The 120,000-nt window shown below is 45.7% G+C and overlaps 2 protein-coding genes across 2 annotated transcripts in view; both read right to left on the bottom strand.

Annotated features, from left to right (window-relative positions):
* Positions 1-7,176, bottom strand: part of plxna4 (plexin A4) — a 510,802-nt gene extending 503,626 nt beyond the window's left edge. Inside the window, exon 1 of the mRNA XM_031815179.1 lies at positions 6,472-7,176. The gene's annotated coding sequence lies outside the window, so the exon portion shown is untranslated. The remainder of the gene's footprint in view (positions 1-6,471) is intronic.
* A 43,538-nt stretch (positions 7,177-50,714) lies between these two features.
* On the bottom strand, positions 50,715-116,922 carry LOC109885913 (MICOS complex subunit MIC19-like). Its single transcript, XM_031815382.1, has 6 exons — positions 116,726-116,922; positions 95,828-95,842; positions 94,483-94,566; positions 76,911-76,981; positions 61,437-61,572; positions 50,715-52,013 (listed from the first exon to the last, which is right to left on the bottom strand). Exons 1-6 carry the CDS (start codon positions 116,774-116,776, stop codon positions 51,990-51,992), a joined length of 381 nt encoding a protein of 126 aa, XP_031671242.1. The 5' UTR covers positions 116,777-116,922; the 3' UTR covers positions 50,715-51,989.
* Positions 116,923-120,000: the final 3,078 nt, after the last annotated feature.

The following is a 120,000-nucleotide window of genomic DNA, read 5'->3' as shown; positions in this document are numbered from 1 at the left end:
GGTGTCACAATATTGACAAGGCCATGATCTCCAGGTCCAAATTCCAGCCACAACAGCAGCCAACAAACAGAGGCTAGTATGTCAACATTAAGTGCTTACAGGCCGATAAACGCTGCCGATAAACACTGCCGTTACATTCCTATAGGCGGGTGCTGATGGACAGTGCCAGTAGAATCAAGGCTGCTAGCTGAACTGGAAGGCACCAGATGACAGAGTATCCAAGTGTGCTGGAACTAAATGTTTCCCCTTGAGATGGGCTGCCCACTGTGATGGGAGGAATGAGGTGCGATCAAATCAAATCAAATTGTATTTGTCACATGCGCCGAACACAACAGGTGTTGTGAAATGCTTACAGACGAGCTGGGATAGCACACACACACATACACACACAGGATGGAATACATACACACACACACACAAACACACACACATGCACAGGATGGAATACATACACACACACACACACAGGATGGAATACATACACACACACATACACACTCCTCCTACCCTCTGCCAGCTGTTCCAGTTAACCTGCCATCCATGGCCAGACACAAAGGCAACCACTTATTCCCTCGAAGGTACATAGTGGAGCTGAGCCACAGATGAACAACAACTAGAACAGCAATACCTTTGTGTGTCTTTAGTTGTATTTTTGTTTCCATGTAAGTCTGTAATGTCTACATGCTAATGTTCTAAAAGTATGTCAATTGTAAATAATTTCTGTTTGTAATGTATTTTTCATTATGTATCGGCACTGGTGTAAAGTACTTAAGTAAAAATACTTTAAAGTACTACTTAAGTAGTTTTTTGTGGAATCTGTACTTTACTATTTATATTTTTGACAACTTTTACTTTTACTTCAATACATTCTGTAGACTGTAGCCTTCAAGCTCCCTGACCCTGTTCTGACCCCTTACTGCGGCCTTCAGTCTCCCTGGCCCTGTTCTGACCCCTTACTGTAGCCTCCAGTCTCCCTGGCCCTGTTCTGACCCCTTACTGCAGCCTCCAGTCTCCCTGGCCCTTCTCTGACCCCTTACTGTAGCCTCCAGTCTCCCTGACCCTTATCTGACCCCTTACTGCAGCCTCCAGTCTCCCTGGCCCTGTTCTGACCCCTTACTGCAGCCTCCAGTCTCCCTGGCCCTGTTCTGACCCCTTACTGCAGCCTCCAGTCTCCCTGGCCCTGTCCTGCCCCCTTACTGTAGCCTCCAGTCTCCCTGGCCCTGCTCTGACTCCTTACTGCAGCCTTCAAGCTCCCTGACCCTGTTCTGACCCCTTACTGTAGCCTCCAGTCTCTCTGGCCCTGTTCTGACCCCTTACTGCAGCCTCCAGTCTCCCTGACCCTGTTCTGACCCCTTACTGCAGCCTCCAGTCTCCCTGGCCCTGCTCTGACTCCTTACTGCAGCCTTCAAGCTCCCTGACCCTGTTCTGACCCCTTACTGTAGCCTCCAGTCTCCCTGGCCCTGTTCTGACCCCTTACTGCAGCCTCCAGTCTCCCTGACCCTGTTCTGACACCTTACTGCAGCCTCCAGTCTCTCTGGCCCTGTTCTGACCCCTTACTGCAGCCTCCAGTCTCCCTGACCCTGTTCTGACCCCTTACTGCAGCCTCCAGTCTCCCTGGCCCTGCTCTGACTCCTTACTGCAGCCTTCAAGCTCCCTGACCCTGTTCTGACCCCTTACTGTAGCCTCCAGTCTCCCTGGCCCTGTTCTGACCCCTTACTGCAGCCTCCAGTCTCCCTGACCCTGTTCTGACACCTTACTGCAGCCTCCAGTCTCCCTGGCCCTGTTCTGACCCCTTACTGCAGCCTCCAGTCTCCCTGGCCCTGTTCTGACCCCTTACTGCAGCCTCCAGTCTCCCTGGCCCTGTTCTGACCCCTTACTGCAGCCTCCAGTCTCCCTGACCCTGTTCTGACACCTTACTGCAGCCTCCAGTCTCCCTGGCCCTGTTCTGACCCCTTACTGCAGCCTCCAGTCTCCCTGGCCCTGCTCTGACTCCTTACTGCAGCCTTCAAGCTCCCTGACCCTGTTCTGACCCCTTACTGTAGCCTCCAGTCTCCCTGGCCCTGTTCTGACCCCTTACTGCAGCCTCCAGTCTCCCTGACCCTGTTCTGACACCTTACTGCAGCCTCCAGTCTCCCTGGCCCTGTTCTGACCCCTTACTGCAGCCTCCAGTCTCCCTGGCCCTGTTCTGACCCCTTACTGCAGCCTCCAGTCTCCCTGACCCTGTTCTGACACCTTACTGCAGCCTCCAGTATCCCTGGCCCTGTTCTGACCCCTTACTGCAGCCTCCAGTCTCCCTGGCCCTGTTCTGACCCCTTACTGCAGCCTCCAGTCTCCCTGACCCTGTTCTGACACCTTACTGCAGCCTCCAGTCTCCCTGGCCCTGGATTGGATTGGAAATAGTGTAATAATATATACCTACTATAGTGGATTGACTATAGTGTAATAATGTATAAATACTACAGTATATAGACTATAGTGTAATAATGTATAAATGTATACATACTATAGTGTGTAGACTTTAGTGTGGTGTGACTGAGTTGAACAGAGCTACTGCTATAGTCAGTTACGAATTCTGTATAGGCTAGTGTAGCAGCTACTGCTGGCAATGGAGGGAGTGAGAGAGAGAGAGAGAGAGAGAGAGAGAGAGAGAGAGAGAGAGAGAGAGAGAGAGAGAGAGTGAGAGAGAGAGAGAGAGAGAGGGAGAGAGAGAGAGAACGAGAGAGAGAAAGAGAGTGAGAGAGAGAGAGAGAGAGAGAGAGAGAGAGAGAGAGAGAGAGAGAGAGAGAGAGAGAGAGAGAGAGAGAGTGAGAGAGAGAGAGAGAGAGAGGGAGAGAGAGAGAGAACGAGGGAACGAGAGAACAAGAGAATGAGAGAGGAGAGAGAATGAGAGAACGAGAGAACAAGAGAACGAGAGAGGAGAGAGAATGAGAGAGGGAGAGAGAGAGAGAGAGAGAGAGAGAGAGAGAGAGAGAGAGAGAGAGAGAGAGAGAGAGAGAGAGAGAGGGAGGGAGAGAGGGTTTCTGTAAAGCTGCATTATGAGTCAAGGACCTACATCCCTCTATACAGCAGGAGAGAGCGCTATGCTTTCTAAGGTCTACAGAGGAAGCGGTGTGGCAGTGACTGGATATTAAATAGACACTCTTCCAGGTTGCCTACTACACTACACGTCCCAGTGGCTGTCTGGCTGCTGTGTAGACTGGTCTATAACCACAGGCTGCCTAGTGGTTAGAGCGTTGGACTAGTAACCGAAAGGTTGCAAGTTCTAATCCCCGAGCTGACAAGGTACAAATCTGTCATTCTGCCCCTGAACAGGCAGTTAACCCACTGTTCCCAGGCCATCATTGAAAATAAGAATTTGTTCTTAACTGACTTGCCTGGTAAAATAAAGGTAAAATAACATTAAAAAAATTTAACTAATAAAGAAAGCTTTCAGCTTCTCTGTGATGCTGGTGCTCCCATAACACCAGACTACTGAGCTGCTGAACGCAGGATCACCTCTCCCATAACACCAGACTACTGAGCTGCTGAACGCAGGATCACCTCTCCCATAACACCAGACTACTGAGCTGCTGAACGCAGGATCACCTCTCCCATAACACCAGACTACTGAGCTGCTGAACGCAGGATCACCTCTCCCATAACACCAGACTACTGAGCTGCTGAACGCAGGATCACCTCTCCCATAACACCAGACTACTGAGCTGCTGAACGCAGGATCACCTCTCCCATAACACCAGACTACTGAGCTGCTGAACGCAGGATCACCTCTCCCATAACACCAGACTACTGAGCTGCTGAACGCAGGATCACCTCTCCCATAACACCAGACTACTGAGCTGCTGAACGCAGGATCACCTCTCCCATAACACCAGACTACTGAGCTGCTGAACGCAGGATCACCTCTCCCATAACACCAGACTACTGAGCTGCTGAACGCAGGATCACCTCTCCCATAACACCAGACTACTGAGCTGCTGAACGCAGGATCACCTCTCCCATAACACCAGACTACTGAGCTGCTGAACGCAGGATCACCTCTCCCATAACACCAGACTACTGAGCTGCTGAACACAGGATCACCTCTCCCATAACACCAGACTACTGAGCTGCTGAACGCAGGATCACCTCTCCCATAACACCAGACTACTGAGCTGCTGAACGCAGGATCACCTCTCCCATAACACCAGACTACTGAGCTGCTGAACGCAGGATCACCTCTCCCATAACACCAGACTACTGAGCTGCTGAACGCAGGATCACCTCTCCCATAACACCAGACTACTGAGCTGCTGAACGCAGGATCACCTCTCCCATAACACCAGACTACTGAGCTGCTGAACGCAGGATCACCTCTCCCATAACACCAGACTACTGAGCTGCTGAACGCAGGATCACCTCTCCCACTACTGACTATAAAGCCTACTCAACACAGGACCACCTCTCCCACTACTGACTATAAAGCCTACTCAACACAGGACCACCTCTCCCCCTACTGACTATAAAGCCTACTCAACACAGGATCACCTCTCCCACTACTGACTATAAAGCCTACTCAACACAGGATCACCTCTCCCCCTACTGACTATAAAGCCTACTCAACACAGGATCACCTCTCCCACTACTGACTATAAGCCTACTCAACACAGGATCACCTCTCCCGCTACTGACTATAAAGCCTACTCAACACAGGACCACCTCTCCCCCTACTGACTATAAAGCCTACTCAACACAGGACCACCTCTCCCACTACTGACTATAAAGCCTACTCAACACAGGATCACCTCTCCCACTACTGACTATAAAGCCACCTCAACACAGGACCACCTCTCCCCCTACTGACTATAAAGCCTACTCAACACAGGATCACCTCTCCCACTACTGACTATAAGCCTACTCAACACAGGATCACCTCTCCCCCTACTGACTATAAGCCTACTCAACACAGGACCACCTCTACCCCTACTGACTATAAGCCTACTCAACACAGGACCACCTCTCCCCCTACTGACTATAAAGTCTACTGGCACAAGCTCTATATGAGCCATAAGGGTTACAGCATTTTAGCCTGATTCTTTACACATATTGTACAGCGTTACCCCCAAGCAGCCCAGTGTTTGGAGCTAAATATTGAAGATATTCTATATGTATAACCAATGTATTATGTCCTTGAACAGTTGATATAGCCTACAGTAATGAATTGCTATACATGTATTCCAGTTGTGTGGCATGTTGTTCTGTGAAGAAGAGGATTGGATCAAAGACGTTGTCATGACAATTTAACAGTGAGGTTAAAGGACTTTTTGACTTAAAGCTACCGTTGCTCACTATCCGTGCTGTCGGACACAGGCGTGCCCTAATAGCATTTATGTAATAGCCTATATCGTATAAGGCTGCACATGGACATTTATAGAGTGATTTCAAATACTCTATAATAGCCTACTCTCTCTCTCTATATATATATATATATATATATATATATATGTGTATATATCGTTATTTTATTTGTATTTTTACTATATACTGGAAAATCAAAGAGTGAATGGGAAAACCAAAATCACTTGACCAGACATGCTACGGATCTCCCTTCCCAAACCCAAAACCATATCGGTCATGTACCTAGACCTGGGGCACTTGAGTGGAGACGTGCGACGCACAGCAATGCAGCCCACAACTTATCATCGGCGACGCTTTCCAGCTCCGGAGACGGGAGATGTGCCATTTGAGGTTACAATACATGTTTGATGATGCAACGTGCGCTTTCCACGAGTTACAGACCACAGAGACGCCGTGCACACGCTACGCGGTGACTCTCTGAGAGGTATCATATGAAACATCTAGTCCTACACAGTGGGATGTGAATTATTGGATGTCTTTGCGCTAGGATATATCAACGAGACGAGAGAGTGGTGGGGAAATATCCACCTCTTGGTGTGCAATAGGATGTCACATAACATACTGCAGAGCCGACTGTTGTACCAAGGTGGACAAATGTCTACTAACACACTGCGAAATTCTGCCACCCCATAGGCTACATTCCCTAATATCACTTGGTCAATATCACTTTACCTACAGAGTTCAGCGCGGGCAGACGCGCGTACGCATTTGGGCAAGTAAATGCTCAAAATGAATGAAGCAGTACACATGCTCTAAAGCGTTAAACGGCAGAAAAATGCACCACAACTGCACATAGAATAGCATCAACAATACATTACGCAATCTTATTCTATATCAGAGTGGCGATGGTGGGAAAATTGTAAAAGGTAATAAATAAAAAAAACTGAAATCCCAAACCCGCAAGAGAAGGATGGTGCAGTGTTCTCCGCGCGGCATGGCTATACGGCAGAGAACAGGTATACACGCCTTTACCTGGTGCAGAGGCATCCGCGCCCCAATTCTTCAAAAAAGAAAACGATAAAGACCAAAAAAGAATAGTCCCGTTAAATGACCACCCTGTGACAAGCCCGTCCTTACCTGTAATCGCTGCGGATATCAGTTTACAGCCGCAGTCGCATTGACACTGCGGTAACAGGCACGTTCCGATGAATCCCAACTCCTTTACTTCCAAATTACAACGAGATGCGTAAAAAGAAACACCTTTTGGTATCCTAATCCACAGGGTTGTGATGCTTCTTTATGAATTGGTCCGTTCTAAATCCTCCGCAGCGACGTGTTAGTCAAAAGCATGAGAATCCAGCGCGAAAGGAAATAGCAGCAGGATCCCAACAACACTTCCGATCAGCGAGTCCCTCTCCAGCCACTATGCCGCTCCGAGTGGACTCAGACCCGGCGGGATCGCAACACCTCCCATCCCAAACGCGGACGCACTTATGCCTTGAAAATCGCTGCACTGTAGGATTCCGCAAGAGGCTGTGTGTGTCGCGCAGTAGATCAGTGCGATGCTCCCATCTGAAAGGCGTTGTGTGATGCTGCGACGAGAGGGGATAAGAGAGAGAGGGTGCTTTTCGAGTTTGCAGGTTCCGAGCTGACAACTGAGTAACTGGGCAGGGATTTGAGTGTATGGCGCTATGCCGGGGCGCAAGGAGCGACTGTCTTGTTTTACCAAGCCTTCTGACTCGCCCGCAGTGACATCTCGGATCGAGGGCTGTGATTGGGCTAATTGTAAGATTTCACTGGCAGCAATCACAGAAGCGCAGCTCACATGATGAATGAGAGGCATATGCTGAAGCCCGCAGCCAGCGAATGTATTTTCTATGTTTATGTAATGCATTCATTCCAGCGTGAAAGGGATTCGGCTATGCCAAAGGGAATACACATGAATACAATACTGCGGGTGAAATGATCATCGGATTTAAATATCTAATCAGAGCATCATTTGAAGATGGAGATTAGGGAAATTAAATATAATTAAGACACTTGCTCTGTGTCAAGGGATTATCTTATTTGGTCGTTGATAATTTTTTAAAGTTTCTAACAGCTAATCAAGATATTGGCTTTCCGTTGGTATTATGGTATTTACGAATGCATATGTAATAACATTTAAAACTAGAAAAGCCTTTTCAGTAAGACATTCACAAAAATTATGGTATTTATTATAGCCAAACCACATTATAGCCAGAATTAATTGTAGGCTACATTCCTAATTTGCCTTACCAATTAGGCATAATAGTCACATTTTCAATGATAAGGTCAACAAGCCACATTGAGATAGACCTACAGACAAGGGGTAACATGATTCACAAAACAGTCAATGATTATTTTCCATGGTTTTGTTTTATAGATGGGAAATCATTTGATTGCAGTTATGTTATCACAGGCAAAAGGGCAATTGAAGTTAAATAGCCTACCAGAATAGTAAACAAATGTTAGGCCTACACCACACAATCCATGATTAAAATTCACGACTGACATTCTTTCTTATCTGCAGCCTACTCTACTTTACATCCTGCATACCTGACTGGGAAAGTTAAGAAAGCTGCAACCGTGCTGCAGCTACTCTTCTGACCCTGTGGGTTTTGTCTAGAAGGGATACAGCTTCTGTCAAAATGGACTTTTCTTAGCAGGTTTAGAAGAACTTAAGTGGCAGGTTTTGATAATTAACGCAGCAGGTTAGGATAATTGGTTAGGGTTGGGGTTAGCTAAAATGCAAAAAAAACGAATAAGCAACTTTCGACGTCAATTTTACAAAAGCTGTATACCATCTAGACATGACCCTCCCTGTGCTGCTCTCCGTTGGCAAGGGCACTGCGCTTTGAAAACCTGCATCATAGCTCCACCTGCAGGCCAATCAAGAACTGCAGTTGGTTTTCTGTCACTGCCCCATGCATTGTGAACCAAACCTTGATTTTTGGCGTTTCAAACCTTGACATGTAGGTGTTAGACAGATACGTAACATTTCTAAGCACAATTTGAAGTTAACTGTATTTTCTTGTTTGAGATAGAGAGATAGCCAGGGTTAAGAAAATAACACAACAAAAACAAAACAGCCCACCAACCTGACCTGTATCTGGTGTCCCAGTGGCTTGCCATAATTGGTCAAAAGCAGGGCTGGCTCTAGCCTTTTGGTGTCCCTAAGCAAGAATTGGTCTAAGCAAGATTTGGTGAGGGGGGTGGGCCCCTCCCCGCCCTGATTTTGATGGGTAGCAACCTCACTGCAAAATATTTTAGTGGCCCCCCTCTTGATGGTGGAGAGAAAGTGTTACATTTTACAAGTTAATTTCCTGCAATTCTATACATTTTGCCATGCGGTGTAGAGAAAATGTTGCGGTTTTAAAGCAATTCTACATATTTTTCCACAGGGCAGAGAATTTTCTTGAAGTTTTACATCTCATTTCCTGAAATTCTACAATTTGTTTGTAGTGACTTATGTCATATTCATATGATATCTGAGTTAGAATGACTAACACAATCAATGGGGTCTCCCTGAAGGTCAGAGCCCCTGGGCACTTGACCAGACAATAGGTATTTGGTAATGATTATTACTAAGTTGTCGCAATTTCCTTTATTGAGACATGTGTAATGGAAACAACAGAGATATTTTCTAAAGATAGACGTTGTTATCAGGCTAACTTTCTTTATTGAGACAAATGGTGATGGAAAAAGTGTTTTTCGAATAAAGGATGATTGCCAAATCATTTTGAAGGTATGTGCACATGACGTCTCATGTAACTAACTGTTAAGCTCCACTCCACATTTTATTCTAAATGCCTACTGCAGCGTTCCCCATTTTCATTGTTGGACATAAAAGACAAAACAAACACCAGTAAATCAGCTCCAAGTGATTTCAATGATGGTAATATGTTCCCAAGTATTCCCACAGATAATAGAAAGGCCCTTGATGATATACAGATGAAAGCAAGATGTCAATTTGCATTCTACAAATGATTTTCAATGATGTTCTGGCACCTAAACCATCCAATGAAGAAACATGTGTCCAGGGGCTGAATCTAGTGGATGATCCCTGGCCTACTCCTTGCAAAATAGTTTTTAAACTGAAAAATACATTTGCTTTGCAGGACAAGGATGGTCTTGACTTGAATGCTTGTATTTCTTCGCCTTTCTTTTCTGGTTGGCTGATGCAAGTTTCATCATCCAATTATTTCAGCTCTACAGGAGTGCATGTTTCACCAGGGCACGGACCGTGGCGATACGTTGGCACATGCAAATGATTAGAATACAGCAAATATTAGTCAATTATTGCATACTATTCATGCTAGCTTTCACAAGCTACCTGAAACATGAAAAATATGAGTTTTATGTGCAATTTGCCTAAATGGGTAATAGAAATACTTCAACCACTTCCTTTTTATAGGACACTGTTGTTTTTGTTGTTGTTGGTGTGACTTCATTACATCCAGCTGACATCATTACATCCAGCAGACTTCATTACATCCAGCTGACTTCATTACATCCAGCTGACATCATTACATCCAGCTGACTTCATTACATCCAGCTGACATCATTACATCCAGCTGACATCATTACATCCAGCTGACTTCATTACATCCAGCTGACATCATTACATCCAGCTGACATCATTACATCCAGCCGACATCATTACATCCAGCTGACATCATTACATCCAGCTGACGACATAACATCCAGCTGACGACATAACATCCAGCTGACGACATAACATCCAGCTGACTTTATTAAATCCAGCTGACTTTATTAAATCCAGCTGACATCATTACATCCAGCTGACTTCATTACATTCAGCTGACTTCAGTACATCCAGCTGACTTCATTACATCCAGCTGACATCATTACATCCAGCTGACTTCATTACATCCAGCTGACATCATTACATCCAGCTGACTTCATTACATCCTGCTGACATCATTACATCCAGCTGACATCATTACATCCAGCTGACTTCATTACATCCAGCTGACATCATTACATCCAGCTGACTTCATTACATCCAGCTGACATCATTAGCTCCAGCTGACTTCATTACATTCAGCTGACTTCATTACATCCAGCTGACTTCATTACATCCAGCAGACATCATTACATCCAGCTGACATCATTACATCCAGCTGACATCATTACATCCAGCTGTTCTTTCGACATAAGATAGTTAAATGGAAACACACCGTAGCAGACAATTGTCCGGTGGTGTAAAGTACTTTAAGTAAAAATAGTTTAAAGTACTACTTAAGTAGTTTTTTGGGTATCTGTACTTTACTTTAGTATTTATATTTTTGACTATTTTTACCACTACATTCCTTAAGAAAATATTGTACTTTTTACTCCATACATTTTTGTTGAAACCCAAAAGTACTCATTACATTTTGAATGCTTAGCAGGACAGGAAAGAGCCCAATTCAATATAGTAGTGGCCTAGTGGACACCTAAATACCAAGGTAACCCAACCAGTCGAAAAAAACAATGCCCTCTAACAAAGAAATATGAAATATTTACAAATGAAGAGGTTTCACAGGGAGCAAAAATGTCTAAACTGAGGAACAATGACCCTTTTATAAATCAATTCTTCCCCAATAAATCTAGATGGAGTTTGTCAGTGTGTAACCTATATAGGGTATGTATGTACGGATGCGCTGCAGTTTAAACCCAGAGTCATTGATTGAAGCGCAGGAGGCCGGTACGGTCATCCATTCTACTCTGCTCCTGGTGTCAACCCCCCACGGCTTTATCTGATGAATTCATTCAAAGATTAAAATGCACAGAATAAAGACCCACCAATCTATGGCCCTTCACTATTGAGTTAAATCAACATTCTCTAGACCTCAATATATAGATCTTGTTTCTCAGCACAGAAAATCAATAAGGACTACAGTGGAGAGGGGTGGATGGCGTTGGTCAGGAGTCAGGACTGCAGTGGAGAGGGGTGGATGGCGTTGGTCAGGAGTCAGGACTGCAGTGGAGAGGGGTGGATGGCATTGGTCAGGAGTCAGGACTGCAGTGGAGAGGGGTGGATGGCGTTGGTCAGGAGTCAGGACTGCAGTGGAGAGGGGTGGATGGCGTTGGTCAGGAGTCAGGACTGCAGTGGAGAGGGGTGGATGGCGTTGGTCAGGAGTCAGGACTGCAGCGGAGAGGGGTGGATGGCGTTGGTCAGGAGTCAGGACTGCAGTGGAGAGGGGTGGATGGCGTTGGTCAGGAGTCAGGACTGCAGTGGAGAGGTGTGGATGGCATTGGTCAGGAGTCAGGACTGCAGTGGAGAGGGGTGGATGGCGTTGGTCAGGAGTCAGGACTGCAGCGGAGAGGGGTGGATGGCGTTGGTCAGGAGTCAGGACTGCAGTGGAGAGGGGTGGATGGCGTTGGTCAGGAGTCAGGACTGCAGCGGAGAGGGGTGGATGGCGTTGGTCAGGAGTCAGGACTGCAGTGGAGAGGGGTGGATGGCATTGGTCAGGAGTCAGGACTGCAGCGGAGAGAGGTGGATGGCGTTGGTCAGGAGTCAGGACTGCAGTGGAGAGGTGTGGATGGCATTGGTCAGGAGTCAGGACTGCAGTGGAGAGGGGTGGATGGCGTTGGTCAGGAGTCAGGACTGCAGTGGAGAGGTGTGAATGGCATTGGTCAGGAGTCAGGACTGCAGTGGAGAGGGGTGGATGGCGTTGGTCAGGAGTCAGGACTGCCGTGGATTAGGCGTGGATGGTGTTGGTCAGGAGTCAGGACTGCAGTGGAGAGGGGTGGATGGCGTTGGTCAGGAGTCAGGACTGCAGTGGAGAGGGGTGGATGGTGTTGGTCAGGAGTCAGGACTGCAGTGGAGAGGGGTGGATGGCGTTGGTCAGGAGTCAGGACTGCAGTGGAGAGGGGTGGATGGTGTTGGTCAGGAGTCAGGACTGCAGTGGAGAGGGGTGGATGGCGTTGGTCAGGAGTCAGGACTGCAGTGGAGAGGGGTGGATGGCGTTGGTCAGGAGTCAGTACTGCAGTGGAGAGGGGTGGATGGCGTTGGTCAGGAGTCAGGACTGCAGTGGAGAGGGGTGGATGGAGGAGTCAGGACTGCAGTGGAGAGTTCGGACCAGACAGACAAACAGACAGCATTATGGAACAATGGTCAGCAGGCCACTGAACTGAACAGATCAAATCCTATACATGGTATTATGCTGAGTACCATGCAGTACCTGATGAATTGTGCGATTCCAGACACAGCTAAATGCTCTTGGGTGTTGGTGAACATTCTGGTGCAACATGACTCACCTAGGTAGGTGCTGTACATTGGGGAAGGGGTGAGTTACCCAAGTTGATGTTTTGAGTTTGAGGGAAATACCACACGTAAACACAGATCATCCTCATCATAATTTATCCTCATCATCATCCTCCTCATCCTCATCATTCTCTCACTCCAGATTCAGTCAAAGTGCATTTGATCCAGAGTTTGATTCAATATGGTCTCCTATCTTTTCACAGGTGTTGATAATGACCTATCGTACCAAGACACTCGTTATAACAGTGGGCACTACCAGACACTAATGACACTAATAAAGGCAGTCTTACCTGTTAGCAGAGTGAATGGGTGGAAGAGGTGAACTCAGAAAGAAGCTGTGCACAATGAATATCCTGAAGGGAACCCTGTCAAATCACATGCAATTACTCCTTCTCACACCTCTGCTAGGCTTTGACCATTAGATCCACTTTTAGTGTCCTATTGCCATGGCAACCTTTAGGAGGATGTAGTCAATTGAAGTTCTGGGCTGGGGAGTGGTAATAATGCAGTCGTCCAATGGCTGGCCCAGGTTTTAATAAGGGAAGGGGGAAGTTGTGGGCCTATATCTAGGCAGGACAGGAGGACAGAGGTTAGCTGACCAGTCTCACTTCCTCATTTGTCTTGGAAATGAGACGCTGAGTTATAGAGCAACATGAATGACTTTCATCAAGTCCCTTTATGTAGAGTCAAGTGGATAGGAGGAGGGTGTGTGTACGTGTGTGTGTGTGTGTGTACGTGTGTGTGTGTATGTGTGTGTACGTGTGTGTGTGCGTGCGTGTGTGTGTGTGCGTGCGTGTGTGCGTGCATGTGTGTGTGTGTGTGCGCGTGCGTGCATGTGTGTGTGTGTCTGCTGCCAGCTGGCCCTTGTGTAACCCTGGCAACTTTGGGGTGTTTGTTCTTCGATGTGTGTGCGTGTGTCCCATTGAATAAGCAAACTGAACCCCCTGAAGCACAGCTGTATGTGGATCGGCCCTGAGCCTGGCAAGGGAATTGGGCGAGAGAGAGAGAGAGAGAACAGCACAGAAGTCAGGTTTCTCTAGAGTCCTCCTGGCCCTGGAGAAATTCCATGGATCCCTCATGTAATGGACATGCATCACATCTGTTCCTCTATTACACAATACCCCAGCCAGACTTCCACCTCTAAATCACCCATGCCAATGTGTAGATGCCAGCTTTATGGCCAATTTCCAAGTCATTTCTATATACGGGAGACAATAATATTTATGGGCTGTCAATGGAGGAGCTGGATTTAGAGTGTCCATCTTCATAAAAGTATCCGCCTCTCTCCATTGGTTGGCAATGCACTGAGGCGGGTTTCTGTTGGATTTAAATCACATGATGAACATTGACAGCATCCCAAACGACATCCTATTCCCTTCATAGTGTACTAGTTTTGACCAGAGCTCTATGGGGAATAGGGTGCCATTTGGGATACAGCACAGCGTCAGTTGGTATGGAGCCTGCTCATCAGTGCCCTGACTCTAATAACATGTGGCCAAGCTAATCGCATTTTATAAACACCATGGAGACAATGAAGGACACTTTAATATCTCATCGATTTGGGATTCAGATTCATTTTCAGTGTTCACTCCGTCTATCATAAACCACTGACCGGTAAATTACATTAGAGCTGCTGATGTCTTTGTGTGTGTGTGTGGTGCAATGAGCGTGGCATTTAAATTACGTTTGGAAATAAACACCATTATTACCTCCTTTGAACACAACTATTGTTGTATGAACTTGTATTTTAGTTTTTGGACACTCTTGAATCATGGGATATGGTCATTTGGACAACAACATGGTTTGAAATATTAATACTTTCTACTTTTTCATTATTCTGCAATGAAGCGTAGAAACAGAGTGAGTAGATGTCTCTGGACAATCACATATCTCTGCAGTGAAAACAAATGCTTACAGATGGCCATCTGATGGGGTACTGAGGAATATTTGATAAATTGCTGCATGGATGCATTTCTGAGTGTGGAAGTACATTTCAACGATACCAATATTTTAGTGGGTTCTATATAGAACTGATCTAATGGTTATGGGTGAATTGAAACCCGCAGAGTCGATGTCCGTGCGGAAATAGAATTAGCATCATTAAAAAAATCCCAGTCAAAATCCATCTGTCCATGCTAGATGAGGTGGATGGGCTGCGTCTCAATCCACAGCATATGCCAACGGCGGCATTCCACATCTGCGGTAGAAGGTGGCCGAGCTACAGCAGTGTTTGTCAAGACATGAGACATCCCTAAAATCAGTCTCCTCACAAAAACATTTTCCTCTACGAACCCCACAAGGGTCACAGGACTTGTCTGAAATTGGTACAGCCCATCTGCCGACCTCTGTCTGTAGCGTCCGAACAGTTTGGGTTACACACTAATATCTGTGTAAAGGTGCGACTCTCACAAACACATACATGTCAAGCTTGACAAGACTCGTCTGAAGGTAGCCCGATACCAGTTTTAAAAATGAATGGAAGTACCGTATACAGAACCAGTCAAAGGCTTGGACACACACACCTTCAAGGGTTTTTCTTTATTTGGACTATTTTCTACATTGTAGAATAATAGTGAAGACATCAAAACTATTAGGATAAGTTAATTAGAGTTAATTGCACCTCAGATTGCAGCCCAAATAAATGCTTCACAGAGTTCAAGTAACAAACACATCTCAACATCAACTGTTCAGAGGAGATTGCGTGAATCAGGCCTTCATGGTCAAATTGCTGCAAAGAAACGACTACTAAAGGACACCAATAAGAAGAGATTTGCTTGGGCTAAGAAACACAAGCAATATTCATTAGACCGGTGGAAATCTGTCCTTTGGTCTGAGGAGTCCAAATTTGAGATTTTTGGTTCCAACCGCCATGTCTTTGTGAGACGCAGAGTAGGTGAACGAATGTTCTCCGCATGTGTGGTTCCCACCGTGAAGCACGGAAGAGGAGGTGTGATGGTGTGGGGGTGCTTTGCTGGTGACACTGTCAGTGATTTATTTAGAATTCAAGGCACACAACAAGCATGCCTACCACAGCATTCTGCAGCGATACACCATCCCATCTGGTTTGCGATTAGTGGGACTATAATTTGTTTTTCAACAGGACAATGACCCAAAACACTCCTCCAGGCTGTGTAAGGGCTATTTGACCAAGGAGAGTGATGGAGTGCTGCATCAGATGATCTGGCCTCCACAATCACCCGATCTCAACCCAAATGAGATGGTTTGGGATGAGTTAGACCGCAGAGTGAAGGAAAAGCAGCCAACAAGTGCCCAGCATATGTGGGAACTTCAAGACTGTTGGAAAAGCATTCCTCATGAAGCTGGTTGAGAGAATGCCAAGAGTGTGCAAAACTGTCATCAAGGCAAAGGGTGGCTACTTTAAAGAATCTAAAATCTAAAATATATTTTGATTAATTTAACACTTTTTTTGTTTAATACATGATTCCATATCTATTATTTCATCATTTTGATGTCTTCACTATTATTCTACCATAAAAACTGTGACATTTTATTAATTTCCCATGAAATAAAAAAAATGATTGATTCAAGGTGTATGTGTGTGTCGGTGTGAATCCTCATTGCTCTCTCACCCATGTAGCCATACAGACTCCCTATCAGGCTAGCAGCTGCCTGCCTGTCTCCCTACCCTAAGTGTGTTTGGGAGGGGAGGGGGGTGTCAGTTAGGGATGTGTCTGCCAGGCCTCTCTCCAGAGAACCAGGGCCCTGTCCTGGGAGATTTTGCCCCCTACACCCCCCAGGATTACCCTACACCCCCCCCCCCTCCCCAAGTTTACACACATCGTAGGAGAGGTGGGATGCATATGGGGTGAATGGGTTAGAAGACACAGTCCCTCTCTATCGCTGTCACCCCCTCTCTCGCCCTTTCTCTCTCTCACCCTGTCTCTCTCACTCTGTCTGTCTCTCTCTCTCACCCTGTCTCTCTCACTCTGTCTGTCTCTCTCTCACCCTGTCTCTCTCTCACCCTGTCTCTCTCACTCTGTCTGTCTGTCTCTCTCTTTCTCAAGGCGTAGACATCGACTGTCTGTTTTCCTGCATTATTAAGACCAGATAAGAGAGATAGAGAAAGTGATATGCAGTTTAATTAAACATGGAAGTTGTTTAAGAGCTGAAGCTGCAGAGCATATCGTCTGAAGGAGATATGATGCTATGATATGATCTTACTGAGTTCCATACGGTCTGACTTGTGTACATGTGCTATTAATTCATCATCATTATTTATTCCTTATCATCTTCATGTTACTAATCAACTTTCATCTTCGCTGAATGTTCACTGTGCTTGAACCTTATTAAACCATGCTTGAACCTTATTGGACCATGCTTGAACCTTATTGGACCATGCTTGAACCATATTGGACCATGCTTGAACCTTATTGAACCATGCTTGAACCTTATTGAACCATGCTTGAACCTTATTGAACCATGCTTGAACCTTATTGAACCATGCTTGAACCTTATTGGACCATGCTTGAACCTTATTGAACCATGCTTGAACATTATTGGACCATGCTTGAACCTTATTGGACCATGCTTGAACCTTATTGGACCATGCTTGAACCTTATTGGACCATGCTTGAACCTTATTGGACCATGCTTGAACAATCTGACGAGACATTCTAAGAACATGGAAACATTTCTCGTCCGGTTTGGTAGATAAATCACATCATTAGAAAAACGTTTGCAGAGCATTTAACATATTCATCCCGTAAAAAGGTGAAAGATATGCCCTCATGTAGTTCAGAAAACATTGCTGAATTCTCGGACCACTTGTCAAATTGGACAAATAGAGGTTAGAAGAACATAATTCTCAGAACATTTCTGTTGGCCAGAGATTAAGAGATGTTAGATTTTTAGTGCAACTGTTTTGGACATGTCCTGAGTTTGCCTAAAGTCCTTGGATGTTGTCATTGATATCCACAGACACAAGCATGAAGATGAATCAGAATATCTCTCTTTCTCTCTCCCCTGTCTCTCTCTAACCCCTTCTCTCTTTGTTTCTCTCTCTACCCCCCCACCCCCCTCTTTCTCTCACTCCCTCTCTGCTCTCACTCTCACCCCATCTCTCTCTCTACCCCCCTCTCTCTATTTTTTTCTCTCTCTCTCTACCCCCCCCCCTCTTCCCCTCTCGCTCTACTCCCCCCCCCCCCTCTCTTTCTGCATACTGCACCATCATATATATCTCATGATTAATCCTTCAAGGTTGCTTCCCTTTTGGGTTCCACTCAACTCTTTCAGCCCCATTTACCTGACACCAACAATATACCATCCTAATCCATAGTAATGACTCTTAATTAATAGGTGTTTTTGCAAATACATGTCAGAAGTATAATTTAACAGTAAACTCCCATTACTCCCACAGCACAGATAACTTTTAACAACATATTTGTATCATTCTTCTTTTTAAAACAAGAGGAGGAGTGCAATGACAAGGACTAGAAAGAGAAATCACCAGAGCCTGAACCGTGGAAGTCTTGTCTAATCTTGTTAAATTATTGAACATACAACAGCACACATTCACATTTTAAATTGATCATGGATTTCTCCACATATTGTTGCAGAAGGGCTACAAGACTAGTCATTATGCATGAATACATGTCATTAACATTGTGTGTTATTGCAGTCAACTGTAAGGTGTTGGTTATGTATGTGTTTAATGAGTTAGCTGGAATAGTGGCACCATGAAATGAAGTGAAGCTTTAACTAACAGGTTGCTATGGTGTGATCATATACCATTAATGCAATTATGCATGGATAAATAATGCAAATTAAATTAGATTTCCCACAAACAAACCAAGGTTTAATTCACTCGTATCACATGTGGAGTTCTGCTATTAATATCTAATGCATATTACTCCTATACACATGCTGTCATGGATAAATGCAGAATTTCATATGACCACATGTATATTTATTTTACCTTTATTTAACTAGGCAAGTCAGTTAAGAACAAATTCTTATTTTCAATGACGGCCTAGGAACAGTGGGTTAACTGCCTGTTCAGGGGCAGTTAACGACAGACTTGTACCTTGTCAGCTCGGGGATTTGAACTTGCAACCTTTCGGTTACCCTACATATGATGTACATCTGAAAGCATACTGTATCACGCTAACTGTGGTTCACTTCACAAAGTAGTTCACACTGTATTCATTAGACATCTGTCACATCACTACACACATCAAAAACAGAGGTAGATGAAGGAGCTGCACAGGGCAAACTGACACACAAAGATTAGTCCTCATTTTCCAGATACTATTCTCTCTTTCTCCTCTCTCTGTGGCTTTATTGGCAGGGGAAACATATGTTAACATTGCCAAAGCAAGTGAAATAGATCATAAACAAAAGTGAAATAAACAATAAACAAACAACAGTAAACATTACTCATACAAAAGTTCAGAAAGAATAAAGACATTTCAAATGTCATATTATGTATATATACAGTGTTGTAATGATGTGCAAATACTTAAAGTACAAAAGGGAAAATGAATAAACATAAATATAATGTAGGTTGTATTTACAATGGTGTTTGTTCTTCACTGGTTGCCCTTTTCTTGTGGCAACAGGTCACAAATCTTTCTGCTGTGATGGCACACTGGTATTTAACACAGTAGATATGCAATTTTATCAACATTTGATTTGTTTTCGAATTCATTGCGGGTCTGTGTAATCTGAGGGAAATATGTCTCTCTATAATATGGAAACAGGAGACAAAGGGCTGTGAGACATGGATTTACATCTAGACACATGAAAATAAGGAAGTTTACAGAGGGTGCAGGGCAACAGAGCCCGAACAGCAGAGGGGATAATGATTTTGGAGTAGGGGGGAAAGGTCTCGGCTTCCGGGGGTGTAGCCGCTGGGCTATAGCGGAGTGCCAGCGCATCCGGCTTAACATCCTTGGGTACCGGTCGGTGTTGCGGAAGCGAAGTGGCCTGGGCCTTTCTGAACCCCTCCCGGAGGTCCTGGTACTCCACGGGAATGGCGGAGGTGGATAGGTGGATGGGGAAGGTATGGTGAGTGACCCAGCCTATAGAGCGCCCGTCCAGTGCTCTAACTTCCATGGGAATGAAGCGGGATGCCCAGCTCGGACGTCAGGGTAATGTCCATAAGACTCATATCGCCCCTCGAGTTGATGATTATCTAGAGAGACTTGGACTAGTCGCCCCACAGCAGGGTGGCAAGAAGGGGGAGAAGCAAAATTATCCTTAAGACCCACCAGAGTACTCATTCCTACCAATGAGCTAGGTCTCTTGAAGGGACAGGTAGACACATAATGACTGGCAGTACCGCAATACAGACAACTCTGGGTGTTAAGTCTGCATACCTGTTCGGCTCAGGAAGAGGCAAATCGGCTGTCTTCGGAGGAACTCGGGTAAGCTCAGATCCTCTCGGGGACGAAGACTTCGGGGACTTCCGAAGTTCATCAGATGCAAGGTGGGATCCTTGAGTGAGCGATTGCGACCGCAATCAGACATCTTCTCCCTCCTACGTTCCCTTAGCCGACCATCTATCAAGATGAGTAACTTCTGGGTTCATAGTCCGCCACACTGAGGGAGTACTGCCGAAGCAGGAGTAACTTCTGGGTTCATAGTCTGCCACACTGAGGGAGTACTGCCGAAGTAACTTCTGGGTTCATAGTCCGCCACACTGAGGGAGTACTGCCGAAGTAACTTCTGGGTTCATAGTCCGCCACACTGAGGGAGTACTGCCGAAGTAACTTCTGGGTTCATAGTCCGCCACACTGAGGGAGTACTGCCGAAGTAACTTCTGGGTTCATAGTCCGCCACACTGAGGGAGTACTGCCGAAGTAACTTCTGGGTTCATAGTCCGCCACACTGAGGGAGTACTGCCGAAGTAACTTCTGGGTTCATAGTCCGCCACACTGAGGGAGTACTGTCGAAGCAGGAGTAACTTCTGGGTTCATAGTGTGCCACACTGAGGGAGTACTGCCGAAGCAGGATTAACTTCTGGGTTCATAGTCCGCCACACTGAGGGAGTACTGCCGAAGCAGGAGTAACTTCCAGGCAGCATCTCTCCCGGACACTGGAGCCACGAATACCTCCAGACTGAGGTAGATGGCGGATTGTTGCTCCCACACTGCCATGGTCCAGGCGAGTGCCCTCCCGGACATAAGCGTAATAATATACGCTATCTTCGAGCAGTCCGAGAAGAACGAAAAAGGCTGCAGCTCGAAAACGGGGGAGGTAAGCGGGGGTTCCCGAGAAACCGGGGTGACGGTGTTGCTACCAGCCGGGTTACTGAGGGGCTGGGAGGTTACCGTCGTGGGAGGCTGCCTAGTAAGCAACCCACGGAATTGCTCCCGCAAAGCGACCAATGCTAGATTGTGACGTTCGGGCACGTCCTGGACCCCTTCCATCAGACTGTGAAGAAACTCTCCTACCAATGATGGCTCCTTGGAATGAGATGGCATTGTGGAGCTGGTCAAAGTCTGCTGGGTTAGACATGGCCAGTTCATACTATCAGGTATCAAGTAAGACCCAAAAGCAGAATGTGTTGAAGAAACAATGTTATTTACAACAGATCAAGTGACAGGTCAAGACAGGCAGAGGTCGATAATCCAGAGTAGTGGTGCAAGGGTACAGGACGGCAGGCAGGCTCAGGGTCAAGTCAAAAATCCAGAGTCTGGGCAAGGCACAGGAAAGCAGGCAGGGTCAGGGGCAGGCAGAGTGGTCAGGCAGGCGGGCTCAGTCAGGACAAGCAAGGGTCAAAACCAGGAGGGCTAGAAAAGAGAGACTGGAAAAACCAGGAGCTGAGACACAAAACACTGGTACGCTTGAAAAAACAAGACGAACTGGCACAGACAGACAGAAAACACAAGTATAAATACCCAGGGGATAAGTGGGGAAGATGGGCGACACCTGGAGGGGGGTGGAGACGAGCACAAGGACAGGTGAAACAGATCAGCGCTTGACACATAGCCTGTCTTCTCTTGAGGTCTGCCTGCGGCTGCCTTTCTCAATAGCAAGGCTATGCTCACTGAGTCTGTACATAGTCAAAGATTTCCTTAATTTTGGGTCAGTCAGAGTGGTCAGGTTTTCTACCACTGTGTACTCTCTGTTTAAGGCCAAATAGCATTCTACTTTGCTCTGTTTGTTTGTTAATTCTTTACAATGTGTCAAGTAATTATATTTTTGTTTTCCCGTAATTTGGTTGGGTCTATTTGTGTTGCTGTCCTGGGGCTCTGTTCACAAACACAAACAGACCCCACTGAGCCCCAGGACAGCAACACAAATAGACCCAACCAAATTACGGGAAAATTACGGGAAAACTTTTCAAGGATCATTTCTCTGTAGGTGATGGCTTTGTTATGGAAGGTTTGGGAATCGCTTCCTTTTAGGTGGTTGTGGAATTTTACGTCTCTTTTCTGGATTTTGATCATTAGTGGGTATCTGCCTAATTATGCTCTGCATGCATTATTTGGTGTTCTACGTTGTAAACAGGATATTTTAGCATTTTGGTGAACGGACCCCAAACCTCACAACCATGAACTGATTCAAGTATTTTTAGCCTGATCCTATTGGTATGTCGAATTTTATGTTCCTTTTGATGACATAGAAGGCCCTTCTTGCCATGTCTCTCAGTTCGTTCACAGCTTTGTGGAAGTTACCTGTGTCGCTGATGTTTAGGCTGACGTATGACGTTTTTTTTTGTGCTCTAGGGCAAAGGTGTCCTGATGGAAGTTGTATTCGTGGTCCTGGCAACTGGACCTTTTTTGGAATATCATTATCTTGGTCTTACTGAGATTTACTGTCAGGGCCCAGGTCTGGCAGAATCTGTGCAGAAGATCTAGGTGCTGCTGTAGGCCCTCCTTGGACAGAAGCACCAGATCATCAGCAAACAGTCGACATTTGACTTGAGATCCTAGTAGAGTGAGGCTGGGTGCTGCAGACTGTTCTAATACCCTTGCCAATTCGTTGATATATACAGGGTGGCTGTCCAGGTGGCGCTACAAAGTATTAACTTAAGGGGGCTGAATAATTTAGCACGCCCAATTTTTCAGTTTTTGATTTGTTAAAAAAGTTTGAAATATCCAATAAATGTCGTTCCACTTCATGATTGTGTCCCACTTGTTGTTGATTCTTGACAAAAAAAATACAGTTTTATATCTTTATGTTTGAAGCCTGAAATGAGGCAAAAGGTCGCAAAGTTCAAGGGGGCCGAATACTTTCGCAAGGCACTGTATGTTGAAGAGGGTGGGGCTTAAGCTGCATCCCTGTCTCAACCCCTGGCCCTGTGGAAGGAAATGTGTGTTTTTTCCTAATTTTAACTGCACACTTGTTTGTTTTATAATGTTTGTCCCCCAAAACCCCTTTCCATCCAATTGTATAGCAGATCCTCATGCCAAATTGAAAGCTTTTTTGAAATCATCAAAGCATGAGAAGACTTCGCCTTTGTTTTGCTTGTCAATTAGGTTGTGCAGGGTGAATATGTGGTCTGTCGTATGGTAGTTTGGTAAAAAGCCCATTTGACATTTGCTCAGTACATTGTTTTCACTGAGGAAATGTACGAGTCTGCTGTTAATGATAATGCAGGATTTTTCCAAAGGTTGCTGTTGACGCTTGTCCTCTGGTAGTTATTGGGGTCAAATTATTCTCCACTTGGGCCTCCCGGGTGACGCAGTGGTTAAGGGCGTAGGCTCTGTCGTAACCCGGCCGCGACCGGGAGGTCTGTGGGGCGACGCATAATTGGCCTAGCCGGTAGCTACTAAACAATTGGATACCACGAAATTGGGGAGAAAAAGGGGTAAAATTCAAAAAAAAATATATATATATATATTCTCCACTTTTGTGGATTGGGGTGATCAGTCCTTGGTTCCAAATATTGGGGAAGAGACAAGAGCTGAGGATGATGTTAAAGAGTTTATGTATAGCCAAATTTAATTTGTGGTCTGTATATTTTATCATTTAATTTAGGATACCATTAACCCCACAGGCCTTTTTTGGTTGGAAGGTTTGTATTTTGTCCTGTAGTTCATTCAATGTAATTGGAGAATCCAGTGGTTTCTGGTCTTTAATAGTTGATTCTAAGATTTGTATTTGATCATGTATATGTTTTTGCTTTTTGTTATAGAGCCAAAAAGATTGGAGAAGTGGTTTACCCATACATCTCTGTTTTGGATAGATAACTCTTCGTGTTGCTGTTTGTTTAAGGATTGGAGAAGTGGTTTATCCATACATCTCTGTTTTGGATAGATAACTCTTCGTGTTGCTGTTTGTTTAAGGATTGGAGAAGTGGTTTACCCATACATCTCTGTTTTGGATAGATAACTCTTCATGTTGCTGTTTGTTTAAGGATTGGAGAAGTGGTTTATCCATACATCTCTGTTTTGGATAGATAACTCTTCGTGTTGCTGTTTGTTTAAGGATTGGAGAAGTGGTTTACCCATACATCTCTGTTTTGGATAGATAACTCTTCATGTTGCTGTTTGTTTAAGGATTGGAGAAGTGGTTTACCCATACATCTCTGTTTTGGATAGATAACTCTTCATGTTGCTGTTTGTTTAAGGATTGGAGAAGTGGTTTACCCATACATCTCTGTTTTGGATAGATAACTCTTCATGTTGCTGTTTGTTTAAGGATTGGAGAAGTGGTTTACCCATACATCTCTGTTTTGGATAGATAACTCTTCGTGTTGCTGTTTGTTTAAGGATTGGAGAAGTGGTTTACCCATACATCTCTGTTTTGGATAGATAACTCTTCGTGTTGCTGTTTGTTTAAGGATTTCCAATTTTCCCAGAAGTGATTAGATTCTATGGATTCTTCAATTACATTGAGCTGATTTCTGATGTGCTGTTCCTTCTTTTTTCGTAGTGTATTTCTGTATTGTTTTAGTGATTCACCATAGTGAAGGTGTAGGCTCAGGTTTTCTGGGTTTCTATGTTTTTGGTTAGAATGTTTTCTCAATTTCTTTCTTAGGTTGTCTGCTTGAAATGTTTTGATTTGATAGGGAAGCTGAGAGGTCAAATATACTGTTAAGGTTTTCTATTGCCAAGTTTCCACCTTCACTATTACAGTGGAAGCTTTTGTCCAGGAAATTGTCTAGAAGGGATTGAATTTGTTTTTGCATAATTGTTTTTTTCCACACAGTGGACTGACTGAACGCTCTAAGAGACTGAGTTGAGGTCAGTGATAAAGTAGTCTACAGTACTACTGCCAAGAGATGAGCTATAGGTGTACCTACCATAGGAGTTCTCTCGTTCTCGCTCTCTCTCTCTCATTCACTCTTGTTCTCTCTCTCTCTGGCCATTACTCAATCACATTTGTGACTTGGGATCAAAGGTTTTGATGCAATCAATTACAGTTCTATTGATTGAAAGCAGAACGTTGATAGGATCTCTCCATCTCTCTCAGATAGGATTTATTTTCTCATCCATATTGGCCTGTATCGGCATTAATTGGTGGCCATGGCCGGGGGGAGGAGATGGAGAGGATCTGTCATCTCTAATAGTGAGACTCCAGACAGCGTTGATGTTCCCCTGTGGGGCTGGAGTGGTTAATTCTGGCTGGATTGGGAATGTATTTTAGTAATGGGTATAGATGTCAGGAATATCAACATTGGGAATGAACTGTTTTAAACAGTTGGAGAAGGGCTTCCCTGCACCTGAGAGAGAGAGACAGAGACAGAGAGAGAGCGAGAAGGGATGATGGGACTCTCCTGCACCTGGCTGGGAAACAGAGAGACACAGAGACACAGAGAGACAGAGAGACAGAGAGACAGAGAGACACAGACAGACAGACAGAAGGGATGATGGGACTCTCCTGCACCTGGCTGGGAGAGAGAGAGAGAGGGAGAAGGGGAGGGAGAGAGAGAGAGAGAGAAGGGATGATGGGACTCTCCTGCACCTGGCTGGGAGACAGAGAGAGAGGGAGAAGGGGAGAGAGAGAGAGAATGGGACTCTCTTGCACCTGGCTGGGAGAGAGAGAGAGAGAGAGAGAGAGAGAGAGAGAGAGAGAGAGAGAGAGAGAGAGAGAGAGAGAGAGAGAGAGAATGGGACTCTCCTGCACCTGGCTGGGAGACAGAGAGAGAAAGAGAGAGAAGGGAGGATGGGACTCTCCTGCACCTGGCTGAGAGAGAGAGAGAGAGAGAGAGACAGAGAGAGAAGGGAGGATGGGACTCTCCTGCACCTGGCTGAGAGAGAGAGAGAGAGAGAGAGACAGAGACAGACAGAGAGAGAAGGGAGTATGAGACTCTCCTGCACCTGGCTGGGAGACAGAGACAGAGAGAGAGAGAGAGAGAGAGAGAGAGAGAGAGAGAGAGAGAGAGAGAGAGAGAGAAGGGAGGATGGGACTCTCCTGCACCTGGCTGAGAGAGAGAGAGAGAGAGAGAGAGAAGGGAGGATGGGACTCTCCTGCACCTGACTGGGAGAGAGAGAGAGAGAGACAGAGAGAGAAGGGAGGATGGGACTCTCCTGCACCTGGCTGAGAGAGAGAGAGAGAGAGAGAGAGAGAGAAGGGAGGATGGGACTCTCCTGCACCTGACTGGGAGAGAGAGAGAGAGACAGAGAGAGAAGGGAGGATGGGACTCTCCTGCACCTGGCTGAGAGAGAGAGAGAGACAGAGAGAGACAGAGAGTGAAGGGAGGATGGGACTCAGCTGCAGCTGTCTTCGTACTCTTCCGCTACACATATGTTCATATATTATATATTCCATGTATAATTCAACGTGAACACAGAGAAAAATATATATACTGTACATTGAAACATTCATTCAATCTTACAATATTTAAAGAACAGTTTCCCACACCCAAGTGTTTGTCACCCACTACTGTAAGCGTGATAGGGAGAAGCTGGAGTAACATATAGTTCCTTACTGTGTGTGAGTCAGGAAAGGCCTCACTGCTGCAGTCAGCAAGCCCCTCCCACCACCACCAAACTAATAATGCTGCTTATTGGCTGTGCAGTGTAAAGTCAACTTCATGAGGCTGAGTGGATGTTGACTCAGTCACAATGTGGCATCACTGTTTCTGTTTTAATGGAATAATTGAGTGTCAGTCTTCTGTTGACTTATAGCCACACACACACACACACACACACACACACACACACACACACACACACACACACACACACACACACACACCTGTCTCAACATCCAGTTGGACGTCATTTATTCTTCACCCACATTTGATCATTAATAGGACTTCTTGGATCAGCTTTATTTGAATGGAAATGAGCCGTTTGATTGCCTGTTATTCTCCTGGGGGAGGAACATGCATGTTTTAGTGAAACACCATTTATTTTAGTCGTTTAGCAGACTGATTCAGACAGGTTTTGATGAGCATATGTTTGATTTAGGAATTGCAAATGGCAAGGCGTTTTTCTGCCTTGTGCTGATTTGGTCTGATTAACCGTGGTAAGGTAGTGTGTGTGTGTCTGTCGTGACTCTCCAAGCTCCCTGTCTGGCCTCACAGCTCCACAGAGAAAGAGAGAGTATCGGAGAAAGGGAATGCAGAGAGAGAGAAGGAAGGAAGAGAGAGGTAGTCAATGATGAAGAACTAACAAGGAGCTCTTTGCTTCTCCCCTCTTCTCCTTTCTTCCTTCAGCTGAAAGAGGAGTGATGGAGTGATAAAGACGGAGCGTGTTCTTTCCACTTCTCTGACCCCCTGACATCTACTTCAAAATCAATAATCAATCAATCCCTCTCTCTCTCTCTCTCATCCCTTCTTTCAAGCTCCTCTACCACCACCTTTTCTCCTGTGATATCGAACGCACGCACGCAGGCACACACACACACACACACACACGCACACAGAGAGTCATCGTCCAGTGTAATGTCCTCTGTGGCGGTGCAGCAGCCATGGGAAGAGGCTGCTGCTACAGAGAACCACTGAGGCAGAAATAAAGGCTCTTCAATGCCTTCCCCCTGAGAGAGATGCTGCAGTGAACAAACACTCACTCTCACACACACGCACTCACACAGAGCTGCAAACACATACACACACCCTCTCTTACATAAAGGCATGCACACAGAAACGTACAGATGCATACCCTGGCTGCTCAACGCAGTGCCACTCAACGACCTCTGTCAGATCTGGACAGATAGAGGTAGAACCATAACCTATCCTATATATATATATATATATATATATATAGATATATACACAGTGCATTCTGAAAGTATTCAGACCCCTTTACTTTTTCCATATTTTGTTACGTTACAGCCTTATTCTAAGATGAATTGCATTCATTTTTTTCTTCATCCCACAATACCTCATAATGACAAAGCAAAAACAGGTTTTAAACATTTTTTCAAATTTATAAATAAAACCCCCCTGCAATATCACATTTACATAAGTATTCCTGACCCTTTACTCAGTACTTTGTTGAAGCACCTTTGGCAGCGATAACAGCCTCGAGTCTTCATGAGGTTATGATGCTTCAAGCTTGGCAAACCTGTATTTGGGGAGTTTCTCCCATTCTTCTCTGGAGATCCTCTCAAGCTCTGTCAGGTTGGATGGGGAGCATGTTCGATTGGGTTCAAATCCGGGCTCTGGCTGGGCCACTCAAGGATATTCAGAGTCTTGTCCCGAAGCTACTCCTGCGTTGTCTTGGCTGTGTGCTTAGGGTCGTTGTCCTGTTGGAAGGTGAATCTTTGCCCAATCAAGGATCTCCCTGTACATTGCTCCGTTCATCTTTCCCTCAATCCTGACAATTCTCCCTGCTGCTGAAAAACATCCCTACAGCATGATGCTGCCACCACCAATGTTCACTGTAGGGATGGTGCCAGATTTCCTCCAGACTTGACACTTGGCATTCAGACCAAAGAGTTCAATCTTGGTTTCATCAGACCAGAGAATCTTGTTTCTCATGTCTGAGAGTCCGTTTGCCTTTTGGCAAACTCCAAGCGGGCTGTCATGTGCCTTTTACTGAGGAGTGGCTTCCGTCTGGCCACTCTACCATAAAGGACTGATTGGTGGAGTGCTGCAGAGGTTCTGGAAGGTTCTCCCATTCCACAGAGGAACTCTGGGGCTCTGTCAGAATAACCATCTTCCTGACCAAGGCCTTTCTCCCCGATTGCTCAGTTTGGCCGGGCAGCCAGCTCTAGGAAGAGTCTTGGTGACCAAACACCCTTCACCGTGACCAAACACCCTTCACCGTGACCAGCCAGCTCTAGGAAGAGTCTTGGTGGTTCCAAACTTCTTCCATTGAATATTTATGGAGGCCACTGTGTTCTTGGAAACATTCATTGCTGCAGAATTTTTGGTAACCTTCTCCAGATCTGTGTCTCGATACAATCCTGTTTCGGAGCTCTACGGACAATTTCTTCGAACTCATGGTTTGGTTTTTGCTCTGACATGCACTGTCAACTGTGGAACCTTATATAGACAGGTGTGTGTCTTTCCAAACCATGTCCAATCAATTGAATTTACCACAGGTGGACTCCAATCAAGTTGAAGAAATATCTCAAGGATTATTAATGGAAACAGGATGCACCTGAGCTCAATTTCGAGTCTGAATACTTTCTGCAAAAGTATTTTCAACCTGTTTTTGGTCTGTCGTTAAGGGGCATTCTGTGTAGATTGATGAGGGAAAAACACCATTTAATTCATTTTAGAATAAGGCTGTAACGTAACAAAATGTGGAAAAAGGGAAGGGGTCTGAATACTTTCTGAATGCCCTGTATTTCCAGTCTGGTATCAATGATATTTCACCAGAAATATAAGACACGTACAGAGAAAGATATTATTACTCTTTCTCTGCATAGACGGGTCAAGAATAATCTACTGTTTTTACCATAAAAATCAAATAGATTTGCAGTTGTCTGAGGGGCTAATTCCCTTCCCCTAATTATATTTATATGCTATTAACTAGGCTTCTCTCACACATGTTGCATGTCTATTCTTCCCTGATACCCTGCTGTGTCAATATGTGTGTGTTGTGAGGATCGGTGTCCCTACCCACCAGCCCCCCTGCTACTCAGTCTGGATTAGTGAGGAAGAAGTGGCGTCAGGCTCTGCACCTGTCCAAGAGGTTGTTGTGGACAGTTCACAGTCAATTCAGTGAACAAATATAAATAAGGAGATAACACAATTATGTCTGGCTGCCTACAGGCTCTGATTATAGGAGGTGGGAGGGAGTGTGGCCAGCAAGGAGTATGCATGTGTGTGTCAGTGTGCAAACTAACACGTGTATGTGGCACACACACACACACACCATTGACAATATGGGGCACAGACATTCGTGCACGACACATTGACAGGCACATACACCCTTCACCGTGACCAAACACCCTTCACCGTGACAAAACACCCTTCACCGTGACCAAACACCCTTCACCGTGACCAAACACCCTTTACCGTGACCAAACACCCTTTACCGTGACCAAACACCCTTTACCGTGACCAAACACCCTTTACCGTGACCAAACACCCTTCACCGTGACCAAACACCCTTCACCGTGACCAAACACCCTTCACCGTGACCAAACACCCTTTACCGTGTCCAAACACCCTTCACCGTGACCAAACACCCTTCACCGTGACCAAACACCCTTCACCGTGACCAAACACCCTTCACCGTGACCAAACACCCTTCACCGTGACCAAATATATTTGATGACTTTGTCTCAGCTGCATAATGTGAGTTCTCCGTAGATTGTCATATTATAATCATCATAATGACATTATCTTTACCTATCACAGCATATCTTCCTGTTACCTCTAACCAGTAATGACTCAAGAACTAATCGGTCCCTATTTGCAAACCATCACTAGTTATGGACATAGAAATGATTTGATGGTCAATTCTAGCTGTAACAGCCACGACAGCTGAATAGAATGAGGACTAGAATGAAACTAGTTTAGAAATGGCATTGACTGTACATAATCAGATTCCATTAGCCTGTTATAATACACTCTGAGTGTTCATCCCACCTCTCTCTTTCCTTATTACACACCACTATTCTTATGTTTAGCAGTATGCACTGTAGAGTTATAGATTCAGCACTGAGATGACTTTCTAATGGAGGACTGGTAATTGTCTTTAGATAGACTAGGAACACCACCCTGCCATTTGACTACATCATACCCCCTTCTACCCTACAATATGAATACGCTTATAGGCTGCTATAGAGGTCGACCGCAACCTTCTACCCTACAATATGAATACGCTTATAGGGTGCTATAGAGGTCGACCGCAACCTTCGACCCTACAATATGAATACGCTTATAGGCTGCTATAGAGGTCGACTGCAACCTTCGACCCTACAATATGAATACGCTTATAGGCTGCTATAGAGGTCGACTGCAGGTGTGTGTGTGTGTGTGTGTGTGTGTGTGTGTGTGTGTGTGTGTGTGTGTGTGTGTGTGTGTGTGTGTGTGTGTGTGTGTGTGTGTGTGTGTGTGTGTGTGTGTTACCCAGCGAGCAGCAACAATCCAATCACTATGGTCAGCTAAAGCCAGAGCGCTGTGCACACAAAGCAAGGAGACGTCCTTTCTCTGGTCAATATGAACCTGTCCCCATTTCCCTGTCTGTCTGTCGATGAAAGACAATTACCTTTCTCTGGACTGATAAGATGGTTGTCTCTCTCCCCTCCAGGCTCTGTCAACAATACAAGCCTCCTCGTTCGCTGTCTCTGACACCAACACACACACACACACACACACACACACACACACGACCACTGATAACACCAATGTAATTTACATTACACCAAAGTCAACCTACATCCGTTTACCTTATCTCAATGCTGGCATAATCTAACTCAATAATCAACCTCAGGACGCCAGCGACAACCCCCCTCCCCACCCAAAAAAACCAAACACTTAATAACCACATGTTAATGAACTCTAGAGAAAGGTCAAGTCTAAACAAAAGATTTCCTCCTTATAAATATTTAACCCTGATTAGCGATTAGAATGTAAACAGGAGCTAGCTAATGAATCCATCAGTGGTGACAGTCTGTTGATTAGCTGTTAGCTGTTAGCACTCAGGACAGGTTCCCTTGAATTGGAGTGGTCCTCCATGGGGTCTAATGGGTCTTTCTGCTCCAGATGTGATAACAACCCTGTCCGATTTTTGGAGATGTCGGCTAGAACTGGAGGGAAGGCACAAACAGAGACACGGGTGAGGGACAAACACACAAATACAAACAGACACACAGGTGTGCGCACACACTTGAATCAATACAGATCCTTAAGAGAATACCAAACCACTATAACTCTCCAGTCAAATAGAGAACACCAAACCACTACAACTCTCCAGCAAATAGAGAACACCAAACCACTACAACTCTCCAGTCAAATAGAGAATACCAAACCACTATAGAGAACACCAAACCACTATAACTCTACAGTCAAATAGAGAACACCAAACCACTACAACTCTCCAGTCAAATAGAGAACACCAAACCACTACAACTCTCCAGCAAATAGAGAACACCAAACCACTCCAACTCTCCAGTCAAATAGAGAATACCAAACCACTATAACTCTACAGTCAAATAGAGAACACCAAACCACTACAACTCTCCAGTCAAATAGAGAATACCAAACCACTATAGAGAATACCAAACCACTATAACTCTACAGTCAAATAGAGAACACCAAACCACTATAACTCTCCAGTCAAATAGAGAACACCAAACCACTATAACTCTCCAGTCAAATAGAGAACACCAACCACTACAACTCTCCAGCCAAATAGAGAATACCAAACCTCTATAACTCTCCAGTCAAATAGAGAACACCAAACCACTATAACTCTCCAGTCAAATAGAGAACACCAAACCACTATAACTCTCCAGTCAAATAGAGAACACCAAACCCCTATAGAGAATACCAAACCACTATAACTCTCCAGTCAAATAGAGAACACCAAACCACTACAACTCTCCAGTCAAATAGAGAATACCAAACCACTATAGAGAATACCAAACCACTATAACTCTCCAGTCAAATAGAGAACACCAAACCACTATAACTCTCCAGTCAAATAGAGAACACCAAACCACTACAACTCTCCAGTCAAATAGAGAACACCAAACCACTACAGCTCTCCAGTCAAATAGAGAACACCAAACCACTATAACTCTCCAGTCAAATAGAGAACACCAAACCACTACAGCTCTCCAGTCAAATAGAGAACACCAAACTACTATAGAGAACACCAAACCACTACAGCTCTCCAGTCAAATAGAGAACACCAAACCACTATAGAGAACACCAAACCACTACAACTCTCCAGTCAAATAGAGAACACCAAACCACTATAGAGAACACCAAACCACTACAACTCTCCAGTCAAATAGAGAACACCAAACCACTATAACTCTCCAGTCAAATAGAGAATACCAAACCACTATAGAGAATACCAAACCACTATAACTCTCCAGTCAAATAGAGAATACCAAACCACTATAGAGAACACCAAACCACTATAACTCTCCAGTCAAATAGAGAGCACCAAACCACTATAGAGAACACCAAACCACTATAACTCTCCAGTCAAATAGAGAGCAATATTTTGAACATTGAAATGGTGTTTTGTCCCTCAAAGGTGTGTGTATGAGTGTGTGTGTGGATTATTTTGGTCTCACAGTGACCTCAATTACCCAATATGAGTCAATCATAGATACTGTAACTGAAGAAGATAATCATGTTATGTAGACAAAGGCTGTCTGTCTAAGTCCTGGATGTCCTAATGTGTAATATCAGGGTTGCCTATAGGGATAACATAAATCAGTGTGTTGGTTTTCTTATGGGCAATATTTCCACCGTAACACTACATAGACACAAAGCAACGAAAAAGACCACTGACACCTACCTTCACAACAGTGTGTGTGTGTGTGTTTAATAGCAACATGCACATCTATTGCATTGATGTGTCCAGTTTGTCTGAAGAGAAAACAAACAAACAGGATGGATACACAGTTGCAGCCTACTAAGAAGCCTCCATTGTTAAAAGGTGAACAATCTGGGGGCCTCCCGGGTGGCGCAGTGGTTAAGGGCGCTGTACTGCAGTGCCAGCTGCGCCACCAGACTCTGGGTTCGCGCCCAGGCTCTGTCGTAACCAGCCGCGACCGGGAGGTACGTGGGGCGACGCACAATTGGCCTAGCATCGTGTTAAGAAGCAGTGCGGCTTGGTTGGGTTGTGTATCGGAGGACGCGTGACTTTCAACCTTCGTCTCGCCCGGGCCCGTACGGGAGTTGTAGCGATGAGACAAGATAGTAGCTACTAAAACAATTGGATACCATGAAATGGGGGAGAAAAAGGGGTCAAATTAATAAATAAAAAAAGGGGAACAATCTTAACCGTGGTTTAAAACAAAACCAAATCCCCACGAAGCCACACAGAATGGTCGGAGTAAAGCAATAATGTTAGGGTAGAAAGATTATGTCAATTCTTTTGATAGAAGATATATATATATAGTTCAGGGGGTTAAGGAGTAAAGAGGATCCCATTTTCCAGCTGGATGAGTTTATGCATGGACCCTTTAACTGGTTTAGTGGCCACTGGCTGTCTGATATTCATGGGGTGAGTATCTCCTCACTGCATCTGCCCGGAGTCCTGTGGACAAAGCAGCATGAAGATAATGTGGTTGTTTGGTGAAGTTTAAAATGGCCATCCAAAATGGCCACCTTTGAAGCTTTTGGACTACGTGTTGTGAGATTTCATGCCCAGGGTCTGATTAATGCAGGGGCTTACAGAGGCTGAAGCCCCAGGGCCCAAATCCATAGGGGGCCCTTGAGGCAGAGAAAAATAGAAATGTAAACAGTATATATTTTTTACTGCATCCGCCATCCACAGGAGCCCATCTCAGTGAGTGTAGATAGTCTGCTGCCACTCTGCTAGTAATCAGATCAAATGGAATGTGTCACATGTCCCGAATACAACAGGTGTATTACCGTGACATGCTTACTTACAAGCCCTTAACCAACAATGCAGTTCAAGAACGAGTTGATCAAATATTTTTACTATCTAGTATATAGGGGGGGGGGGGGGGGGGGGGGGGGCACTGTCTAGTATATAGGGGGGGGGGCACTGTCTAGTATATAGGGAGGTCACTTTCTAGTATATAGGGGGGGTCACTGTCTAGTATATAGGGGGGGGGGTCTCTGTCTAGTATATAGGGGGGGGGGTCTCTGTCTAGTATATAGGGGGGGGGGGTCACTGTCTAGTATATAGGGGGGGTCACTGTCTAGTATATAGGGGGGTCACTGTCTAGTATATAGGGGGGGTCACTGTCTAGTATATAGGGGGGGTCACTGTCTAGTATATAGGGAGGTCACTGTCTAGTATATAGGGGGGGTCACTGTCTAGTATATAGGGGGGAGGTCACTGTCTAGTATATAGGTGGGAGGTCACTGTCTAGTATATAGGGGGGGTCACTGTCTAGTATATAGGGGGGGTCACTGTCTAGTATATAGGGGGGGTCACTGCCTAGTATATAGGGGGGGTCACTGCCTAGTATATAGGGGGGGTCACTGTCTAGTATATAGGGAGGGGTGACTGTCTAGTATATAGGGGGGGGGGTCACTGTCTAGTATATAGGGGGGGGGGGGGGGGGGGTCACTGTCTAGTATATAGGGAGGGGTGACTGTCTAGTATATAGGGGGGGGGGGGTCACTGTCTAGTATATAGGGGGGGGGGGGGTCACTGTCTAGTATATAGGGGGGGTCACTGTCTAGTATATAGGGGGGGGAGGTCACTGTCTAGTATATAGGGGGGGGGGGTCACTGTCTAGTATATAGGGGGGGGGGGTCACTGTCTAGTATATAGGGGGGGGTCACTGTCTAGTATATAGGGGGGGGTCACTGTCTAGTATATAGGGGGGAGGTCACTGTCTAGTATATAGGGGGGGGGGGTCACTGTCTAGTATATAGGGAGGTCACTGTCTAGTATATAGGGGGGGTCACTGTCTAGTATATAGGGGGGTCACTGTCTAGTATATAGGGGGGGTCACTGTCTAGTATATAGGGGGGGTCACTGTCTAGTATATAGGGGGGGTCACTGTCTAGTATATAGGGGGGAGGTTACTGTTTAGTATATAGGGGGGTCACTGTCTAGTATATAGGGGGGGGGTCACTGTCTAGTATATAGGGAGGTCACTGCTAGAATATAGGGGGGGGTGACTGTCTAGTATATAGGAGGGAGGTCACTGTCTAGTATATAGGGGGGGTCACTGTCTAGTATATAGGGGGGGTCACTGTCTAGTATATAGGGGGGGTCACTGCCTAGTATATAGGGGGGGTCACTGCCTAGTATATAGGGGGGGGGGGTCACTGTCTAGTATATAGGGGGGGGGGGGTCACTGTCTAGTATATAGGGGGGGGGTCACTGTCTAGTATATAGGGAGGGGTGACTGTCTAGTATATAGGGGGGGGGGGGGTCACTGTCTAGTATATAGGGGGGGGGGGGGTCACTGTCTAGTATATAGGGGGGGGTCACTGTCTAGTATATAGGGGGGGGGTCACTGTCTAGTATATAGGGGGGGTCACTGTCTAGTATATAGGGGGGGTCACTGTCTAGTATATAGGGGGGTCACTGTCTAGTATATAGGGGGGGGTCACTGTCTAGTATATAGGGGGGGTCACTGTCTAGTATATAGGGGGGGTCACTGTCTAGTATATAGGGGGGGTCACTGTCTAGTATATAGGGGGGTCACTGTCTAGTATATAGGGGGGGTCACTGTCTAGTATATAGGGGGGAGGTCACTGTCTAGTATATAGGGGGGTCACTGTCTAGTATATAGGGGGGGGTCACTGTCTAGTATATAGGGGGGGTCACTGTCTAGTATATAGGGGGGGGGGGTCACTGCCTAGTATATAGGGGGGGGTCACTGTCTAGTATATAGGGAGGTCACTGCTAGTATATAGGGGGGGTCACTGTCTAGTATATAGGAGGGAGGTCACTGTCTAGTATATAGGAGGGAGGTCACTGTCTAGTATATAGGGGGGTCACTGTCTAGTATATAGGGGGGGTCACTGCCTAGTATATAGGGGGGGGGGGTCACTGTCTAGTATATAGGGGGGGGGGGGGGGGTCACTGTCTAGTATATAGGGGGGGGTGACTGTCTAGTATATAGGGGGGGGGGGGGTCACTGCCTAGTATATAGGGAGGGTCACTGTCTAGTATATAGGGGGGGGTCACTGTCTAGTATATAGGGGGGTCACTGTCTAGTATATAGGGGGGAGGTCACTGTCTAGTATATAGGGGGGTCACTGTCTAGTATATAGGAGGGTCACTGTCTAGTATATAGGGGGGTCACTGTCTAGTATATAGGGGGGAGGTCACTGTCTAGTATATAGGGGGGAGGTCACTGTCTAGTATATAGGGGGGTCACTGTCTAGTATATAGGGGGGGTCACTGTCTAGTATATAGGGGGGGTCACTGTCTAGTATATAGGGGGGGGTCACTGCCTAGTATATAGGGGGGGGTCACTGTCTAGTATATAGGGGAGTCACTGTCTAGTATATAGGGGGGTCACTGTCTAGTATATAGGGGAGGTCACTGCCTAGTATATAGGGGGGGGGGGGGTCACTGTCTAGTATATAGGGGGGGGGGTGACTGTCTAGTATATAGGGGGGGGGGGTCACTGCCTAGTATATAGGGAGGGTCACTGTCTAGTATATAGGGGGGGGTCACTGTCTAGTATATAGGGGGGTCACTGTCTAGTATATAGGGAGGTCACTGCCTAGTATATAGGGGGGGGGTCACTGTCTAGTATATAGGGGGGGGGGTCACTGTCTAGTATATAGGGGGGTCACTGTCTAGTATATAGGGGGGTCACTGTCTAGTATATAGGGGGGGTCACTGTCTAGTATATAGGGGGGGTCACTGTCTAGTATATAGGGTGGAGGTCACTGTCTAGTATATAGGGGGGGTCACTGTCTAGTATATAGGGGGGGGTCACTGTCTAGTATATAGGGGGGGTCACTGTCTAGTATATAGGGAGGTCACTGCCTAGTATATAGGGGGGTCACTGTCTAGTATATAGGGAGGTCACTGCCTAGTATATAGGGGGGGGTCACTGTCTAGTATATAGGGGGGGGTCACTGTCTAGTATATAGGGGGGGGTCACTGCTTAGTATATAGGGGGGGTCACTGTCTAGTATATAGGGGGGGTGACTGTCTAGTATATAGTGGGGGTCACTGTCTAGTATATAGGGAGGGTCACTGTCTAGTATATAGGGAGGGTCACTGTCTAGTATATAGGGGGGGGGTCACTGTCTAGTATATAGGGGGGTCACTGTCTAGTATATAGGGAGGTCACTGCCTAGTATATAGGGGGGGTCACTGTCTAGTATATAGGGGGGGGGTCACTGTCTAGTATATAGGGGGGTCACTGTCTAGTATATAGGGGGGGTCACTGTCTAGTATATAGGGGGGGTCACTGTGTAGTATATAGGGGGGGTCACTGTCTAGTATATAGGGGGGAGGTCACTGTCTAGTATATAGGGGGGTCACTGTCTAGTATATAGGGGGGGTCACTGTCTAGTATATAGGGGGGGTCACTGTCTAGTATATAGGGAGGTCACTGCCTAGTATATAGGGGGGTCACTGTCTAGTATATAGGGAGGTCACTGCCTAGTATATAGGGGGGGTCACTGTCTAGTATATAGGGGGGGGTCACTGTCTAGTATATAGGGGGGGTCACTGTCTAGTATATAGGGGGGGTGACTGTCTAGTATATAGTGGGGGTCACTGTCTAGTATATAGGGAGGGTCACTCTAGTATATAGGGAGGGTCACTGTCTAGTATATAGGGAGAGTCACTGTCTAGTATATAGGGAGAGTCACTGTCTAGTATATAGGGGGGGTCACTGTCTAGTATATAGGGGGGTCACTGTCTAGTATATAGGGGGGGGTCACTGTCTAGTATATAGGGGGGGGGGGGGTCACTGTCTAGTATATAGGGGGGGGTCACTGTCTAGTATATAGGGGGGGTCACTGCCTAGTATATAGGGGGGGGGGTCACTGTCTAGTATATAGGGGTGGTGACTGTCTAGTATACAGGGGGGGGGTCACTGTCTAGTATATTGGGAGGGTCACTGTCTAGTATATAGGGAGGGTCACTGTCTAGTATATAGGGGGGGGTCACTGTCTAGTAGATAGGGGGGGGGGGGGTCACTGTCTAGTATATAGGGGGGTCACTGTCTAGTATATAGGGGGGGTCACTGTCTAGTATATAGGGAGGTCACTGCCTAGTATATAGGGGGGGTCACTCTCTACTATATAGGGGGGGGTCACTGCCTAGTATATAGGGGGGGTCACTGTCTAGTATATAGGGGGGGTGACTGTCTAGTATATAGGGGGGGTCACTGTCTAGTATGTAGGGAGGGTCACTGTCTAGTATGTAAGGGGGGTCACTGTCTAGTATATAGGGGGGGTCACTGTCTAGTATATAGGGGGGGTCACTGTCTAGTATATAGGGGGGGTCACTGCCTAGTATATAGGGGGGGGTCACTGTCTAGTATATAGGGGGGGGTCACTGTCTAGTATATAGGGGGGGGTCACTGCCTAGTATATAGGGGGGGGGGGTCACTGTCTAGTATATAGGGGGGGTGACTGTCTAGTATACAGGGGGGGGTCACTGTCTAGTATATTGGGAGGGTCACTGTCTAGTATATAGGGAGGGTCACTGTCTAGTATATAGGGGGGGTCACTGTCTAGTAGATAGGGGGGGGGGGTCACTGTCTAGTATATAGGGGGGGTCACTGTCTAGTATATAGGGGGGGTCACTGTCTAGTATATAGGGAGGTCACTGCCTAGTATATAGGGGGGGGTCACTCTCTACTATATAGGGGGGGTCACTGCCTACTATATAGGGGGGGTCACTGTCTAGTATATAGGGGGGGGTGACTGTCTAGTATATAGGGGGGGTCACTGTCTAGTATGTAGGGAGGGTCACTGTCTAGTATGTAAGGGGGGTCACTGTCTAGTATATAGGGGGGGTCACTGTCTAGTATATAGGGGGGGGGTCACTGTCTAGTATATAGGGGGGTCACTGTCTAGTATATAGGGGGGGCCACTGTCTAGTATATAGGGGGGGTCACTGTCTAGTGTATAGGGGGGGTCATGCTAGTATATAGGGGGGGGTCACTGTCTAGTATATAGGAGGGGGGGTCACTGTCTAGTATATAGGGGGGGGGGTTAACGTCTAGTATATAGGGGGGGTTACTGTCTAGTATATAGGGGGGGTTACTGCCTTGTATACAGGGGGGGGTCACTGGCTAGTATATAGGGAGGGGGGGGGGGGGTCACTGCCTAGTATATAGGGGGGGGGGGGGGACACTGCCTAGTATATAGGTCCTGGATGTCAGGAAGCTTGGTCCCAGTGATGTATTGGGCCGTACGCACTACCCTCTGTAGCACTTTTATGGTCAGATGCCGAACAGTTTCCATACCAGGCAGTGATGAAACCGGTCAGCATGCCCTCGATGGTGCAGCTGTCGAACTTTTTAAGGATCTGGAGACCCATGCCCCTTTCAGTCCCCTGAGGGGGAAAAGGTGTTGTCGTGCCCTCTTCACAACTGTCTTGGTGTGTTTGGAACATGAGCATTTGTTGTTGATGTGGACACCAAGGAAGTCGAAACTCTTGATCCGCTCCACCACAGCCTCGTTGATGTTAATGTAGCCTGTTTGCCCTCCTTTTCCTGTAGTCTACGATCAGCTCCTTTGTCTTGCTCACATTTAGAGGTTGTTGTCCTGGCACCACACTTCCAGGTCTTTGGTTTCTGGGGGGAGTAGAGGAATTAGGGGATGCTGCCTTTGTTGGGTAATTGATTCAGGACCGTCCCTCGCCTTCTGGGGGTCCTAAGCAACATTTACCTACCTCGCAGGCAAAACATTTTAGTCACCCCCCTTGACAGCATAGAGAAAGTTAATTTCTGGTAATTCTACACATTTTGCCATGGGACAGACAGTAATTGTTGCTTTTTAGAGCTAACTACCTGCAATTCTACATACTGCTGTAAAAAACCAAAGCCTCTGGGCCTATGATTTGTTAATCCAGCCCTGTTTATGGCAAAATCATCTGGTCTCTGAAAGGAATTGTGTAGCTCAACTAATCAGTTTAAAGTTACTTTGAGATGATTTGGATAAGACATTTTAAACATGCTAATATCAGGAATATTCTCTGTAGCAGCAATATTAAAAGCCAAAGGCAGATACAATGTTTGGGGCTGGTTTAGACGAGTCAAGGAAATTATCTTTCTGTCATTCATATTGGTGTAACACAGATCCTCCAAACCCACTCATACACTCATTAGTTTGGTGGGTGGTACTTCCCGTCAGCAGGGTCATCCTCCTCTCCACTCCTCTACTTTCCCTAATCCTCCTCTCCCATCATCCTCCTCATCCTCCTCTCCACTCCTCTACTTTCCCCTAATCCTCCTCTCCCATCATCCTCCTCATCCTCCTCTCCACTCCTCTACTTTCCCCTAATCCTCCTCTCCCATCATCCTCCTCCTCCTCCTCTCCCCTCCTCTACTTTCCCCTATCCTCCTCTCCCATCATCTTCCTCTCCTTTCTCCTCCTCTCCCCTAATCCTCCTCTCCCATCATCCTCCTCCTCCTCCTCCTCTCCTTCATCCTCCTCTCCCCTCCTCTACTTTCCCCTTATCCTCCTCTCCCATCATCCTCCTCCTCCTCCTCTCCTTCATCCTCCTAACCCTCCTCTACTTTCCCCTTATCCTCCTCTCCCATCATCCTCCTCCTCCTCCTCTCCTTCATCCTCCTAACCCTCCTCTACTTTCCCCTTATCCTCCTCTCCCATCATCCTCCTCCTCCTCCTCTCCTTCATCCTCCTAACCCTCCTCTACTTTCCCCTTATCCTCCTCTCCCATCATCCTCCTCCTCCTCCTCTCCTTCATCCTCCTAACCCTCCTCTACTTTCCCCTAATCCTCCTCTCCCATCATCCTCCTCCTCCTCCTCTCCCCTCCTCTACTTTCCCCTATCCTCCTCTCCCATCATCTTCCTCTCCTTTCTCCTCCTCTCCCCTAATCCTCCTCTCCCATCATCCTCCTCCTCCTCCTCCTCTCCTTCATCCTCCTAACCCTCCTCTACTTTCCCCTTATCCTCCTCTCCCATCATCCTCCTCCTCCTCCTCTCCTTCATCCTCCTAACCCTCCTCTACTTTCCCCTTATCCTCCTCTCCCATCATCCTCCTCCTCCTCCTCTCCTTCATCCTCCTCCCCCTCTCCTCTCTTTTCCCCTTATCCTCCTCTACTTTCCCCTAATCCTCCTCTCCCATCATCCTCCTCCTCTCCTTTCCCCTTATCCTCCTCTCCCATCATCCTCCTCAACCTCCTCTCCTTTCCCCTTATCCTCTCCCATCATCCTCCTCTCATTTCTCCTTATCCTCCTCTCCCCTCCTCTCCTCCTCTTCTCCTTTCCCTTTATCCTCCTCTCCCCTCCTCTCCTCCTCTTCTCCTTTCCCTTTATCCTCCTCTCCTCCCTCTTTTCCCTTTATCCTCCTCTCCCCTCCCCCACTCCTCATCCTCCTCTCCCCCTCCCCTCTACTTTCCCCTAATCCTCCTCTCCCATCATCCTCCTTTCCCTTTATCCTCCTTCCCCCCTCTCCTCTACTTTCCCCTTATCCTCCTCTCCCATCATCCTCCTCCACCTCCTCTCCTTTCCCCTTATCCTCCTCTCCCATCATCCTCCTCTTCTTTCCCTTTATCCTCATTTCCCCCTCTCCTCTACTTTCCCCTTATCCTCCTCTCCCATCATCCTCCTCCACCTCCTCTCCTTTCCCCTTATCCTCCTCTCCCATCATCATCCTCCTCCACCTCCTCTCCTTTCCCCTTATCCTCCTCTCCCATCATCCTCCTCCACCTCCTCCTCCTCCTCCTCTCCTTTCCCCTTATCCTCCTCTCCCATCATCCTCCTCTCCTTTCCCCTTATCCTCCTCTCCCATCATCCTCCTCCACCTTCTCCTCTCCTCTCCCCTTATCCTCCTCTCCACCTCCTCTCCTTTCCCCTTATCCTCCTCTCCCATCATCCTCCTCCACCTCTCCTTTCCCCTTATCCTCCTCTCCCCTCCTCTCTTTTCCCCTTATCCTCCTCTCCCATCATCCTCCTCTCCCCTCCTCTCCTTTCCCCTTATCCTCCTCTCACATCATCCTCCTCCACCTCCTCTCCTTTCCCCTTATCCTCCTCTCCCATCATCCTCCTCCACCTCCTCTCCTTTCCCCTTATCCTCCTCTCCCATCATCATCCTCCTCCACCTCCTCTCCTTTCCCCTTATCCTCCTCTCCCATCCATCATCCTCCTCCACCTCTCCTTTCCCCTTATCCTCATCTCCCATCATCCTCCTCTCCTTTCCCCTTATCCTCCTCTCCCATCATCCTCCTCCACCTTCCTCTCCTCTCCCCTTATCCTCCTCTCCACCTCCTCTCCTTTCCCCTTATCCTCCTCTCCCATCCTCCTCCACCTCTCCTTTCCCCTTATCCTCCTCTCCCATCATCCTCCTCTCCCCTCCTCTCCTTTCCCCTTATCCTCCTCTCCCATCATCCTCCTCTCCCCTCCTCTCCTTTCCCCTTATCCTCCTCTCCCATCATCCTCCTCTCCCCTTATCCTCCTCTCCCATCATCCTCCTCTCCCATCATCCTCCTCTCCCCTCCTCTCCTTTCCCCTTATCCTCCTCCCATCATCCTCCTCTCCCCTCCTCTCTTTTCCCCTTATCTTCCTCTCCCCTCTTCTCCTTTCCCCTTATCCTAATATCCTCTCCTTTCCCCTTATCCTCCTCTTCCTTATCCTCCTCTCCCTTATCCTCCTCTCCCTTATCCTCCTCTCCCTTATCTCCTCCCCTTCCCTCAATCTCATAAGGAAGAGAGTGTGTTGAAGGTAACCTTGTCACACCCTTATCTGTTTCGCCTGTCCTTGTGCTCGTCTCCACCCTCCTCCAGGTGTCTCCCATCTTCCCCACTTATCCCCTGGGTATTTATACCTGTGTTTTCTGTCTGTCTGTGCCAATTTCTCTTATTTGTTCAAGTCAACCAGCGTTTTCTCTGCTTTTTTTTTCTCTGCTTTTTCCTTTCCTCCTGGTTTTGACCCTTGCCTGTCCTGACTCTGAGCCTGCCTGCCTGACCACTCTGCCTGCCCTTGTCCCTGAGTCTGCCTGCCATCATGTACCTTTCCCCCTACTCTGGATTACCGACCTCTACCTGACCTGACCTGACCCTGGGCCTGCCTGCCGTCCTGTACCTTGGCCCCACTACTCTGGTTTATCAACCCCTGCCTGCCTTGACCAGTCGTTTGCCTGCCCCTGTTGTTACAATAAACATGATTACTTCAACACAGTCTGCACTTGGTCTTACCTGAAACCTGATCACCTTGGCTTTTGGTAAATAAGCCATGCACGCCACACACACGCGCACAGACCTTTAATAAATTCAAATTGTATTTGTCACTTGCGCCGAATACAACAGGTGTAGAACTGACAGTGAAATGCTTACTAACAATCCCTTAACCAACCATGCAGTTTTAAGAAAAATAAGTGTTAAGTAAAAAAAAGATAAGTAAAAAATGGTTTGGGGTAGAAGCTTATGTATTTTGGACATAGACTTGGTGCTCCGGTACCACTTACCAGAACAGTCTATGGCTAGGGTGGATGGAGTCTTTGACCATATTTAGGGCCTTTGTTTGACACCGCCTGGTATAGAGGTCCTGGATGGCAGGTCGCTTTGCCCCAGTGATGTACAGACAGCCACAGACAGACAGTCACAGACAGACAGATGCAAGAAAAGAAGAGAGAGAAAATGGTTTGGGGTAGAAGCTTATGTATTTTGGACATAGACTTGGCGCTCCGGTACCACTTACCAGAACAGTCTATGGCTAGGGTGGATGGAGTCTTTGACCATATTTAGGGCCTTTGTTTGACACCGCCTGGTATAGAGGTCCTGGATGGCAGGTCGCTTTGCCCCAGTGATGTACAGACAGCCACAGACAGACAGTCACAGACAGACAGATGCAAGAAAAGAAGAGAGAGAAAAGGAAGGAAGAAAGATTGCTGATAAATAATATTGGTGGGGATGTAGAATGGTGATTAATAATATTGGTAGGGATGTAGAATGGTGATAAATAATATTGGTAGGGATGTTGGTGGGATGTTGTGATAAATAATATTGGTAGGGATGTTGGTGGGATGTTGTGATTAATAATATTGGTAGGGATGTTGGTGGGATGTTGTGATAAATAATATTGGTAGGGATGTTGGTGGGATGTTGTGATAAATAATATTGGTAGGGATGTTGGTGGGATGTTGTGATAAATAATATTGGTAGGGATGTTGGTGGGATGTTGTGATTAATAATATTGGTAGGGATGTTGGTGGGATGTTGTGATAAATAATATTGGTAGGGATGTTGGTGGGATGTTGTGATAAATAATATTGGTAGGGATGTTGTGATAAATAATATTGGTAGGGATGTTGGTGGGATGTTGTGATAAATAATATTGGTGGGGATGTTGGTGGGATGCTGTGATAATTAATATTGGTAGTGTCACGCCCTGGTCTTAGTATTTTGTGTTTATATATTTATTTGGTCAGGCCAGGGTGTGACATGGGTTTATTTTGTGTTGTGTTTTTGTATTGGGGTTTTAGTAGGTATTGGGATTGTGGTTGAGTAGGGTTGTCTAGTAAAGTCTATGGCTGCCTGAGGCGGTTCTCAATCAGAGTCAGGTGATTATCGATTGGGAACCATATTTAGGTAGCCCGGGTTTGTGGGTGATTGTTCTTGTCTCTGTGTGTGTTAGACTGTTTAGGTTTTCACGTTACGTTTGTTGTTTTGTTTTGTTCGTTTTTTCTTCATCATTAAATATGTATCTAACTTACCACGCTGCATTTTGGTCCGACTCTCTTTCAACGGAAGAAAGCCGTAACAGGGAGGGATGTTGGTGGGATGTTGTGATAAATAATATTGGTAGGGATGTTGTGATAAATAATATTGGTAGGGATGTTGGTAGGGATGTTGTGATAAATAATATTGGTAGGGATGTTGGTAGGGATGTTGTGATAAATAATATTGGTAGGGATGTTGGTGTGATGTTGTGATAAATAATATTGGTAGGGATGTTGGTGTGATGTTGTGATAAATAATATTGGTAGGGATGTTGGTGTGATGTTGTGATAAATAATATTGGTAGGGATGTTGGTGTGATGTTGTGATAAATAATATTGGTAGGGATGTTGTGATAAATAATATTGGTAGGGATGTTGTGATAAATAATATTGGTAGGGATGTTGTGATAAATAATATTGGTAGGGATGTTGTGATAAATAATATTGGTAGGGATGTTGGTGTGATGTTGTGATAAATAATATTGGTAGGGATGTTGGTGTGATGTTGTGATAAATAATATTGGTAGGGATGTTGGTAGGGATGTTGTGATAAATAATATTGGTAGGGATGTTGTGATAAATAATATTGGTAGGGATGTTGTGATAAATAATATTGGTAGGGATGTTGGTGGGATGTTGTGATAAATAATATTGGTAGGGATGTTGGTGTGATGTTGTGATAAATAATATTGGTAGGGATGTTGGTGTGATGTTGTGATAAATAATATTGGTAGGGATGTTGGTAGGGATGTTGTGATAAATAATATTGGTAGGGATGTTGTGATAAATAATATTGGTAGGGATGTTGGTGGGATGTGATAAATAATATTGGTAGGGATGTTGTGATAAATAATATTGGTAGGGATGTTGTGATAAATAATATTGGTAGGGATGTTGGTGGGATGTTGTGATAAATAATATTGGTAGGGATGTTGTGATAAATAATATTGGTAGGGATGTTGGTGGGATGTTGTGATAAATAATATTGGTAGGGATGTTGTTGGGGTTGTTGTGTGGTGATAAATAATATTGGTAGGGATGTTGTTGGGGTTGTTGTGTGGTGATAAATAATATTGGGAGGGATGTTGTTGGGGTTGTTGTGTGGTGATAAATAATATTGGGAGGGATGTTGTGGTTGTGTGGTGATAAATATCACCATCAGGCTAAAAAGAGCCTTTAGAGCAGGCTGCCATCTGCCTGCCATTACAATAATGAACTGGCTGCCTCTCTCTCTGCCACTGCCTGACGCCCCAAACACAAGGAGCGAGAGAGAGTGAGAGAAGGGGGAAAGAGAGAGTGAGAGAAGGGGGAAAGAGAGAGTGAGAGAAGGGGGAAAGAGAGAGTGAGAGAAGGGGGAAAGAGAGAGTGTTGGCAGCTGGGGAGGGTTAAAGGGAAACATCTCTAACAGGACATTCACTAATGGACGTGATTGGTGAGTCATTTTTGAGGATGCTGTTGTTGCTTTCTGTTTGGAGCCTCTGCAAAGTGCTGCTCTGGATCTGAACCAACTTAAACTAGCACTGAAGTTGGCCAGGCACAGTGTCAAAAGGCAATAGGCTAATGCCACAGCTATTGAGCTAGTGTGTGGCAGATCGTAGGGCAGTGAACATACAGCCAAGTGTAGGGAAAGACAGCAACCACACAGAAGAGAGGTGGCCAAACTAAAAATGTGGGAAAGAAAGATATAACATGACCAAGAGTCCACTGACTCTCAAAAGGTGCCAGCTTCCCATTTGATCACAGAATAAAAGCCACAAGATTGATTGATGGAAAAAGCTACACAGACAGAGAGACATGGAGCGAGAGACGAAGAGAAAGAGGGAGAAACTTAGAACAAGAGAGAGAGAAAGAGAAAGAGAAAGAGAGAAAGAGAAAGAGAAAGAGAAAGAGAAAGAGAAAGAGAAAGAGAAAGAGAAAGAGAAAGAGGAAAGAGGAAAGAGAAAGAGAAAGAGAAAGAGAAAGAGAAAGAGAAAGAGAGAGAGACAGAGACAGAGAGAAAGAGAGAAAGAGAGAGAGAAAGAGAGCCCCAAAAAAATAATCAAATCAAATTGTATGTCACATGCGTCGAATACAACTGTCACGTCCTGACCTTAGTTCCTTTTTTATGTCTCTATTTTAGGTTGGTCACCTTGTGAAGATGCTGGAGGAAACCTGTACAAAAGTATCTATATCCACAGTAAAACAAGTCCTATATCGACATAACCTGAAAGGCCGCTCAGCAAGGCAGAAGCAACTGCTCCAAAACTGCCATTAAAAAGCCAGACTACGGTTTGCAACTGCACATGGGGACAAAGATCGTACTTTTTGGAGAAATGTCCTCTAGTCTGATGAAACAAAATAGAACTGTTTGGCCATAATGACCATCATTATGTTTGGAGGAAAAAGGGGGAAGCTTGCAAGCTGAAGAACACCATCCCAACCGTGAAGCACGGCGGTGGCAGCATCATGTTGTGGAGGTGCTTTGCTGCAGGAGGGACTGGTGCACTTCACAAAATAGATGGCATCATGAGGATGGACAATTATGTGGATATATTGAAGCAACATCTCAAGACATCAGTCAGGAAGTTAAAGTTTGGTCGCAAATGAGTCTTCCAAATGGATAATGACCCCAAGCATACTTCCAAAGTTGTGGCAAAATAGCTTAAGGACAAGTCAAGGTATTGGAGTGGCCATCACAAAGCCCTGACCTCAATCCTATAGAGCATTTGTGGGCAGAACTGAAATAGCGTGTGCGAGCAAGGAGGGCTACAAACCTGACTCAGTTGCACCAGCTCTGTCAGGAGGAATGGGCCAAAATTCACCCAATTTATTGTGGGAAGCTTGTGGAAGGCTACCCGAAACGTTTGACCCAAGTTAACAATTTATAGCCAATGCTACCAAATACTAATTGAGTGTATGTAAACTTCTGACCCACTGGGAAAATGAAATAAATAATCCTCTCTACTATTATTCTGACATTTCACATTCTTAAAATTAAGTGGTAATCTTAACTGACCTAAAAACAGGGAATTTTTACTAGGATTAAATGTCAGGAATTGTGAAAAAGAGTGTTACTTTTGTCTAGGTGGGAAAGGGCAGTGTTGAGTGCAATAGCGATTGCATCATCTGTGGATCTGTTGGGGTAGTATTCAAATTGCATTGGGTCTAGGGTTTCTGGGATAATTGTGTCGATGTGAGCCATGACCAGCCTTTCAAAGCACTTCATGGCTTCAGACATGAGTGCTACGGGTCGATAGTCATTTAGGCAGGTTACCTTTGTGTTCTTGGGCATAGGGACTATGGTGGTCTGCTTAAAACATGTTGGTATTACAGACTTAGTCAGGGACAGGTTGAAAATATCAGTGAAGACACTTGCCAGTTGGTCAGCGCATGCTCGGGGTATACGTCCTGGTAATCCGTCTGGCCCTGCGGCTTTGTGACCTGTTCAAAGGTTTTAAAGGCTACGGAGAGCATGATAACACAGTCGTGCGGGTACAGCTGGTGCTCTCATGCATGTTTCAGTGTTACTTCCCTCGAAGCGAGCATAGAAGTAATTTAGCTAATCTGGTATGTTCGTGTCACGTAGCTTTGCCTCACTTTGTAGTCTGCAAGTCCTGCCACATCTGACGAGCGTCGTAGCCGGTGTAGTACGATAAAATCTTAGCCCTCTATTGACGCTTTGCCTGTTTGATGGTTCGTCGTGGGGCATAGTAGGATTTCTTATAAGCTTCCCGCTCCTTGAAAGTGGCAGCTCTACCATTTAGCTCAGTGTGGATGTTGCCTGTAATCCATGGCTTCTGGTTGGGTTATGAACATACGGTCACTGTGGGGACGACGTAATCGATGCACTTATTGATGAAGCCAGTGACTGTGTTAGAACGAGAGAGTGATGAAGAGAAAGAGCCAGAAAGAGAGCCTGATAGAACAAGAAAGAGAGCCTGATCGAGAGAACAAGAGAGAGAGCAAGAGAGAGAGCCAGAGAGAGCAAGAGAGAGAGCCAGAGAGAACAAGAGAGAGAGCCAGAGAGAACAAGAGAGAGAGCCAGAGAGAGCCAGAGAGAACAAGAGAGAACAAGAGAGAGCCAGATAGAACAAGAGAGAGAGCCAGATAGAACAAGAGAGAAAGACAGTTGGGAGAGATAGAAAGGAAGAGAAAAAGAGAACAGACAGAAAGAAAATAGACCTAGCTCTGTGTACATTAGTGAGGAATAGTGGCACAGAACTGTACTGAGGAGCAGTGAAGACCGAGAGGAGTTGGTCCACAGATATACACTGAGTAAATAAAATATTAACACCTGCTCTTTCCATGACATAGACTGACCAGGTGAAAGCTATGATCCCTTATTGATGTCACTTGTGTAGATGATTTTTAAGCCTGGAGCCAATTGAGACATTGTGTATGTGTGTCCTTCAGAGGATGACTGCCTTTGAACGGGGACTGGTAGTAGGTGCCAGGCGCACCGGTTTATGACAAGAATTACAACGCTCCCGGGTAAGACAGGGAGAGTGAGGAGATGGAAAGCCTATAGGTCTAGACCCCGGGTAACACCTGCTCTGGCCTGAACTCCCACCACCTCTGAACCCCAGTCACCCGCCCCCCAAAGGTCACTCAGCCCTAACCACCAAGTCAAACAGTGACTGACATGGAGGGATCAGACACAGAGACTTACTAATGCACGCACACTCCATTCTGTAGACTGTGTGTGTGTCTGACACGGAGTTGAGATCAGGTTTCTTCTCAACATTTCCAGCTGGGATGATGAACCTGACATCCCAACAGACCACGGATCTCACACACACACACACACACACACACACACACACACACACACACACACACACACACACACACACACACACACACACACACACACACACACACACACACACACACACACACACACACACAGGTATAGAGTGCAGACGGCATTGTGAAGCAGTCTCGTTGCTGGTAGTATTAGATGTGTAGTCCTCCACTGAACTGGAGCAGCACAGAGGACTGATGACATGTCTGAGAGGAAGGGAAGAGAGGAGGATACAAGTGTGAGGAGTGTTCCCTCTCTTCCTTTCCATCTCTCTCTCTGGGTGGGTTTCACCATCTCTTCGTCTGCCAGGTGCGTTGTCGCCAGGGAGACAAGATGACTGTGGCTCTGTCGCTGAAGAACAGTCGTTCTTCTGATGTCACTTACATAGAAATACACAACAGAGAGACTACACAATAGGGAGTCTCTTTCACACACACACCCTCTCTTTCACATTTAATATTGAGAGACACATTCAACGACAACAAGGTCAATTCCGGATTCATTCTTTAATTTCCTCTGATCAGACGTGTGTCAGAAGTGATTGTGACACGGTTGGGATGAAAACAAAACAAGTAGATGCATTACTAAACACACTGGAACACACGCAACGCTCAGACACAATGGTGTGTGTGCAGGACAGTGCACAGGGATAGAGGGATACAGTAGGGTGAAGCCTGGTGGATAGAAGTCATGTGATCATGTAGGTTTATATAGTGGATAGAGGGATACAGCAGGGTGGATAGAAGTCATGTGATCATGTAGGTTTATATAGTGGATAGAGGGATACAACAGGGTGGATAGAAGTCATGTGGTGGATAAAAGTCATGTGATCATGTAGGTTTATATAGTGGATAGAGGGATACAGCAGGGTGGATAGAAGTCATGTGGTGGATAGAAGTCATGTGATCATGTAGGTTTATATAGTGGATAGAGGGATACAACAGGGTGGATAGAAGTCATGTGATCATGTAGGTTTATGATAGAGGGTGTGGTGATGGGGTGGACTAGTGGCTTTGTAAGAGGGGTGAGCTGGTTGGGTGGTGATGGGGTGGACTAGTGGCTTTGTAAGAGGGGTGAGCTGGTTGGGTGGTGATGGGGTGGACTAGTGGCTTTGTAAGAGGGGTGAGCTGGTTGGGTGGTGATGGGGCGGACTAGTGGCTTTGTAAGAGGGGTGAGCTGGTTGGGTGGTGATGGGGCGGACTAGTGGCTTTGTAAGAGGGGTGTGCTGGTTGGGTGGTGGTGCGTGTTGGTAATGATAGTGGTTCAGTCCGTGAGGATATCTTCAGCTCTGGGCCTGCATTGGTTCTGGTGGACTCCGCCTAGGCTTAAACTCTCCGTCTCTGCATGTATTCATGCATCTCCAACATGGCGGACAGTTGCACTTCTCCTACTGCTGCTGCGTGATGGAGCTACTGCGTGGTACTCTTTAGGAAGTGCTACCGTTGTCCTCCTCCCTCTTGGTAGTAGAGATAGACATGCAGTGGAGTGGGGTGGGGGAGAAGGGGTGTAGGTACTGTAGGTGGGATCTTACGAAGGAGTAACGGGTTTAGGGGTCAGTGGGGGTGGGGGGGAGAAGGGTGTTGGGCTAAGGGGTGTCCATCTCTCTCAGGGTTGTCTGGTTGTCTTGTGTTCCTGGTTCTGGTCAGGTTGCGGTTCTGTTTCTACCTCGAGTCGGGGTTGCGATCTCTGGTGCTTCCTCTCCTCTCCACTCATTTGCAGTCGATAAAGGGTTGATAAACCGTAATGCCACACCACCTCACTCTTAGCCCCCAGTCCTCAACTTGTTCTGGAACAACAGGATAAAAAAAGAGAGAATGTGAGAGAGGGGAGGAGGGAGGTAGAGAGAGAAGGAGGGGATTTCATATTAGTGATAACTCTTGCCACAAATCCCCAACACATCACCCTCCCGGTCAATCCCCAACACCCCCCCCTCCCGGTCAATCCCCAACACATCACCCTCCCGGTCAATCCCCAACACCCCCCCCCCCCCCCCCTGGTCAATCCCCAACACATCACCCTCCCGGTCAATCCCCAACACATCACCCTCCCGGTCAATCCCCAACACATCACCCTCCCTGTCAATCCCCAACACATCACCCTCCCGGTCAATCCCCAACACATCACCCTCCCGGTCAATCCCCAACACATCACCCTCCCGGTCAATCCCCAACACATCACCCTCCCGGTCAATCCCCAACACATCACCCTCCCGGTCAATCCCCAACACATCACCCTCCCGGTCAATCCCCAACACATCACCCTCCCGGTCAATCCCCAACACATCACCCTCCCTGTCAATCCCCAACACATCACCCTCCCGGTCAATCCCCAACACATCACCCTCCCTGTCAATCCCCATTTGATACAGGCTATAGCACTTGCTGCCTCACAGGAGAAGTGTGGTGAGAACAATTAGAGGAGATGGGGAGTGGAGAGGAAAACTATGTGGGGGAAGGGAACACAGAAAAGTGGCCCCAAAAATGTTTTACTTAAGAGGGAGAACAAAGGAGAAAAAGCCAAAGCGATTGAATACAGATAGGGGGGGAGAGAGAGAGGGAGGGAGGGGGGGGCAGTAGATTGATTTGTGTTCTAGATTAGATTCATCCATGTTGGTGCCTCCCTATAGCTGTCGGATCAATTCATTCTACACACTAGACTACACTCTATACTACCATGATACCAGTCATGACAGATGAACAACATTTACTCTGTCCAACCTAACAGACAACACACTCTATACTACCATGACACCAGTCATTACAGATGAACAACATTTACTCTGTCCAACCTAACAGACAACACACTCTATACTACCATGACACCAGTCATTACAGATGAACAACATTTACTCTGTCCAACCTAACAGACACATTTCTGAAGGCTGGGACCTTATCTAATGCTGTGAAGTGACAGAACGGAGGTAGCCGAACTGAATAGATATGGTCAGAGAGCAACTGGTTTACAGCAGGATCACGTCAAACATAGAACAAGCTGTTTTAAACCCTGTTTCAACTCTGTGCAAAGACCGTCAACAAGGAACATTCATTTCAGATTTTTACATCCCAAAAAAGCTATAGCAGCTAGTAAGACCTCTGAGATCCAAGATGACTGGGGGAGGCAACCAGGCAAGAAGTGGTCATGCGGTGAGAATATGCAATGAAGAGAGAGAGCGAGAGAGATCGGCCCCCGTGATAAACCTTCTATTCATGGGCCTCTCAAAAGACTCTTCTTCCTCTTCATCGGTCCTTCCAGTCGCTCTATTCCCCCTCTTTCTATATAATAACCCCAGTCAGTCGCTATCTGGACCCCTTTAGCATTGTGTGGATTATAAAGTGACAGGGAGTGTGTGTGTGTGTGTGTGTGTGTGTGTGTGTGTGTGTGTGTGTATTATAAAGTGACAGGGAGTGTGTGTGTGTGTGTGTGTGTGTGTGTGTGTGTGGATTATAAAGTGACAGGGAGTGTGTGTGTGTGTGTGTATTATAAAGTGACAGGGAGTGTGTGTGTGTGTGTGTGCGCGCGCGTGCGCTTGCAAGAGAGGCCATCAAGGTCTAAATATTATCGCGGGCTGATGATAAGGAATACTGGTAATTATCAGAGTCACAAAGGCCTGTCTGATGACAACCCTGTAGTCTTTCCCCTCTCTTGGCCCAGTCAATACTAAGACAGATGATGTCATATTATTATTATTATTATGATGTGTTCAATGGTGATGGAGTGGACAATCCTATCAGGGGTAATTCATTACGGGCTTGTTTAGTGGGCCGTTTGAACCTTGAAGGAGGTTGGGGTTTTGTATGGAGTGTGAAGTGTCTTTTATAGCAACTGAGGCTGTTTCTCAATTCATCATCTTTCGTCGATTAGCCTACTCCCTCTCCTTGCCTCCTTCCCAAAACACGTTGGAGAAGGTCAAAGGGGAGGGACATTGGACTTTCTCCTTCAAGAAGATTGAGAAGGATGCAATGAATCACAGAAAGATGAATTGAGACACTGATAAGAGTAGGAGCGCAGGTTGAGAGGCAGAGATTTGACCCCATCTAGGTCTTATCTGGTGCTTGATACATCCTTTGACCCCTCCACATAGCTTCCTGCTCAGTTACTGTGTAGCTACTGTACCGCATCTGCAAAAAAAATAACAATAATAAAAATAATAAACCATTACGACCCCACTTTCATCACCTCTTCTCCTATTCTTATAACTAGGTTATATTGTCCCTCATCTCCTATTCTTTTAACTAGGTTATATTGTCCCTCATCTCCTATTCTTTTAACTAGGTTATATTGTCCCTCTGCAGTGGGCTGTATCACCTCGTCTCCTATTCTTATAACTAGGTTATATTGTCCCTCATCTCCTATTCTTTTAACTAGGTTATATTGTCCCTCATCTCCTATTCTTTTAACTAGGTTATATTGTCCCTCTGCAGTGGGCTGTATCCCCTCTTCTCCTATTCTTTTAACTAGGTTATATTGTCCCTCTGCAGTGGGCTGTATCACCTCTTCTCCTATTCTTATAACTAGGTTATATTGTCCCTCATCTCCTATTCTTTTAACTAGATTATATTGTCCCTCTGCAGTGGGCTGTATCACCTCCTATTCTTTTAACTAGGTTATATTGTCCCTCTGCAGTGGGCTGTATCACCTCTTCTCCTATTCTTTTAACTAGGTTATATTGTCCCTCTGCAGTGGGCTGTATCCCCTCTTCTCCTATTCTTTTAACTAGGTTATATTGTCCCTCTGCAGTGGGCTGTATCACCTCTTCTCCTATTCTTATAACTAGGTTATATTGTCCCTCTGCAGTGGGCTGTATCCCCTCTTCTCCTATTCTTTTAACTAGGTTATATTGTCCCTCTGCAGTGGGCTGTATCACCTCGTCTCCTATTCTTTTAACTAGGTTATATTGTCCCTCTGCAGTGGGCTGTATCCCCTCTTCTCCTATTCTTTTAACTAGGTTATATTGTCCCTCTGCAGTGGGCTGTATCACCTCGTCTCCTATTCTTTTAACTAGGTTATATTGTCCCTCTGCAGTGGGCTGTATCACCTCTTCTCCTATTCTTTTAACTAGGTTATATTGTCCCTCTGCAGTGGGCTGTATCCCCTCTTCTCCTATTCTTTTAACTAGGTTATATTGTCCCTCTGCAGTGGGCTGTATCACCTCTTCTCCTATTCTTTTAACTAGGTTATATTGTCTCTCTGCAGTGGGCTGTATCCCCTCTTCTCCTATTCTTTTAACTAGGTTATATTGTCCCTCTGCAGTGGGCTGTATCACCTCTTCTCCTATTCTTTTAACTAGGTTATATTGTCCCTCTGCAGTGGGCTGTATCTCCTATTCTTTTAACTAGGTTATATTGTCCCTCATCTCCTATTCTTTTAACTAGGTTATATTGTCTCTCTGCAGTGGGCTGTATCCCCTTGTCTCCTATTCTTTTAACTAGGTTATATTGTCCCTCTGCAGTGGGCTGTATCACCTCCTATTCTTTTAACTAGGTTATATTGTCCCTCTGCAGTGGGCTGTATCACCTCCTATTCTTTTAACTAGGTTATATTGTCCCTCTGCAGTGGGCTGTATCCCCTTGTCTCCTATTCTTTTAACTAGGTTATATTGTCCCTCTGCAGTGGGCTGTATCACCTCCTATTCTTTTAACTAGGTTATATTGTCCCTCTGCAGTGGGCTGTATCACCTCCTATTCTTTTAACTAGGTTATATTGTCTCTCTGCAGTGGGCTGTATCTCCTATTCTTTTAACTAGGTTATATTGTCCCTCTGCAGTGGGCTGTATCCCCTCTTCTCCTATTCTTTTAACTAGGTTATATTGTCTCTCTGCAGTGGGCTGTATCCCCTCTTCTCCTATTCTTTTAACTAGGTTATATTGTCCCTCTGCAGTGGCCTGTATCACCTCGTCTCCTATTCTTTTAACTAGGCTATATTGTCCCTCTGTAGTGGGCTGTATCACCTCGTCTCCTATTCTTATAACTAGGTTATATTGTCCCTCTGCAGTGGGCTGTATCCCCTCTTCTCCTATTGTTTTAACTAGGTTATATTGTCCCTCTGCAGTGGGCTGTATCCCCTCGTCTCCTATTCTTTTAACTAGGTTATATTGTCCCTCTGCAGTGGGCTGTATCCCCTCGTCTCCTATTCTTTTAACTAGGTTATATTGTCCCTCTGCAGTGGGCTGTATCCCCTCTTCTCCTATTCTTTTAACTAGGTTATATTGTCCCTCTGCAGTGGGCTGTATCACCTCTTCTCCTATTCTTATAACTAGGTTATATTGTCCCTCTGCAGTGGGCTGTATCCCCTCTTCTCCTATTCTTTTAACTAGGTTATATTGTCCCTCTGCAGTGGGCTGTATCCCCTCTTCTCCTATTCTTTTAACTAGGTTATATTGTCCCTCTGCAGTGGGCTGTATCACCTCGTCTCCTATTCTTTTAACTAGGTTATATTGTCCCTCTGCAGTGGGCTGTATCCCCTCTTCTCCTATTCTTTTAACTAGGTTATATTGTCCCTCTGCAGTGGGCTGTATCACCTCGTCTCCTATTCTTTTAACTAGGTTATATTGTCCCTCTGCAGTGGGCTGTATCACCTCTTCTCTTATTCTTTTAACTAGGTTATATTGTCCCTCTGCAGTGGGCTGTATCCCCTCTTCTCCTATTCTTTTAACTAGGTTATATTGTCCCTCTGCAGTGGGCTGTATCACCTCTTCTCCTATTCTTTTAACTAGGTTATATTGTCTCTCTGCAGTGGGCTGTATCCCCTCTTCTCCTATTCTTTTAACTAGGTTATATTGTCCCTCTGCAGTGGGCTGTATCACCTCTTCTCCTATTCTTTTAACTAGGTTATATTGTCCCTCTGCAGTGGGCTGTATCCCCTCTTCTCCTATTCTTTTAACTAGGTTATATTGTCCCTCTGCAGTGGGCTGTATCACCTCGTCTCCTATTCTTTTAACTAGGTTATATTGTCCCTCTGCAGTGGGCTGTATCCCCTCTTCTCCTATTCTTTTAACTAGGTTATATTGTCCCTCTGCAGTGGGCTGTATCACCTCGTCTCCTATTCTTTTAACTAGGTTATATTGTCCCTCTGCAGTGGGCTGTATCACCTCGTCTCCTATTCTTTTAACTAGGTTATATTGTCCCTCTGCAGTGGGCTGTATCACCTCTTCTCCTATTCTTTTAACTAGGTTATATTGTCCCTCTGCAGTGGGCTGTATCCCCTCTTCTCCTATTCTTTTAACTAGGTTATATTGTCCCTCTGCAGTGGGCTGTATCCCCTCGTCTCCTATTCTTTTAACTAGGTTATATTGTCCCTCTGCAGTGGGCTGTATCCCCTCTTCTCCTATTCTTTTAACTAGGTTATATTGTCCCTCTGCAGTGGGCTGTATCACCTCTTCTCCTATTCTTTTAACTAGGTTATATTGTCCCTCTGCAGTGGGCTGTATCACCTCTTCTCCTATTCTTTTAACTAGGTTATATTGTCTCTCTGCAGTGGGCTGTATCTCCTATTCTTTTAACTAGGTTATATTGTCCCTCATCTCCTATTCTTTTAACTAGGTTATATTGTCCCTCTGCAGTGGGCTGTATCCCCTTGTCTCCTATTCTTTTAACTAGGTTATATTGTCCCTCTGCAGTGGGCTGTATCTCCTATTCTTTTAACTAGGTTATATTGTCCCTCTGCAGTGGGCTGTATCACCTCTTCTCCTATTCTTTTAACTAGGTTATAATTGTCTCTCTGCAGTGGGCTGTATCTCCTATTCTTTTAACTAGGTTATATTGTCCCTCATCTCCTATTCTTTTAACTAGGTTATATTGTCCCTCTGCAGTGGGCTGTATCCCCTTGTCTCCTATTCTTTTAACTAGGTTATATTGTGCCTCTGCAGTGGGCTGTATCTCCTATTCTTTTAACTAGGTTATATTGTCCCTCTGCAGTGGGCTGTATCCCCTCGTCTCCTATTCTTTTAACTAGGTTATATTGTCCCTCTGCAGTGGGCTGTATCCCCTCTTCTCCTATTCTTTTAACTAGGTTATATTGTCCCTCTGCAGTGGGCTGTATCACCTCTTCTCCTATTCTTTTAACTAGGTTATATTGTCCCTCTGCAGTGGGCTGTATCACCTCTTCTCCTATTCTTTTAACTAGGTTATATTGTCTCTCTGCAGTGGGCTGTATCTCCTATTCTTTTAACTAGGTTATATTGTCCCTCATCTCCTATTCTTTTAACTAGGTTATATTGTCCCTCTGCAGTGGGCTGTATCCCCTTGTCTCCTATTCTTTTAACTAGGTTATATTGTCCCTCTGCAGTAGGCTGTATCTCCTATTCTTTTAACTAGGTTATATTGTCCCTCTGCAGTGGGCTGTATCACCTCTTCTCCTATTCTTTTAACTAGGTTATAATTGTCTCTCTGCAGTGGGCTGTATCTCCTATTCTTTTAACTAGGTTATATTGTCCCTCATCTCCTATTCTTTTAACTAGGTTATATTGTCCCTCTGCAGTGGGCTGTATCCCCTTGTCTCCTATTCTTTTAACTAGGTTATATTGTCCCTCTGCAGTGGGCTGTATCTCCTATTCTTTTAACTAGGTTATATTGTCCCTCTGCAGTGGGCTGTATCTCCTATTCTTTTAACTAGGTTATATTGTCCCTCTGCAGTGGGCTGTATCACCTCCTATTCTTTTAACTAGGTTATATTGTCCCTCTGCAGTGGGCTGTATCTCCTATTCTTATAACTAGGTTATATTGTCCCTCTGCAGTGGGCTGTATCACCTCTTCTCCTATTCTTTTAACTAGGTTATATTGTCCCTCTGCAGTGGGCTGTATCACCTCTTCTCCTATTCTTTTAACTAGGTTATATTGTCCCTCTGCAGTGGGCTGTATCCCCTCTTCTCCTATTCTTTTAACTAGGTTATATTGTCCCTCTGCAGTGGGCTGTATCCCCTCTTCTCCTATTCTTTTAACTAGGTTATATTGTCCCTCTGCAGTGGGCTGTATCCCCTCGTCTCCTATTCTTTTAACTAGGTTATATTGTCCCTCTGCAGTGGGCTGTATCCCCTCGTCTCCTATTCTTTTAACTAGGTTATATTGTCCCTCTGCAGTGGGCTGTATCCCCTCGTCTCCTATTCTTTTAACTAGGTTATATTGTCTCTCTGCAGTGGGCTGTATCTCCTATTCTTTTAACTAGGTTATATTGTCCCTCATCTCCTATTCTTTTAACTAGGTTATATTGTCCCTCATCTCCTATTCTTATAACTAGGATATATTGTCCCTCATCTCCTATTCTTTTAACTAGGTTATATTGTCCCTCTGCAGTGGGCTGTATCACCTCTTCTCCTATTCTTTTAACTAGGTTATATTGTCCCTCTGCAGTGGGCTGTATCACCTCGTCTCCTATTCTTTTAACTAGGTTATATTGTCCCTCTGCAGTGGGCTGTATCCCCTCTTCTCCTATTCTTTTAACTAGGTTATATTGTCCCTCTGCAGTGGGCTGTATCAGGGCTCTGTTTCATGTCTCACCTGATGATTGTAACAGCTTTCTTACACAGATAACCCTCTACTACGAGTGTATTTTGATTGCGGGAAGCTGATCAACTCTGTGGCTTCCCATAATATTCCAGGCTGATTTCCACATTTACAAGATCAGAGGAGTGAATGTGTGCGGCAGGGAACACACAGCCTTGTGGGATTCCAAAGAGGCTACAGGTAGGTAGCACTCGTACAAATGAATAATACATAGTGTTATTTACATGATGTATAGCTTAGTACCTAGCCGCCCCCCGCGGGCCTAGATGTATTACTAATACCCCAGGGAGAGCGGAGGAACACACTTCTCTAGAAACTGTCAAATTGTAAAAGAAAAAATCTAATAGAAAACCTATCTGAATATAAATTGGGTTTTGTCTGACTCTACCACTGTATATTGAAAAGTGCCAGAGGAAAGTGTGTGTGTGTGTTTACGTCTATCCTTGTGTGTTTTGTGTGTGTGTGCCATTAATATCAACGTTGAGACAATACCATTACCATATGCGTTTCTTAGAGGGCCTAAAACACGTCCACTTTCCAATGACTTGAGAGAAATAAAGAAGAACGAGAGGACAATGGTATCAGAACGGCACCGTCTGACCTGGTCGTCTGGCCTGGACCTTATTAAATTAAACACACACTTAAGCAGTGAAAGAAAGCAGCCAGCGTCAGCAGGTATTATGGAAATAGAGCTTTCCTCTGAAACTACAGTTTAGAGTGAGTTTTAGCAAGCGAGAAACACTATGGTCTCAAACGCAGGGGCAACCAAGAGTCTTTATTAGTGTGTGTGTGTATGTATGTGTATGTGTGTATGTGTGTGTGTGTGTATGCGTGTGTGTGTGGTGTGTGTGAGTATGTGTGTGTGTGTGTGTGTGTGTGTGTGTGTGTGTGTGTGTGTGTGTGTGTGTGTGTGTGTGTGACCAGTCGAGCTATGCGAGTGTGTGTTTATTGACAGTGCTTTAAGATGCACATTTTTCAATGAGAGGGATGCAGAGAGAAAGACGTGTCTGTTTGGTCGGCAACAACCATGAAGTCATGTAGGAAGGAAATTAACTGTACTAGTGGTACTACACACAGTGACCTAAGTACATCTGGGGTTTGATGAAGCTACATGACAACTACTGGGAGAGACAGATCCTGGAACAGTACAACTGACTTTCTAATGTTTGTAGCGGTTGCCCATAGCTACTCTACTGGGAGAGACAGATCCTGGAACAGTACAACTTACTTTCTAATGTCTGTAGCGGTTGCCCATAGCTACTCTACTGGGAGAGACAGATCCTGGAACAGTACAACTGACTTTCTAATGTCTGTAGCGGTTGCCCATAGCTACTCTACTGGGAGAGACAGATCCTGGAACAGTACAACTTACTTTCTAATGTCTGTAGCGGTTGCCCATAGCTACACTACTGGGAGAGACAGATCCTGGAACAGTACAACTTACTTTCTAATGTCTGTAGCAGTTGCCCAAAGGGGGGCAAGATCATTATTTCCATTCTTTTCAGACAACAAAATCATGCAGCAATATGGGAATAAACAGAGGCTTTCATTAGACGTAGAACTCATTCATGCTTTCCTTTTCAGACAGTAGAGATTTGTAAACAAAACAACATGTCTTATAAATTACAGTAGATGGGGATAGACACCAACAAGTTATTCATACGTATCCCAAGGTACACACACACCCACACCCTCCCACCACGTGGGCCCACCTGTTTAGCTTGGTTGACACACTGCAGGTAGCGGGAGGCGATGGTGGAGCAGAGCAGCGTCTTCCCACTGTGTTCCTGGTAGCACTTCAGGATCTGACCCTGCAGATCAGCACACACTGGACTCACCTCAAACCGCCTGGAGGAGACAGACTTTAGTATTTACAATCAATATCATACACTACACACATTACACATTCAAATCAATCACATCAGCCCACACATACACACCTACAAAACAACTACTAACATTCCCCATTTACTGACAGCAGGAGAGAGAAGAGAGCGAGAGACACACAAAAACATGAAATTGTCCTGCCCATTCGGCCCACTCCCCATCCCACAGCAGTGGTTCATCTGGGATCAGTCAGACTGTAGAAGAGATGGGGCCAAAGGTTGATCCAGCCAATGGAAGCAACCGTCAGCGCAACAGTGACGGGCATGCCAATCCATTCATTAGAGGCTCCCCACGTCAATGGAAGGGCCAGAGGACGTGTGAATATTGGCGAGCCGTGCCATCCTGTCACCAGGAGAAAGGTTCTATACCCGTCCCTCTGGAAACAGGAGATCTATGCAGGGTTTATTTTCTATGGCTAATTGTGTTCTCTTTTCTCCTCAGAAAACACACTGGCCAAACAATGTCTAATACGGACACACCCAGAGAATAAACAGGAGGACAAAAAGGATAAAGAAAAAGAAAATCCACAACAACAACAAAAAGTACCGAGATAGGAAACCCTTCATCATAGTGATGAAGATGATGACTCTCGTGGGTTTATTGACGACACACCTGAGAACTGAGTATCAGTATTGATTGATAGAGCCTGCATGACTATAGGTTTCTGATTGCATTGACACACCCTCTCCTATAGCTAGCTGTCCCCTTGGTCGTGCTAAGTGGACATTTATTGACTGATTGATTATTGTACTGCAATGTTAAAGGGAAATGGCACACAGGCATTTTCACTGCACCTTTTACACCTGTAAACTGTGTACTTCACAAATAAACATGTATTTGAGGAACACAGCACCCAAATGGCTAGTCCTTACTTCTGACACCAAATAGCCATTCACACCGCGGAAACAGCTGCTGACACCGCGGCAACAACTACTGACACCACGGCAACAACTACTGACACCGCGGAAACAACTACTGACACCGCGGAAACAGCTACTGACACCGCGGCAACAACTACTGACACCGCGGCAACAGCTACTGACACCGCGGAAACAGCTACTGACACCGCGGAAACAACTACTGACACCGCGGAAACAACTACCGACACTGAGGTGTCAGTGTATCAAACATCACAAGTGCGCTAATGCTAACCAAAACGGTCTGCATAGTTCAGTACTGTTGAGCCACCAAATTGTTCCACTTTCATGCTAGTTGTACATCGCAATGCTTATCTTAAGCTAAAGACTAGCTTCAGTCCACAAATGGTCTTTCATCACCACTGCAATGCCATATGGGTCCCAAAGCGTTAGTGCCTTTTCGCTAATCTCAGCAGCAATGACTATCAACTGCACCAATGATCTGGTAGCAGGATCTGTCTCTTGACAGTTAGCACACCCCATAAACCACCCATACATAAAAGATACACCTGCACATGTTAGGGCCATTATGCTAATGTTGGCATCATCATCCTTTAGCAGTTAGCACACAAAAGTGCTGATTTCGCCTGTCAGCACCTTTCTGATCCTTGGAGGGGCATTAGGGGCACAGCTGAGCCCCTCCAGTTCCAATCAGGTGTTGGATTTACTGCCTGTAGTGAGAATTCACCCTCCTGTTGGGATTGAAAGGACACAACGGCCACATGGTTCATTACTTAGGATGCGATGCAGGAGGGCTGGTTGCATGGGACCTCTGAGTATGGCCGCCAACACATGGCCACGGTATTATGGCCAAAGGGATGTCACCAGCCGCCACTGCATTTAACAGCAAGTAGGCGAGTAAGGCACCTATTGATACGAGGCAGCAAAGTACTGGATGATCAGAAATATATTCTTGCCGTTGTTAACTTTCCATTTAATGGATATTTCTGATGGTACTGTAGGCTGTCACTATTCTTCACATTTGAGCAGTGATCGAACATAACGCGCCATCTCATATACATAGAAGCTCTTCAAGCACTGAGAGAATCCACTCATTGCCTTCGGTGTGACATGCCCATTTCTCCAAGTCTCTGCGGTGAAGGATGACAGTGTGTCTCACATACACAGACAGCAGAATTCTCCTCCTGCAGCTCCTATACCGTAGCATTCATTCCACTGCCTTTGGGCACCTTCAGGGACCAGGCAGCCACACACAACCGCTAATTATTTTCTTAAGCGTTTGCGTTAATGCCAGGTGCAGCCTGCTGATACAACACAAGTGTTTGTTTCTCTTAGAAACCATTACAGATGACAGAGAGAGAGAGGGTGGGGGGGGGGGGGTAGAACACCTAGAGAGGAAGAGGGTAAGAGAGAGCGAGAGAAAGAGGGTAAGAGAGCGAGGAAAAGGGTAAGAGAGAGAGAGGAAATGAGAGATAAACCAGTTCTCATTCCTTCCTTCTCTTTCCCTACTCCATAGAGAGACCTGAGCCAGTGTTTAGTTAATCAGGACAATAACACTGTCACACACACACACTCTGGCTCACGCAGGGTCATTCATCATCCATCATTAAGATGAATATTAACTCATTCTCACAGCCACGGGTAGAGGAGAGTGAAGAGAAAGAGAATTTCTGCCTTCTCAATATTACATTAGGCTCTCCCTCATCAGTTACTATCACCTGTAATACAGTCGGCCTGTGTGCTGCATAGCCACAGCACAGCAACTATTCCCAATACAACCTCAGAGAAAGGTTTTGTAGTTTTGTTAGTGGAGTAGTCAAGGGCAAGGCACTGTAGCACCACATAGTGAATACCATTCCCAGGGAACTGTCTGTGATATATTTACATGTAGTCAGAAACAGCAGTGATTCATCCTGTTCCCATGAAACCTGAACACTGGGGCATCCGTAAACATCCCCCTTCTCCCCCCTCTATTGGTTTCTCGACCCCACAGGAATCAAAAGCACAAAAACGTTTCAATGCGGTGACCTTTGAGGAGGAAACAGTTGTTTGTGGTCTAAGATCAGACTTGTAGCTAATATGTTCTGACGTAATGGGTCAGAAAGCTGAGGGGGACCATGGTTCATATTTGTTTTTACAATGCTCTTTGTTCAGGGTTTGGAAGAGACCGAATGGCTCCTCTGAACTGTCAGACATATAGATTTGTCTGATCTCTGCCTCTCTCCTTCTCGGTTTCTCTCCCTCACGGTTTCTCTCTCCCTTTCCGTTTTTCTCTCTTTGTCTCGCAGTTCCTATCCTTCTTCCTCCCTCTCATTCCCCTTCTCTAACACAGACAACCAGAAGATTCATTCGCAGGTCAAATCCATCTGCTGTCAATCAAAAATCCCCTCTCACTGCATGGCCTTCCCCCTCCGAGGAGCCTGGGATATTGAATAAAACTTCAGAGGGGGAGAGATTGAAACAAATGGAGACGTGTAGCTGAGCGGGGCGAGAGAGGGAGGTGTGTGTACTGTACCTACGGAGTGGGGGGACAATACATCTCTCTGCTTATATAGGAGGCCATCAGTAAAGGTCTCCATGCCAACATAGCTCTATTGATATGAGATACGTTTCCCCTCCATCCTCCTCTCCCTCCCTCTCTCCCCCCCTTGATCCATAGATAGAGCAGGAGAGAGGGGACGCTTAGGGTTTGTTTCATATAGCTACACTATGGTTTATACACCACAGCCACATAAATCAAGCTGGAGAGGGGAGACATATGACAGACCGCAGGGAGCCGCATTGAGATGAGATGCTTTATCAGAGACGCGGAGAAAGAACGAGAGAGGAATGGGCAAGAGAGAGAGAGAGAGGCTGAAGAATATGAAAATGTAAAAAGCGAAAGCACACAGGAGAGGGTGGCCGGAGAGGAGGGGACAGGCAGAGAGATGCACTAAATAAAGCCAGTAGAAGAAAGATGTAGCATGGGGAAGACGGTGAAGGAGAGGAGGGGACAGGGCAGAGAGATGCACTAAATAAAGCCAGCAGAAGAAAGATGTAGCATGGGGAAGACGGTGAAGGAGAGGAGGGGACAGGGCAGAGAGATGCACTAAATAAAGCCAGTAGAAGAAAGATGTAGCATGGGGAAGAGGGTGAAGGAGAGGAGGGGACAGGGCAGAGAGATGCACTAAATAAAGCCAGTAGAAGAAAGATGTAGCATGGGGAAGAGGGTGAAGGAGGGGGGAGATAAAAGGATAATGAAGCACGTAGGTTTGAGGGATGAACAGAAAGGCGAATGAAAGAGAGAAAGAAAAGAGACGACAAAAAAGTGGAAGAGGGCAAGAGATTCTATACTAAGCGACTAGTTGGTTAGCTATGCTGTGTTACTTCTAGAAACAGACTAACTAGATCCGTCCCTCTATAGGGCGTAGAAACAGAAACAGTCAGCTCATAGAAAACCATCCTTTCCTCTCTCCTTCCCCGACACCAGTCGGCTCATTGAAAAGGCATAGCTATTCCACTGTACTATGAGTACGGTAGTCTCTCTAGCCAGACAAAAACTATCTTGACCAAATCGTGTCTTCTCTAAATATGCATAGACAGCAGTTATAGCAAATCATTGCTTAATTTAGTCAAGAAAATAAAACCCAGAGGCATACTGATATCTGAGTGACTTTCACTGTACAGTATTGTGTCACACATATGTTACACGTAAGGGTGCAATATTTCTCCATCCATTTCTCCAAAACCATATGTTGACCATAAACTGACACCCACAGTAGGATCTATCTTCCCTATGTCCATGAGTATGGATTACAGGGCCCAGATTGAGTTCTCAAAAGGTACAAGGTCCATTTATCATCATTTACAAGCACTTGGGCTATAATAGGGTTAGGAGGTGAAGCTGGGGCCTCTTAAAAAGCCTTCATGTTCTCTCTGGTTAAGACCCGGCTCTGTGACAGTCAGGCAAATAAATACAAATGATCCATTTAGAGAGAAAAATGACACACTTAACTCTCATCGCTTTTTAAAGAAGACCTGACTGACCCCCCATGGTGATATCCATCAGGGAGAGGGGGGGAAGAGAGAGATACAAAAAGTAGAGATTGAGAAAGAGTGAGACAAAGAAAGGAGAGAAAAATATAAATAAATTAGCACCAGAGAGAAATAAATAAGAGAGTGAGATAATGAGAAGGAAGAGAAGATAGGAGGGCTGCACCCCCCCACTGACACTGGTCCCGGGGGACATCTCCTGAGGGGGGCTGGGCCCCCCCACTGACACTGGTCCCGGGGGACATCTCCTGAGGGCTGGGCCCCCCACTGACACTGGTCCCGGGGGACATCTCCTGAGGGCTGGGCCCCCCCACTGACACTGGTCCCGGGGGACATCTCCTGAGGGCTGGGCCCCCCACTGACACTGGTCCCGGGGGACATCTCCTGAGGGCTGGGCCCCCCACTGACACTGGTCCCGGGGGACATCTCCTGAGGGCTGGGCCCCCACTGACACTGGTCCCGGGGGACATCTCCTGAGGGCTGCGCCCCCCAATGACACTGGTCCCGGGGGACATCTCCTGAGGGCTGCGCCCCCCACTGACACTGGTCCCGGGGGACATCTCCTGAGGGCTGCGCCCCCCACTGACACTGGTCCCGGGGGACATCTCCTGAGGGCTGCGCCCCCCACTGACACTGGTCCCGGGGGACATCTCCTGAGGGCTGGGCCCCCCCACTGACACTGGTCCCGGGGGACATCTCCTGAGGGCTGGGCCCCCCCACTGACACTGGTCCCGGGGGACATCTCCTGATGGCTGGGCCCCCCCACTTACACTGGTCCCGGGGGACATCTCCTGAGGGCTGGGCCCCCCCACTGACACTGGTCCCGGGGGACATCTCCTGAGGGCTGGGCCCCCCCACTGACTCTGGTCCCGGGGGACATCTCCTGAGGGCTGGGCCCCCCACTGACACTGGTCCCGGGGGACATCTCCTGAGGGCTGGGCCCCCACTGACACTGGTCCCGGGGGACATCTCCTGAGGGCTGCGCCCCCCAATGACACTGGTCCCGGGGGACATCTCCTGAGGGCTGCGCCCCCCACTGACACTGGTCCCGGGGGACATCTCCTGAGGGCTGCGCCCCCCACTGACACTGGTCCCGGGGGACATCTCCTGAGGGCTGGGCCCCCCACTGACACTGGTCCCGGGGGACATCTCCTGAGGGCTGGGCCCCCCCACTGACACTCAACCCGGCGGGCATCTCCTGAGAGCTGGGCCCCCCCACTGACACTCAACCCGGCAGGCATCTCCTGAGGGCTGGGCCCCCCCACTGACACTCAACCCGGCAGGCATCTCCTGAGGGCTGGGCCGCCCCACTGACACTGGTCCCTGCGGGCATCTCCTGAGGGCTGGGCCCCCCACTGACACTGGTCCCGGGGGACATCTCCTGAGGGCTGGGCCCCCCCACTGACACTCAACCCGGCGGGCATCTCCTGAGGGCTGGGCCCCCCCACTGACACTCAACCCGGCGGGCATCTCCTGAGAGCTGGGCCCCCCCACTGATACTCAACCCGGCAGGCATCTCCTGAAGGCTGGGGCCCCCACTGACACTCAACCCGGCAGGCATCTCCTGAGGGCTGGGCCCCCCCACTGACACTCAACCCGGCGGGCATCTCCTGAGAGCTGGGCCCCCCCACTGATACTCAACCCGGCAGGCATCTCCTGAAGGCTGGGGCCCCCACTGACACTCAACCCGGCAGGCATCTCCTGAAGGCTGGGCCCCCCCACTGACACTCAACCCGGCAGGCATCTCCTGAGGGCTGGGCCCCCCCACTGACACTCAACCCGGCAGGCATCTCCTGAGGGCTGGGCCGCCCCACTGACACTGGTCCCGGGGGACATCTCCTGAGGGCTGGGCCCCCCCACTGACACTGGTCCCGGCGGGCATCTCCTGAGGGCTGGGCCCCCCACTGACACTGGTCCCGGGGGACATCTCCTGAGGGCTGGGCCCCCCACTGACACTGGTCCCGGGGGACATCTCCTGAGGGCTGGGCCCCCCCACTGACACTCAACCCGGCGGGCATCTCCTGAGGGCTGGGCCCCCCCACTGACACTCAACCCGGCGGGCATCTCCTGAGAGCTGGGCCCCCCCACTGATACTCAACCCGGCAGGCATCTCCTGAAGGCTGGGGCCCCCACTGACACTCAACCCGGCAGGCATCTCCTGAGGGCTGGGCCCCCCCACTGACACTCAACCCGGCGGGCATCTCCTGAGAGCTGGGCCCCCCCACTGATACTCAACCCGGCAGGCATCTCCTGAAGGCTGGGGCCCCCACTGACACTCAACCCGGCAGGCATCTCCTGAGGGCTGGGCCGCCCCACTGACACTGGTCCCGGGGGACATCTCCTGAGGGCTGGGCCCCCCCACTGACACTGGTCCCTGCGGGCATCTCCTGAGGGCTGGGCCCCCCACTGACACTGGTCCCGGGGGACATCTCCTGAGGGCTGGGCCCCCCACTGACACTGGTCCCGGGGGACATCTCCTGAGGGCTGGGCCCCCCCACTGACACTCAACCCAGCGGGCATCTCCTGAGGGCTGGGCCCCCCCACTGACACTCAACCCGACGGGCATCTCCTGAGAGCTGGGCCCCCCCACTGATAGTCAACCCGGCAGGCATCTCCTGAAGGCTGGGGCCCCCACTGACACTCAACCCGGCAGGCATCTCCTGAGGGCTGGGCCCCCCCACTGATACTCAACCCGGCAGGCATCTCCTGAAGGCTGGGCCCCCCCACTGGCACTCAACCCGGCAGGCATCTCCTGAGAGCTGGGCCCCCCTACTGACAATCTCCTGAGAGCTCTTGGAATGGAGTTTTGCTCGGTTTTCACCATTCACTATCACTTCCATACTATGGCTCTACCTTAGTCATCCCTTGCCAACACACACTAACTAATGTTCGGTATGACAATCAACACGACAGAGAAGGTTGCATTGTAGTTTAGTTCTCTCGACTCCTCAGACCACTCATAGCACAGGAAAGAGCTTCATGTCATGTGAATTTCATTCACTTCACGCACAGAAGATTAACTGTCAAAAAATAGAGTTTACAATTGTTCCTACTCTCTCGCTGTTCAGGGGATGGGTTGTTGAGGGAAAACTACAAAAAGGTTTTGGGAAAACTGAAACTTAGTCAAGATGTCCAGCCCTGTCCAAACCAGTGAAGATTAAACTGTACAGAACATCAGCAACAAAACAGAACTCTTAACCATGGCATCGAAGAACAACTTAAAGTAGAACTATTGTATTCCTAAGAGAATTTACTGTTAAAGTAGAACTGCTAAAATTCCTAAGAGACATTACTGTTAAAGTAGAACTATTGTATTCCTAAGAGACATTACTGTTAAAGTAGAACTATTGTATTCCTAAGAGACATTACTGTTAAAGTAGAACTATTGTATTCCTAAGAGACATTACTGTTAAAGTAGAACTATTGTATTCCTATGAGGCATTACTGTTAAAGTAGAACTATTGTATTCCTAAGAGAATTTACTGTTAAAGCATCATTTGTAGTCCACACAGGAATCTACAGATTTTATGATGTACCACAGTCTGCCCAACAGTCCTTTTACAATGTGTTCTCGTCAGTTATTCAGTCACTAAAAGGTGTGTGAGATCAGAGAGCAGAGAGGGAGGCTTTACAGCCAGTACTTAGGCTTTTAAATGTGTTTATATGAGAGTGTGTGTGTGTCCGAGCAAGGACCATTTTACAGCCAGTACATAAAGGCTTTTAAGTGTGTGTGTGTGTGTGTGTGTGTGTGTGTGTGGGGGGGGTTTAAGCTAAGGTTATTGACTGATGTCTGACTGCATTGACCACCATCTTGTACTGGGGGTCCAAGTTGCCTAGTTACGGACCTACGGTCTCCTGTAATGGCAGCGGGTTGATGTGCACTCGTCAGGCAGGTCAAGTCTTACCTCAGCGAGACCGCACACACGCTTACACACACACACACACACCCCTCTGTGCCTCACAGATAACAGAGCCTTTAAATACAGACAGGTTAGCTTTCTCTCCACATCCCACATTTGTATTGTTAGGGGTGGCTGGAAGAATATTCAATAGACTCTCAGGTTTGTTCTGTTCCCATTTCCTCATTTAATGACTATCAAAATGCAGAGTTGTGTTAGGCTTTAATCACCCAGGCCAAAACTCTGCTCTAGGACTGTCTGGCTGTTGAATATGTATGTGGTGATAGAGGGATGAGTGTTTCTCTTTCTCCAGCAGGGATGGGAGGAGTAGACAGAGGTGAAAATCGACCTGTTGACCTGTCTGCAAGGAGCTGAACATTATAAACAGAACACATAGCTTTAAATAAAAACCCGTTTTACACACACCTGTCATTCAGTTGTAACCTGCACAGTGCAACATTGTGCCCAGACACCAAGAGCCAGTGTGTTGGTAAAGGTTTCACGTACTGGACCAGACCGTATGACAGTCCATCTGGACTGGACCGTATGACAGTCCATCTGGACAGGACCGTATGACAGTCCATCTGGACAGGACCGTATGACAGTCCATCTGGACAGGACCGTATGACAGTCCATCTGGACAGGACCGTATGACAGTCCATCTGGACTGGACCGTATGACAGTCCATCTGGACTGGACCGTATGACAGTCCATCTGGACTGGACCGTATGACAGTCCAGTCCATCTGGACTGGACCGTATGACAGTCCAGTCCATCTGGACTGGACCGTATGACAGTCCATCTGGACTGGACCGTATGACAGTCCATCTGGACTGGACCGTATGACAGTCCATCTGGACTGGACCGTATGACAGTCCATCTGGACTGGACCGTATGACAGTCCATCTGGACTGGACCGTATGACAGTCCATCTGGACAGGACCGTATGACAGTCCATCTGGACAGGACCGTATGACAGTCCATCTGGACAGGACCGTATGATAGTCCATATAGACTGTGTTGGATAAGTGGTTAGAAGGACGGCATACAGAGCAGTTAGGAGAAGACACAGTCCTCTAGGGTATTGATAACTACAGGTAGAAAAGACACAGTCCTCTAGGGTATTGATAACTACAGGTAGAGAAGACACAGTCCTCTGGGGTATTGATAACTACAGGTAGAGAAGACACAGTCCTCTAGGGTATTGATAACTACAGGTAGAGAATACACAGTCCTCTAGGGTATTGATAACTACAGGTAGATGAGACACAGTCATCTAGGGTATTGATAACTACAGGTAGAGAAGACACAGTCCTCTAGGGTATTGATAACTACAGGTAGAGAATACACAGTCCTCTAGGGTATTGATAACTACAGGTAGATGAGACACAGTCCTCTAGGGTATTGATAACTACAGGTAGAGAAGACACAGTCCTCTAGGGTATTGATAACTACAGGTAGATGAGACACAGTCCTCTAGGGTATTGATAACTACAGGTAGATGAGACACAGTCCTCTAGGGTATTGATAACTACAGGTAGATGGCCTTAAATGGCCATGTACTCTTATAATCTCCACCCAGCACAACCAGAAGAGGACTGGCCACCCATCAGAGCCTGGTTCCTCTCTAGGTTTCTTCCTAGGGAGTTTTTCCTAGCCACCGTGCTTCTACATCAGCATTGCTTGCAGTTTGGGGTCTTAGGCAGGGTTTCTGTATAGGACCTGGTGACATCTTCTGTAAAGAATTATGTGTTTACCACAGGCAAGGGCTATTAACATAAATTGTGATGATGTGTGTCAGGACCTCAGGGCAGATTCATAGAAGCTGGGGAGAGGATGATGAAAACTGAGAAAGTATTATTGGGAGCCAGGTGTGTGTGTGTGCAAAATGAGTTCACTCTTAGGTAGCGGCGTTCCGGTTGGGAGAGCTCCATCATGCTCTGCCAGGAATACCGCTGGATCTGCAGGAAACAGCTGCACTACCCATACACACTGCAAACACACACCTCTCTATAGGCATCATGTGTGCATGAACCACACAAACAAAAAAATGTACCCCTGCAGTGTCACTAGACTTACTACTACTAAAAGCCTACTACTACTAGCCTACCATTACTACTTCTTCTACTAGTACTACTTATTCTACTAACCTACTAGTACTACTACTGGCAATACTTTATCTACTAGCCGACGATTACTACTTCAATTAGCCAGCTATTACTACTTCTTCTACTAGCCTACTATTACTACTTCTTCTACTAGTCTACAATAACTACTTCTACCAGCACTACCTCTTCTACTAGCCTACTATAACTACTTCTACTAGCCTACTATAACTACTTCTACTAGCACTACTTCTTCTACTAGCCTACTACTACTACTTCTACTAGCACTACTACTACTACTAGCCTACTACTACTACTACTAGCCTACTATAACTACTTCTACTAGCACTACTTCTACTAGCCTACTACTACTACTACTACTACTTCTACTAGCCTACTACTAGCCTACTATAACTACTTCTACTAGCACTACTACTTCTACTAGCATACTACTACTACTACTAGCCTGCTATTACTACTTCTTCTACTAGCCTACTACTACTACTACTAGCCTACTATAACTACTTCTACTAGTCTACTACTACTTATTCTACTAGCCTACTACTACTACTACTACTTCTTCGACTAGCCTACTATAATGACTTCTACTAGCCTACTATAATGACTTCTACTAGCACTACTTCTTCTACTAGCCTACTACTACTACTAGCCTACTATAACTACTTCTACTACTACTACTACTACTACTACTAGCCTACTATAACTACTTCTACTAGCACTACTACTACTACTACTACTACTACTACTACTACTACTACTAGCCTACTATAACTACTTCTACTAGCACTACTTCTACTAGCCTACTACTACTACTTCTACTAGCCTACAATAACTACTTCTACTAGCCTACTACTACTACTAGCCTACTATAACTACTTCTACTAGCACTACTACTTCTACTAGCACTACTACTTCTACTAGCATACTACTACTACTACTACTAGCCTGCTATTACTACTTCTTCTACTAGCCTACTACTACTACTTATTCGACTAGCCTACTATAACGACTTCTACTAGCACTACTTCTTCTACTAGCCTACTACTACAACTTCTACTAGCCTACTATAACTACTTCTACTAGCACTACTACTACTACTACTAGCCTACTACTAGCCTACTATAACTACTTCTACTAGCACTACTTCTACTAGCCTACAATAACTACTTCTACTAGCCTACTACTACTACTACTAGCCTACTATACCTACTTCTACTAGCACTACTACTAGCCTACTATACCTACTTCTACTAGCACTACTACTTCTACTAGCATACTACTACTACTACTAGCCTGCTATTACTACTTCTTCTACTAGCCTACTACTACTACTACTTCTACTAGCCTACTACTACTACTAGCCTACTATAACTACTTCTACTAGCACTACTACTACTACTACTAGCCTACTACTACTAGCCTACTACTACTACTAATACTACTACTTCTACTAGCCTACAATAACTACTTCTACTAGCACTACTTCTTCTACTAGCCTAATGTTTCTACTAGTACCAGTCTACTCCTACTACTGTTTCTACTCCTACTCTTTCTACTCCTCCCCAGCAGGGTTAAAATACCCCAAAAGTGACATCCAAGCCTTCAGGCACTATTGTCAATTAATTTGATACCAATAGAGGCCAAAGGCTTTCATGCAGGAGGCAACAGTGCTAGGCTATCAGTAGAGTATCTATAGGGAAATACATTACTACAGTATTAGCAGGATATCAAGCTACTGTTGACCAGAGCCTCAAATGTTATCAAACATTCTATTAATAAAGTCTGTGGGACCAGCGGGGAAATTAAGATGTTGGGCAGAAAGACATTTTTAACTTCATAAGCCCGATTATCATATCAAACCCATGTTAATTCAATCAATTATGTATATTCCTACTCTTTCCCATTTATCTCCAGGGCAGTTTCAACTTTCAGGAAATCAAAAGGCTCCGAGATTAAACATCTTGCCTTATTATTCCACTGAACGCCAGATACCATCTTATCTCCCTCGTTCATGCACTCTCTCTGTCGAATCGCAATAACGTCCATAGGGACAACTCATAGAGACCTCTGTACGCTGCGTTGCACAATACTAAACAAGGTCTTTTCACACTAATACAGATCATGTACGCACACACACACACGTGCACGATGGCACCAAACACACCCAATGAAACGTGATTAGTGTCTACTAGCAGTAACCCTGTCCTCCCTCTCCCTGTCCTCTTGTAACACCAGACCCTCCCGCCATTTCATTAAACCACACACACACACTCACATCCTCCCTCCCCAGCCGCTCTAATCCAATCACAGCCCTGGTAATGCACCTCCCGTAATCCAATCAACCAATCAGGGCGCTTGCCACTGAGACTCCACCATCACGTGACCTCGCTAGACATGTGTTAGCAGTTAGCGCGTTGTGTCGCTCTAATGATATTCCAGCAATGCATTTCCTTAATGCGATTTGGGAAGCCTTAACCCCAGCTCTACCCTAAACTAACCCCAGCGGATGGCTAATCAGTTTCTAGCATTTTGCAGGGAGACAATGATCCTGGCGTTAGCGCCGGCTAATGACAGGCTAACACGATTAGCGCCCCCTTCCCAGACAGAGCCATGGACTCTGGGCCCTGTTCGCCCCACCTCCTGTGGACTCCTCATCCACTTTGTTACATTACTATGGAGCCTAATGGTCCCTTATTAGGAGTTATGGAACAGCGATGGACTGGAAATGAGATGTTCTTTAGTTACATGTCCGTGATGGTTAATAGGGTCTCTGTGAATCTCACGGACAACCTAACATACAGGAGGGAAAATTCCTGACAGCATTGATGAACAAAGTTGCCTGCCACATACCAAGGCATGTTTGGTGAAATATTTTAAAAGATTAGATGCTAGCAAAAAGCATAAGCTGACGCACACCCAAAATATGTTGTAGAGGTGCTGACTAACAAACGATAAAAAGACAGTCGCACACTAATTATACTCGCAAACATTTAATGGGTATAGCAACCAATGTTTCAGCACACAGTGCCTGCCTCAGGGTGCTGTAAGCACCTCTGTTGTTGGAATGACTGTAAACTGGTTATAGTCTGATAAATCAGGTAAAATACCAATGATTGGTTCACAGGGACAACACATACTATGTAACAGACACACGCGCACACACAGACACACACCATGGCCACCACTACAGCCATGACACAGTGTGTACACCAGAGACGGCTCCATTTGACCTGTAGCTATCAGTGAGTCGCATCGTCAACATGAGCTAATAGGGTAGGCTAATCTGGAGCTGATTGAAAGACATGGGTTAGTTAGCATGTGGCTAACGGCAATACTCTCAGTGGACTGACGGGTTTTTTAATGGTCACTAACAACACTGAAGGGTCGTGTACGCAACAAACAGAGAAAAAAACAACCTGGACTTATCCAATTGGAACGGCTCATTGTAATTTTCTGATGTAAAATGTTCCGTCACAGTATGCTCTAATGAACAGGACCCTAATATCGAAACTGGACACAAGGATGACCAACATCTTCTGGACACATCACAAATACAATTCTTAGAATTCTGTGGTGTTCTTTGGACCCCTTTGGAAGTTGGTTACATGTGCTTGCAGTGTGGCCTACTTTTAAACTGACAGAGTAACCTTGGAGACCTTTGGAAGTGGGTTACATGCGCTTGCAGTGTGGCCTACTTTTAAACTGACAGAGTAACCTTGGAGACCTTTGGAAGTTGGTTACATGTGCTTGCAGTGTGGCCTACTTTTAAACTGACAGAGTAACCTTGGAGACCTTTGGAAGTTGGTTACATGTGCTTGCAGTGTGGCCTACTTTTAAACTGACAGAGTAACCTTGGAGACCTTTGGAAGTTGGTTACATGTGCTTGCAGTGTGGCCTACTTTTAAACTGACAGAGTAACCTTGGAGACCTTTGGAAGTTGGTTACATGTGCTTGCAGTGTGGCCTACTTTTAAACTGACAGAGTAACCTTGGAGACCTTTGGAAGTTGGTTACATGTGCTTGCAGTGTGGCCTACTTTTAAACTGACAGAGTAACCTTGGAGACCTTTGGAAGTTGGTTACATGTGCTTGCAGTGTGGCCTACTTTTAAACTGACAGAGTAACCTTGGAGACCTTGGAAGAAAAGTGGTACACTGTTAAAACCTTAACAGCCAACATCAGGTATTGAGCTCTTCATTGCCAACATTGGCCTTGAGGAGGCAGCATTTGAGATGAAAGCCTGTTCATTCTGCAGTGAATGGAGATATTGTCGATGGCGGGGGGGGGGGGGGGGTCTATATTCGTTTATCCAGGAACACCTGAAACACTTCTGGTAATTAAACACAATGACGTGATTTTAACTTACTTGAACTTTGCGTTGATTCCGTCGGCAGCCTTGTGGTAGTTCTCTGTGGTCATCTTGTAGAACTGAGCACTCTGGAGGGAGGGAGAGGGGGAGAGATAGATATAAAGAGAGAGATGGGAAGAGAGAGAATGAGAGAAAGACAAATACATGCCAAGTTAGAATCAGGGCCTCTTACATAAACCAGTTTATTCCCAGCGTCCCTGGGCCTTTCAGGTGGCCTTTATTTGCCAAAAGGAAACCCTCCAACGGAGACAGGCCTTTTCCCCTCACACACACACACCAAACGGCACCCTATTCCACATATAGTGCCCCCGATACGCCCTGGTACAATTTAGCGCACTATATAGGAAATAGGGTGGTATTTGTGACACACATCTGATAGGCATGTACCCTCCACTACTACAATAGCCCATTAAAACTTGATGGATGGGGATATTGAGGGAGCAACACCATTAAGTAGTTGTGCAGGGGATTATTGTTATAATCTGAGGGAGTGAGTGGTGTGATCGTTCAGGTTGACGTGTGTGTTCGATAGTGTCTGTACAGTACCAGTCAAAAGTCTGGACACATCTACTCATTTGAGAGTTCCTTTATTTTTACTATTTTCTACATTGTAAAAAGTGTTAAACAAATCAAAATATTTTTTCTTTGTGAGACGCAGAGTAGGTGAATGGATGATCTCTGCATGTGGGGTTCCCACCGTGAAGCATGGAGATGGTGTGATGGTGCTTTGCTGGTGACACTGGCAGTAATTTATTTAGAATTTAAGGCACACTTAACCAGCATGGCTGCAGCATTCTGCAGCAATACATCATCACATCTGGTTTGCGCTTAGTGGGACGATCATTTATTTTTCAACAGGACAATGACACAACACACCTCCAGGCTGTGTAAGGGCTATTTTCCCAAGATGGAGAGTGATGGACTGCTGCATCAGATCACCCAACCTCATCCCAATTGAGATGGTTTGGGATGAGTTGGACCGCAGAGTGAAGGAAAAGCAGCCAACAAGTGCTCAGCATATGTGGGAAGTCCTTCAAAACTGTTAGAAAAACATTCCAGGTGAAGCTGGTGGAGAGAATACCAAGAGTGCGTAAAGCTGTCATCAAGGCAAAGGTGGGCTACTTTGAAGAATCTAAAATTGTTATTTTTTTGGTTACTACATAATTCCCAATATGTGATATTTCAGAGTTTTGATGTTTTCACTATTATTCTACAATAGTAAACACAAAGAAAACCCTTGAATTAAGTGTGTGCAAACTTTTGACTGGTACTGCAGAGGGAGCAGCCCCCTTTCCACATCGACGGGACGGTAGTGGAGAGGGTAGAAAGTTACGTTCCTCGGCGTACACATCACGGACAAACTGAAATGGTCCAACCACACTGACAGCGTGGTGAAGAAGGCGCAGCAGCGCCTCTTCAACCTCAGGAGGCTGAAGAAATTTGGCTTGTCACCAAAAACACAAACTTTTACAGATGCACAAATCGAGAGCATCCTGTCAGGCTGTATCACCGCCTGGTATGGCAACTGCTCCGCCCATAACCGTAAGGCTCTCCAGAGGGTAGTGAGGTCTGCACAATGTATCACCGGGGGCAAACTGCCTGCCCTCCAGGACAACTACACCACCCGATGTTACAGGAAGGCCATAAAGATCACCAAGGACAACAACCACCCGAGCCACTGCCTGTTCACCCCGCTATCATCCAGAAGGCGAGGTCAGTACAGGTGCATCAAAGCAGGGAGCGAGAGACTGAAAAACAGCTTCTATCTCAAGGCCATCAGACTGTTAAACAGCCACCACTAACATTGAGTGGCTTCTGCCAACACACTGACTCAACTCTAGCCACTTTAAAAATTTAAAAATTGATCTAATAAATGTATCACTAGCCACATTAAACTATGCCACTTTGTTTACATACCCTACATTACTCATCTCATATGTATATACGGTTCTCTATACCATCTACTGCATCTTGCCTATGCCGTTCTGTACCATCACTCATTCAAATATTTTTATTTACACTTGTGTGTATAAGGTAATTGTTGTGAAATTGTTAGGTTAGATTACTCGTTGGATATTCCTGCATTGTCAGAACTAGAAGCACACGCACTTCGCTACACTCGCATTAACATCTGCTAATCATGTGTATACGACAAATAACATTTGATTTGTATGTGGAAGGCTCTCCAGAGGGTAGTGAGGTCAACTCCAGCCACTTTAATAATGGGAATTGATGTAAAATATATCATTAGCCACTTTAAACAATTCTACTTAATATAATGTTTACATACCCTACATTACTCATCTCATATGTATATACTGTACTCGATACAATCTACTGCATGGTGCCCATGCCGTTCTGTACCATCACTCATTCATATATCTTTATGTACATATTCTTTATCCCTTTAGACTTGTATGTATAAGGTAGTAGTTTTGGAATTGTTAGGTTAGATTACTCGTTGGTTATTACTGTATTGTCGGAACTACATGTGTATGTAACAAATACATTTGATTTGATTTGTAAAGTGCCCTCCACTAATATTGGCAAACTTGGTAAATATGAGCAAAACGGCTGTGAAAAAAAATTGTTTATCCTCTTGGTCTTTTATTAAAAATATTCACAAACACGTAACTTTTAATTAAAGTAAAATAATTGAAAGAAAAAAATGTATTCTTATTCTTATAAAACAAATATTTCTCTCAAATATACACTACTGTTCAAAAGTTTGGGGTCACTTAGAAATGTCCTTATTTTCCATTAAAACATACATGAAATGAGTTGCAAAATGAATAGGGAATATAGTCAAGATGATGATAAGGATATAAATAATGATTTTTAATTGAAATAATAATTGTGTCCTTCAAACTTTGCTTTCATCAAAGAAACCTACATTTGTAGCAATTACAGCCATGCAGACCTTTGGCATTTGGCAGTAATCTGAAGAGATTTCACCCCATGCTTCCTGAAGCACCTCCCACAAGGTTGATAAGCACTTCTTACGTACCATGTTTTTTATTTAACAAGGCAAGTCAGTTAAGAACAAACTCTTAATTACAATGACGGCTTAGGAACAGTGGGGTTAACTGCCTTGTTCAGGGGCAGAACGACAGATTTTACCTTGTCAGCTGGGGATTCTAGCAACCTTTCAGTTACTGGCCCAACACTCTAACCACTAGGCTACCTGCTGGTTACTGGCCCAACACTCTAACCACTAGGCTACCTGCTGGTTACTGGCACAACGCTCTAACCACTAGGCTACCTGCTGGTTACTGGCCCAACGCTTTAACCACTAGGCTACCTGCTGGTTACTGGCCCAACACTCTAACCACTAGGCTACCTGCTGGTTACTGGCCCAACACTCTAACCACTAGGCTACCTGCTGGTTACTGGCCCAACACTCTAACCACTAGGCTATCTGCTGGTTACTGGCCCAACGCTCTAACCACTAGGCTACCTGCTGGTTACTGGCCCAACGCTTTAACCACTAGGCTACCTGCTGGTTACTGGCCCAACGCTCTAACCACTAGGCTACCTGCTGGTTACTGGCCCAACACTAACCACTAGGCTACCTGCTGGTTACTGGCCCAACACTCTAACCACTAGGCTACCTGCTGGTTACTGGCCCAACGCTCTAACCACTAGGCTACCTGCTGGTTACTGGCCCAACACTCTAACCACTAGGCTACCTGCTGGTTACTGGCCCAACACTCTAACCACTAGGCTACCTGCTGGTTACTGGCCCAACACTCTAACCACTAGGCTACCTGCTGGTTACTGGCCCAACGCTCTAACCACTAGGCTACCTGCTGGTTACTGGCCCAACGCTTTAACCACTAGGCTACCTGCTGGTTACTGGCCCAACGCTCTAACCACTAGGCTACCTGCTGGTTACTGGCCCAACACTAACCACTAGGCTACCTGCTGGTTACTGGCCCAACACTCTAACCACTAGGCTACCTGCTGGTTACTGGCCCAACGCTTTAACCACTAGGCTACCTGCTGGTTACTGGCCCAACGCTCTAACCACTAGGCTACCTGCTGGTTACTGACCAAACACTAACCACTAGGCTACCTGCTGGTTACTGGCCCAACACTCTAACCACTAGGCTACCTGCTGGTTACTGGCCCAACGCTCTAACCACTAGGCTACCTGCTGGTTACTGGCCAAACACTAACCACTAGGCTACCTGCTGGTTACTGGCCCAACACTCTAACCACTAGGCTACCTGCCACCCCAAATGGTCAAGCTGCTCCCACAACATCTCAATAGGGTTGAAATCCGGTGACTGTGCTGGCCACCCAGTTATAGACAGAATACCAGCTGACTGCTTTTTCCCTAAATAGTTCTTGCATAGTTTGGAGCTGTGCTTTCGGTCATTATCTTGTTGTAGGAAGAAATTGGCTCCAATTAAACCCCGTCCACAGGGTATGGCATGGCAAAATGGAGTGATAGCCTTACTTCTTCAAGATCCCTTTTACCCTGTACAAATCTCCCACTTTACTACCACCAAAGCACCCCCAGACCATCACATTGCCTCCCCCATGGTTGACAGATGGCGTCAAGCACTCCTCAGCATTTTTTCACTTTTTCTGCATCCCACAAATGTTATTCTTTGCGATCAGAACACCTCAAACTTAGATTCGCCTGTCCATAACACTTTTTTCCAATCTTCCTCTGTCCAGTGTCTGTTCTTTTGCCCATCTTAATCTTTAATTTTTATTGGCCAGTCAGAGATATGTCTCTTTCTTTGAAACTCTGCCTAGAAGGCCAGCATCCCGGAGTATCCTCTTTACTTTTGACGTTGAGACTGGTGTTTTGCGGGTACTATTTAATGAAGCTGCCAGTTGAGGACATGTGAGGCGTGGGTTTCTCAAACTAGACACGTCCAACCACCTCTCCATTTACTGATGCCCCGTCCAACCACCTCTCCCTTTACAGACGCCCCCCGTCCAACCATCTCTCACCAATAATCTCTCACTTTACTATCAAATCTTCCATTTAAAGTAACCAACTGAGTTGTGTCAGACCGGGTAAGAGTTCAATGTGAATGACATGACTAGAAGTTAACCAGTGTGTTTGAGATCTAACCAACGTTCGTGCAGACTATCCAGTCAGGGAACCATCAGTGGCAGTTTCCTCAATGTCACTGACATTAAGACTAGGATTTAACCCGTGTGTTTGTCTGTGTGTGTGTGTAACAGCGGTTGCTAGAATGTGGTGTTGGTCTCTGTGTTGAATACTAAGTGACTAATAATAATAATAATAATAATAATAACTAAATAAATAGCAGTGCTGCCACTAATCAGAACCCTAATCCATCAGGAAGCACAAACAGCCAGTGATTGCAGGGCGGGTGCACACACACACACACACACACACACACACAGAAAGACAGAAAAAAATCGCCTACATGCCTACAGCCTGTGCAGGGAGACAGAGTGGGAGACAGAGTAGCAGACAGTGTAATTTGTGAGGCTGTTGTGTGTGATTAACGAGTGGGGCTCAAATTGTGATTTCCTGCTGTCCTCCTAACTGATTTAGAGTGCAGCAGAGCCCCTCAATCAGTAGGAACGATAGGACCTGACCACCCTCGGGTTGATTTGGGTGCAACACTTCACCAACCCCAAAATCTACTATTTTGGGAGAAAAATCCTTCTATTATGATTCAGGGCCAATTGGGCTTGATTGGTGTGACACTAAACAGAAATAAGCAGTCTATTTTAGAACAGCCTGCTTCTCGTGGTTTCTAAACTATAAATCGGTCCTTTTTGGTCTGCAAAACAGACTTCCTGGACTGTTCACAGAGCACCCTCATCCTTTTGATTTCTATTTACATGCCTGGGAGAGCTTTACCTTGTCTGGTGGTAAATAAGGCCGGTGGGGGTGTCAGAGACAAATGAAGTCATTATGGCTAATGCACTCGGGTGATACAGAGAGGATAGAGAAGAGTAAGGAACAGAACTGGCGTGTCCAATTAAAAAGCCCTCTCCAACATTTTTAATGAGCAAAACAAAAGCGCTTCGTTAATGGCTATCTGTTCCCTGGCAGGGAGGCGAGGGGAAGACCCCGCTGCGTTGGACGGCCCAGCGGCTTGTTACTAAAGGAATGACTAGAGGGAGCGCCTCCATATAAAACCCTGAGACTGGCCAACACGGGGACTGACATGGGGACACAGGAGGACGGCGGCCTGTTGAGTCCATCCCTCTAACATCCTAGGGACGGCGGGAGGCACCACGGAGACATGATAGACGGCTAGCTCTGCTACGGTGAATGAAGGACTCAGAGAGTAAAGTTCACGAGTTGATGAGCTTGTAACACCGTCAGCCACCTCACCGTCAGCCACCTCATCGTCAGCCGCTGTAACACAGTCAGCCGCTGTAACACCGTCAGCCAGCTCACCGTCAGCCGCTGTAACACCGTCAGCCACCTCATCGTCAGCCGCTGTAACACAGTCAGCCGCTGTAACACAGTCAGCCACCTCATCGTCAGCCACCTCATCGTCAGCCGCTGTAACTTTTCTTAGCCACGTGCTTCTACATCTGCATTGCTTGCTGTTTGGGGTTTTGGCAGGGTTTCTGCACATTTGATTGATTGACTGATTGTTACACTGTTAGCCATTTCACATCAAAAGGGATACATCAGGGACATGTGTATGGAAGTTGGCTCCCAGGTTGATCTGAATGCAGAACTTTTCTCTGTCAGGTTAGGCCCTTTGCATGTGTAGGCATGCATGTGTTAGACTACAATACTTGTATCTCTCACACTCTCTGAGGGTCAGTGAGTGAGTGAGTGAGAGAGAGAGAGAGAGAGTGGGGACAGCTCCTGCTGCGTCATCCTATCTGCTGATAATGCAACAATAATTAAATGAGAGAAAAAGGAGAGCGAGAGAGAGTACTTAAACAGAGCAATACTCAATCATGAGGCATCAAAGCCAAAGGAACTGAGTAACATTAAGAAATGATATAGATGGAAGGAATGCAGTTTGGAAACCTACCAAAAAACAATTAGGCAACAACAAATTCAATCCCTTTTAGACAATTTCCTGGGTAAAACGTTCCACTGTAATAGTGAAGGTGTAAACTTGGCAGTAGAAAATCTTAACAGTATATTTGACCTCTCAGCTTCCCTATCAAATCTAAAAATCTCAAATAGAAAACCAAAGAAAATTAACAATAATGACAAATGGTTTGATGAAGAATGCAAAAATCTAAGAAAGAAATTGAGAAACCTGTCCAACCAAAAACATAGAGTCCCGGAAAACCTGAGTCTACGCCTTCACTATGGTGAATCACTAAAACAATACAGAAATACACTACGGAAAAAGAAGGAACAGCACGTCAGAAATCAGCTCAATGCAATTGAAGAATCCATAGACTCTAACCACTTCTGGGAAAATTGGAAAACACTAAAACAACAACACGAAGAATTATCTATCCAAAATGGAGATGTATGGGTAAACCACTTCTCCAATCTTTTTGGCTCTATAACAAAGAATAAAGAGCAAAAACATATACATGATCAAATACAGATCTTAGAATCAACTATTAAAGACTACCAGAACCCACTGGATTCTCCAATTACATTGAAAGAGTTACAGGACAAAATAAAAACCCTCCAACCCAAAAAGGCCTGTGGTGTTGATGGTATCCTCAATGTAATGATCAAATATACAGACAACAAATTCCAATTGGCTATACTAAAACTCTTTAACATCATACTTAGCTCTGGCATCTTCCCCAATATTTGGAACCAAGGACTGATCACCCCAATCCACAAAAGTGGAGACAAATTTGACCCCAATAACTACCGTGGAATATGTGTCAACAGTAACCTTGGGAAAATCCTCTGCATTATTATTAACAGCAGACTCGTACATTTCCTCAATGAAAACAATGTACTGAGCAAATGTCAAATTGGCTTTTTACCAAATTACCGTACAACAGACCATGTATTCACCCTGCACACCCTAATTGACAACCAAACAAACCAAAACAAAAGGCAAAGTCTTCTCATGCTTTGTTGATTTAAAAAAAGCCTTCGACTCAATCTGGCATGAGGGTCTGCTATACAAACTGATGGAAAGTGGTGTTGGGGGTAAAACATACGACATTATAAAATCCATGTACACAAACAACAAGTGTGCGGTTAAAATTGGCAAAAAAACACACACATTTCTTCACACAGGGTCGTGGGGTTAGACAGGGATGCAGCTTAAGCCCCACCCTCTTCAACATATATATCAACGAATTGGCGCGGGCACTAGAAAAGTCTGCAGCACCCGGCCTCCCCCTGCTAGAATCCGAACTCAAATGTCTGCTGTTTGCTGATGATCTGGTGCTTCTGTCACCAACCAAGGAGGGCCTACAGCAGCACCTAGATCTTATGCACAGATTCTGTCAGACCTGGGCCCTGACAGTAAATCTCAGTAAGACCAAAATAATCGTGTTCCAAAAAAGGTCCAGTCACCAGGACCACAAATACAAATTCCATCTAGACACTGTTGCCCTAGAGCACACAAAAAACTATACATACCTTGGCCTAAACATCAGCACCACAGGTAACTTCCACAAAGCTGTGAACGATCTGAGAGACAAGGCAAGAAGGGCATTCTATGCCATCAAAAGGAACATAAATTTCAACATACCAATTAGGATTTGGCAAAAAATACTTGAATCAGTCATAGAGCCCATTGCCCTTTATGGTTGTGAGGTCTGGGGTCCGCTCACCAACCAAGACTTCACAAAATGGGACAAACACCAAATTGAGACTCTGCACGCAGAATTCCGCAAAAATATCCTCCGTTTACAACGTAGAACACCAAATAATGCATGCAGAGCAGAATTAGGCCGATACCCACTAATTATCAAAATCCAGAAAAGAGCTGTTAAATTTTACAACCACCTAAAAGGAAGCGATTCACAAACCTTCCATAACAAAGCCATCACCTACAGAGAGATGAACCTGGAGAAGAGTCCCCTAAGCAAGCTGGTCCTGGGGCTCTGTTCACAAACACAAACTACAGAGCCCCAGGACAGCAGCACAATTAGACCCAACCAAATCATGAGAAAACAAAAAGATAACTACTTAACACATTGGAAAGAATTAACAAAAAAACAGAGCAAACTAGAATGCTATTTGGCCCTACACAGAGAGTACACAGCGGCAGAATACCTGACCACTGTGACTGACCCAAAATTAAGGAAAGCCTTGACTATGTACAGACTCAGTGAGCATAGCCTTGCTATTGAGAAAGGCCGCAGTAGGCAGACATGGCTCTCAAGAGAAGACAGGCTATGTGCTCACTGCCCACAAAATGAGGTGGAAACTGAGCTGCACTTCCTAACCTCCTGCCCAATGTATGACCATATTAGAGAGACATATTTCCCTCAGATTACACAGATCCACAAAGAATTCGAAAACAAATCCAATTTTGAAAAACTCCCATATCTACTGGGTGAAATTCCACAGTGTGCCATCACAGCAGCAAGATTTGTGACCTGTTGCCATGAGAAAAGGGCAACCAGTGAAGAACAAACACCATTGTAAATACAACCCATATTTATGCTTGTTTATTTTATCTTGTGTCCTTTAGCCATTTGTACATTATTAGAACACTGTATATATATATATAATATGACATTTGTAATGTCTTTACTGTTTTGAAACTTCTGTATGTGTAATGTTTACTGTTAATTTTTGTTGTTTTTCACTTTATATATTCACTTTGTATGTTGTCTACCTCACTTGCTTTGGCAATGTTAACACATGTTTCCCATGCCAATAAAGCCCTTGAATTGAATTGAGAGAGAAACACACACACACACACACACACACACACACACACACACACACCTGGCTCCCGCTGCTACACACCGTGACTGAAGGACCGGACTGATAATGTCCTCACTGCACTTCTACTGCAGTCCCCCAATAATGTCACTTCTCTTACTGTGACTTATGGCTGCCAACACCCCATCAACTGGAGCTGGCCTACTGTGTGATCTTGTTGACTTGACCGGTTAAGGGAACGTCCTGGCCTACTGTGTGATCTTGTTGACTTGACCGGTTAAGGGAACATCCTGGCCTACTGTGTGATCTTGTTGACTTGACCGGTTAAGGGAACGTCCTGGCCTACTGTGTGAACTTGTTGACTTGACCAGTTAAGGGAACGTCCTGGCCTACTGTGTGATCTTGTTGACTTGACCGGTTAAGGGAACATCCTGGCCTACTGTGTGATCTTGTTGACTTGACCGGTTAAGGGAACGTCCTGGCCTACTGTGTGATCTTGTTGACTTGACCGGTTAAGGGAACTGGGATTGATACAAACTTGTTTTGAAGAAGTTCCTTTTATGTGATGGTTTTAGACAAGTTATTCAGATCCACTTGAGTTTTGGATCAGAGCAGCTGCTATTTAACTAATATGCATTGTGTTCACATCTAAAATGGTTTAGTTAGGGGAATGGGGAGATCATACACACTAAAAAGTAACTAGAGCTCCTGTTGCTGAGAAGGACCAGCCAACGGACCAGACCAGCCAACATTTAAGACCACACCACTGATTCCAGCAGGTAACACACTTTGTTGCTCTGTTGACGTTCGTTCCACATACAGTTTAAAAGTCCTTTAAATGATTTGGTCTAGTCTTTCCACTGCCTGAGTCTCAGTATGATGCAGACTCACAGAAGGCGTTGTTGAAAAGTAAAAGACACATTGTCATGCCACGACTGCAGATGCTTCTGCTCCAAGGTAGACAAAGTATTGATCAGGTGGTGAATAGGAGCTATTACTGAGACTAAACACTCCATCTCTGTATCTCTTTCATACAGGAGTTGTACTTTACTTCAAGGACTGTGAGGTGGCAATTGTAACGGTGATTGTCCCCCCAACGCGGGGCGAGAGGAAAATCCAATTCCATCAATAGACATGGACTAGAGCGAGCAAAAGAGATGAAAATGAAGAATAAAAACGTGAGATGAGCAAGAGAGAGACAAAGAGAAAGGAAAAACGAATGAGGCTCATTCTCAACACGGGGAACTGAAAAACAGGGAAAGACAAAGAGAAAAAAACACAGAGTGCAGATTGTTAAATATGAGATTGTTTTACAGCAGATATTGAGTGAAAATGTAATCTATATATATATTGTTTTCTGAGTCAATTTGGCCACTGTGGCCAATGAGCACAGCCATGGTGCGCTGAGCTGTCCAGGCCCTGGTGATGGCCTGTCACTAGGAACCCTCTGATGAATGGCTGTGTTGAATTGAAAGAGACATGTAATATATAGCAGACTTTTATTCTCTCTGTGTGCGTTTGGTTCGGAGGGTGTGTGTGTGTACGGGAGAGAGAGAGAGAGAGAGATGTTGTGAGGAGAAGAGAGCGCAAGAGAGCGAGAGAGGGCTAAAGGTTATGACAGAAGAATATGAGCGAGTGACAGAGACAGCAGGAGAGAGGGAGATGAAAGAGGTAGGAGACCAAAACAGAGCTGGACAGAGATGGGAAAGGAAGAATAGAGAGGCTGTTAAGAAGATTCTAACCAACAGCAACTCCAGCAGTTTCCCTGAGCGATTCACAGCAAGACAACATGCAATACGCCCGCCATTGATCCACAAGTCACACACAGAATAACAAACTCTCATAACGACACACACACAAACACATAATACACTCACCTTTGTTTTTCTGACAGTTCTAGTCTAGTGTGCCACCATTTCAATGACCTTGAAATAAGACCCCCCAATGAAGCTATCCAATAAATGACCCAAAACAAGCATGTATGCTGCTTGTGCAGAGCCTTCAGGAAGTATTTCTGTTGTGTTACAGCCCGAATTTAAAAATTATTTGAGATTTTTTCCCCTCACAGTACCCCATAATGTCAAAGTAGAAACATGCTTTTTATTTATTTATTATAAATTAATTTAAAAAAGGTGAAATGTCTTGAGTCAATAAGTATTCAACCCCTTTGTTATGGCAAACCTAAATAAGTTCAGGAGTAAAAATTTGCTTAACAAGTCACATAATAAGTTGCATGGAATCACTGCGTGTGCAAAAACAGTGTTGAACATAATATTTGAATGACTTCCTCATCTCTGTACCTCAGTTGAGCGGTGAATTTCAAACACAGATTCAACCACAAAGACCAGGGAGGTTTTCCAATGCCTCTCAAAGAAGGAGACCTATTGGTAGATGGGTACAAATAAAATAAAAAGCAGACATTGAATATCCCTTTGAGCACGGTGAAGTTATTAATTACACTTTGGATGGTGTATCAATACACCCTTCAGGAGAGGAAGGAAACCACACAGGGATTTCACCACGAAGCCAATGGTGACTTTAAAACAGTTGTGATAGGAGAAAACTGAGGATGGGTCAACAACATTGTAGTTACTCCACAATAGTAACCTAAATGAGAGTGAAAAGGAGGAAGCCTGTACAGAATAGAAATACTCCAGAACATGCATCCTGTTTGCAATAAGGAACTAAAGTAAAACTAAAGAAATGAACTTTATGTGTTGAATACAAAGTGTTACGTTTGGGGCAAATCCAACACACCACTGAGCACCACTCTTCATATCTTCAAGCATGGTGGTGACTGCTTCATATTATGGGTATGCTCGTCCTCGGCAAGAACTAGGGAGTTTTCCAACAGACACTGGGAGACAAATTCACCTTTCAGCAGGACGATAACCTAAAACACAAGGCCAAATATACACTGGAGTTGCTTCCCAAGACGACATTGAATGTTCCCGAGTGGCCTAGTTACAGTTGTAGCTTAAACCAGCTTGAAAATCTATGGCAAGACATGAACATGGCCCAGCTGGTAGAGCATGGCACTGACAACGCCAGCTGTGGGTTTGATTCCCACGGGGGACAGTATGAAAAAGAAAGGAAATGTCTGCATTCACTACTGTAAGTCTATCTGGGACAGACTGTCTGCCAAAATGACTCAAATCAACAACTAACGTGACAGAGCTTCAAGAATGTTTTAAAGAAGAAATGTGTAAATATTGTACAATCAAGGTGTGCAAAGCTCTTTGACATACCCAGCAAGACTCACAGCTGTAATCACTGCCAAAGGTGATGCTAACATGCATTGACTCAGTGGGTTGAATACATATCTAATGAAGATGGTGTTTCATTTTTCATAAATCTTTTACAAATGTTAGAATTATTCTTCCACTTCGACATTGCAGAGTATTTTTTGTAAAATGTTGAAAAGAAAATGACAATTAAATCCCAATTTGAAAGAACAAAACATAAGTCAAGGAGTGAGAATACTTTCTGAAGGCTCTGTATGTGACAGGTCCGTGAAATGGAACAAGCATTTGGGGCCGGTGGCATTGATCATATTAATACCGATCTATAAATGTATAGGACTGAAGCTCACTGGTGTTCAGCACATCCAGTCCCCTGTCCCCTCTTCTCCCTCCAGTCCCCTGTCCCCTCTTCTCCCTCCAGTCCCCAGTCCCCTCTTCTCCCTCCAGTCCCCTGTCCCCTCTTCTCCCTCCAGTCCCCTGTCCCCTCTTCTCCCTCCAGTCCCCTGTCCCTTCTTCTCCCTCCAGTCCCCTGTCCCCTCTTCTCCCTCCAGCCCCCTTTCACTCCCTATCCCTCCCTCCCTCTCGCTCAACCCTCTATCCACCCTCTCCCTACCTCTCTTTCCCCTCTCTCCCCCCTCATCCCTCTCTCTGTCTCCCTCTCCTCATGATGTGTGAAGGTGATTTGTTGTCACAGCGTGGGGATATTGAGCTGGGACCATATAGCTGATGGATGACCACCTGTCAGGTCAATAAGAGCTTACGTTAGTAGTACCACTAGACTCAGATCAGTTCTATGATGACAGCTCCCACTGGATCCTACACACAGCAGCATGGCACCAACTGTTCTCCAGTCAGCTGGATTTCTCATGACTTTCATCAACTTATCTCTGCTCATGTCTTCGTGCCATCAGCATTGCAGCCTTTACTGTGTACTAGTCTTGTAGTAATCTAACAACCAATCTAACCAACATTATTACAATGTTCTCAATCAAACATTGTACCAGGTAAGGACAGTCCACAATGGCCTTAAAATAAAGCTAAAACCAATTCTTCTGTAGTCACTGAGAAAACGTCTTCCCCCCCGAACAGTTTAATTCTGTTTTCTCTTATTCCTACGAGTATCATCACATGGACATAGTATTTCTAACTAGTGGTTTATTATGTTGTTGCTATAGTATATCTAACTAGTGGTTTATTATGTTGTTGCTATAGTATATCTAACTACAGGTTTATTATGTTGTTGCTATAGTATTTCTAACCACAGGTTTATTATGTTGTTGCTATAGTATTTCTAACTAGTGGTTTATTATGTTGTTGCTATAGTATATCTAACTACAGGTTTATTATGTTGTTGCTATAGTATTTCTAACCACAGGTTTATTATGTTGTTGCTATAGTATATCTAACTACAGGTTTATTATGTTGTTTCTATAGTATATCTAACTAGTGGTTTATTATGTTGTTGCTATAGTATTTCTAACTAGTGGTTTATTATGTTGTTGCTATAGTATATCTAACTAGTGGTTTATTATGTTGTTGCTATAGTATTTCTAACTAGTGGTTTATTATGTTGTTGCTATAGTATTTCTAACTAGTGGTTTATTATGTTGTTACTATAGTATTTCTAACTAGTGGTTTATTATGTTATTGCTATAGTATTTCTAACTAGTGGTTTATTATGTTGTTACTATAGTATATCTAACTACAGGTTTATTATGTTGTTGCTATAGTATTTCTAACTAGTGGTTTATTATGTTGTTGCTATAGTATTTCTAACTAGTGGTTTATTATGTTGTTACTATAGTATTTCTAACTAGTGGTTTATTATGTTGTTGCTATAGTATTTCTAACTAGTGGTTTATTATGTTGTTGCTATAGTATATATCTAACTAGTGGTTTATTATTCTGTTGCTATAGTATATCTAACTAGTGGTTTATTATGTTGTTACTATAGTATATATCTAACTAGTGGTTTATTATGTTGTTGCTATAGTATTTCTAACTACAGGTTTATTATGTTGTTGCTATAGTATATCTAACTACAGGTTTATTATGTTGTTGCTATAGTATTTCTAACCACAGGTTTATTATGTTGTTACTATAGTATATATCTAACTAGTGGTTTATTATGTTGTTACTATAGTATTTCTAACTAGTGGTTTATTATGTTGTTGCTATAGTATATCTAACTACAGGTTTATTATGTTGTTGCTATAGTATTTCTAACTACAGGTTTATTATGTTGTTGCTATAGTATTTCTAACTAGTGGTTTATTATGTTGTTACTATAGTATATCTAACTAGTGGTTTATTATGTTGTTGCTATAGTATTTCTAACTAGTGGTTTATTATTCTGTTACTATAGTATTTCTAACTAGTGGTGTATTATTCTGTTGCTATAGTATTTCTAACTAGTGGTGTATTATTCTGTTGCTACAGTGTTTCCAAGGGAGAGAGGTTACAGGTGAAAACAGTGTTGATATTGATCTGCTATTCTTTTTGAATGATTTATTGATGACCAGACTTGTCAAGCGTCATTAAATAAGACCTCTCCACTTCACTACTTCACAGAGACACTACCATACTCCAAGTAACTGTTAACTGTCCCAACTGTCCATAGGACCAGGATTTGTCATATGTACGTGATCTGACCAGGAACAACACCTAACTCTAGCATTTGGTAAACTAATAGTTTGACCACCAACTCCTTTAGGGTTGTCTTTGGCTGCTATGAAGGTGTTGGTACATCCAAATCGTTGCTCTATTCTTTCCCAGCTTGAAGAGATGTCTTATGGAGTTGAGTGAGATGGTCAGTAGGGAGACAAATCTTTTAGCGGACAAAGTGTTTGACCCCTGTTCCCACCACTATGATGCAGATTGTGTGTGTGCATGTGTGGGCTTTCGTATTCATTAGAGTGCATATCTGACTTATTCCACTATGACATTGTACAGAAGGAGCCAAACCGGTTGGACCCCTATTCCCTTCATTAAAGACACTAACCCAACTGGGAAAAGTGTGAAGACTAATTGTCAGATAGATTTTAGGGGACAAACCTATACAAAGCAAAGTATTAAACCTCTCCTCCCTATCTAGAGGGGACAACACATTGGGAAACAGCTTGGGGGTGTCAGTTTAAGTGGACTAAACAAGGTATTTGACCCCTCGTACCCTCCCTAGGGGACATATCTGACTGAGAACAGCAGCATGGTCTGTCTGTACAGGCCAGATCTCACACTGTGTGTACGGTGTGTCTCTCTCTGTGTGTGTGTGTGATTTGACCTCTCATCTTTAGCAGGAGGGGGAAAAGAGTGCAAGAGATCACACTGGCAGCAGCGTGAGGTTTCCACCTGGAGGAGGGATACCAAGGCCAGTTTGACAGCAGTGGCAGAGAAAAAGGGAGAGAAAGTGTTAAGATGTTTCCCCTCATCTTTAGTCTGAGAGGGAGGGAGGGAGGGAGGGAGGGAGGGAGGGAGGGAGGGAGGGAGGGAGGGAGGGAGGGAGGGAGGGAGGGAGGGAGGGAGGGAGGGAGGGAGGGAGGGAGGGAGGGAGGGAGGGAAAGTGTTGAGGGGAAACATCTTTAGTCTGATAACACCGTAGGGGCTTATGGTGTAGAGCGAGAGGGGGGAGGGAGGGGAGCGAGGGAGGGAGCGAGGAGGGAGCGAGCGAGCGAGGAGGGAGGGAGCGAGGAGGGAGGGAGCGAGGAGGGAGGGAGCGAGGAGGAAGGGAGCGAGGAGGGAGGGAGGGAGGAGGGAGGGAACGAGGGAGGAATCGAGGAGGGAGGGAGGGAGCGAGGACGCAGAGTTTCTCTATCAAAAGTTCCCTCAGGCAGCAGAGATGGTGTGAGGTGTGATGCAGACTCCGTATGGTGTAGTGTGTTACAGTGTAAGGCTGAGTGGAGTGAAACAAGCTATTTTAAGTAGGGTGTATGCTGATGATATATAATGTGCTGCGTAGTGGGCTGTATAGAGCACTACTGGATAACATGCTGTGTAGTGGGCTGTATAGAGCACTACTGGATAATGTGCTGTGTAGTGGGCTGTATAGAGCCCTACTGGATAACGTGCTGTGTAGTGGGCTGTATAGAGCACTACTGGATAACGTGCTGTGTAGTGGGCTGTATAGAGCACTACTGGATAACGTGCTGTGTAGTGGGCTGTATAGAGCACTACTGGATAACGTGCTGTGTAGTGGGCTGTATAGAGCACTACTGGATAACGTGCTGTGTAGTGGGCTGTATAGAGCACTACTGGATAACGTGCTGTGTAGTGGGCTGTATAGAGCACTACTGGATAACGTGCTGTGTAGTGGGCTGTATAGAGCCCTACTGGATAACGTGCTGTGTAGTGGGCTGTATAGAGCCCTACTGGATAACGTGCTGTGTAGTGGGCTGTATAGAGCACTACTGGATAACGTGCTGTGTAGTGGGCTGTATAGAGCACTACTGGATAACGTACTGTGTAGTGGGCTGTATAGAGCCCTACTGGATGCTGTGTAGTGTACTAAGTAGTATGCTGGTTGATAGTGTTCCCTTACCCTGTCCTCCAGCCTGGCAACCTGTTCCCTGTAGAAGGCATCCTGTTTCTTCAGTTCCTGGTCTCTGAGCTCCAGCTGCTTGGCCTAAACACACGAAAGAGAGAGGAGAGGGGAGAGAAGAGAGATCAGAGGAGAGGAGGAGGAGAGAAGGAGAGAGAAGAGAGGAGACATTACTAGAGCATTCAGTCAACCATGGACACAGAAGAGACACAGGACACACTCGGGATAACTCAGTCAACAGCAGTTACAGGGGATAGAGAACACAAAAAATGGACAACACACTTTCCATTACCAGAGCCATGAGTGGATGTGGACGTGGGGTATTGGGGCATGGGTTATTGGGAAGTGATGGGGGATGCCAAGAGACAGCTCTCTCACTCATTGCCTTCTGCTACTTTCAAGGACATCGGTGTGTGTGTGTGTGCATCTGCAGAAATGTGTGTGTGTGTGTGTGTGTATCTGCAGAAATGTGTGTATGTGTGTGTGTGTGTGTGTGTAGATACACTGCAGTCTGACAGGGGAGATAGCATCAGACCAGGACAATGGAAGGCCTGCTCTCTTTATTTATGACCCTGTGATACCAGTACTGCTCTTTTCTACAGTGACCTTCAATAAACACCCATCTGACTCCAGCTGATCTCCCCTATGATACAAGACTGTCAGCTCTGAGGAAATCAACTTCAGAGCCTACACAAGGCCCTATACACTAAACTGCCGGAGGAATATATATATGTGAGTGAGAGAGTGAAAGTGAGAGTGAGAGAAGGGATGATGGGACCCTCCTACACCTGGTTGGGAGACAGAGAGAGAGCGACAGAGAGAGAGAGAGAGAGCGAGATGGGGTGCGAGAGAGAGAGAGAGCGAGATGGGGTGCGAGAGGGAGGAGACAGCGAGATGGGGTGCGAGAGAGAGAGAGATGGGGTGCGAGAGAGAGAGAGATGGGGTGCGTGAGAGAGAGATGGGGTGCGAGAGAGAGAGATGGGGTGCGAGAGAGAGAGAGAGAGATGGGGTGCGAGAGAGAGAGAGAGAGAGAGAGAGAGAGAGAGAGAGAGAGAGAGAGAGAGAGAGAGAGAGAGAGAGAGATGGGGTGCGAGAGAGAGAGAGAGAGAGAGAGAGAGAGAGAGAGATGGGGTGCGAGAGAGAGAGAGAGATGGGGGTGCGAGAGAGAGAGAGAGAGAGAGAGAGAGAGAGAGATGGGGTGCGAGAGAGAGAGAGAGAGAGAGAGATGGGGTGCGAGAGAGAGAGAGAGAGAGAGAGAGAGAGAGAGAGAGAGATGGGGTGCGAGAGAGAGATGGGGTGCGAGAGAGAGAGATGGGGAGCTCAGCGCTCAGCGCTCCAGTCTTACCTTCCCTGTAATCTCCTGAAGACAGAAAGCATTTAAAGAGAACGAGAGGAAGAGAGAAAGAAAGACAGAGCAGAGTGCTGATAAAACGTTGAACATAGAGCATCTTTAATTTATGGGAATCACGAAACTCATCTGCATTTCCTGCAAATTCTCAGCAACAAAAGTGATTAAATTAAGATCCTACATCTATGTACACATTGAAAGACATACAGACTAACTGAACTGAACTAAATTGACTGACTGAGCTGTGCTATGCGTGACTGTTAGAAGACGGGCTCAATGAAATCTAATAGTGTACTGGGCAGCCCAAACGGTGACCCTGTGTGCCAGAAAACTGTCTCCCTTCCACAGCTCAATCAAGCTTGAAACAGAACATCTCTGACAGGGGCGGGTAGGACTTTGTATCACCATGATTACAGATGGAGAAAGACAAAAGAAACACACGCCCAGACACAAACATGGCTCAGACACGTCAACACACACACTGATCCCAAACATACACACAGCAGAGCAGCTGTACTCACAGAGTGGGGAGACAGAACTGTGTGGTAAAAGGGAAACTAAAGGGACATTAAAAAAGGGAGGCAGTGACACAAATGTGTCCAGGGATTTTGTTTCTCTTCTCTGTGTGTCTGATCGTGTAGCAGGTGTTAAGAGTTTCTCTTTGGACTACAGTAGTTCATATGGTCTAATTCAGACAACACACACACTGCACGATGTCAGGATTTCTTCTCACTGATTAACCCCATTCAGTGGCCCTAAAGATAATCTAATCATACTAAAGCCCAAACAATGGGACAGCCTTCCATGACCACCGATCCACTTTTGTTCCCCTAATGAAGAGGCTGTAGGGGGGAGAGGAGGGGGGGGGGGGGGTGAAAGTGGAGACAAAAAGAAAAGGGAAGCGAACTTGAAAAAGGGAAGAGAGAATGAAAAGGATGGATAAAAGGTGATTTATCATAGTGAACCGTCAGGCTGGCCACCGTTCCTCTGACATGTGGCCCTCATAGTGAGCAGTCAGGCAGGCCACCGTTCCTCTGACATGTGGCCCTCATAGTGAGCAGTCAGGCAGGCCACCGTTCCTCTGACATGTGACCCTCATAGTGAACCGTCAGGCTGACCACCGTTCCTCTGACATGTGGCCCTCATAGTGAACCGTCAGGCTGGCCACCGTTCCTCTGACATGTGACTCTCATAGTGAACCGTCAGGCTGACCACCGTTCCTCTGACATGTGACCCTCATAGTGAACCGTCAGGCTGACCACCGTTCCTCTGACATGTGACCCTCATAGTGAGCAGTCAGGCTGACCACCGTTCCTCTGACATGTGACCCTCATAGTGAGCAGTCAGGCTGACCACCGTTCCTCTGACATGTGACCCTCATAGTGAGCAGTCAGGCTGACCACCGTTCCTCTGACATGTGGCCCTCATAGTGAGCAGTCAGGCAGGCCACCGTTCCTCTGACATGTGGCCCTCATAGTGAGCAGTCAGGCAGGCCACCGCTCCTCTGACATGTGGCCCTCAGGAGGGACAGAGAAAGAGAGGAAGTTGTGAGAACAAAGAGAGCAAGAGAGAGAAAGAAATAAAGAGAGAGAAAAGTAAAGACCAAGAGGCACTAAAATAGACAAATCCTCTCATGTTTGGGACCATGTCCAGGGCTGGTTTCCAAAAGCCTCGTAGCACTAAGATCCTCTTAATTACTAATCTAAATGGATGAACGGTGATCTAGGTGCTACGATGCGTTTGGGAAACCAGCCCTGGACATTACACCAAAGTAAAAGTACTGTAGTTACACAAACTTTTCTCATAGTGTCTGCATCTGGCTGACAGAGCAGGCCTTAGAGACCCTATCGTCAGATTAAACACATCGTTTAGGGGGCTGAACGTCTCGCTGAATATCAATTAGCTGCCGGCGAATAAATAAGCGGCAGCCATGTTTTTTAATTAGCAGAGTGCTGCAGTTTGGCCGCTGTATGAAGGGAGCAAAAATGCAAACAGTGTGTGTGTGTGTGTGTGTGTGTGTGTGTGTGTGTGTGTGTGTGTGTGTGACACAAGCACGATGTGCTGTGTCAGGAGCCGACTTTCATTCCAACTCCCTCACTCTTTAAAGACTTCTAAAGGAAGGTAAAGAGCAGAAATAAAAATAACTGCAGCATTGAGAGAGCTCAGAGTGTTGGGGAACGTGATGATGGAGAACTGCATTACCTCATAAGCATGTACACACAATTTCTAGTCAGGATTCATACGCTCTCCCAACTTTTGCACACCCTGAAAGATAACTCACTCGGTTTATCTACAATTACAGAACTAATTACAGAACTGACCACTCCATATGGCTTTGATGACATCCTTGCATATGATGGCATTGCAAACAAAGCACACTAAATTGGAACCACTTCTTCCACATCCTTCTCTCAGTCTTTGACCACTCCTGAGCCTGTCTATGACTGGCCCCATCCCTCACTACATCATAATCAATGCTCTCTCACTCAGGCAGCCCATCTAAATGACCGGTACAACACACAGGTCAGAGTTGCACAGTGGGGCCCATACATCACAGAGCTGCTTGACAGGGCCCGGTGACAAACTAATTCTGATGCGGTGCACTGTCCGCTCCAGCAGGCAAAGGGTCAGGGGTCAGGCCAATGTGACCGCTGGTTGGTGTCAATTGGCTGAGGAACAGAGGTGGTGTGAGGGATGGAGGGAGGAGAGGGACAGAGAGAGATTAAGGGAGAGAGAGAGAGAGGGTGTCCAGTGCAGGTCAATGAATATGGATGAACATGGCAGAAAGAGAGGTGAATTTGAGTTGTCAAATTTGGACAAGGTGAATATTTGAAGACTAGTCAATCAATAACAAACAAGCAGTGCCGGCAAACAACTTCACTACCACACACACACTTCATTCACCATGCACAGACATGCATACACACACTTCATTCACCATGCACAGACATGCATACACACACACACACACACACACACACACTTCATTCACCATGCACAGACATGCATACACACACACACACACACACACACACTTCATTCACCATGCACAGACATGCATGCATACACACACACTTAATTCACCATGCACAGACATGCATACACACACACACACACACACACACACACACACACACACACACACACACACACACACACACACTTCATTCACCATGCACAGACATGCATACACACACACACACACACACACTTCCCACACACCATTCACTAGACATAAATCCACCCACACACACACACACACAAACACACACACAAACCACCTCCTAAACCCAATACGCCACATCACCCACCACTATCTTTAATGGTATCATCCACAGATCAAATCAAAATGATGGCAGAGGATACGATGTCTCTCTTACTGGCAGCATTACAGCAACATATTACACTGAGTGGCTCTTAAACATCAGGAGAGAGCAGCCCTTCTGTTAGGAGTCCATTGGCTCTCCCCACCAGTCATTCTACCACCTTGCTAATTAGACTTAAGAGGCAGAGTTCTACAGAGGAGCAGTGAAGTTCATCACCAGCTATTACTCTCTCTAGGACAGGTTATATAGGACACCTATAATGATGGCAGATATACGATGGTCAGTAATCAACGGAAACTCCCTTTTCCCCCTCACACACACACACACACACACAAAGGAGAATTACATTTAATTCATTCAACTTTCTCGATATATGCAAGCACGCCACGGATGCCAGACGCACGCACGCACACACACACTTAAACATCATCGAGGTGTGGCAGAGACCCACAGGCCTAAGTGTCTGTCCCACCGTGTGTGTCTGTCTGGAGCAGTGAGTAATGGATAAGGATGCCCCTGGAGGTCAAAGGGCAGACCTGGGCAGGACAGAGGGCGTGTGTGCTTTTGTGTGTGTTCTTGTTTAAAGACGCTCATCACTCATAAGTCACTAGCTCAATGGCTGTGAGTAGAGCTCACATTAGGCCTGGTCTACAGCAGCTGTCCTTAAATCAGTGATGGGGGCTGATAGAAAGATGTTACCCCCCCACCCCTGGTCTCTCACCTAGACCCCGCTGCCCCTAGTGTCTATGCGACATTAAGATCAATACAGACCACAGGAGGCTGCGGAGGGGAGAACGGATCATAATAAAAGATAGCAATGGAGCAAATGGAATGTGTTTGACACACAGTAACAGACAAAAGTTTGGACATACTCTCAAGGGTTTGTCTTTACTTTGACTATTTTCTACATTGGAGAATAATAGTGAAGACAAAGCTGTCAAGGCAAAGGGCGGCTACTTTGAAGTATTCAGATATATTTGGATTTGTTTAACACTTCTTTTGGTTACTACATGATTCTGAGTGTTATTTGATAGGGTTGATGTCTTCACTATTATTCCACAATGCAAAAAATATAAAAATAAAGACATTTTTAAAGAGAAATATGTGCCTTGGTATTGATAGAGGACTGCTTTTCAGCAAGGTGCCGTGTTCCTAATGAACACCATAACTAAAACATTGCACTAAAACGTCTAGGCTAGTTAGGAACATAACTCAATTCATTTCCATCCATTTGGAATCATTTAAGGAATATCACTGAACTGCTCATGCTTGGTAAAATGATCAATATTACATTGATTCATTAGCTGATCAGCAGCTCGTGTTGTAAACCGACTGATTGATAATCCTGGCTGATTGATAATCCTGCGTTTGAGTTGCCTTCATCTCTGTCTCGGCTCCCCTGGGGCTTGTGGAAAGGGGGGGGGGGGGGGGGGGAGAGAACCTCAGGGGGATCCTACCCATCTGTCACTTTCAGCAGGCGCTAGTGTCTGAGGAGGCCCTGGTCGTTCATTACCTCCATAGTCCTGAAGTGTGGACAACAACCACACAAAGACCAAACTAGAGCCAGGGCTCTATGGAGCCATCCACAACAATGGGGAGAAAAAGACACGAGGATACAGAGTGGTGGGAGGCAGAAAACTCCCCGGTTACATCTCAAATGGCAGCATTGTCACCAAAAAGTACACTACTTTGGACCTGAGCCCTCGTGGAAAATGTAGGGAATAGGGTGCCATTTGGGACGCAGGCCTTGACCTCAGTGTAGAGGACACACTGTGTGACGTGAAGGAACAGGTTTACTGCCTTCAGAGGACAGACTCCCCTGGGGGACTGGGAACAACAGAAAGAAAGAGGGGGAAAACAATCCGGAGAGGGTCAAAGTGATGCAGGGAGGGAAGACAATGGAAGGGGTTGACAGAGAAAGAAAACAAGAGAGAAAGAGAAAAGCAAATGGCAAAAGAGATGGATGTGGAGAATCTGCTGGTGACATTGGGACCTCACGCTGGTGCTGCCGATGTAGCAGCCGGCAGGCCGCTACAACAGACCTCCGCTGGCCGGCCGGCCCCTACGACAGACCTCCGCTGGCCGGCCGGCCCCTACGACAGACCTCCGCTGGCCGGCCGGCCCCTACGACAGACCTCCGCTGGCCGGCCGGCCCCTACGACAGACCTCCGCTGGCCGGCCGGCCCCTACGACAGACCTCCGCTGGCCGGCCGGCCCCTACGACAGACCTCCGCTGGCCGGCCGGCCCCTACGACAGACCTCCGCTGGCCGGCCGGCCCCTACTACAGACCTCCGCTGCCCGACCGGCCCCTACAACAGAACTCCGCTGGCTGGCTGACTGCTTCAATAGTACTCCACTGGCTGATGTCGTAGAAATATTGGTCCAATAATATTTCTCAGAAACCGGAACTTGTGAATTCAAAATAGACTTTATTACAAAGTAACAAGCCGAGCTGGTCCATGGATCAACTGTCTTCCCAGCCTCGGCACACTCCTTTTATACAGTTTTAATCCTTAAATCACATAGTTACTCCTCTTTATGTTAATGATCAATTATTTTTTGCTTCGCGCCACTATTGTTCCCACACCCTAAATTCTTCTTTGAGGCAGGCTTTTTCCCGCCTCAACAAATCACTGAACCAATTATATTTGTGGCGCAACTGACAGTTTGGTTAAAAAAATTATAGTGGCCTCTACCAGGCTGCAGTCACAAGTAAATTCATTATATAGATTGTATCAGCACCCACCAGGCTATAGTCATAAGTACATTCATTTTTTGATTATGACATTTCTTATCCATGCATGCATCTGGATTAAAATGGGTGTCTATTTCTTTTGTATATTGGCCTTTTTATGCTATACAGGTGTGGTTACAGGTTCCTGTAAAACTTTTAATGATTCTGTTTCATTACATCATTATTTCACAATATGCTACTGAAAAAAACACCATACTGACTGCTTCAATATACCTCCACTGGCTGGCTGTCCGCTTCAATATACCTCCACTGGCTGGCTGTCCGCTTCAATAGACCTCCACTGGCTGGCTGTCCGCTTCAATAGACCTCCACTGGCTGGCTGTCCGCTTCAATAGACCTCCACTGGCTGGCTGTCCGCTTCAATAGACCTCCACTGGCTGGCTGTCCGCTTCAATAGACCTCCACTGGCTGGCTGTCCGCTTCAATAGACCTCCACTGGCTGGCTGACTGCTTCAATAGACCTCCACTGACTGGCTGGCTGTCCGCTTCAATAGACCTCCACTGGCTGGCTGGCTGTCCGCTTCAATAGACCTCCACTGGCTGGCTGTCTGCTTCAATAGACCTCCACTGGCTGGCTGTCCGCTTCAATAGACCTCCACTGGCTGGCTGGCTGTCCGCTTCAATAGACCTCCACTGACTGCCTGGCTGTCCGCTTCAATAGACCTCCACTGGCTGGCTGACTGCTTCAATAGACCTCCACTGACTGGCTGGCTGTCCGCTTCAATAGACCTCCACTGGCTGGCTGTCCGCTTCAATAGACCTCCACTGGCTGGCTGTCCGCTTCAATAGACCTCCACTGGCTGGCTGGCTGCTTCAATAGACCTCCACTGACTGGCTGGCTGTCCGCTTCAATAGACCTCCACTGGCTGGCTGTCCGCTTCAATAGACCTCCACTGACTGTCTGGCTGCTTCAATAGACCTCAATTGACTGGCTGACCGCTTCAATAGACCTCCACTGGCTGGCTGACCGCTTCAATAGACCTCCACTTTCTTCCTACTCTCTTGCTGTGTGTTCATCCACGTTACTTACTCACCTCCTCTGGTTTCCCTCTCTTCTACATCTGTCCATTCTTCTCCCATCCATCACTCAATACCTCAGCACTTCTTCACCCTCTCCATATGGTTCCAATACCTCTGGTGTACACCCTGCAACCTCCACATAACTCTCTCCCTCTCCCCCTTAAAAAGATCTAGTGTCATTAGCTAGACCAACTGTTCACTTCCAAAACAGACTCATTAATATGATTTATCCTGCAGTTAAACCATGAGAGAGAAGAGAGAAGGAAAAAAACAAGCTAACAAACAAGCCCAGAGAGTGTGGAGTGAACGCTGGTCGCCTGGGTGTACGAGGGAGCTCACTGCACAATACACACACACTTAACACTAACAGAACAGTGACCCATCTGGCCCACTAGACTTCTCACTCCTGCTCGCTTCCCTAACCTTCGGACACTCAACAGCTAGACAATTAAGGAGCGGCGGGCAATGTCTCATGGGGCCTGCAGCAATTATCAGAGCAGTTTAATAACCATGCTGTTACTCTGTGCCATTACTCTGCCAAGAGAATTTTAGATTCTTCTAATGTAAAAAAAGACAACGTATGACAAAACAAAAAGGTGAGGAAAAATATTCATACACCATCTGTTTCCAGATCCCTCTTGAGCAAGGCTGATTCTGATTCCATCTCAGCTTCAGAAACTTTTACAATAACTAGCGTTTCAAAAATAGTCCAACATCACCCGCACCGCAGCCGCCCGTTGCTTCCGAGGCTGTAAATTGACTTTACAAGCACTCTGTCAGAAAGCAGCTTTCCTGACACCTGCATTCATCCATCAATCCAAGCCAGCCATAGATCAGCTGCCCGCTTCTGGCAGCCAGCCATGCCAATTAGCTGCTGGGGTGAGGCAACTGCGCCCGCCACTGCCCGTGCCAGCCACAGGTCCTGCCAATTAGGTCTGACCTCTGCCTGACCAAATACTGGCGCTGACACATTGGCACTGCGTGTGGGCATCACAGTCTGGATGGACCAGGGCAGAGTGGGCAGTAAGTAATGGCTAGTCAACAGGCACTCCCAGAGAGAGAATGTGGCACACACACAGCAGGGATTCATATCCTTTGATTGGATGTCAGTTGCCTATTAGCGCTAACACACACACACACACACACACACACACACACTTTCGACTCCAACACATAAAGCCCTTGTGAGTCCCCCAGATAAAGAGAGGCAGGTTTGCAGATGAGCAGCACCTCCAGTGGCAGGGGAATGAGACAGACTGACTGGTTTCTGAAGGACACACTGCTAACATGACTGACCCCTAAAGCCAAGGACACACTGCTAACATGACTGACAGCTAAAACCAAGGACACACTGCTAACATGACTGACCCCTAAAGCCAAGGACACACTGCTAACATGACTGACCCCTAAAACCAAAGACACACTGCTAACATGACTGACCGCTAAAGCCAAGGACACACTGCTAACATGATTGACCGCTAAAACCAAGGACACACGGCTAACATGACTGACCCCTAAAGCCAAGGACACACTGCTAACATGACTGACCCCTAAAGCCAAGGACACACTGCTAACATGACTGACAGCAAAAACCAAGGACACACTGCTAACATGACTGACAGCAAAAACCAAGGACACACTGCTAACATGACTGACAGCTAAAACCATGGACACACTGCTAACATGACTGACCGCTAAAGCCAAGGACACACTGCTAACATGACTGACCCCTAAAGCCAAGGACACACTGCTAACATGACTGACCCCTAAAGCCAAGGACACACTGCTAACATGACTGACTAAACCTAACTCCAGATGTTACATATGCTCCACCATAGCTCACAAGGTTAAGGAATATTCAGTTGAAGAGGTTTCTGAAAGAGACATATATTCTCATCTGGGAACACAGAACTAACTAGCATAGAACCAAATATAGCACACCCCTTTCCATTTATGGTGACAGTCTGTCACAAGACAGACTATATTCTATTGGATGCCGAGCAGACTTGCCTCTCGTATTACACCATGTAGTAGTAGTCTTCTTCCCCTGTTTATCTGACTCCAAACTAAAGACACGGAGGAGGATTCTTCCCCTGTTTATCTGACTCCAAACTAAAAGACACGGAGGAGGATTCTTCCCCTGTTTATCTGACTCCAAACTAAAGACACGACTAAAGACACGGAGGAGGATTCTTTCCCTGTTTATCTGACTCCAAACTAAAAGACACGGAGGAGGATTCTTCCCCTGTTTATCTGACTCCAAACTAAAGACACGGAGGAGGATTCTTCCCCTGTTTATCTGACTCCAAACTAAAAGACACGGAGGAGGATTCTTCCCCTGTTTATCTGACTCCAAACTAAAGACACGGAGGAGGATTCTTCCCCTGTTTATCTGACTCCAAACTAAAGACACGGAGGAGGATTCTTCCCCTGTTTATCTGACTCCAAACTAAAGACACGGAGGAGGATTCTTCCCCTGTTTATCTGACTCCAAACTAAAGACACGGAGGAGGATTCTTCCCCTGTTTATCTGACTCCAAACTAAAGACACGGAGGAGGATTCTTCCCCTGTTTATCTGACTCCAAACTAAAGACACGGAGGAGGATTCGCTTCATGGATTTCTCTTGCTCCCTGGTGGAATCTTTTTATTTTGTTGAAAAAGGGGGAGGCTGTTTTTCAAATGCCACCTACAAGTCCATCCAATTCAAAACCCAGCAAGTCTCCTCTAATACCTGGGAAATTAAATTGTGGTCCATTATCAGCAGGGCCCAGTAGGCTGTATGTACAACGCAACAGCATTTGAAGTACACGTTTGTGCAAAGGGGACATTTGCTGGAGACGGCACTTTTTCTAAGGAAGAGAGGGAAGGAGAGAGAGGAAGGGGAAGAGAGAAGAGTGGGAGAGGGGTGGTGGTTGTGTAAGCTTAACGGAAGTCATTTTCAGGCCAGCCGAGCATCAAATGAAGACAGTTTAACTGGAGCATAGGTAGATTTTACGCTGGCAGGGAGAGAAGATGGGCTTGAGGGAGACCGAGGGAGAGCAGTCGTCACGCGTTACATTAAACCCCACTGTTAGCTAGAAAGAAAGGACTTCATGCCAACTCACATTAAAGCCTGGTTATATTGATAGGGCAGACAAACAAAGACAGAGATTTAACCTGGTTACCGCTTCAGACTGCCATTATATCATCAGACTGCCATCATCAAGATAATAAGATACTGATAACTATGACAACAGTAATTGTGGTCCATTCAGTTAAAGTGGTAAGATAAACAACAGGAGTGTATAATTGGATGCAACATATGAGATGGGATAACAATCCACAGGCTTGGAGGTCCATTCTATATTTCTGTTCAGAGGAGCCTTCAAATAACAGTCTAGAAATCAACAACCGTTTGTTCTTCACGGCACAAAAAAGCAATGCGACCGGTAACGGCGTTATGAAAAAAGCAATGCGACCGGTAACGGCGTTATGAAAAAAGCAATGCGACCGGTAACGGCGTTATGAAAAAAGCAATGCGACCGGTAACGGCGTTATGAAAAAAACAATGCGACCGGTAACGGCGTTATGAAAAAAGCAATGCGACCGGTAACGGCGTTATGAAAAAAGCAATGCGACCGGTAATGGTCGGGGCGGCAGCGTAGCCTAGTGGTTAGAGCGTTGGACTAGTAACCGGAAGGTTGTGAGTTCAAACTCCCGAGCTGACAAGGTACAAATCTGTCATTCTGCCCCTGAACAGGCAGTTAACCCCCTGTTCCTAGGCTGCCATTGAAAATAAGAATGTGTTCTTAACTGACTTGCCTAGTTAAATAAAGGTTAAATAAAAAAATTAAATAAAAAATTATATGAAAAAAGCAAACACCTGCTGCTATTCCACCGACTTCTTTGCGGAAGTGAAGGCGGCCATTTTACACTTTAAGCATATATTTTAAAAGGAGGGCTTTTTTGAGGGGGACTCTGACAAATCCGCCACTGTGGACCGTGGAGCTCAAGATGGATGACTCTGGGTTTGATTGAAATGTCTGCCTTGGGGTTGAGCCTGTGTCTGGACTGGAATGGTGTGGCTCGTGATTGATTGGCTGTTCTGAGAGTTTTCGACTCCGGAGGGCAAGAATCGTTGAAAAGCAAAAAGGGATGGCGAAGTCTATGATTTCATTGTAGAGCAGACACACGGACGGACATGCAGACTGTGACTGTGTCTGGAGAAGTCTATGATTTCATTGAAGAGCAGACACACGGACGGACATGCAGACTGTGACTGTGTCTGGAGAAGTCTATGATTTCATTGAAGAGCAGACACACGGACGGACATGCAGACTGACTGTGTCTGGAGAAGTCTATGATTTCATTGTAGAGCAGACACACGGACGGACATGCAGACTGTGACTGTGTCTGGAGAAGTCTATGATTTCATTGTAGAGCAGACACACGGACGGACATGCAGACTGACTGTGTCTGGAGAAGTCTATGATTTCATTGTAGAGCAGACACACGGACGGACATGCAGACTGTGACTGTGTCTGGAGAAGTCTATGATTTCATTGTAGAGCAGACACACGGACGGACATGCAGACTGACTGTGTCTGGAGAAGTCTATGATTTCATTGTAGAGCAGACACACGGACCGACATGCAGACTGTGACTGTGTCTGGAGAAGTCTATGATTTCATTGTAGAGCAGACACACGGACGGACATGCAGACTGACTGTGTCTGGAGAAGTCTATGATTTCATTGTAGAGCAGACACACGGACGGACATGCAGACTGTGACTGTGTCTGGAGAAGTCTATGATTTCATTGTAGAGCAGACACACGGACGGACATGCAGACTGACTGTGTCTGGAGAAGTCTATGATTTCATTGTAGAGCAGACACACGGACCGACATGCAGACTGTGACTGTGTCTGGAGAAGTCTATGATTTCATTGTAGAGCAGACACACGGACGGACATGCAGACTGACTCTGTCTGGAGAAGTCTATGATTTCATTGTAGAGCAGACACACGGACCGACATGCAGACTGTGACTGTGTCTGGAGAAGTCTATGATTTCATTGTAGAGCAGACACACGGACGGACATGCAGACTGACTGTGTCTGGTGAAGTCTATGATTTCATTGTAGAGCAGACACACGGACAGACATGCAGACTGTGACTGTGTCTGGTGGCGTATGTCATACGTCAATGTCCTTTTCTCTTCCTCATTGGTTACCATTCACAGCATGATTAGACTAGACTACAGTTGATTAGCCTAACATTCACACTGCTACTGGTCAGGAAGTACTGTGCTGCTTTGCTTAAAGCTTACACAGGCATTATTCATATTCAAATCAGTGATTAATAATGATGTGTTTTTTGTGTGGAACTTAACTCATCATTCCTTCAGGACTGAGATACGAACCATCAAATGGCTGCAACATACTCCACTTGAATAACATACCGGTAACTCATCAACAACAACAAACGGGACTGTTTTGAAGTGCTTTTGTTATGAAATATTCATTTCTACGAGAGAGAAAAAATCCCATCAAAAAACGCACGTCCTTTGAACCACTCCATTGCGTCCGGTTCTAGAAGACTGTACTACAGTTTAAGTGTTTTTTCTATAATGAAACCCCTTCTATCCATGTTGCCTCCAACCTTTACACACACATCCGCCTGAGTGGCAGAACCCACGTGAGCCTTCACACAGTGGCATGTTCCCCAGCTATAGGACTGGTACATACGGCTGCTGCGAGAACAATAAACAATGCTTAGCGCTTCCTAGTTTAAATTACCGTGGCAGCACCTTAGGGCAGGGGTGTCAAACTCCTTCCATAGGGGAGTATCTGCTGCTTTGAGTTTTTTCCTGTAAATTTGTGTCCAATTAAAGACCTAGACAACCAGGCGAGAGGGCTTCCTAACTAATCAGTGACCTTAACAGATCAATCAAAGACTAGAGAGGAGTAAAAACCTGCAGACACTCGGCTCTCCGTGGAATGAGTTTGACACCTGTGCCTTAGGGGAATACAGTTACACAAGGGAAGCAGAGAGAAGTGGGAAGTCAGGGGGAAATGTCTTATTAACGTCGTCGGAACAGGAGGAACAGGATTTATTAACGTCTCAGGGGAGTGGGTTTTATTAACGTCTCAGGGGGAACGGGATTTATTAACGTCTCAGGAGCAGGGGGAATGGGTTTTATTAACATAGTAGGAGCAGGGGGAATGGGTTTTAGTAACGTCTCAGGGGGAATGGGTTTTATTAGCGTCGTAGCAGCGGGGGGAATGGGTTTTAGTAACGTCTCAGGGGGAATGGGTTTTATTAACGTCTCAGGAATAGGGGAAATGGGTTTTATTAACATCGTAGGAGGAACGGGATTTATTAACGTCTCAGGAGGAACGGGATTTATTAACGTCTCAGGAGGAACGGGATTTATTAACGTCTCAGGGGAAATGGGTTTTATTAACATCGTAGGAGCAGGGGGAAATGGGTTTTATTAACGTCTCAGGGGGAACGGGATTTATTAACGTCTCAGGGGGAACGGGATTTATTAACGTCTCAGGGGGAACGGGATTTATTAACGTCTCAGGAGGAACGGGCTTTATTAACGTCTCAGGGGGAAATGGGCTTTATTAACGTCTCAGGGGGAAATGGGTTTTATTAACGTCTCAGGGGGAACGGGATTTATTAGCGTCGTAGGAGCAGGGGGAATGGGTTTTAGTAATGTCTCAGGGGAAATGGGTTTTATTAACGTCGTAGAAGAGGGGAAGCGGTAATTGAAATGTTCTGAAGAGACTAGCGGGAATAGTAGAGACTAGCGGGAATAGTAGAGACTAGCGGGAATAGTAGAGACTAGCGGGAATAGTAGAGACTAGCGGGAATAGTAGAGACTAGCGGGAATAGTAGAGACTAGCGGGAATAGTAGAGACTAGCGGGAATAGTAGAGACTAGCGGGAATAGTAGAGACTAGCGGGAATAGTAGAGACTAGCGGGAATAGTAGAGACTAGCGGGAATAGTATAGACTAGCGGGAATAGTATAGGTGTGTGATAATGCGCTGACACAGATCCTCAAGTCTGTGTACTGGACTACGTAGAGATACTGTGGGTTGAACGTATGATACAGGCAGCACAAAGGTCTAAAGAAAAACACAACAAATGCTTTGAGTTTGGAAGTCAACATCCAGTCAACCTCCAAATCACAGAACTCTATAGTCATAAATTATTCTTAGTCATAAAGGCGTATGGCTATCAATGTTAGAAATAAAACAGGAACATCCAGGCTACTAGCCTATACAGCCTTGTGTGTGTGTGTGTGTGTGTGTGTGTGTGTGTGTGTGTCCACTCAGGCTTAAATGGCCATCGAGGCAATTCCCCTGGAAGGCCGCGTAATTGGTGGCTAATGCCATGGCGGTGTTGCCATTACAGGATGGCGTGGGGAGCATGCGAGCACAGTACACCTCTACCACTGTGTGTGATGTACCAGGGGTTCTATAGGGCCCTGCTGCCGTGGCGACGTGACATGCATCCTGATGAGAAGACCAATCAATACCTCGTAGAATCAGGAGACTGAGGAGAGAAAACACAACAACTAGCGCTTTCTTCTACCGCTCCAGCCTGACTTATGTAGAGCTTATGTAGGCTAGCCTCTATACCCGGTCCTTACTTCTTCACCTGCACTCCTCTTCCTCCACTCTGTTTCTCTTCATCCTCTATCTTATTCACCTGCTCTCCTCTTCCCATCCCCTCTTCATCCTCTATCACCTAGTATTCCAATCACTCCCCTTACAACCCGTTTCACTGACATTCCTCCATGGAATAAATCCAGCCTGTCTCTGGTTATATGCTGGAACACAGTATTTCCTTCCCAAGATTTAACAATAAGACCAAGGTGTTTCTTTATAATTGGGAAGAAAATACACTTTCTGTAATAGCAAAGCAGCACTTTTTGTAGATCCAGGGACAGGCTTGCTAAGAACCAAATCCCACAATAGCGTAAGAGTTGCAGCCTTGCAGTGGTGTGGGCTTATAGAGAAGACATTTAAAGCTTCTCTAACCGGTAATGTAGCACAGGTTCCTCTAGCTCAGTGGCTCCCAACCTTGTCCTTTCTAGGGGACCACCAAATCACCATCAAAAGCTCGAGGACCACCATTCCCATAGTGTTAGAATTGTTTTACATTAAACATCTTAGCGGTCAAATTTAGACCTCATGTTATCAGTGAACGTAGCAGATGAAATGTATTACAGATGGATGTTTGTATTGTGAAAAGTAATGTATAACTGTTTATAACAGGTTGAAAACCACTGCTCTAGCTGAATGTAAAACTGTTTATAACAGGTTGAAAACCACTGCTCTAGCTGAATGTAAAACTGTTTATAACAGGTTGAAAACCACTGCTCTAGCTGAATGTAAAACTGTTTATAACAGGTTGAAAACCACTGCTCTAGCTGAATGTAAAACTGTTTATAACAGGTTGAAAACCACTGCTCTAGCTGAATGTAAAACTGTTTATAACAGGTTGAAAACCACTGCTCTAGCTGAATGTAAAACTGTTTATAACAGGTTGAAAACCACTGCTCTAGCTGAATGTAAAACTGTTTATAACAGGTTGAAAACCACTGCTCTAGCTGAATGTATAACTGTTTATAACAGGTTGAAAACCACTGCTCTAGCTGAATGTATAACTGTTTATAACAGGTTGAAAACCACTGCTCTAGCTGAATGTAAAACTGTTTATAACAGATTGAAAACCACTGCTCTAGCTGAATGTAAAACTGTTTATAACAGGTTGAAAACCACTGCTCTAGCTGAATGTAAAACTGTTTATAACAGGTTGAAAACCACTGCTCTAGCTGAATGTAAAACTGTTTATAACAGGTTGAAAACCACTGCTCTAGCTGAATGTAAAACTGTTTATAACAGGTTGAAAACCACTGCTCTAGCTGAATGTAAAACTGTTTATAACAGGTTGAAAACCACTGCTCTAGCTGAATGTAAAACTGTTTATAACAGGTTGAAAACCACTGCTCTAGCTGAATGTAAAACTGTTTATAACAGGTTGAAAACCACTGCTCTAGCTGAATGTAAAACTGTTTATAACAGGTTGAAAACCACTGCTCTAGCTGAATGTAAAACTGTTTATAACAGGTTGAAAACCACTGCTCTAGCTGAATGTAAAACTGTTTATAACAGGTTGAAAACCACTGCTCTAGCTGAATGTAAAACTGTTTATAACAGGTTGAAAACCACTGCTCTAGCTGAATGTAAAACTGTTTATAACAGGTTGAAAACCACTGCTCTAGCTGAATGTAAAACTGTTTATAACAGGTTGAAAACCACTGCTCTAGCTGAATGTAAAACTGTTTATAACAGGTTGAAAACCACTGCTCTAGCTGAATGTAAAACTGTTTATAACAGGTTGAAAACCACTGCTCTAGCTGAATGTAAAACTGTTTATAACAGGTTGAAAACCACTGCTCTAGCTGAATGTAAAACTGTTTATAACAGGTTGAAAACCACTGCTCTAGCTGAATGTAAAACTGTTTATAACAGGTTGAAAACCACTGCTCTAGCTGAATGTAAAACTGTTTATAACAGGTTGAAAACCACTGCTCTAGCTGAATGTAAAACTGTTTATAACAGGTTGAAAACCACTGCTCTAGCTGAATGTAAAACTGTTTATAACAGGTTGAAAACCACTGCTCTAGCTGAATGTAAAATGGTGGTTCCATAGGAACACCATGAATGATCAAGCTGGGCTTTATCAATGACCAGAGAGCATTGATTTGATAAATGTGCTCTGCTAAGTGCAGGGCGGTGGTACGGCAAATTACTTCACAAATCATCTATGAAAGCACCATCTAGGCCGCAACGTGGGCTTAGTACAGCAACCATGCTGCTCCCAAGGGCCCGTTTTCAAATCCTTTGCGACAATTTGACATTTCCCATTACAAACGCGTTACGTAGTGTCCGTGTCGTGCGATGTAAAGGTAACACACTGATTGACCCATGTTGGAACGATACATATACACAGTTAGGGGTCATCACCAAAGCGTTTCACGTGCTCCATGTGTAAATGTAGCTTGTATCTATGCCAACCTCATATTTAAAATGTCTACAGAGAAATACATTATTCAGAGTGTCTGTACATTATTCTGAATATCAATCATGAAGTCAGAGTGAACATACTTCTGTAATGAAACTGCTTATTTTTTCCCCATTTTAAAGCACTGTGCTACTTCAAAGACAGTTGGGGAAGTGTCTTGGCGGCTGAAGAGAGACTGGTAGATTCCCAAATGACACCCTATTCCCTTTATACTGCACTACTTGTGACAAAAGCAGTGCACTAGAAAGGGAATATGGTGCCAATTGGGACGTAGCCATTGAGGAGAGAGAGACAGCCGTCCCAGAGTTAACACCGAAAAATGACAATGAGGGAAGAAGGCGGGCGACTAGGCTGTCTTTTAAAGGGAAAAGTCCATTTCCAGTTGAAAAGAACAGCGGGCATATGAGAGGACTGACAGCCTTGACAATTACATGAGTAAAATAGGCGCAGACTCGGTGATAACCCCTCGGATTCTATTAAACTCCAGAACTCTAAATGAATTCTCAAACAGGGAAATCATCACACACTTTCTGCTAAAAGAACAGACTTTCCCTCCTCTTCTGCTCTTTACTCCAGTGTGAGAGAGAGACAGAAACAGAAGTGTCAAAAAGAATGTTGTCTGTGTGCAAATATCTGTGAGAGTGTGTGTGTGCTCAATTTGCATGTACCCACTCATTTTAATACCCAGCTCCAGTCTCCTGGGACACCCAGCTCCAGTCTCCTGGGACACCCAGCTCTAATCTCCTGGGACACCCAGCTCCAGTCTCTTGGGGGGAGCGTGTTAAAAGATGGTAAAGGCCCAGGGTTAACCTTGGAGCCAGTTAACTCTTTATTACTGCCACTGCTGTGACGTGTAATTAGAGGACTGCCGCTGCTGTGACCTGTACTATAAGGACCGCCGCTGCTGTGACCTGTACTACAAGGACCGCCGCTCCTGTGACCTGTACTACAAGGACTGCCGCTCCTGTGACCTGTACTACAAGGACTGCCGCTCCTGTGACCTGTACTACAAGGACTGCCGCTGCTGTGACCCGTTCTACAGTCCAGTACTGCTGTATACTGATAGTTCTCTCTGGTGGACAGAAGCATGTAACAGTACTGGTAACTTAACATCTGTCAGATGTCATGTCTCACCTTGAACCTTAACCCAGAGCGCAGGTTTTTCCTCACTGATCATCTGGACAAATCACCACTTCACATCTTGCGAATTTCAGAAGGGGAGGGGACATTTGGCCCACAGACTTGCCCAGAACTCGCAAAGAGAGGGAGGTGGAGCTACCGCCCTGCTTCCGTTCCCCATTGTAGTATCTTTTGGAAAACGTTGGCCCCCAGAACTGGAGCCCAGCCAACTTGTTGTTGTAAACACATGCCAACTTGTTGTTGTAAACACATGCCAACTTGTTGTTGGCAGGGCTACAGTCCATATGACTGATCTGAGCTATCCGGACATTATTTTAAACAGCACCAAGAGAGGACAGACACTTACATGGAGATACATGGCTGGTCCTATCCCTCCCTCCCTCCCTCCCTCCTATCCCTCCCTCCTATCCCTCCCTCCCTCCTATCCCTCCCTCCTATCCCTCCCTCCTATCCCTCCCTCCCAAAAGAAATCATTAAATTAAAGATGACAAAGAACAAAACAGCTCTCTTCACAGATGCTGAAGGCGTATAGAGTCCCCGCTCTTCCTCCCCAACTCCCTCACTTTTACATTTTTTCGATTGGATCGTCGTTCCGAGCGAGGGATCCCTGATACACTCATCCTGCGGCGTGGTGGAATCGCGGCACGCCATGGCGTCTCGGCCACCCAAAATGATTCATTTTTCTATTACAGCAATGAGCGTGTGAAATGAGCTATATAATCAATAGCGTAGGTTTGTAAACAGGGCCCGTTCTCCGGGGAGCGTGTTGTGCATGTGTGTGTGTGTGCGCCGGTTGTGAGAGAATCTGTTGGCTGTCAAGGCAATGCAGGTATGACGCTGGTCTTGCTATATGTTTACAGGGGCTATTTACAGCAGATAAAGCCATAACTCTCTAAAATGAGGGTGGCTTTCTCAGACACAACATCATAAAGGAAATAAGGGGACAGTGAAATATAAGAGGGCCCTGTAGGAAGATCAATTTCAGTTTAACCTAATCATATAGTGGTGATCATCACAATGCTATGGTGGAAGTAAAACCCCTCATTTCTCAGGTCTCTGAGGGGCTAGCGCGCGCGTGTGTGTGTGTGTGTGTGTTCGTTCGTGTGTCTAAGAGTAATCAATCATTTGGCGGGTGCTTATATTTGTCCTGTTACACATTTGTATTAGTGTGTAATGCAAATGCTCTTATTGCGTGTGTGTGTGTAAGGGGTCACACAGGTCAGACGGCTCTATAGACTTCAGTTCACGGCTATGCTCACACACCCGACATGTGTCACCGCTCCAGTCGTGACCTGTCAATTACCACATATGGATGTGTGTGTGTGTGTGTGTGTGTGTGTGTGTGTGTGTGTGTGTGTGTGTGTGTGTGTGTGTGTTTAACCAATGATGGAAGGGAGCAATATTTAATATGAAAGAAGTGTCATTTCTATGCATTCAAGCTAGAATACAAAAATACATGACTGGTTCCTGCTAAACTGCCCAATTAACAGTGCAGCCATTTAAATTCTAACCTCCTGTACCTCTTCCTGTCCTCAGAAGAGTATTAACAGCACTGCAAGACATTTGCTAAGTAGTTTCAACAGAAGTTATATGAAGGGCACAGCTCCAAGAGCCAGACAAAATGTGAATATCATCTGTAGATGAAAAGCTAAAAAGTGGTCAAACTTGGAAATGTTCAAATGTAGCCGACTGGTCATGTTTCAGTGGAGTACAGTATAGCATTAGGATGCCCAGCAGAACAAGATGTTTTACAGATACTAAGATAATACTATATAGTCCTCATGTTTCAGTGGAGTACAGTATAGCATTAGGATGCCCAGCAGAACAAGATGTTTTACAGATACTAAGATAATACTATATAGTCCTCATGTTTCAGTGGAGTACAGTATAGCATTAGGATGCCCAGCAGAACAAGATGTTTTACAGATACTAAGATAATACTATATAGTCCTCATGTTTCAGTGGAGTACAGTATAGCATTAGGATGCCCAGCAGAACAAGATGTTTTACAGATACTAAGATAATACTATATAGTCCTCATGTTTCAGTGGAGTACAGTATAGCATTAGGATGCCCAGCAGAACAAGATGTTTTACAGATACTAAGACAATACTATATAGTCCTCATGTTTCAGTGGAGTACAGTATAGCATTAGGATGCGCAGCAGAACAAGATGTTTTACAGATACTAAGATAATACTATAGAGTCCTCATGTTTCAGTGGAGTACAGTATAGCATTAGGATGCCCAGCGGAACAAGATGTTTTACAGATACTAAGATAATACTATATAGTCCTCTGTTTTGGTTATGGGATGGTCCCACCTATGAGGAGCACAGTGATCATCACCCTGGTTACAGAGGGGAATGAGCTGCCATCAGGGCCATTACAGTCATCAACCCCTAGCTAGTGGGTGTACAGGCATTTGTTCCAGCCCAGCACTAAAACACTTAATTCACATCTGGTCTTGATGACTGTGAAAGTCAGTGTTAGTGCTGGGCTGAAACTGGAACAAAACCAATTGACGAAGGGGGGGGTTGAGAAACGGTTGGAGGGGGTTAGGGACTTACGTAAAGCTGGGTGCGTAGCCTCTCATCCTCAGCGCTGACCTTCTCCCTCATGACAGCCTGCGTCAGGGTATTATGGGTCGTGGCTCTCTCCAGCTCCAGGATACGACCCACCTCATCCTTCACACTGGCCTGGGCCTCAGCCTCAGCAAAGGATGCAGCATGGACCTTCTCCTCCTCCAGCCTGACAGAGACAGACAGTTAACATTTACAACACTAGACAAAGGACAGACGCACATAAGCATACGCAAGCAGACACGTACACACACACACACACACACACACGATATACACACACACACACACACACACACACACACGATATACACACAAACATACACAGCTCAAGTTTATGAACTGAAAAGTAGTGTGTGTAATTATTAATTATAATTTTGCTGAGTTTGATAGTCACATTGTTTCTTGTAAGTGAATATCTCAGGAATAGTTAAACGAGTTGTCAGGACTATAATAATTTGTATCACATTAAATAAGAGCTCATCAGGAAATGTCCTCTGTAGTGGCCACCCAGATGCCATTACTATGTTATTCACCTAAATGAAACATTAGTTCCATAAATGAGCCTTTTAGCCCATACGTGTCCTCCTATGACTTGGACGTTATGGTGAACACTCACTAGTCTTTCCCTCTCATTTTAGTAGATGTACTTTGCCGTAATGATCTGATCACACCATGCAACGAGGGATGTAGCCGACAGTCAGAGAGGGAAAATGGACAGTGTTGATAGGCAGGTGAACTGTCCAAAGGGGTTTCAAGGTAAAAGTGGGAGGCGGGATTAGGTTGTCTCCTGTCCTCCTTGCTTGGCAGAGATCTCAGAAAAGAAGGCAACTTCATAACATGTACTGTATATGCCATATCAAATAATCAATTGGACTTCCCGAATGTAGTATTTTAGCTGTGACAGAACGTACATGTGTTGTTGTAGATTTGCGTTATTCCAGAAAGTTCTATCAGGTGCTGCAGTGAGTGGGAGGGGGCTGTATAACCACGTGACGTAGCTCTACCTCACTCTCCCTGAGTGAAAGAGGTGAGCACTTTGACAGACAGTCCAATGAGTCAGAGGGGTTTAGGAACAGGCACATTTTGCCGTTATTCCCCTTTAAATCCACAAGCTGGTCTTGTGGTTCGCCAGCTGGCAGAAAGAGGGCGACACTGAAGACTTTACAGTTGAAAATGACAAAGGGTCAAAAGAAAGGTTATGTCAGATGATGATCAATTTAAATTTGAAAGCTATGATGCAGTAGGTTTTTCTAACCAAGTCTGGTTTTGCTTTGAAATGCCTCAAAGCCCTAAGTTGAGATTCATTTAGACGTGACACTTTCCTGCGAAACCCCCCCAAGGACATATTTACATAGGAAGAGTGCAGTGTTATTTTGAGCTGGTAAACCTGCACACACTTCCCACCAGGCAGTTGGAACGATGCAACTTTTTGAAGCGTCACTAGGCATTAGATTCTTATAGTTGCCTGGCAACACGTTCATCGCTACACTGCGCTGGTGTGATTGGTGAAGGAAGGTCCCTGAACAGTGAGATCCAAACTGTTCCTCTGTTTAGAATCAAACACACCAGCCTAATATACAGTGCATTCATAAAGTATTCAGACGCCTTAACCTTTTCCACATTTTGTTAGGTAACAGCCTTATTCTAAAATTAATTACATAGATTTTTCCCCTCATCAATGTACACACAATACCCCATAATGACAAAGTAAAACCTTTTTGGGGGACATTTATGCAAATGTCTTCAAAAATAAATAATTTACACAAGTATTCAGACCCTTTAGTCAGTACTTTTTGAAGCACCTTTGGCAGCAATTACAGCTTGAGTCTTCTTGGGTATGACGCTACAAGCTTGGGACATCTGTATTTGGGCAGTTTCTCCCGTTCTTCTCTGCAGATCCTCTCAAGCTCTGTCAGGCTGGATGGGGAATGTTGCTGCACAGCTATTTTCAGGTCTCTCCAGAGATGTTCGATCGTGTTCAAGTCCGGGCTCTGGCTGGGCCACTCAAGGACATTCAGAGATTTGTCCTGAAGCCACTCCTGAGTTGTATTGGCTGTGTGCTTATGGTCATTGTCCGGTTGGAAGGTGAACCTTTGCCCAGGTCTAAGGTCCTGAGCGCTCTGGAGTGGGCTGTCATGTGCCTTTTACTGAGGAGTGGCTTCCGTCTGGCAACTCTACCATAAAAGCCTAATTGATGGAGTGCTGCAGAGATGGTTGTCTTTCTGGAAGGTTCTGCCATCTCCACAGAGGAACTCTGGAGCTCGGTCAGAGTGACCATTGGGTCGTTGGTCTCCGCCCTGACCAAGGCCCTTCTCCCCTGATTGCTCAGTTTGGCCGGCAGCGAGCTCTAGGAAGAGTCTTGGTGGTTCCAAACTTCTTCCACTTACGAATGATGGAGGACCCTGTGTTCTTGGTGACCTTCAATAATGCAGTAATGTATTGGTATCCTTCCCCAGATCTGTGCCTCGACACAATCCTGTCTCGGAGCTCTACGGACAATTCCTTTGACCTTATGGCATGATTTTTGCTCTGACATGTACTGTCAACTGTGGGACCTTATATAGACAGGTGTGTGCCTTTCCAAATCAAGTTAATTTACCACGGGTGGACTCCAATCAAGTTATAGAAACATCAAGGATGCTCAATGGAAACAGGATGCACCTGAGCTCAATTTCAAGTCTCATACCAAAGGGTCTGAATACTTATGTAAATAAGGTATTTCTGTTTCAATACATTTGCAAACATTTTTTAATACTGTTTTCACTTTGTCATTATGGGGGATTGTGTGTAGATTGATTACATAATTTTTTCTCATCATTTTTAGAATAAGGCTGTAACGTAACAAAATGTGGAACAAAGGGTCTGAATACTTTCCGAAGGCACTGGAAGTGAAGTAAAGACACACTGAACCACTGAGGAGAAATGTGGGTGTAATTAGCCTACAATACTGAAATATATCAAATCAACTACGTTGACCTATGCTCTAAAATAGAACTTAAACTATTCTATGGCTTAAACAGTAACAGGAAGGCTAGAAATCACAGATAGATGGGTGGTCCGATAGTGATCAACCAAAGTTAAAATAACATTCCTATGACCAGCAGTCCACAACAATCCATCATTAAACTGATAGACGAATCAAACAGTTCATCATCCACCACTAAGACCTTCTATAGGTTGACTGGCCCTGGGTGAAATGGTCCAATATACAGCTGATGTTTGGCCTGCTACCTCTGATGTCAGAGAGCAGGGGGGAGCAA

The sequence above is a fragment of the Oncorhynchus kisutch genome, unplaced genomic scaffold, assembly GCF_002021735.2.
Source record: "Oncorhynchus kisutch isolate 150728-3 unplaced genomic scaffold, Okis_V2 Okis09a-Okis19a_hom, whole genome shotgun sequence".
NCBI classification, from domain to species: Eukaryota; Metazoa; Chordata; class Actinopteri; order Salmoniformes; family Salmonidae; genus Oncorhynchus; species Oncorhynchus kisutch.
Note: the sequence above shows the minus strand (reverse complement) of the source record. Positions and strands in the feature narration are given on the sequence as shown.

Excerpts from the sequence above, each read along its gene's own strand:
- LOC109885913 (XM_031815382.1), bottom strand. The coding sequence starts at position 116,776 with ATGAGGGAGAAGGTCAGCGCTGAGGATGAGAGGCTACGCACCCAGCTT. Across the intron at positions 61,573-76,910 it reads GGAATCAACGCAAAGTTCAA|GCGGTTTGAGGTGAGTCCAG; the intron begins GTAAGTTAAAAT and ends TGTCTCCTCCAG. Across the intron at positions 52,014-61,436 it reads GTGTCAACCAAGCTAAACAG|AACAAGTTGAGGACTGGGGG; the intron begins GTGGGCCCACGT and ends CTGTTGTTCCAG.